At 42.6% G+C, this 125,626-nt stretch overlaps 2 protein-coding genes and 1 long non-coding RNA gene across 14 annotated transcripts in view; all 3 read left to right on the top strand.

Annotated features, from left to right (window-relative positions):
- The first annotated feature begins 6,904 nt into the window (after positions 1-6,904).
- Positions 6,905-85,970, top strand: LOC147208843 (uncharacterized). Of its 2 annotated transcripts, XR_015098213.1 has the most exons (6): positions 6,905-7,096; positions 56,929-57,036; positions 83,628-83,672; positions 83,763-83,823; positions 84,881-84,971; positions 85,743-85,970. It is a non-coding gene; the product is annotated as an uncharacterized LOC147208843 (long non-coding RNA). The 2 variants fall into 2 exon arrangements; XR_015098207.1 differs by lacking the exon at positions 85,743-85,970 and having other exon boundaries at positions 84,881-85,168.
- sox3 (SRY-box transcription factor 3) lies at positions 15,508-18,594 on the top strand. Its single transcript, XM_086101217.1, has one exon. The coding sequence runs from the start codon at positions 16,529-16,531 to the stop codon at positions 17,489-17,491; it is 963 nt and encodes a 320-aa protein (XP_085957343.1). The 5' UTR covers positions 15,508-16,528; the 3' UTR covers positions 17,492-18,594.
- An 18,203-nt stretch (positions 85,971-104,173) lies between the features above and the next one.
- The window catches only part of atp11c (ATPase phospholipid transporting 11C (ATP11C blood group)), a 45,325-nt gene continuing 23,872 nt past the window's right edge, over positions 104,174-125,626 (top strand). For 4 of the 11 annotated variants that reach the window (XR_015098105.1, XR_015098051.1, XR_015098057.1 and 1 more), the window contains exons 1-3: positions 104,174-104,741; positions 121,379-121,498; positions 125,423-125,512. Coding sequence is in view for 6 of the 11 variants with exons in the window: in XM_086101211.1 (XP_085957337.1) it covers positions 104,715-104,741; positions 121,379-121,498; positions 125,423-125,512 (237 nt within the window). In the remaining 5 variants the exon portion in view is untranslated. The remainder of the gene's footprint in view (positions 104,742-121,378; positions 121,499-125,422; positions 125,513-125,626) is intronic. The other 7 variants (XR_015098099.1, XR_015098073.1, XM_086101205.1 and 4 more) reach the window with 2 other exon arrangements.

Below are 125,626 nucleotides of genomic sequence, written 5' to 3'. Positions count from 1 at the left end.
GCTGATACAGGGGCAAATTGAGGTGGAGAGAGCTCACCGCACAGGAAGACAAGAACCTGGAAGACCTCGTCCGAGGCCAGTTGTGGTGAAATTTCTCAAATACAAGGACAGATCAAGGATCCTACAAAAAGCAAAATACTTAAAAGGCTCCAACATCTACATCAACGAAGACTTTACAGATGCCGTACGACAAAAAAGAAAAGAGCTCCTCCCAAAATTAAAAGCTGCACGTGACAGAGGGGAAACTGCCTACTTAAGACATGACAAACTTATCGTCCACCCCCGCACCAGTACTCCAACACAACAGGCTCGAGTTCAACACCATCAAGCAGCATACTGAGAATTATTCACCACCCGAAGATAAAAACTCTGACCCTACTGAAGCAGGAAATTCACATACCAAAAACATGGACTTCGAACCCTTTGATGACCCTTCCAACCCTTTGATGACTTCCAACCCTACTGACCACAAGACATTTGACCCTGAGAACAACTTGGACCCGGACAATAACTTTTTCAAGACCGACCGACCGCGAGGGAGCCAGCGACGACCGACCGTGAGGGGGCCAGTGATGACCGCGAGGAAGCCAGCGACGACTGCAGGGAAGCCAGCGACCGCGAGGAAGCCGGGAGACAACCAGCCAGCGACCACCGCGAGGGAGCCAGAGACGACCGAGAGGAAACCAGCGACGACAGCAGGGGAGCCAGTGACCGCGAGGGAGCCGGGAGACAGCGAGCCTGAGGGAGCCGGGAGACAACCAGCCAGCGCGCGTGAGAGAGCCAGGAGGCAGCCAGCCAGCGAGCGTGAGGGAGTCGGCGACGACCGCAAGGGAGCCAGCGACCACGAGGGACCCAGGAGACGTCCAGCCAGCAACCGCGAGGGAGCCAGTGATGACGGCGAGAGAGCGAGCGACGACAGCGAGAGAACCAACGACGACCGCGAGGGAGCCAGCGACGACCGCGTGGGAGCGGGAAATTCACATCCCAAAAACATGGACTTCCAACCCTTTGAAGATATTGACTATAAGCCATTCGATCCCGAGAACAATTTGGACCCAGACAACAACTTCTTCCAGAACAAACAAAGGGTAACAAACTCTGACTATTACCTGGATGAACAATTCAACACTAATATAAAATTGGAAAATGCACTTTCAGTAATACACTTAAACAGTAGAAGTCTCTATAAAAACTTCACAAAAATCAAAGAATACCTGACTAAATTCAATAAATTCAAAATAATTGCCATATCAGAAACTTGGCTTGATGAAGATAAAACAACTGAAATGGAAATAGAAGGTTATGAAATGTTTGCAACTAATAGGGAAAACAAAAAAGGAGGGGGGGTTGCAATATATGTAGACAAAGCACTTAAATGCAGTAAAATCGAGAGATTGACAAACACAATAGAAAACCTAATGGAATGTCTAACCATTGAAATACATAATAAAAAGGCATCAAATATCATCATAAGTTGCATCTATAGGACACCAGGATCATGTATTGACACATTCAATAAAAAACTAACAGATATGCTCAGTTACAACAACGATAAGAAAACACGAATAATATGTGGTGACTTTAACATTGACTTATTAAACCCAAATGGACACAAAAAAACAACCGACTTCATAAATACTATGTACAGCAACAGCTTTTTCCCAGTAATCCTGAAACCTAGCAGAATAACAGTTGACACGGCCACATTAATAGATAACATATTTATAAATAAGATTGACCATAAAATGGAAAGTGGACTTCTCATTAATGACATAAGTGACCACCTACCTGTTTTTGCAGTTTTTCATAATTATTTTGATAGAAAAGCTAAGTCAACAACTCGCATAACAGAAATAAGACTAAGAACCCAACGCTCCACCGACGCCTTTAAGCAAGACCTAGAAAAACAAAACTGGACCGAGGTCTATTCAAACGAAGACCCAAATACAGCGTTTGAAGTATTTCAGTCTACCATAATCTCCTTATATGATAAACATTTTCCATTAACTAAAGTCTCCAAAAAGTATAAAGACCCAAGTAAGCCATGGATAACGAAAGGCATAGAAAACGCATGTAAAAAGAAAAACAATTTATATAAATTGTTTTTAAAATTGAGAACTGAAGAAGCAGAAAAAAAATATAAGACCTATAAAAATAAACTAGTAAATATTATAAGAACCAGTAAAAGAGATCATTATCATGCACTATTAGAGCAGAATAAAAGTAACACACAAGAAATATGGAAGATACTTAACCAAGTAATCAGAAATAGTCCTAAAAAAATGGATTATCCAGAGTATTTTATCAAAGGCAAAAATACTATTTTGGAAAAAACTGCAGAAATAGCAACTGAATTTAATGAGTATTTTGTCAACATCGGCAGTAACCTAGCAAAACAAATTCCTGATCCAACAAACTTGTTTGAAATAGATAGATATGTAGAAAAAAACTCCTCCACGATGTTCCTTACTGCTGTAAAACAAGAAGAAGTATCAAATATTATAAAAACTTTTAAAAATAAAAAGTCAACTGATTGCTTTAATATTGACATGACAATAATAAAGCAGATTATAGAATATGTAGTGCGACCTTTCACGCACATATGCAACCTGTCATTCAAAGCTGGTATCTTTCCATCAAAAATGAAAATTGCTAAAGTTATTCCAATCTATAAAAGTGGAGAAAGACATCGGTTTACAAATTATAGACCAATATCACTACTACCACAATTTTCAAAAATATTAGAAAAACTATTTTCTCGCAGACTTGATAGCTTTATACAAAAGCATGCGCTGTTAAGTGAGAATCAATATGGCTTCAGGGAAAAGCGGACCACCTCAATGGCAGTTATGGAGTTTGTGGAAGCAATAGCCACTAATATAGACAACAAAGAATTTACTGTTGGGGTTTTCCTAGATCTAAAAAAAGCTTTTGACACAATAGATCACAGTATATTATTGAAAAAACTAGAAAGATATGGCATTAGAGGTGTAGCTTATAAATGGATAAAAAGTTATTTAGAAAACAGATATCAGTACGTGCAACTCAACAATAAAAAAACTAATCAACTAAAAATCACTCACGGAGTTCCTCAGGGGTCAGTGCTTGGTCCAAAACTATTCATCTTATATATAAATGATATCTGCAAGGTCTCAAAACAATTTAAATGTGTCCTATTTGCTGATGATACAACTTTCTACTGTTCTGGAATAAATCTGAAACAGCTCCTGACAACCGTAGAAAACGAATTAAACAAATTAAAAAACTGGTTCGACAGAAATAAATTGTCACTTAACCTGAAAAAATCGAAGTTAATTGTTTTTGGCACAAGACCAATCAAACACCAAGCTAAAATTATGGTAAACTCAATTGAGATAGAAAGAGCGTATGAAACCAAGTTTCTCGGATTAGTAATAGACTCAAAACTATGTTGGAAGCCACATATCGATAACGTAAAAAGAAAAATAGCCAAAACCGTAGGGATCCTCTACAAAACCAAGGAAGTGCTAAATAAGAGATCTTTGTACACATTGTACACTTCATTATTATTACCATATATGACCTACTGTGTGGAAATATGGGGAAATGCCTGCAAAACAAACACACTCCCTATTCTCAACCTACAAAAAAAAGCAATTCGAATTATTAATAGATCAAAATATACGGAACCCACAAATCCACTATTTATCAAATTAAATACGATGAAATTTTATGACCTGGTTGACTTTAAAATCGCCCAATTAATGTACAAAGCACACAATAACCTGCTCTGCCAAAACATTCAGAAGTTTTTCGAAATTCGAGAAAGCAGCTATGATTTAAGAGGTACCAACTTATTCAAAAAACTCAAAACAAGAACAAACATCAAGCAAAGAAGCGTATCTATCAAAGGTGTTAATCTGTGGAATAATCTCGAAACGGACCTGAAAATGAGTAAATCGCTTGCTGAGTTAAAAAACAAATTCAAAAAAATAGTACAAACAACCTACATCAATCAGAGTTAAAATGATAAATTCAAAACATTAAATATAATGATAAATCAGAACTAAGTTGATAAATAGAGAAAGGTATATAAATATCCATTATGAATTTAAGAGAAAATTGACACAAGAGTGTCAGGGTGTGGAAGTATATAATCCCGATACAAACCAAAAGTTGTAAAAATATCACGGTTAAGGGTAAAGTATGAGCCTTAATGGAGACTTCTTTCTTCTTACTTTTCTGATTGATATAAAAATGATTTATTAGATACAATCACATAACGGGGTAGGACTAGATAAGTTTTTTACTTCTTCCTACTCCCTTGAACATAATAACTGTGTTGAATGAAGATTGATTTCTTTCTTTTTACTTTTTTTATCTACCTTATTTTCTGTCAAATTATTACTGTATATATGTTTTATGTTCAATAAACAAACAAACAAACAAACAATATTTTCAAAGATGGGTACTAAACATTCTGCCAGGGTGTACAAATTCAGGTCCGGGGACCATTTATGGTTCGCTGCACCTTTTGTATTAGCCCAAAAAATGTACTTAAACATGGCCTGCATGAAAATGTAATGAGAAAAAGTTACAATGTTAAATCACAGTATTTTTTAAATTAAAAAAAGTTTGTTTTTTTTGTACTGCATGTTCACAATTATAATGATCACATCAAAACATGCTATTTTAAAATTTTGCTTTTTATAATTAATGGAATTAGAAATTGATGACCTGGTTATTTAGTACAATGAAAACAATGGACAAATGTTTGAGTTTTTTTGGTCATTTATGAAAAATAATGTATACTCATTATTAAAGCAGAAACATGTCTTTTTAATTATATTAATTAAATTACAATAAAATAAGCAATTGTGTACAACTATTCATGTACTTTATTATTTACAATAAATAATTGAACCTACTGAAATAAAAATAAATAAACATGTTCATTTACCAACTCGAGGGAAAGTAAACGTCTAAATCGAGCTTCAACAATAGTCGAGGAAATTTCCTAAATGGGTCACCATGGCAGGGCATTGTGATTTCCTAGGAGTTTAGGTGATCATTTGAAAATGTAAATTTTTGCAGAGATACAAAGAAAGAGGATTACGTACTGATATTTATTTGTCTTGAACTTAATAAATCACTGTTGATATCAGAGACGGCGTTTTGCCTCCCTAAATGTGTTTTTGACCCTGATTTCCAAAAATGTGTTTACTTTTACATCAGGATTTTGACATATTTTTCGTTTTCTGTTTTTAACCTTGACCTATAAAAACTTATGCAACATGGATTGACCCTATGTTGTAATTTATAGCTTTGACGTTTCAGAAAAAAATCCACCTGTTGGTGGATTCAAGAATATTCCAAAATATATTACTCAAATTACATGCTGTATTCTTGTCATCATTATAATGAAAATGTGATGTTTGAAAAAAATACAAATATGAACATCATCCATCAATTGTCTGTAATAACATGGTCATTCAAGCAAATTGGTCATTTGTGTCTCAAACTGGTAGCCCCTCACAGGAATCGGGTCGGTGACTCAAAATGAGTGCAACACGGATTACGTAAATCGTGCTCATGTAAATGCTTGAGAGGCTCGGGTTCAAGAAGGACCAATGCACTATTTTTTTTCTTCCCTTCCGGAAATCTGAGTGGCAGAGAGCTGTCATTTGCTGATTGATCCTGAATAGGATTGAATGTCGTTTTCCCACCAGGCTCTACCAAGGAGGAGGAATGGAAATACGAGGGGTGGTAGTGGGTGGTTCAAGAGCGAAGGGATGGGGGGGGGGGGTGATGCAGGTAGTGGTGTGTAATGCTAGAGTAAAATTAGAGCTTTAATGGTGGCTAATGGCATGTGATGGGTGGCGCCCATGTTGGGTTTCCAAGAAGAACGCCTCAGGTGTATTTTGCCCCCCGCCCTCCCACACACACACACTCATTCCCCCTCCCGTTCCTCAACCAAGTGCTGACACACCTATGAGATTATGCCGGGCCGGCCTTCCTTTCCCGCAGATGTAATTTCTGCCCAATCGTCATAATTACACATCTCCAACTTCAAGGCTGCCTCGTGTCTCCTGTTTCTGCCAACCGTCCAGCTGGCGAGAATGTTTGCGCTGGTGTTTGAGTGAAGGCTGGAGTTTTATTGCAGACGCCACCATCTTCACATAACCATCTTTAGAGATAGGCCAAGATGTTTTTATTTTTATTTTTTCCAAGGCCAATACCAATACGATTAATAGTACTCCGAGACATTCATTTGTAGCAAGAGGGAAAATATTGGCATGAAAATGTAAATAAAAAAAAAACTTTTCAACCTTGGAGAATTTTGAAGTTGTCCTTTTTAAAAAAAAAATTTTTTTGAACCTTGGAAAATAGACATCCTGGTTTGAAAATTGTAACCAAAAGTGCATCAAGTTCCCAAACTCAGCATGTCTTCAAAAGTTTTTAAAAAAATTAAAAAACTTTTTGACGCTGCTTGCCTGCAGTACCGACTTTCACCAATAAAGGTTGCTAATTGACTCTGAAACGGTCATGATAAATTTGAATACGGTAAAATGCATTTATAGGGAGACTGGAAATGTCAGTCCTAGACTTAAACACGAATGACAAAAATGACTAACACTCTATTTTTCGAGCCCTTTCACACTTTTATTTTTATTTTTTATTCACGGAGTAACACAATAGCGCTCTTTTCACACGCAGCCCGGTCGAGCCTCGGAAAGCTCCGGGTCACTTTCCCCTGGCCAAGTTTTACAGGCTGCCATGTTGTCTATTCTGTTCAGCTATTTAAAAAATGTTGAATGTCAACAATGGCCTTGACTGGTGCATTGTCAACTTTTGTATGAAGCAATCTTGACTGAATGAGATGGTTCCCAAAGCGGCGGCAGGGGCTCAGCTGCACACCAGTGCGGGGACCTGACGCCTCTTCTCTTCTTCTCCCTGCAGACCCAGAAGCTGCCACAACGACGACGGCGGCGGGCGGCGGCAACCCTCCGCCCGGTCGGCCTTGTGGGCTGTGGATGCCTGCGCTTTTTTCTTCCGGTCCTGGAAGGTGTGTCCTAACGGCGGGAAAGGCAGCTGACAGGCAACCAGTCACTGTTTGGTGAGTGGGCTCACTTTTCTAGCTGCAGGGGGAGGAGAAGTTAAACAAAAAAGGGCGGGGGTGCATTTCGGGTGAGGGGAGTTTGGTCTTCTTTGCTTTGCCGCTTTCTATGGAAAGAAACACGATGATGGCGCCTGTTAATTTGGGGAAGTGATCAGACTGGAAAGTGTGACACAAGATTTCAGTAATTCATTTATGGCATCAAAACAGATGTAAACATGGCAGTGTTCAAATAAAATAGTTTGAAACAGTGGTTGGAGCATATCAGAGCGAGACAAATTAAATGGTCAACCCGGAGATTTTTTTTTATTTTTTTAACAATAACACAATTATGTTGTTTGCAACGAATGTGTCACTAATTTAGATTCTTTGAATTTTTAAACATTGAAAACCAATATATACAGTGCTCAAATGTGTTCCACCATGTTACTGCCATCTTTGTGTTTATTTTTGTATTTTTTTGAACACGAGTAAGATTGTGTTCATTTCCATTGATGCATAGGCTATATAGAGTATATTTTATATGATATTTATACCAAACATTGTTTGTCGATGACTTGATGCGGAAGGTTTTCACCTATAAGAGCAGCTTTTAGCTGTGTTTTGCACATGCACACGTTCAAGCTTTGTCTTTTTGGAACTGTTTCAATGTAAATACGAAGTATCTATGTTTTGTTCCACACCACTGTTGTTTTGTAACAGTATTTAAAATGGGCCATTTTTATTTCTTCTCCCTCGGGCTAACATGGCAAATGTATTGCCTCGCCTGTTTCAAGGTTTGATCACATGATGCTCGCAATGTGTACCCATGGGCACTTTGACGTCAATTTCTGTCGATGGCAGGGGGTGGTGCTGCATAAAATATCAGCCTCCTTTGATGGCTGAAAATGTATTTTCCTTCATTCTTATCCCATAAACATATTCATATGAATACCGCGTTTAAACGAGTGTGGCACATGGAACATATTATCGCGAAGAACATTTTGGTCTCAACTTCCACTTTAAGTTCAAATCCAACATCTGGGACATCCTCGGGCACCCGTGTCGTCCTCCAGCTCACCTTTCGCGGCTCAAGCGGGCACAAGGTTACCAGTTTCCTCCCAGGCCATCCATTATCATGTCAACACGGCCCACCTCCCGCAAGCCGCTTAGCTCTAATGAAATGTGCCATAATCGGCGCGCTCATCTCGCCACGCTCAAGGTAATTAATATGTTTAGAGGGCGATGGCTAACTCTTAATTAAATTAGACCTCCCTTTTTTAATGAGACTTTGACTGGGGCCAAAATGGATGGGCGCTATCGGCTTCATCAAGAGCCTTGGCTGGCATGCAACACACGTTTGTCATTTCGGCTCCATTTCACATCAAGGCACAATGTGATTTATAAAGCTTGTTTGTTTCTTTATTGGGGGTGGGGGAGGGTGTTAATAAATTATCCCCTTTAATTAACAAGCTAACCCAGTTTGGAGTTCCCCAAAAGGCCAACATTGTCCCGCAATCTGAGTGGAAAACATCACATCATCATTTTAGAGGAGAGTGCAGATAACAACGGAGTGGCATTAATCATGGTCACCCCCCCCCCCCAAAAGCTGAGCTTAATTAATGAATTAAAGTTGCACTGCACATTAATTGTGCATTTTGACAATATTATCTTAAACTAATGAATTTGACAAAGACTCTGTTTAATTTTTTTAAATAAAAAAATGAGGCGAGATTAGTGGGATCTCAATTATGGGCTAAAACAAAAGAAGGGCTGCTTTGCCTGAGGCCACAGGAGAAAATGCCAACTTGGCACTTTCTTCCAAACAAGAAGCGTAAAAAAAAGGCAGAAAGTTCCTTTTGTTTTGGGGGAGAAAGTGAACATGGCAACGATTCAAAAGATACACAGGAAATAATGAGCGGCGTAATTAGTCCGTAATGGTTTTGAAACTGATTGTCGTCGAGAGGTGCTTGATAGTGTCATTCACTGGCAGACGCCTGCTTGCTTTCACTTCAAATCCTGTGGATGCTCATCTTTTTTTTTCATCAGATTGCATCTGGTGCCCGTTGTGATTGGGAAAAACAAACACCACCTATCATAATAAATTTGCTAAAATGAAAAACTCAGAAGTCATGATGGTGCAGCAAATGTGTATACAGACAATATAACTGTACTCGCAGTCATATATTCTTTATCCTTTGCGAAGATCAACTAATGTTAGTGCTGCACTGATAAGCTGAGAGGAGTTGAAGTGTCTAAAATGAACAGTATGTACGTATCCGTATGTTATACTGCCCCCAGGTGGCCAGGGTGGGCACATCAGGAAGAGCAGGGCACTGGCTAGTCAGTTGATGCAGTTTGAACATAACAGGTGTAAGTTTATGCGGGAACTGTTGTAAAATACACAAATACCTCACATGGGCTCTTAGGGTGTTTTACGATCCCTCATTACCAACGGTGGAACACAGACAGTTCACGGGACTATTTCAAAGTCCCCCATGAGTATGCATTTATTATTTCATGGACTCTAACTGTTTTGAGATTTGCTCCCAATGGCCTTCAAAGGCCAACAGGTGCATGTTCTGCAAAAAATAAAATAAAAACTGTGCAAATGTGGTGGGAAGGCAGACAGTTGTCAGTATCTTGAAGATCCCCACCCAACCATTACCGCATATGGTTTATATTTTCCTCGTGTTCTTCTCTGACGGGTTGGAGCTGCTGCTTCTTTTTTTGTGCAAAAAGCTAAAGAAAAAAAGCAGAACATGATTTTTTTTTTAAAATCCTGGACCCAAGGTCCGGTGAAACATTTCACGAAAGTCTTATGCTTGACTTTCGAAAGTAACCCGTAAAGAAACCCATAAAGTAGAATTATGGATTGCGCCCCCGTGCACAAACACAAAAAGGTGCCTTATTGTTTGCGAAACGAGAGTGCAACTCGGGGCCTCAGAAGCATAAGCACATCGCGCCTCAATTTCTGCCTCATCGCCAGCCAATCCACTGCGGCCGTGTCATTTCAATGTTTTATTTTTCCATTTAACGCGCCATCTAGCAAATGTTTGAATGCGAGCCTTTCTCCAAATCTGGCCACAGCCAATTGTCTCGGAAAAGACCTTGAGGAGCAAAAATAATCATGAAGGAATGCCTGCGCTGATATCCTCTCGTCTGCTTTTTAGCCTCATTACACCAGCAGCACCTTTTATTAGCACACTATGCACCTGATATATTCATTCTATTTGTTTTAGCATGTCCTTGATATCCATCTTAAGGTCCATTTACAAGTACACTCTTTGCCCCCACAAGTAAAACGATTCAGCGCACTACTTTGTAGAATGACTGTCTGTTGTAGTGGCGTTTTATTTTCTTTCCACCTCTGTTCGAGTAAAATTAGCCTACTTGTACCCAATTAAAGCACACTAGTAAACCCTGATGCCCAATTTAAGATCCATGCACTGGTAAACCCCCCCCCCCCCGGCCACCCACTCAGTGCTGTACTAGAGTGACTCATATACAGTACAGTATATACAAGTAATGTTACTAGTGCCACTGTTTTGTCTTGTAGTACATGATTAAATTAAACTACTGTAGTAGTAACACTACTAGGTCCAACAAGAAGGCACTAGTAGCCCTGGATCTCTCTCTCTCTCTCTCTATGGATTTTCATATTTTGGGGGCAAATAAGACTATTTGTGCATCTAAGTGTTATTTTTCTATAATGACTTTCTGAATCACTGTATTTGATAATTTTTTTTGGGGGGGGCGGGGGCAAAAATGAGGCATGTTACTGAGGAAATGACATTTTGCAATATTTTAAAAGTACCCTACCCCTCTTGAATGATCTAAAATCAAATCATCCGGTTTCCTTCTATTGAAATGTATTTCATGTTATCTCCGTTTAATTCTTTATTTAGTGCATCAGTGACTCTTAACACGTCTTGATGACGTAGAGGGTGGGCACACGTTATTAACCAATTTTCCTGGTCGTGTGTGTGTGTGTGTGTGTGTGTGTGTGTGTGTGTATGTGTGTGTGTGTGTGTGTGTGTGTGTGTGTGCGCGCGTGCGCGCGCGTGCTCTCGATCGCAACGGCTGAGGCTGGAATAAGTGAATAAATCAAATTAACACCAGCAACACGCTTAGTGAACTAAAGAGGTGATGATGACATGCTGGCTTTTCTCGCACCAAATGAGCCGTGGGGGAAAAATATAGATATTATTACTTTTTTTTCCACCTGCTCCCTTCAACTACAGCGAGCACTTTAGAGAACAGTAGAGCGTGCGTGAACTGCAACTTCATTTGCATCCATGCTGCTCCTTTTTCCCCTCCCGATGGAAAAAAAATATAATGCAGATCTCAATGAGACACATTCCATTGTTGGCCCGCTGATGCGCTGTCATTGAAATGTCATTATTGCTTAATGACTTTTTCTTGTATGGAGTCGCCGGCCTCAAACAAACAACAAAAACTTCCCGGGTGGTGCTGGTGATGGGGCGTGTTCAATTCATGCTGTTTATTGTGCGGTGGAGAGTTTGGATTATAGATTTAGCATGCATGTTATTAGGGCGTGTTGAAAAGTAAATAGCTCTCGAGAAAAAAAAAAGATAAACGTAATTATTAGGATTATCAAACCAGGAGAAACTGAGGTGAAACAATTGCAAAAAAAGATCAAAATAAATGTAACAAAGAAAAGTGGGACTGGGAAAAAAGACACAAAAATAAAACTTGAAATAAAATGACAGCAATGTAAGATTCCAGCCTATTTACGTACATAGACCATCTTGGTTTTTATTTAAAATTTTTCTTGTCATATGAAAGTGTAATTGAGATTAAAATTGGCCCAAAAATCAAATAAATAAAAAAGACTACCATGTTTGAAAAAGAGTAAAATACATCAACGTTTACAAAGAAAAGTGGGGATGTCTTTCAAAAATCCATAAAAATACAATTTTGAAAAATTACAAGACTAAGATCCACCCTCTTTATTAAAATATAAACAATTATGATGACTATTTAAATATTTGATATGCACCCAGTTAAAATTGAGATCAAAAACAGGCCTGAATTGAAAAGTTCAAAATGATATGCATTTATAAAATACATAATATCTACACACAGAAAAAAAACACATAGAGCTGCTTTATTTTTCTATGTTGTTGACTAAAATGAAGTCATGGTAAACCCTTCAAATTCACATTTCTTTAGGCGAAATTCAAAACTGGCTAGAAAGGTTTAATAAATTAACAAATACATTCATCAACAAATAGACTTTAAAAATAGCTATAACGTACAAGCAAACCTGCGGGTGTTTTTTTTCAACGCAATTATTTTTGTATTAAAATAAAATCCAAATCTGTTGAATCAAATGAACATCCATCGTTCCTTGATGTGACATATGTGTGCTGTGTGACTTGAAATGCACACGCGTGCACTTTGTTGCCATTGACGCCATTCAAGATTTCATTTCCCCCTTTTTGTCCTCTTCAGTGGCGTTTAATTCAAGCAACATTCCAGCTTCGTTTGGGACCTCCTACAACCAACGGCAATCGTGCCTGTTCTCTTTTCCCAAACGCAATCGAAGATTTGTTTGAATGTAATGTGGGCGATATTTGCTGCGGTTTTTATTCGGGCGGACTGCGAGGGCACCCCCCGCCCGATGGTGACGTCATCCGCACTTCGCTGGTGGTCCGGTGTCGCTTAATGAGCAAATTAGCCGCACTGAGGCCCCTCATTAGCCAAAGGCCGGCTTACTAGCCCTGGCCTGGCCTGGCTTGGCTGGTTTTCTCTGTCTGTCTATCTTGCGCTCTTGATGACATTTCCATAAGAAGATTACAAGCGGATCAGCGCTGAGATGTGCGCACAAAAAAAAAAAAAACCCACAAAAAAAACCCGCGCAGAGCTAATTGCCGCTTACTTTTATTGGCCACGTCTGGTTTGTCAGGCGCCATTGAACAGGGAAATTAAACTGTTGGGTTAGTACCCCCATCGAGGGGGTATGACAATCTATCAGCACGATTTCACTCTTTCGAAAGGCCAAGGTGAACATCGTGTTTCGTCTAAAAGCGCCTACACTTGAAGCACGCAATTGCTCTTGATTCAACAGGTCTTAAATTAGACATGTAGTCTCATGTAGCAAAATGAACAACATTTAAAGACAGTATGTAATAAGGCTGGCAAGTAAATGTATTATCATTGCTCGCCAGTTTCAGCATTAACAACGTGCTTAAATACAGGTAAATAAAAAGACGGTACCTCAGTACTGATTACATTTAAATACACTGCACATACGTAAAAATTGAACCCACCTAATTGTTGAAAACAGTCGTAAAAGATTAAATGTGACAATGTTGAACTCTGAAGTTAAATACAACCGAACTGTTTTTCCCCACCCGCCACTAGAGGGAGCCGACGTGCCACTAGTGGGGAAATACTTTGAAATTGATGAGGAGGTAACCTCCTGTTGCTCTGCTCACGAGCATTTTGCAATATGTTTGGGTTTAAACCCAACTTAATTTGTGCTTCGCAGGGTGTACCTTTTGTAATTTCTAATGAAATTCATTAATGTCATGATTGATTTTATGACTCATATTAATATTGATATTTTTGTTGGTTTTATTTGCATCCTAAGCACCTTGCTCAAATTAACTCCACACTATTAACAGAGTACTTAAAAAACCCACCACAACTGAAACAAATAAAAATGTAAGGTAAAACACAATAATAATCACAAATGATAACTAACAAATAAGAAAAGATAAGAAAACCTTTGTCTCGCAATGGAGAAATTTGCAAATAATAAATTAAGAATAATGGTTTATTTATTTAAATAAAAATGCAAGCTTTGGAAACACAAAACCTGCATTCGGTGGCATCCGAGCTACCCCTACAGTAGCTCCACTGTCTTTTGGGGGAAATAAGGCCGCCTGCAGTTCCACCAGTAGCCTGTTGGGGGTATCAAAGTGCATCTTGTTGTGGTTAGGGAGCGAAGAAGCAGTGCATTCTCTTGAAGAATACAATACATCGTTATATTGCGCTTTTACAACATCTGTAGCTGTAACAAAGCACTTTACAGAACATTTAACCTAAAATAATAAAGCAACACATACAAACCTAATTTTACAATTGTAACGCATAATCAAACGAGAATGTTCGAACAAAAATGTTTTACAGGATGTCAAGCTATCATTTTTCATGGTCAAATATGTTTTGATATATTTTTCATACACTGTATTGCAGCCCTTTTCTAAGCACATTTAGTTTTTGAATTGGAAAAAAAAATCACATTTCTATATCAAACTACACTTCCCTGTCTAAGTATGCAATTTTTGTCACAAAAAGGCATCATTTCAGGGGTAGATATGTGCCAAGACAAAAATGTTACTCCTAAAAATATGCCTTTTCATGCCTGAATGTTGCACATTTTTATGGCAAACTAACATTTCAAGGCCACATATGTTTTTACATTTTCATGGGCTTATGTAGAAATTTGTAAATGAATATTGTTTTAATTGAAACAATACCACTTCCATACCACTTTTCTGGGGGTGTACACTCTTAAAATAACCCAAATGGATTGAAATAGTTATTTATTAACTCAGCAGTTTTAAGGGTCTCTCGTCTTTGTGGCCAAAAGTTTTTGTTATCATTAATACAGTCCCACGTATAAATATTGCACTATTGTGGGCCCCTCGCCCCGTTTATTTTTCTTTTGGGCAAAATACTTTTTTGGGGTGTGTCGTCAACCAATCCAGTTTCTGCGCACATATATTGCATTATTGTCTAAAATGCCATGTTTTATGGCAAACTCACATTTTAAGGCTGCATATATGATTTATGATATTATGTGAACGTGTAGTGTTTTATTTCAAAAAAATATCAGATGTGTTTTTAGTGGGAATCTAAAACTTTTTGGGAGAATACAGTTGCATTTTCAAGCACATATTTCGCATTTTAGCATTATTATGAACAATTGCTAATCAGATTAGTCATCGAACCTCCGACCGTTTCAAATCCCAAATCGTGATTGTCGCTTGAGAAAATGACGTCAGTTCGCGTCTAAATTCAGGAGTTACTCACATAAGAGTGAATTTAGAATCCAGACGCTCATTTTTAGTTTTAGGCGAAACGAATCAGAACCAGAATCTTCCCGTGACACTCGAGGTGATAAAGGCTTTCCCCCCTTACCCCCCAACCCTCTACTTTCTCTCAATGGTCGATTCCCAAGCGCTCATTACCAGGTGTGAATGTTTTGGGGTCTCAACTCGTTTTGGGGAAGTAGAAACATGTTAATGTGACCCCCCCCCCCCCCCCGTCATTTTCATAACCATTAGCGCGCGCGCGCACACACACACACAAAATCCGAGTGGGGGTGGGGGTTAGCGAGCGTCCCTCAGGCGTGGGGGGGGGGGGGGTGGCCGCTCCCCTCCACAAGAGGTCGTTGATGTATTAAAAGTTTTCGCCTGAACAAGCAGCACAGGAGTCTGTATGGAACCGAATTTAGAGCGGATTGAACAACGGGCAACGACGAAACAGATTGTTTTCGCTCAGTTGTGTGTCACAAAGCTGTCATTTCTGACGCTCCCTGAAGGCAACAACCGACGAAAGACATGCTAAGTTTTAGTTTGTCATTGAAACCTTGCATGCATTCTACCGCTTAAAATGCAAATTAAGACACTATTTAAACAATTTAATACTATTGCTCAATCTGTAGTATTTTGGGATTTACAGTATATTTTCTTGACATCGTCAATTGCTGTTAATTCAGATTGATTATTTCCGGCATTTTTGGCACATCTGCCATGTTACTCTTAATGTAGTTAGTTTTGGCCTACATTTTCCCTTTCCCTTTGTGTTTATCACTGATTTGCAGGTCAGTAATGCAATGAACTGCAAACTAAATTGATCGGTGATATAGAGTTCTGCAAAACACGAAGAGACAAGCCCCTCAAAAAATATCCAACCTTTTCGGAGGGTGCTCAGTTTTCGTGTTCGTAAATAAATGCTCCAATTGAGAGTATTTGAATTTGGGACTTATGTTGTCAGTCTAAAGAACAAACCATACGTGATATTTTCATGAGTACAATTTATAATTTGGTATCTTTTCCAAGCCGCATTTGCAAAACGTTTCAAACGAGCCAAGTTGCCACCTTTTTTTTTAACCTTCTTACGAACAGCCCGACTGGCTGTCTGATTGGCTGTCGTGCAGCTGTGGGGGGAGGCTCCCTGTGATTGGCTGCCCTTGGCTCCATCACATGGTTCCCGGCCCTGGCCAAATAACACGCGGGGCTTGGCCAACAAGTTTGCGCACTTGTGTCGAGAGCCGAGGAGCACCTGCACGACGACGTTTTTTCCTCCTCTTTCCGGAGACTAAAACTTTTCTTTGACTTTGGGCGCTCTTTGCCCAACTTTTGTTGTTGTTGTTGGTACTTTGCGGCGAGAGCGCGCAGCTGTCCCGGGTCAGCCATGTACAACATGATGGAGACTGAGATCAAGTCCCCGCTGCCCCCTCCGCCCAACTCTGGCTCGGCTCCGGGCTCCAAGGGCGGCGGCGGCGGCGGAGTGAGCGACCAGGAGCGCGTCAAGCGCCCCATGAACGCCTTCATGGTGTGGTCCCGGGGCCAGCGGCGTAAGATGGCCCAGGAGAACCCCAAGATGCACAACTCCGAGATCAGCAAGCGTCTCGGCGCCGACTGGAAGCTGCTGACGGACGCCGAGAAGCGGCCGTTCATCGACGAGGCCAAGCGGCTGCGCGCCATGCACATGAAGGAGCACCCAGATTACAAGTACCGACCGCGCCGGAAGACCAAGACCCTGCTGAAGAAAGACAAGTACTCGCTGTCCGGTGGGCTCCTGGCACCGGGGGGCGCGGCGGTGACCAACCCGGTGCAGGTGGGCCAGCGGATGGACAGCTACGCGCACATGAACGGCTGGAGCAACGGCGCCTACTCGCTGATGCAGGAGCAGCTGGCATACCCGCAACACCACGGCATGAGCGGCCCGCAGATGCACCGCTACGACATGGCCTCGCTGCAGTATCCCATGATGAGCACGGCGCAGAGCTACATGAGCGCGGCCTCCACGTACAGCATGTCCCCGGCGGCGTACGGCACGCCGCAGGCCGCCGTGGTCAGCGCCGCCGCCGCCGCTGCCGCCGCCGGCGGGGCTGCGGGGAACCCCAACCCGCCCATGGTGGGCCTGGGCTCCATGTGCAAGAGCGAGCCCAGCTCGCCGCCGCCCGCCATCACGTCGCACTCCCAGCGGGCCTGTTTGGGGGACCTGAGGGACATGATCAGCATGTACCTGCCGCCCGGCGGGGACAGCGCGGAGCACTCGGCCCTGCAGGGCAGCCGGTTACACAGCGTGCACCCCCATTACCAGAGCGCCGGGACGGGCGTCAATGGGACACTTCCGCTCACGCACATCTGAGTGAGTCGCGCGCTCACCAGAAAATTCAGACTTTTCCCAATTCAAAAACAAACCACAAAAAAAAAGTACTTGGATACTTGAACTTTGGTTGCCCTGAAGTGAGGTGTCAAACTCGAGGCCTGGGGGCCATGTCCGGCCTGTAAAGTAAATAAAACGTCGACTTGGACCTGCACTGAAATTTCATTTTCCCTCCCTTGAACTGTTTTTGCAAATGTTTATTTCAACCAAATCACTTCTTATTATGACCCAAGCAACACACCCCTTTAAACTGCTGTGTTAAAATACATCAATGTGGAGCAGTTTTAAAGGATAACAAAAAAAACAAAACCTGCTCATTTCAAATTTGTTTGGTTAAAAAAATAGCAGCAATTGTGTATATGTAAAAATACAACGAAGTGATCATACTTTTACGTGGCCTGCAGCAAAAGTGAGTTTGACACACCTGCGGAAATAAAAAATCACTTTTCGCACACGCAATATTTTTTTTGGCGCTTGTGCCGTTTTGGACTCACATGGAGTCCACCAGAGAAAATCGTATTGCAAAAAAAGAAAAAAGAGGAAAGACAGTTTTTTTTTATGATCACAAGTTTAAGCAATCAAAGTGATGGAGAAGAATTGGACTTCTATATATTAAATGATGCCACATTTTCATCTGTGCGTGAAAAGGCAAGTGGCCTTGTGAAGAGGCTGGTTTATTTCAGACAAAAAATGTTTACACTTCGTTTGTAGAATGTCAGCTGTCCAAACTTGTAGTCCTTTTCCGTTTTTTCCCCCCGTCAACCCACAACCCCCCCTTTTTTTTTCTAGTTTGAAATGAAATATTAAGACTGTGCTGGTCGCAAGCGCAAGTTTTATTTATAGTTCCCCTTCTCCTCTTAGCTTTTGAGCCCAATGTTTTGTCAAGTGGAGCATACGTTCACATTTTGTTTTGTACATTTCTGTGACGGTTAGTGTCTTGTTTGTGGGTTTTTTTTCTTTTTTGGGCAGTGTCAAGTTCACTCATTCTCTGCAGTGAGTTATTTTTTTTAATTTAAACTGACCTTTCTACATATTTTAAGACCATCCTCTATGCTCAAATGCCGAATAAATTTGTATGAAACACACATTTGAGACCCTTGGTTTTTATATCGAATCAAAAATGTGGACTGCGGATGGTTTTTATTATCCTGTAACAAATATATTTTCCCTTTAGTGCATTCATTTCACCGTTACATTGCCAAAAACTTCCCATTTGAACCCCTCAAGAACAATATTGACATTTATTAATCGCGGCATGAGACATTTCGATATGACATGGTCAACACAGGCACATTTTACAAGCTTGCTACCTTTTAAATTGGTATATTGTAATTACAAAAATATACTTTTGCAGTACTGAAGATGGAGTGTTATTAAGACAATTTAGCACAAGTGTTTTATACTAAGTCATATCTCGCCTATCATTAGGATAATTGCATTAGTCAATTTCAACTTGCGGTCACATTATCAATACACCCCCCCCAAAAAATTGCGATGTGTTTGTTAAAAATTGTGGGGTTTTTTTTAAGTTGTCCAAGTCATCATATGCAAAATGGCGAATCAAGATACCTGCACACTTGTTTGTTGAATTTGTTGTCGTTTTATTCTTGTTTTCTGAAAACATTCAAAAATGACTCAAGCGGTCATGCTTGCATTGACTGAACTTCCAAAGTAACAGACAGCAGGTGCCTCTTAAAAATTGCCACTTGAATGTGATAAAGGACACAGATTGAATATGTCATTTCTTGTGTAACCTTAATCTGCATATGTGCAAAACAATCAAAAGAAATGTGTGGTCGCTGCGGTTCCAAACATGATTTGAGTGTAGTCTAAGGGCGGTGAGGCGACTGCTGTTATGTATTTTAGCATAAGTGAGTGGCGGCCACCAAAGATTTATTTATTTTTTTTTGGCTGCATGCGGTGGCGTTCCCGCTGGCCTTCCCACACTCTCCTTTATGGGACAACTTGATCCACAAGCTGAGCACAGCAACCGGGATTAGCCCCCGTGCACCTTTGTGGAGCGGCAGATTATCCGGACCTCCCTGCATTCACTGGCCCGAGTCGTTCTTAAGTCATGCAGTGTGCCAGCAGCCGCCCGTCACCTAATCACACTCTGAGTTTTTATTTTTTTGGGCGGTAGCTAAGTAGCTTGTCTCATCCTTTGCTCCTCGACGTAATAAGTGTTTGTGTGTGAGTTTTGGTTTTATTTGTACCCGAAGAGTCAGCATGAAAAATGAAGCTGCTTTTGTCAAATGCCTCATTTTCAAATAGACCCTGACAGACTTTTGGGGTCAAATTTGACTTGTTTTGGCACGAGACAGCAATGAATGTCACTGTCTCGATTTCCACCACATTTGCCGAAACATGCACCGAGGTCACGCATTTTTATCGGCCCGTGTTAAAAATGTTGAAGATGGAGTGTGAAACACTCCCAAGAACTGTCTGTTTCCACTAAGTTTACACAGTGTCTCGCAGAAACATACACCGGGGTCACATGGGGGGAATCTTGTTGGGGAAACATACAGTATGTATATTTTTATAAGCCAGCATTCAAATCAGATCGTGTTCGACATGAAATGCATCAGATCCTAATCGAATCTTGTTTCACATTACATGAATCTGATTTAACATTGTAAATATCAATTCCGAATCAAATCTGGTTTGATGTTACAAGGATCCGATTTGAAACAAATCTGGTTTGATGTTACAGAATCAGATCCAAATGAAATGTAACATTATAGGGTTCAGATGCCAAATAAAAATCAGGTTTGAAATTGCAGGTGTCAGATCCAAATTTAATCTACTTTGATTTACAGGGATCATTTTGAATCAAATCTAGATTGACATTGCAGGTTTTAGTTGCTCCATCTACAGCACTTTGTGTGCAGCGATGGCTGTTTGAAAGTGCTCTATAAATACAGTTGAGTTGAGTTGAGCTTCCACTTAAATGTGCTTTAACATTTCAGACTTAAGGGGCTATTTTGGTACACAGACGCCCGTGCGCTTGGCGTAAAAACAGGCGCATCTTCATTTTGGTGCCGGGGCAAATCTCGTCGAACATGTTTGGGACCATGAGGCGCCTCAATGGGTCTTCCAGCGCACAAAGCTGCACAGGACCCCCTTTGCACCACTCACTTTGGTCACAGAAAATACTCTGCGCTCGGTGTAAAAATGGGTGCATCTCCATTTTCGTGCCAGGGCATGTCTAGCTGAGTGTGTTTGTGAATTTGGTAGACATGCTAACGCGTCACTGGGCGTTCTGGGAGGCTGAAGTCGTTTTCTATTCCACTCCCTTGGCGCACCTGTCAATTTGGTGAGAAAAAGTCGACACCATTTTAGACTGTCTAAAAGCAGGTCGAAATGATGGTGCAGGTGGAGTAATGCGATTTTGGCGGATTTGATGGAGGCGCAGGGAGACAGATTCGGCGCTCTGCGGGTGTGTGTGGTGGATGGAATGGTAGATTTCATTCACAAATATGTCAGGATTGTGCGATGAAAACTCTGACTCATTGTCAAAATCACTTTATTGAATGAAGTATAAGCAATATCATTTCAAAACTAATTTAATAGCACCTCCGTGGCCGCTGCACAACTATTGGGGAGGTGGGGGAAGGGGTGGGGGGGGGGGTTCGCACACAGGCGCATGGCCGCGAGTGCAAGGCGGTCTCCAATTTCCCACGTCACATGCATGCCTGACTACATCATTCGAAAGGGAGATCTTGTAATTGATCAGATTGAATCGAAAAGATCTTGTGGATGCCCGGGTCCAATGCCCCCTTGACCACAAGTTCTGCGGGGGGAGGGTATGGGGGGGGGGGGGACAAATGCACTCGACTCGAGTAGAAAACGCATTTCCGTCAAGTTTTACGCAAATCGAACAGCCATCAGTCTACCAAAATAGGATCCATGGTGTTTGTGCTTCTGAAAAAAAGCCATCCTAAACGTTTTTTTGAGAGATTATTCCCATGTAGATGAGGCCAAAAATGCCCAGGACACGAGACAAGAAGTTGTGCCAGCGGCACTCCATCCATCCATTTTCCGAACCGCTTGATCCTCACTAGGGTCGCGGGGGGTGCTGGAGCCTATCCCAGCCGTCTTCGGGCCGTCTTCGGGCAGTAGGCGGGGGACACCCTGAATCAGTCGCCAGCCAATCGCAGGGCACACAGAGACGAACAACCATCCACGTCCACACTCACACTCACACCTAGGGACAATTTAGAGCATCCAATCAACCTGCCAAGCATGTTTTTGGAATGTGGGAGGAAACCGGAGCACCCGGAGAAAACCCACGCAGGCCCGGGGAGAACATGCAAACTCCACACAGGGAGGCCGGAGCTGGAATTGAACCCGGTACCTCTGCACTGTGAAGCCGACGTGCTAACCACTGGACTACCGGGCCGCCCTACCAGCGGCATTCATCAAGTTCAAACTTCCCGAGTAGAATCCTGACATGAGGTCACATAGTTCATTTATTGAGTCAGAATCGCGCCGCACAATAAATGTCACCCTCATCCAGGCGCAACTTTTCAAACTATTCTCACATTTACAAAACAAGTGATAGATCTTAATCAATTTGGATCCAGAACAAAACCAATAAAACTGTTAACCACACCAAAGCTGCAAATCAAGCACTTTTTGAGTCATGCCAGTTACAAGAGAAGGCAGGCCGATGGGAACTTTTGCCCTGGCGGAGGTAATGATGTCTCATTTTCTATCATTATTTGTAATTATTTTTTTCAGAGAGAGAAACTATGTGAGAAAGGTGTGTGTTGGTGCGTGTGCGCGCTCCCGGCGCATGAGTGTGTGCGTGTGTGAATTGTGTGTGTGTGTGTGTGTGTGTGTGTGTGTGTGTGTGTGTGTACGTGTGGCTGGACCGGACGAGATGGGATGGGACAGCAACTCGCTGTTGACTGAATGTTCAGGCAATGAGGCCATCCAAGTTGATTCTCCCCCCCCCCCCCCCCCCCCCCACACACACACACTGAGTACCCAGAGGGCCTCTCTCTCTCTCTCTCGCACTCGCTCTCTCCCTCACTCTCTGGTGCCCATTCAGCAAGTGCAGGCCTATCCCACTTCCATCTGCCTATGACCTCACAGCCCCTGTTTGTTTAACCCCCTCTCTCCAAAAACTAACCTAATTATAGCCCGTGCACATCATGGATTCAGCAGATTCCCCCTGCCGCACTCCATCGTCGGCATGCAGGGGTTCACAAACTTTTAGGGTCCAGGCAGCACTTTTGCAAGGATGCCCTCATAATCCTAAAAGCCTATTAAAGAGAGCTACCACGTGCACCCTGAAATGCCTTTGCAATCGTAGGTGACTATTTTCAAGAAAAGGCAAAGCTAGCAGGCGGCCCGGTAGTCCAGTGGTTAGTACGTCGGCTTCACAGTGCAGAGGTACCGGGTTCGATTCCAGCTCAGGCCTCCCTGTGTGGAGTTTGCATGTTCTCCCCGGGCCTGCGTGGGTTTTCTCCGGGTGCTCCGGTTTCCTCCCACATTCCAAAAACATGCATAGCAGGTTGATTGGACGCTCTAAATTGTCCCTAGGTGTGAGTGTGGGCTTAGATGGTTGTTCGTCTCTGTGTGCCCTGCGATTGGCTGGCAACTGATTCAGGGTGTCCCCCGCCTACTGCCCGAAGACGGCTGGGATAGGCTCCAGCACCCCCCGCGACCCTAGTGAGGATCAAGCGGTTCGGAAAATGGATGGATGGATGGATGGCAAAGCTAGCAGCTTTAGCTATGTAGTGCATTTAATGCACAAGATAACTCAATGTGCTTCACAAAGTTACAAAATATTTGAAAGCAAACTAGAACAATCGAAGGCAAATGAATTGAAGACATTTAAAAGAAAAACAGAAGATTTTAAGACTTTTAAGAGCAAAGTGGAAAAGTAAAAAGTAGTAGACTGAAATTTTAGGTACATTGACAACATATTACCATATTAATAGAACACTTAACATTTTTTTAAGTAAAGAAATAAAAGGTTTCAGAAATTATTACAAACCAGTATTGTGAAATTGATTAAAAAATGTTTAAATTATCTTAATAAACGATAGAGGGTGAAAAAAAGCTTTAACCTTGATTTCAAAGCATTTACATTTGATGCTGGAAAGATGTAAAGTTGCTAAAAAACATTTTGGGGAAAGGACAAACTTTTTATCCACAATTTTTTTTCCAAGAGAAAGGGTATATATTTACAAAAAAATTGTTTTCACCAAAGTTGTCTTATTTTTCGAAAGTAAAGTTGTGATATTATGATATTAAAGTTGAACCATGTAAGTAAGTCATGTTTTAACTTGTTTATTTAAACAACTGAATGAAAACCCCCCAAAAGACTTTATTCTGTAAAAATTAAGGGTCGTATTTTTTGTTTTTGGTCATGATAAAAAGTCTTGATGTTACAAGAATAAAGTTGTGTTTTTCCAAGATAAAAATCACAATATCGTGATATTAAATACGAATAATTTGCAAAAATACAATTTTGTTCTCAGAATTTCTACACCTCTTTATATTGAAAGATACTTTAATTTCGCCTCTGTCTTATTTTTTTCAGGAAAAAAATTGCAATCTTTGCAAGAACAAAGACATATTTTGTCAGGATTGAAAGCCATAATGGAATATTATGAGAATAAACACAAAGTAAATGAGTGCAGAAAGTCATATTTTAGCCAGCACTTTCAAAAAAATAATTTGCTAATTATTTCTCGGACCCCATGGTAGGTTTCTGGGACCCCTGATGTGTCCTGGGCCGCATTTTGAGCACCACTGGCCTAAATACGCGCACCACCTCCGCCTCAACGTCTTGTGTCACGACATGCCTCGGCCTCTTTTTTCCTCCTCCTTGGTCTGCGTCACCGTGATGAGTGGAAAAAATCATCAGAGGACGGAGGCCGGCGGAGAGACGACGTTTGTCTCAATGACGTCACGGAAGCCGCCTGCTCGACCGGCCGGGCTGCTCTCCGCCGCAGCGGCGCGCCTTTCGCGACGTGCACGCCCTCCTTTGCGTAATCTCTAACGTGGGATCTCCTGCCACCGACCACACCATTGCAAAGGAATGGCTGACTGCCTTTGGGGAATCAGACGGGCTGTCTTCAGAACAGGGTTAGGAGGCTTTAGAAATTGTCATTTTAATGAAGGTTGCATTTTTTTGGACCTTTTTTTTAATTTTAATTTTTGAGTTTGTTGTGATTAGGGTTTACAGCAAGTTTGTTCATGATTATTCGTTTTTATTTTTTCAAAAATTCTGCATTTTAGTTACTTTTTATTACTTTTAGTGTTAGTTTTAGTTTAGTTTTTTTTTTAAATACAAGGACTATTAGTGAAGTGCAAAATAGAAAAAAACAACCAAAACAACCAAACAGGTCACTAAGTGTTGTGTAAAAAAGTAAAGAACGGTCCGGACATGTAGTAATGACAGTGAAAGTCTGCTAAATCCCCAAATATCCAGAAATGTGTTCACCACTTCATATGTGGAAATGCCATTTTTGTTGTGAAATATCTCATGTATTTTAGCCAACAGAAACTCTTCACGCTTTGCTTTTTGGTCACAGGTACAAATGAAATGAGAGTTAAAGGGTCAGTTTATAGAAATGTTTTATTTTTCAACGTTAATTCATTTTAACCCCCCCCCCCCACCCCCTTAAAAAAACATTTTGATTAAAAAACGTATTTACTGCTGAGAAACATGAGGTCTTCTACTACCCACACTACTCTTCCATTTGCACTAGTTAGGTCCAGTTTTTAGAACAAATGTGAGTGTTTATAATTTTGACCGGTTTGCACCTCCGAATTTTGACACATACGAACAGTCAGTGGTTATTTTTAATTGAATCTTGTCAGCCGGTCTGAGAAAAGGCTTCCCCAAGTCGGAGACAAAATGAAAGGGTCAAGGAGAACGTTGAGAAATAATTAAGTTACTCTGTTTGGTGTTTGACAGATTTTCTGTCGGCGATATCACAAAAAACCCGCGCAAACATTCCCCCTTTTTATTTGATTTTTTTTAACGGACTATATCTGTTGTGGTTTTTCATGAATGGCGATTGGGTCTGGACCGTACCCCCCGCGATAAACGGGGGTTGACTGGAAGCGCGATTAGAGAACAAATGAGTGATTCTGAACACAGCCTCCGTATTGATCTGCTGTGGCTAGGATCTCCGGGAGGGCCCTTGGAGCCCAGCCCGCAGGGGCCTGGAGTGGTCTGTCCACCTCAGAATCTGGCCTGGCCCTGAGTAATCGGGACTTGTGCGCTACCAAGATTGACAGGAGTGAGCAGTGTGTGTGTGGGTGGGTGGGTGTGTGGGGGTTGTGGTGGGGGTTAATCTCCCTGAACTGGGGCAGATGTTGTTAACAAGCTCCTCTCAGGTCGACTCCCTGCGTGGGAAAATGGCATCAAATCCTCCTGGGGTCAGCGCTTTCGGGCTGACCCACTGAAAGTCGTCCTTCCACACAAACAGGCGCTCCCAGGAAGCAGACCGCGTCGAACCATCTTCGTACCCCCCCCAAGTACGACCGGCGCGGTGAACACCCGCGGTGAACACCCATGCACAGACATTTTGCCTGTTGCACCAGGTCCTATTAATGATAGTTGCGGTCGAATCGCTGTGCATTACACAACCGCAAGGAATGCCGAGTGGGAAGCGCTTCAAAGGCCAGCGCGCCGCCGCTTGACAAGACGCATCCGCCCAGCAGCGACTTTCTTTGCTTGTTTGTCGCTGGGAAGAAAACAAGCTCTCACCAGAGGGCCTCCCACAAAACCAAACCTTACAGCTCTCGGGCGTGATAGTTTGGATTGAATTTTTAAAGAGATCGACTCGGAATTTAATGAACACAATGGACACAATTGACATCTTTTTGGCTCGAAACATGGATTTGAAATTAGGCAAACAAGATGTGCTTCAACTGCAGACGTTCGGCTTTAACTTGAGGGGTTTTACATCCAAATCAGGTGAACGGTGCGCCCCACTTTTGAAAGGACCCCAATAAATTAATGAGACAAATTAACAATCACACACAAGACGGTCAATTTTGAATACTTGCTGGTTGTAAGTTATTTGCCATTAACTACTGCCCTAGGTGTGGAATGTGGAAAGTGAATTTTCATCCCTGTTGATATTCTGCTGCAAATGTTTTCGGTTCCTGCTCGGTCTTCGGGCATTTTCCTTTCAGTTTTGTCTTCAGCAAATGAAGCGCATGCTCAGTTGGATTCAGGTCAGGAGACTGACTTGGCCGTTGCGTAACATTCCACTTCTTTGCCTTCAAAAACTCTTTAGTTGGCTGAAGATGAGCAGTTCATCAGAGTGCCTAAAAAAAATAATTCAGAATTCATCCTGCTGCTTTAGTCAGCAGTCGCATCATTAAGAAATGCATGATAGCCACTTCCATTGGCTGCCTTTCATGCCCACCGCATGGAACAGCTGAGCAGACAAATGTCCCATTACTTTTGGTCGCTTCCAAAGTGGGAAGAGTTTTAAGAAACCGTATGGACTCTCAAATCAAAGCTGACAGCCGTTGAAGCGTATCTTTTTTAATATCGTTTCAAATCCATTGTGGTGATGTTTAGAGACAAAAAGATGAGACTTGCGTACGTGTTGCAATATTTTACGGCTGGACCGTCTGCGGATGCCCTCCATTCAGAATCAAAAGCTGAGTTTGCTTAAAAAATAAAAAAAATAAAAAGAGATTCTCAGTGTTTACATTGTGGTGTTGGGTATGTTGCGATTTTCTTCCCTGATCTGCTTGGGAAAGCGTCCGGGTTGACGATCATAAGCAGCGCGCACACATACCAAAAATCAGGCCGGGACACGTGATTGTTTGAGGATATTTTGTTTTGGCTGGCATGCGCCGCGCTGGTTATCTGGATTTCCACCATACAACTACATGAGAAATAAATACACGTACCATTTTCTCCCCCCTCTGTCATTAAAAATCAATTAAGATTTTAATAATGGCGATGTATGTTTTAGCTGTGGCCGGGCCTCCGTACAATACAAAGTCAACACGGCTGCATTGGGTCCGATCATGACCTCGCGGGTTAGGTCATCTATGAACATGTCTGCCTGTCAAGCTGTGTTTCTCTTTGCAAGAACACATGCTAATGCAACAGTTGTCACAATAGCCTGTCTGGATTTCAGCCAATCAGACACCATAAAGTTAATTCGACTAAATGAATGATTGCATTTGAGGAAATTGTGTGTGTGTGTCTTTGTGTGTGTGTGTGTGTATGTGTGTGTAATTGTGCACGTCCGTCCATGTGTCTGTGTGTCCAAAAGTTGTTACGCCTAAACATCAGACTGACTATAAAGTTCACGCAAGTCCGTGCTAGATTAAAAAGGAGACAAGTCAGCATTCGCTTGCGTTATCCAAAATGTTTATGATCTAAAACACACTTTGAAAAAGAATGCAAAATGTTGTCCCAAAAAAATAATGAAAAGAAGTCACTTATTCAGGTCATTGTCCATCGATACTGTGAAGCACTGACCAAAGAGTTGTGAAGCATTCGGCTAAATATGAGAAGAAAAACAGATTGTCCAAAACACTTTCATCATGCAGTCACATTGACGCAGTTACATTGACGGCCAGCGTTGAAATTCCGACACCATTCACATGATTTGGATTGAAAATACCCTCAAATTAAGGCTTGAAGTCAAAACACATCTTACGCATTGCATTCCAAATCCAATGCAGCGGTGTTTAGAAGCAAAAAAAGATAAGAATTGTCTCCATATCCCTCAATTAATTACATTGAATTGAATTCATTTAAGAGAAAGAACTCACTCTGAACACACCCCACACCCCACGATCATCACTCAGGGTCATCGTTTGGAGACATCTGATCCTTGGCCCTTTGCTAACTTTGATCGGGAACGGAGGAAAAAGGTTCATATTCGGCCTGATTTTCGATATGTATGAATCATGTATCGTGTTTAGGACTTGCTCATGTTGCGTGCTGCAATTCAGTTCATCGCGCACCTCCTTCTATGGGCAGCAATACTAAATGACAAAAAAAACAAAGAAAAAGAGTCATTCTTGCTGTACTATTGGTGCCGTTGTTAAATCCAGCTGCTTTCATCTTAGACAACTCGCTAAAGTAAAATCTCCCCTTTCTCATGAGCACTTTGAAACAGTAATTCATGCCTTTGTAACATCCTGGCTGGATTACTGTCATGCACTTTACTTTGGAGTCAGACAATCCTCCATTAAGTGTCTCCAGTTGGTTTAGAATGCTGCTGCTCGCCTCTTGACTGGTACTCCTAAAAGGGAGCACATAACCCCAACTCTGGCTCTCAAAACATTTTAGAGTTCTTTTTAAGATCCTATTATTTGTTTTCAAATCTTTAAATGGCCTCGCTCCAAATTACCTTGCTGAGCTCCTCCGCCCCTACATTCCTGCCTCAGGTTTGCGGACCAGACATTATTAGAGATACCACGAAGTAAGCGGAGGCTCAGAGGGGATCGGGCCTTTTCCGTTGCTGGTCCCTCTCTTTGGACTGACCTCCCACTGAACGTTAGGCAAGACCCCTCGCTGCCCATCTTTAAAACTTGTCTCAAAACTCATTTGTATTCTTTGGCTTTTGACTTAGCATGACTCAGACTTGATCTTAGTTTTACTGACTTTGTGCTTTCTCCTGTCTTTGTGATGAATGTATTGTTTTATTGTTTATTGTTGTATATGTGATATTTGCTCCATGTACAGCACTTTGTATACAGAGGTGGTTGTTTTAAAGTGCTCTCTAAATACAGTTGAGTTGAGTTGAGTGCTACTGTAAACGGCGCAGTAAGATGCTGTCATATTTTTTTCATGGAGGATAAAGAATGTATGCCCCGTGAGTATTGTTTGCCTCTCTACATCTGTTGCTTAATAGGTTTCGAAAACTGCAACGATTGTAGCGAACCGTTAACCATGACAATGGCGTTTTCCTTTCTATGTTAGCATGATGCTAGCGGTCTGTTTAATAGACACCGCACGATTGTCTTTGTTTGATGCGCGAACGTAAATGCGCATTCCTCCATCGCGGGACGTGTAGAAATGATCTTGCCTCGTCTCGAACTTCATCGAAAAAGTCACAAGTCAGGTCGCTTGTATCTCCAGGCGCCACTACGCTTGTACGGGATGTTGCCTTCAAGCGTGAAGGCCCTCGCCGCAAACGGGGCACAAGTGGACCGAGAGAAGGCTTTCCGATGAATCTGCAAGTGCATTAAGGAGAGTTGAGTGTGTCAAAAGTGTGAGTGCCGCAGATGGTCCCTTTCTGTGGCGCACATTAACTTTGTCTATGAACACTGGAGCATGCAGGCTCGTCTTGAACTCGACTTCTTCTGACCCCACTTATGACCCGTCTTGGAAGGCGGCGGGAAATGGGGCCACGCGTGTACGTGCGCACACGAGCATGCACGCCTTGGGACAGTGTTCCGAGTGCTCGCCCAGCTCCGGGGGCGGGGGAGGAGATTAGGCCTCTCATCTAGGGCACAGCTATTGATTAGCGTTGGTGGAGGACAGTGACAGGGAATGGGGATTGACGGACGCACAATGGAAGGAGCCCTCCGATCGTGAGGCTATTGTCAGTGGGGGGGAAGCGGTCGTGCACCTTCACATGCCACACGCGTGCACACACGCATGCACACACACGGATCTGTTTTCCTGAAGTCCGGTTAGGCCTGTTTGACTCTTGCCCACTTGGATACATCTGGCGTGGGTTGCATTTGATCGCTAAAATGGATAGACGGGCCAGGTCATTGGTAGATGATGAGAAACAAAATTAAGATAAAATAAGATAACCTCTATTTGTCCCACACTGGGGAAAAACAAAGTTTCAAGCGCAAAAGTAAATTTTTATAATATATTTATTATTTTATAATGTTTGTCCTTTATTTATTATTCATTGAACAATGGTTCCTCAACAAATTACTCAATCAAATAATTGCAACATTTGGATGCAAAATTGTTCATTTTACAGATACATGACAAGAAATAAATTCACCAATTTCAGCATCAGTTCAATCTAAAATGAGAAAAAAAAGGAAATCATATTGTAAAACTTGGGTGGACTCTTTATAACTCCAAATGGATCACTTTTAATTACTAAAAAGTAATTGATTATTAATTAAAGTATTTTTTAAATGTTATTCAAATAGTTGATTTTCCCATCCATCCGTGTTTTTGGCTATTTCAATAGAAATTTGCCTTTTTAAAAATGAGATAAAAGAGTCCAAGATGTCAAATATTTTCTTTTCTAAAACCTCGACCATTGTAATCTTGAAAAAATGAACGACTTATTTAAATATTTTTAATTATACTTCAGTGAAAAAAAGTCACAACGTTTCAAGTCCAACTGAATTTGAAGTCGAATATTAGTGCAACGTTTTCCTTTTTCTTTTTAATTCGGGCAACGAATGCTCATCACAAGCAAGCCAAAACAACATTGAATCAACTGAATTGTTTTTAACTGCACCACGGGGTGAAAATGTTGGCCACAGATCGCGGTGGGATGCAAATTCCAACCACAATAACGCGCACATAATATAAAACGAAAGGCTTTCTGACATGGCGACCTTGATCAACTTCGAACTGGTTTTCGTTAGATTGCGCAAGCGGTCCTTAGGTTTGCCAGCGTGTGATTGTATAGGCGAGTGTAACCCTGGGATGGGGTTGGGGGGAGGGTTATTGTTGGGGGTGTTGAACACACTTAACTGCTGACTGACTGTGTCACTTATTGATTAGTTGCCATGGAGAGTTAGTCGGCGGGCCGTCTCTCTTGGAGGTGTGGCCCGCAGGGATGCCTCAGAGGCCTCAGGAGGATTCTGCACAGCTTTGTCATATATATGAGTGGGTACATGCCGTCTGTTCCTTATGGGGAATATGTTCCAGATCCACAGCCACATATGCGCCATATGGTTTAGATACAGTTTTACCGCTCCCACGTGCGTTAAAAATGAACAAATAGCTTGAAAAATAGCTAATCTTATTGAAACCCAGTTTTCCTTCGCATCCTCTTTTGCAGTCCTGAAATGAAAGACTGTCATACTGTCATTGGTTTTCGAATGTCTCTGTTGTCGACCAAATCGGATTTCGACCAGAAAATTTGAGATTTTGACGCCTTGCATTACGACCGAAAAACGGTTTTCGGCCAAACTGAGCAAATCCGAATACGCCACTCAACTCCTTTCGACTTCCTGACACGAGGAAGTGACGCTTCCTTGTGTAACGTTCATTGTGAGCAGACGTGTTTGTTGTGATTTGCGCAAATCTTTTTATTATTTCTGCATCGTGTAATAGCCCCTAATCATGGGCTAATAAAATAGTTTCGGATTTCGAACAAATCGCTTTTCGAACAGCCTTTTGGAACGGATTATGGTCGAAAACCGAGGTATGACTGTATAACATCACTTGATCGAAATGAAAAGAAGACTGGTCTCCAAATAAGAGGCACACGCGTGTTTGTTTCAAGCGGTTTATTGGTCACTCTCGGTGCAACTTTGCTGTGAAACGGGCCTTTAAAACGAAAGAGAATTAAAAATTGTATGTCTAAAAACACCAAAATGTTCAACCAAACTATAAATGAAAAGAAATGGACTGTCTTACAGAAAGGAGCATAGATGTTACGGAAATTGAACCCTTTGAATAATTGATACTTAAACTCACACTGAGAAGCAACGCATACAAACAGAGCTGGACAACATCACAGGCTTCTTCTCTGCTCTGTGGAAACAACAGTTATTGGAGTTTAGTCGGGGACCTTCTCCGCCTCGTCTTCTTGCTCTTCCTGTAGAGTTCTGTGCTGGCCGGCATGTTGCACGCAACTCTCGGTTGGCACTTGCGGCCTTCTTTTTTGTGAATGAAGACATCTTTTCCAGACGTAACATTATGACAAATTCATTAAAAAAATAAGGATTTATACTCATAAAACAATGTCTTGATTTGCAAAAAAGTTGGACGTTTCCTCGGTGAAGCATTTTGCATTCACCTCATCAAATGTGACTTTCTTTCCTTGCTAAATTCTAATATTGTGATATTAAAGATTTTACTCTCCCAAAATATACTGCTTTTCTATCAATAAAATGTTTTTTTTTGTAGAAATACAAGAAAAAAAATCTATCTCTATTCTGTAATATTCCAAAAAAAAAAAATCCCGGGAATCTTTTTTTTCCAAATTGTTAGTGGAACATTTTCTGAAAAATAGGCAACTTTTTAATTTCTATGGCACTTGGGGCGGCACACATGTTTAAATGGCGTTAAGATTATGAGAGGGAATCCTTGGAAAAATATCTCCCCTGGACCTCAAAAGTTGAGAGTGTTCGCACTAAGCAGCGAGATTTAGCTCCAGCTTATCTGGCAAAAGCATCAATATTTATGCCCACTCCCGCGGGACTCATAATAAAAGGGACTGTCAACAAATTGTCCAAACTTATCGAGCTGTGAAATCCCCTTTACAGCCCCCTCGGATTTGCCTACTCATGATCCCCTCTCATCTTGTGCACTGTCATTGTTCCCGTCCAGTGCCGTGAAGAAGGCCTGCGTGGGCAGCAGTGGTGCGCTGAGGGGGAGGGGTGGGAGTTTGAGTGGTGGGGGTGGGCGTCTCAGGACGGGGGCCACCTGAGAGGGTGGCGCACTTCGCGCCTCAGGTGAATAATGAGATGGTTTGTAACGACGAGTTGACGAACAAGACGCCATGCTGGGGGTCCTGTTGTGGAGGCCCGGCGATAAAAAGTCAATAAATAAATATACAGCTGCGCTACTGTTTGCTCTCCTTCGCTTAACTATAAGACGTTATCGCGCCCATAATGATTTTACCGACCTTGCTATCCCAACAAGAGAATATTGATGGAATCGCATACTGTGGCTGACTCTGATCCCTCGCTTCAGCTGTTGAGATCCAAAAGAAAACAAACAGACAAAAAAATTCCCTCTGATGGTACTTGGCAGGGACAAATTTGAAACATTTATTTTTATTTTTAAATAGCGCTTTTCAGACGACTAATGCCTCTGTCATTTCTACCTTTCTAACAAAACCAAGCAACACAACACAATGTGACATAACCTCATGTCAAATCATTTTAAACGTCACTCAACGTAGCACCACGTAGACTCACGTAGCTTAACATCACGTAACCTATGTCACATAACGTAATGTAGCATCATATCACTTGTGTGGCCTAACATGACGTAACATAACATAACATAACATGACATTTTGATGAGTCATATTTGGGATGGTGATTTTTTTTAATGACTTTTTTTTTTGCTACCGCTAAGCTCTTCTCATTCAAATTGATTGCACTCTAAAGAAGTCATGCTAGCAGTCTTCCCGAAAGGGAGATATACTGTATCTTCGGGGTGTAGGCATAGCTTGCCGGACAACCGCTGTTGCCAGCAAAGTTCTTCGAAGGCGGGGAAGGGAGGACGCATGCTCGAAGTGCGTCAAGTGGCGCCAGAAACGGCCCCCAAAAAACGTAGCGCTATATCTCCACAACATATTTCCGAGTCTTTGGACATGTTTTCCGCAATGATCTACAAACCTGAATCAAGTTCCTTTTACTTTAAAGGGTCTTTAAATAACACAATTTTAACCAAAATTCTTTGCAAAAATTTGATAAAATCACCTACAGTACAATCTTAAGAGAGATTTTTTTTTGGGATGGGAAGTCACACAAACAAACCTTTGTTGATGAACCCCCCCACCTTCTGTCACTTTTCTCTGTTTCCGATTTAAAGAAAGTGCAACGAAAATATCAAAATAATATGTAAAACTGCTGTCTTGATGATCCCCCCACCCCTCCTTGTAGGAGATACTAAGTGGCGTGAGATGACCTTAACTTCAAATTGTAAACGACTCATCAGAAAAATGCAAAAATCCCTCTCGGCTGAAAGAAAATGCGCACAAAGTTGTGAACCTGAAACCTGACGATGACGACGACGCGGCCCCTCCCGGTCATCACACCTTGGTCGCATAAACATGACGGCGATGCATGCGTTCCCCCCCCCCCCCCATGCACCCCAGGCGGGTGGATGGGGGAATTTGTGAGCCTTGGCTTGCGTGGCTTTAGTGCCGCACTGTGACACCAATCAGGGGGAGATGGCGACCTCCTTTGTCATGTAAACACCAATTGCTTCTTGTCTCATTCAAATGTCCGCCTTCTCTTTCTCCTCTGCCCCCCCCCCCCTCAGCCCAAACAGCACCCCTCACTCTCGCTCAGCCCCTACGCCGATACCCCCGCCCCCGCCCCCCCCCCCCGTCCCATCCACGCATCCTGAAACACCCTCACATACCAATTGAGCCCTCTCTCGTTTTCTCAAGTCCAAGTAAATCCTCAGGCACTGGATGGGCCCTCGGCTTGGGCGATTGAGTCGGGCCCGTAAGTGGAGGCGCTTGTGGGGCTGTTTCCAGGCCCCCCGATTCATATTCAAATGTTCCAATCAGGCCTGGCTGACCACGGGGGGCTCTTTATGGGCGCAGCCTGGGGTTGCGGGGTCAAGATGCTGATTTAATAGCTCGAGCAGAGGAAAGAAGTCGAGGGAAGCGGGGGCAAGTGATTTAGGGCATGACTGAGTCATTTAAAAAAAAAAAAAACATTTTTCATTTAATTGTGAGCACATTTTCAATACTCGATCCAAACTCATGATCCTCAACAGCTTTCATGTTTAATATGTGCTGGTCTATGGCTATGGAAAGCATTTATTCCATATCCCGGATATCTATCACCTCACAATTTAGTGCACTAGTTGAAGAACTTTCTTACTGGTACTATTTTTTTGCATCATGAGTGCCCAAATGGTAAAAAAAAAAAAAGCTTCATTGGCATTTCATAAAACCGATTAGCATGTATGTATTTAATATTGTAGATATTCATTTTAAAGTCCAGGTACTAGTTTGCTCTTTGTACTCACAAGACGGATAATTCCACAATTTGACCGCCTTGATTGGACTAGTATTTTCACAATATTGTTTGACCACTATCGACACTTTTTGGCCTATTAGTTTATTACACAATTAAACCTTATCAATAAACCACCAACATCTTTTGTAACGTTGATTCAATAGCTAGAGATCTAGCTTTAGTTTCATGTATTCGTGCGCTCTGTTTACCCACTCGTAAGATAATCTAGGAGACTAGTGGTGACTTTCGTTTCCAAAAGTAGTGCCACTTTTGCTACCTTAATTTATTTTATATTATTTATGTTAGTTCACGAAAAAAATCCCAAATCACTAAAACAAAACTTGAAAAGATATAAAATGAAAACAAAATGCTTAAAAAAAAAAAAGAAAACGACCTAAAATTATTTTACCTTTCCAAAACTAATGAAAACAAACCATAATTAAAGAAAAAAAATGTCCTTCTTATTCGTCTTTGACGATTAATTTAATGCATGAGCCCTTGCGGTTGATTTTAAATGTATTTATTTTGGCACCACGACTCGGAAGAAGGAAGTTCAAACTGTCATCTTGGAGTTGTGGTCCTTTAACTTTGTGTAACCCAGGAGTGCCGTCAGGTGCCAATCAGATGATGTCACACCTACACTGTAACCATTTTCCAGACATTTACGGTGCATTTACAACAGCAACTTCCTGATTTTTTATTTTATTTTATTTTTTAAATAGGACTGTAAAATACTTTTAAATATTGATCCATAGCAGCTAAATTAACAATTAAATCAGTCAAATCGAATATCAAATATCGAACATTGGGACAAGTTATACTCGCTAGAGAGGCACCACATTTCTATCTTCACCACTAGACGGAAAATATATTCCACTTCTTTATTAATCACATTGCATGAAAGTTAACCACGGGGATCGCGAAAGCGCTGTTCGAGCCACAAAGAAGTGAGAAGCTGATATTCATCGTCAAGCTTCATCAATACCTCAAAATAGGCTGTCGGAGGTACACAAACAAACAAACTCGTAACTAAATAAAAACTCCCCATAAAAAAATTCCCCAACCCTGGTTAACCCCTTAAACTTATGCAATTAAACCCTACTAGCAATTTATGTCGAGGACCAGTTGTCCTATAGGTTTGAACTTCGCCGTCCACCTTCCCAACGTGGCCCGCCATGAAAATGCGTGTGACACCCGGCGACCCCATTTTATGCATCGTGGTGGTGCTTTTACTGCGGAACTATGGGAGCAGATGGCGGAAGCCGGCGAGGATTAGTACGGAAGATAAGGAAAAGTGAGCACGCAGGTAGGGTGCCACGGCGTCTCGGATGTCCTCGTGTTCTGGAGCGGCCTGTTATTCCTGTCCCCGTGGGTGTGTTACAGACATGGCAGCTCCAGTAACATAGGCGGCGTGACCTGTTTATTCAATGTCATGTGCCAGCGACCCGGCACTTGCGAGAGCTCCTGCCGTCTGCCGCGGCGCAAGGGTGCGTCCCAGTCAGGTGGGTCATTCGGGGTGGGGGGAGTTGGGTGTCTCTTCACTCCGCTCCCTTCACCGCAGGATGGCATGTGAACTCCCAGAGTCCACACCTGATTCACTGAGATCCGAAATTGTGTTCACACACTAACAGATTCCATGAACTGTTCTTGGGTGTGTTGCGTGTGATGTACTCCGGCATTTTGCAACTGGTAGTAAAGTGGTGGAGTCTGCCATGCTTTTTCCACAATCACCAGGCTGCAGACCAGTATGGGGGCACAGGTTGACTGAAAAAAAGACTCATCATCAGAGTCTAAAATTAATTTTATTTTGAAATCATGTTGCTCATCGGCGGCACGGCGTCGACTGATTAGCACGTCTGCCTCACAGTGCAGAGGTGCAGGGTTTGATTCCGGCTCCGGCCTCCCTGTGTGTAGTTGGCATGTTCTCCCCGTGGTGCGTGGGTTTTCTTCGGGTACTCTGGTTTCCTCCCACATTCCAAAAACATGCACGGCAGGTTAATGGAACACTCTAAATTGTCTCTAGGTGTGAGTGTGACTGTAAATGGATGTTTGTCTATGTGTGCCCTGCAATTGGCTGGCAACCAGTTCAGGGTGTACCTGGCCTACTGCCCGAAGACAGCTGGGATAGGCTCCAGCATGCCCGCGACCTTTGTCAAGATAAGCGGCTCAGAAAATGGATGGATGGAAGGATGGTGGTCACGTGATACGGGGAAAAAGTAACCCCACAAGCTGGCAAAACTGAGTAAAAGTTCTTCAAAAAAGGGGAACAAGCCAAACAATTTGATTGAAGAGCTTATTTAAGAGATATTTAAAAGGCAATATTGGCCATCGTATTTAAGGTTTTGCTACTTGACTCGTACGTAGCAAATCTGGCTTCCTAATGATTCAATGCCGCCAACAAAACTGCTTTGGCACATGGAGCCCAAGTTGCTGGCCTGAAAGTCAACACAAAAATTGCATTTACACGGTCAAGTAACATTCGCGAGCTGAGCTGTGATTGGTTGTTACCTGAGACCTAAGAAATTGTGATGTAATTTTCAGTCGACAGCACGTAGCAAAATGGCCGCCCCCAGAGATTGATAAAAAAAACTTTTGGCCGCTTCATTGATATTCCACAAACACGATATTATGTGGCCACTTAAAACATGTTGTAAAAAAACATTTCTGACTTGACTTCCCCCTTCATAGCCTCTGGAGTTTTTGAAAATAATAAAAATATGAGTGATGAGATTGTGGTTAGTGATGTCAAGATTATGTGGTGACATTTTTTCACGGTGTTAGAGAAGTAATTGGCTTATTTTCTTTTGTTAGCGTGTCATCCCCATTTGTAAGTGTTCACTTTTTAAACTACACCACATGAGTGCCTGGAATACTTTGCTCATTGACTGTAACATGAGGTACATCTGCACATCACTTTTGATTGACGTTGTCAGATAAGTATTCAGACAATAGACACAAGGGGCCCCTTGACTCCTTCAATTCCACTCAGGAGCATGCTGTGCATAGTTTGCAATAATGGACACGAGAGCAGCACGGGGCTTTAGCGGTTAGCGCATCTGCCTCGCAGTTTTGCATTTTGGGGTTCTAATTCCAGCTGCAGTTTCATTGGTCGATCAGTCAGTGCCTCATGAGTGTTAGTAGGCCGCAGGGGGCCAATGGTGGGACGAGGGTGAGGGGGGCCACTGAGGTAGTCCAAGTCTCAGTGGGCACAGTTGTACCTCCATTAATGCTCCTCTACTGGTTCAGAAGAAAGTGTTTGTGCTGGTAGACTGGCTACCCAGTCTACCAGCACAAACACACACACACACACGCGCACACACAGATTGTCCTGGTCGTGCCAGGTGCTACACTTGCACCGGTGTGAATTTGAGTTTGAGAATTTATTCGATAGTCTTGGGATCCAGTTTAAGTTCCATTTACTAGGACGCTCTTAGTCCTTTTTTCATTTCACACTGTCGTCCTACTAGTGCCCTGAAGTGTCCTATGAGTGAGGATATGTAGTGTACTAGTGCACGGAGCAAAACTAGATATGAAGATTTGGACGAAAGTAGCGCTCTGACACCCCTCCACAGCAGCCTGCAGTATGGAAGAGATGGGTGGCTGAAGAGGTTAAACCAGAGTGGCAGGGTGGTCGTGTGTGGGGCGGGGGTTTCTGTTCCTTCCTCTCTTATCTGCCGACTAACCATTCTCTATTCCTTGCACCCTCATCATCACCCCCCCCCCCCAAAAAAAAACCCCTCTCTCTTTTGTGGCCTGTGCACCTGCAGCCCTTGAGTCTAGGCAATAAAGCTGAAGGATTTGCCCACTGAAGGATGGAGTAAAAGTGTGTGTGTGTATGTGTGCGTGTTTGTGTGGGTGGGTGGGGTGTGGGGGTGGGGGAGCGTCGTTGGTGTGGAAGTGGGGTGGGGGTCATTAGACTGCACTGGAAATACAAAAGCAACAGGTCCAAACCATGTGTTGGATATGGCGCTATGCCATATTCCAATGCAACGGGTGCGACGTCACGCCGTTTGACACTGGGGGTGTTGGTGGGAGGGGGAGAGTGGTGGTCAAGGAGATGGAGGGGGGGGCATCGATTTTAAGCAGGTTTGCGTGGGGATCTACACCTTGTTTGGGTTGGTGTCATTGTGCATCAAGTTGATCCGACACATGATCTAATTGGAAGTCTTTGCTCCACTTCCTCACATGCTGCCCACTCAGGCATGGCCAATATGTCTTTTGGGAACGCATCAAAAGCTTTCAGCAACTTTATGTTCATATCGTGGGGCTATTGCTTCATATGATGATCTGTACCTGGTGTGTGTGTGTTTTTTTTTAAATAAATCAAACATGTGAGTCATTTCAGCCCACCAGCAAAAGTTTTGTAATGGCGCAATGACTGTATAAAGAGAGGCGACACTGAAATGATATGCTGTAGGATGACGCATGAATGTAGGAAAGGTGGGAGGTAAGAATCGAGGATGGAGCTACATTTGGAAATTGTTTTGTGGTCATGTTGTTATTTTCTCATGGAAAAGGTGGAATTATTGAAAACAAAATTGGAATGTTGAACATTTTGAAGTGAAGAATGATACATGATTCATTTAAAATAAATTGGTTATTTTTTAAATCCATTTATGAATTTTTGTGAATCTTATCTTGGACAATGTATAATTCTTGAAAAATATTCATGTATGGAATGTTGAACATTCTTAAACTGGAATGAATTGAATCAGGTGAAACTGCTCTATTTACTTTTTTTTGTCTTGTGGAAAATATATTGGTGTACTGTACTGTATTTGCAAATTCAGCTGATTGGATGTAAAGCCCGCAAAGTCAAGTCTGCACTTAAATTTGTTTCAATTCAATTCTATTTTTGCTGGTGCTCAAAGCCCAAAAGATGACGAAAGAACAATAAAAAAAACATATTTTGTTTTAAAATAGCTTCTGACAACACATGAATAATAAATTCCACTTTCAAAACCGATGTAAAAAGTTTCCGATGTCCCACCATAAGCATATCACTCGCTATGATGTCCGCGAGCCGCAGGCTGAGCTGCACTGTGTTTGTTTACGGAGTAAATTACTGGCTAAAGTGCAAACCAGCCATACTTCCAGTTGCTTACCTAATCCTGTTCAATGTGGGAACTTGGTATGTCTCTGTCTTGTTTATATTTCACTGTCGAGCATGATTCGTTGGATCAAGTTTATCTGTTCATTCAAACAAGAAGGCTGCATATAATGTCACTGACAAAATTGTAAGTGACTGCTTTTGATTTCATAAAAGACATGAAGTACATATACAATTGTAGATGGAGTGCATGTAGGCAAAAGTGACTCAGTGTTAGAAAAAGGACATATTACATACTGTCTGTATTTTAATTCACCACCTGTTGCAATGTTATGTTCAGTCATGTAGAACTTGCTGCATGCCAGACCCCCCACATTGTAAATGAGCGCAGAGGATGTGACCAAAAAAAAAAAAGCCACGACTCACTGGGGTCTTTTTTGGGGTGTAGACCGCGAAGACAGACGAAATCACTCTAAAAGCGACTTAATTGGGCCGTTAGATGAGAGCGAGCGCCGTTGGGGCTCGCCTGGCCCTCCATATTCACGGCGGCGGGGTGAGGCGTGGGCGTCCCGCTGGGAAAATGGTGGCGTAATCAGGAAGCCGGCGCCTGTGCCTGATCAGGTACGCCGAGCTTTCTTCTCTTTTTCCTTCATACCCCTCCTCCTCCTTCTTCTCATAAGAATTCGGACCTACTTGTATGTGAGGACCTGCGACCAAGGATGGTGGGATGGAGATGAGGTCTTTTGGGGGGGGGGCGGCTATGGACTCCGGGGGCTTTTTTTTTGTTCCCACATTTGATTATTCAGGTTGGCTGAACTAAATTCTAAACTCATAAAATTCGTATCCCCTCTGGGGGACCATTTGCATATATTTTAGTGCCCCCCTCCCCTAACCCCCCAACCCCACAGCCCAATTCCCCCTTTTTTTTTTGAGAAAGTGAAATAGAGGGCCAAGCAAGCAGGCCTGCTTAGGCTTTAAGATGTCACTGTTGTGTGAAATATGGGGCGAACAAGCAGGGGATTTGAAACCCACACTGACCCCCTATCGGACCTCCCTCCCGTCCCCTCATCTCTCCCTGTACACGACCCGCCTGTCCTGGTGCACTGTGCCATCCTAAAGTAGGAATTAAATTCCACTTCGCGTTACGCATTCGGCTCCTCTGCGCTTAACTTGGTGCACCTGAACGTCGCTCAGCTGTGACAACACAACATGTCTGCTGTCATGGATGGGCTTCTGTTCGGGCGGGCTTCAGAGGGCCAGGGGTTATTGATCACTTGCAGTTTTACATTGCGGCCACAATATTTCAAGAGAACTAATGAAGAACAGTAGGCAGCAAGGTTACTATAGTTCATGAAATGTAACAGAATAGCTCAAACTAAAAGAAAAGTAACAAAAATGCTTTGTAAAAGTGGAAACAAACTGAAACTAAAGCTTTTGTGGCCACTTAAAAGTAATTTAAAATGAAAGAAATCGTTTGCAGTTCTACCCCATCCACCTTTTGAACACACTTAAACTTGCATTATCAAAATACACTTTTAAAAAAAGTATAATGGAGCCTCGGTTTTCATAATTAAACCATTCCACAACATCCTTCTAAGACCAAATTGTATGAATTCCGGAGCAATATTTAACAAAGGAAATAATATACAGTAAATACAATCAATCTGTACTCGCACAATTTGGGGCAACATTGACAAAACATTTTGTCAAAAGTCAGGCCTTCAAAATAAAAGACTTTTGGAAAATAGTTGGTCATGGGGCTGTAGGCCGTTCCACTCATCACACAGTGAAGGGGAGAAGTTTTTATTACCCATGCTGGGGTGGCCACTTTATTATTGGCCATGAGTGCGCACACGTCATTGAGAGAAGTTTAGAAATCGAGGGGTGGAAAAGTCCATTGTGACAGCTAGCATATGGATGGAGGCTTGGCACTGGTGTGCAAACTGTATTAGAGCGCCTCGCTGTTACAGTGTGGAAAGGCCTTGTGACCACCCGATGGAATGTATTCAAGCCACCGGAGGCTTTAAATGAACGTACTGCTGTGGCTCAAGCATGTCAGGCTCGACATGTAAGATACTCGACAAAGTAGCATCAATTTTTCATCGAGGTTAACCGTTTCAGCGTATTCAGCGGACACACAAAAGCATTTCAGAAGGGTTTCATTTTTCACTATTTTCAAGCCTCATTTTATCTTCTTGGCAATTTAACACGTTAACACTTCTGCACGGTGTGTCACATGGACACAAGTGTGTGAGGGAGAAAAACCTTTAAAACAAGTGCACATCATTCGATATATCACAATGCTGTTCTACTCACTGCAAATCATAACCACAGTCACAATAAACATTTATTCATTCTGTCAATCATAATGGAACAGAATCATTTGTAAGAGCCAGGACCTGTCACACCTCCATTACATCATATTGCCAACAAGGCCTCCAGATCTTTGATGAAAATGTCAAAGATTTGTCATCATGTAATCATGCTACTTTTTGTTTCCAAGTTGGATAAAGGGGGGGGGGGTATATATTTTTTCTAACCCCTCTAAAAGAGTGAAGCACAGGTCTTAAAATTCTGTTTGGTCTGTGTGGCGAGCTGCAGAGAGATGAAGGGAACACACACAGACAAACACACGCACGCGCACAGTCGTCACAGCAATTGGCAAAGGAGGCGTAAGAGACACCTGTTTGCTTGTTTGGATTGAGCTGTGCTGTGCCAAGCGGGCACTGCTTTTTACTGCCCATCTGGAACCTTGCGGTGCGAGTTACGACTCCTTTGAGAAGGGAGTGGGGAGGGGGGGGGTGTTGATGCTTGGCATTTTGGTCACATGGAGTGAGTTGCTGTCATCCTTTAACCCCCCAACCCCACGCTTCACCCTACCGCCGCCACCTACCCCTCTTTCCAATATCCCTCCCCCTCCCGTGCCCACTCCCCTGGTGCACATGCAGAATGCAGTGTCAGGAGAGTGAGCACTGAGCGCCCATTGTGCGTGCTAACCAAAGCGGAATGCCCGGGTGACAAAAGGGGGAGGAGTGGGCTCAGGGCACACAAAAGCCAGGGGGAGGAGAAGGGTGGAAGGAGGACGGGCGGGGGAAGGAGAGATGGGCAATCTGCTAGGGGCTAAATAGACCCACTCAGCCCCAAAAACTCTAGGCACCCTAAAAACCCTTCCACCACCCCTCCCCGCCCCGCCCTGCATCCTCCTTCTGGGTACTGTACAGTGGATGATGGAGGTCGTTTCGCCTCACGGTGCCAAACAAGAGGATGAAGATCCTCTGTTATGAGTCACCACCCTCGGGGAGTCAAACAGGAAGCAGCCGCTGATGGCAAAGCCTGTTCACTTGTTTAGACAACAAAGTGGCAACTCGGGCATATTTTTGGGGGCGTGGGGGGTGGGCAAAATTGCATCCCGTCTCATATATTACAAAAGGCATTCTTATCAGATTTCATACGTTTATACGGTGAGTACGTTTATCATTGGGGGGGGGGGGGGGGGGATACACTCCAGACCCACCCATGAAAATTCATGAATAAGAGTCACCAGATAAATAAATGAAAACATTTCTTACCCCTCCTACAGCTTTAAATACATTGAAAATTAATAAAACACAGTTCAAGCACACAGCGCTCGCTCTCACTTGAAGTTGTGCCCTTGTAAAAAGGACCGGGCCAGAAAAGTGAAAATCCTCATAGAATTTAATAATACACAATGCAGTCCATCTTTATTTATATAGCGTGCATATGCACCGCGAACAAAACACTTCACAGAACATTTAACATAAAACAATAATACAACAGAAGGCATTACAGTGACAAGTGTGTGTGTGTGTGTGTGTGTGTGTGTGTGTGGGCGGGGGGGGGGGGTATTAAACAAACCCAATAAGTTCTTCAAAAAAAAAAATCAAAATACTATATATCCAGGAAAATTTGGGGTTGGGGGGGTGAAAATACATAAATGAATATTTGAAATTGTTGAAAAAAAATTCACAACAAAATCTACAAATATGCAAATCTGCAGGTGCCGAATGGCAAGTATGCGGGCGTTAACTTTATGTTTTCGAATCCAGTGTTGCTGTTCAGAGAGACTGCCATATAAAATCGCTTGGAGGAAACGAAAAGAAGCCTGGCTCGCACAGCTCTCCAAATAAGAGGCCTAGCGTGCACGCTTCAACCTGATTAATCGTCCCTCCCGGTTGAAGTTGACTGTAAAACGTACATAAAACAAAAGAGAATGAAACATTATAACTGTAAATTTAAACACCCAAATGTTCAAGCAAACTATTTAGTTGAGGAACGACTGCTAGTGTTTGCTAAAATATAATTTGAAATTCCCGAAGCTGGCTCAGAAAAATTAGCAGTGGTGTCGATCTGTGGGGAGGTAAAGGGGAAGAACGTAGGCGGTACCTACGAAGACCCACTTGACACAGTAGTTTTTCTTTTTTTTTCCCCCATAGTTTAACCCTTTCAGGGTCAGCACCCGCATCACAGGGTCAACCAAGTTGGCAGTAGGACCCTTTCGGACTTCCAACCAACGTAATGCTATGCTCGATATTTTTTTGTTTGGGATCATATGCGTCATCGGAAAATTATCGGTCAGCATCCCTACCGCCGCCACCCGCTGATCAAGAGTTATTGGCGGGGGGCCCTTTGTGACAATAAATAATGGGGGGGGGGTCACAGATTTTGGTCATGCTCATTCTAAACATTCAAACAACCGCGACTTGGACACAAACGAGGTAACAACACAAAGAGCGCATGTCTGCTGTCAACGAGTATATAACTGTCGTGTTCACACGCAAAACCCACATTTGAAACTGAGCGTTGTCATTGATTATTCATGCTTTGCATAATCAATGAACCTGGGTGGATTCAAACAAAAGGTGGTTCTTTCTTCTAAGTTGTGCAGTGGCGGTGAAGATGTTGCGCATGTGCGTGTACATACTTGCCTGTGGTGTACGCTGAGAGCAACGTCGTGATCGTACGGTATCGTACGCCAAAATGCGCCGCTCCACTCCTACGCACGACCCGCGGCGAGAGAGAGAGAGAGAGAGAGAGAGAGAGAGAGAGAGAGAGAGAAAGAGAGAGAGAGAGAGAGAGAGAGAGAGAGAGAGAGAGAGAGAGAGAGAGAGAGAGAGAGTCCAGGGCGCTGCCTTACTCTGACAAAACACACCCGACTTGACTCTTTTTCTTTTTGAAATGTCATTGCTTGTCTACATGCATGCAGGATGAGAAATCTAACTTTTTAATTGCCAATTTTAAACGCCAAATTATTTTAATTAGCTCAGAAAAGGACACTGATCCATTTTCGGTCTCAGAAGATGAGGCAATGAGAAGAGACAAACAATGAGCCAGTTAAATACTCAGTCGAGATCAACGATTCATGGTGGCTGACCAACAGAGGGTGCTAGGGTACCGGCCCACCACTCACCAAGATGACGTGAAAAAAATGTAAGAAAAAGGACATTAGGCATTATATATCCGTCCATCCATCCATCCATTTTCGAATTGGCTTATCCTCATGAGGGTCGCGGGCGTGCTGGAGCCCATCCCAGCTGTCTTCGGGCAGCAGGCGGGGTACACCCTGAACTGGTTGTCAGCCAATCGCAAAGCACACATAGACAAACAAACATTCGACATCATGTCATGCATGTTTTTGGAATGTGGGAGGAAACCGGAGTACCCGGAGAAAATCCACGCAGAGCACGGAGACAACATGCAAACTCCACACAGGAAGGCTGGGGATCAGATTCTAACCCACGACCTCTACACTGTTACGTTCACGGTACGTAATGTTCGTCAAACGGTCGTCAGACCTTCGTGAGACGTTTGCCTGAATGTTTCTTGTCGCAAGGAACTTTTGAAAATCGCAAAAAATGTTGGCGAATGTTTTGCGACTATTTGCATCATCAAACGAACATTGATGACCTCTGATGCGAGCGCATCATTTGAAAACGCTCACAACCGTTCGCCGCTTAGTGGGGGAGGAGACTGTCATCAAAAGTTCTGCATGCACAGTGACTCATCTTCAGTAGAAAAGTATGAGCATTTGGGTCCACGATTCCTGCTTTTGTGGCATGTGAACCACCCATCAGCACTGTCTGATTGACTGAAAGATATCACGAATGACGTACTTTGAACTTTGCCCGGCACTGCAGTGTAAACTTGAAAAAGGTTTCACGTCTCATTGTACTGCTGCAATCTTGAAGGCAAGTTTGCTAACATTGTTAGCTAGCTTACATTGATACTGCTCGGCTGAACATCGCACACTTTTTAGCGTAGATTTACATGACGACGTCCTTGTAAGAACAGATTCCTGTTGCTTTTTCAAATGTTTCACATGAATACAACAGTGTTGATAACTTAAATCTCCCAAAAACATGAAAAAAAGCTGTAAATGTACATGCCACAGCGGAAGTTGGCGACATCACTCGCTCGCGCGGCAGAAGCTTTTCCTCAAGGATTATATCTGAAAGCCTTTTCTGAATGTGATTCACAGTGAAAGTCACAGTCAACGTACACCATAACGTGCGAAAAGCACAAACACCACAACAGCCCGTCAACTGCGTAAAACGTTAGCCGTAGCCTGTCCAAACATTTGGAATTTGGTCTGGCGGCAGCCCGAGAGAAGCATCACAGAGCTCATTTTTTCCTTTGGAACAATACTCATATTAAAGTGTACAAGGCGTGACAATCAAGAATGTGAACGTGGCATGACCCAATGCCACTTGGCTAACTTCTTGTTGTGCTCGTGCGCGACTGTGTGTGTGCGCGCGCGCGTGTGTGTGTGTGTGTGTGTGTGATATGCAACATCTCAGCACTACTCTGCTCTAATATTGCTCTCTTCTCTCCTTTCCATGCTTGTTTTACTGACTTTGGTGTGAAGCCGATGGCAGTCACGCAACTTCTGGTTTGATTCTTGCCTGGTTAGCCCAAAAATTTTTTTTCCAGAAGCCTCTTTGAGTAGCTTGAGACTGCCGCTTCAAATGAATTCTAAAAAGGAGCACAAAGTGCGAGATGAGATGTTAGGATTGCACAACATAACCTGACGCAAGCGGTTAGCCAATTTCAGAGACTTGTATGATTAATTCGTTTAAAAATGGTCTTGCCGATGCACCCCTGAGGCTGAATTTAAGGCCGCGTGTTTTTCCGTGGCACAGTTGGCCTATTGTGCGCGTCATGGAATCACCTATGTTTTGGTTGAACTTGGGCCAAATGACGATAAAATTCCATTGTCGATCAGAGTTTTGATGATGCAAGTAAAGCGGAACCATGCAAAGCCAGTTTGACATTTTCAAAATGACAGTGAAATCAAAACCGCTGTCAGTTTGAACTATATCCATTAAATGGATCAGAAGTGTGTCCATCATTAAATAAGGAAAATGATTGAATGGGACAAACATCCAAACTCACAAGTCGCAAAATCAAGAGGGCGGTAGCTGATTGTGAAATGAGCCAAGGTTGGTCGAAACTCAAGCTCAGATATTCACACAGAGACCACATGACTTCAATCACTTGGCCACACCTCTTAAAGGGCACACGTCCAACATTATACAGTAGCTATTGTTGCTGGGATGCGGCTTGTGCCAACATACCGTTCTCAACATCCATTCTCTTTCTCCTGTTTTATCCAATCCGGTGTTTTGCTCAACCCCCATCCAAAACTTTTGAGGGTCACTTTGAAGTGAACTTTCAACCTTTGGGCTTCCGTCCCTTTTGACAATTGATGACCCTGCAGATCAAAGGGAGGGGGCAATATAAAGAAAACTGCCATATGCACCCTTAACATCCAACCCCCCCCCCCCCCCCCCCCCCCCCCCAATTCATGTAAACCTCAGGCTTTCCCGTGGTATTACCATATTGTGCTGCGGGGCGCAAGGAAGCTTCCCGTTTTATCTGGGCCCAGTTCATAGGAAGTGGCTTGCTGTGTTGTTTTGGTTGAAATGCGGAGGGTCAAATGCAAGTCCCGGGGGCATGATTAGGTGAAAACTTGGCAAGCTCTGACCCAACACCCCTCCACTTGCCTGTTACCTTGGAGAAGGAGACAAAGTGAACCTCTTTTAGGCCGGCGTGCTATGTAACTCAGTAGCACTATGGCGACTTTGTTATTGTGCTAAGCTAGAATTTACATGTATTTTATTTCTGTCAATTTTATCTTGTATTTCTCCTCTGCGATTCAAAATTTAAATGCATATTTTAACTTTGATACATATGTCCGAACAATATTTGTGACTTGTTCTTTTAGTTATGAGCTTGTTGAGGCACATTATTCACCTGACAGCCAGGCTAACGTGTGCTAGCTAAAACACAGATCTTTAACTACTCTACACCACTGACGTTAGCGTAATCAGCTTCATAAGAAAAGCACATTTAAAATAATGCCAACATAATGGAAATTCTAAATGCTCACTTTTTAGAAATAGCTTTCTTTTTTTTCTTTTTTTTTCAAATATTAGTACATTTTACCCTTTCAAGGACAGGATTTCAAGGATAACCTTACCATGTTATCACATTACAGAGTGCATGAAAGGGTTAAATGCAAAATACTTTTTCTTCTACCTACCCAAGTATTTTCTATGAAGATACTTTCAGGTACTTAATGCAAGACTTTGGTCTGTGAGTCTCAGGTGAGTTTGTGGCGCAGCGTCGAGCTGGGCAGCCATCATTGTTCTGGAGCCGCAAATCACCAGTGCCGCAATCAGGCGCCCCGATCTGGGCTTGTGTGAGCTCCCGCAGTTCCTAATGATTCCTCCGCTGATTGTCCTAACTGGAATCCTGTCTGTGGCGGCAGATTAGCATGGATTGTTTTTTTCTCAGCGGCATACGGATTGGGCCGTGTTAGCATTCACACCTCCACGCAGCACCCCGGGGCTCTGGAGGGGCTCACAGATGCAAAGGAGAACATTGACTCGATCCAAAAGTCAACTTTGATAGGATGGCTAATAAGTACCCATGCGTTTATCAGGATTTCCTCAGCAAAGTAATGCAATGAATGGCATGATTACACCTAAAAATGTACTTTTGAAATTAGTGGCTGGGGCATTTATGGTGGCCAGGTTTGCTATTTGTCACAATTTGAGTTCCTTTTAAACCAGTAGTTTAAGAGTACCAAAACTCTTCATAAGGAAAGAGAACCTCTCTTCACATAAACAAACATGTGTGCGAACACAAGAAATCCCCATTTCTCAAATTTCTATGCAGATAATACTTTAAGTTTTGCTTCACTGGCAAGCATGTAATACATGACCTAAGAGGAAAAAAAACTATTTTTGAAGGACGGTTTACATGTTGTAGGGGCCAATTTAAAATTTGTTGATTTTTGTGGCGTGTTACATATTCCGTGTAGTCTTGATACGTTGAATTGGCATATTTCACAACCCAGTTGAAATATTTGTCATGATTATTAATTCTTTGTTGGATTAATTGTTATGACGTCACGTGACTGGCGACAATGCAGAGAAGAAGAAGCTGGACATGAGAGACAGATGAGGTCACCTGAAGCCAGAAGCGATATAATTTTTTGACAAACAAACAAAAAGAAGCCTTTTTTTGGTATACTTTTCTTCTCTAATAAATAGAAAATACAAAGAAGTCCTTGTCCTGTTTGCGTTTAAGACTCGTCGTTACGCCGGCCTCGAAGGGGTTATGTCTTTGCGGAATAGCACTGACACGTGTTAATTAAAAGTTGAAACAGTCTTTCTGTGTAAATATCCCGTCGTGCAACACCTGCATCCTATTGTCCAATATGGCCTATATACAGGATGTACAAAATATTTTTCTCTTTTAAATGTTGTAGTTGCAGCTTATAATCAGGTGTGCCCAACAGCCCAAAACGTACGGTAAGTCTTTTTTTTTTTTTTTTAACCTATAGCTGTTTCCATCATCTTGTCTCCGTGGCAGTGAGCCTCAGCGCGTTGTTTGTGCAATCGCGCAAGCATTGTCATTGGGCTCTCATATCAAGGACATGTCACATGTCCGAAAATGACCACATTTTGTATCTGTTAGATTGATAGGCTATAGAGATGCAGTTTGGAGAAGTATGTGAGGCCAGATTTGACCTGCATACTCATTTGGCTCACAGAGATGCTTCAAGCGATCTTCTGTATATCATTGCAGGTCATATTACACCATATAAACACACATACGGCGACTTCTACTATATCGCAGCGGATCCTCTTGTGACAACAATTTAGTAGCAGACTGTACTAAAAGTAATGCCCTATACAGGAACAAAGCTATTCTGATTCATGAAAACTAACATCATCATCAAAACAAAATTGAAAGAGCTTTTTTTATTGATGAAAAAAAACATATTAAAACCTATTGAAACTATAATTAGAGCAAAAATGACCCTAGTTTTCGTCTTCGTCAACTAATTTCATACATAGTTGTTGTTTTACTATTATTGTTCGGTCATGCAGAAAAAACAAGGTCAAATGTGTTTAGGAATCGTATTTTACTTTATTGCACACTATTAATGACCTTGTTTTCATGCACAAAAAAATTCCATCCATCCATTTTCCGATCCGCTTATCCTCCCAAGGATCGCGGGGCATGCTGGAGCTTATCGCAGCTGTCTTCGGGCACTAGGCGGGGGACACCCTGAACTGGTTGCCAGCCAATCGCAGGGCACACATCGACGAACAATCATCCGCGCTCAGACTCACACCTAGGGACAACTCAGAGTGTTCCATTAACCTGCCACGCATGTTTTTGGAATGTGGGAGGTAATCGGAGTACCTGGAGAAAACCCACGCAGGCACGGAGAGAACATGCAAACGGCATACAGGAAGCCCAGAGCCGAACCCTGAACCTCTGCACTGTGAGGTTGACACGCTAACCAGTCGACCACCAGGTCATGCAATACAAATTCTCTCTGCATGTGTGTGTGTGTGTGTGTGTGTGTGTGTGTGTGTATACGTACATACATATATATATACATATATATATATATACATACATATATATATATATATATATAAAACTAAAACTAATAAAAATTGAACTAAAATAATGCATTTTCCCCCACCCCAGAATTTTTTTTTATTTATAAACCTACAAGCTGGCTCTCAAAATGAATTAAAACTAAGTAAAAATAAAATAAAATAAAGTTCAAAAGAAATAAAGACTAATATATATTTTAAAGAGTTCCCAACTACTATAGTCTTGGACTATACATGACCAGTGATTAGCTGACGACCCCCAGCAAGCTTGTTACCTGAATGAGAACAAGAAGATACTGGAGAAAATGAATGGCTAAGGTTGGATTTTGTGTGCCAATCAGACCGGTAACACGTGGTGAGGGAGGTCAACAAACAAACAGTCAGCGAAGGCACATGTAGAAGGAGATACTGAACATTGCCTGGGGTGTACATGTCCTCTGTCAAATCATCTGTCCCTGTATGACTGAGCAACTCTTCTTAACATCAGACAATTACGCTGAGTGACAACTCGTCTGTCCAGTTTTTTGGAGCATGATGTCACATTTCAGTCTGCATACCACACCACCTGCCACTATGAGGATCTTACTTGACTCACAAATGTGTGCATTCTCACCACCCGCCAATCACTCCTTGCTCTTTGCTCTTGTTTGGTTGAGGGATTACAACGGATTGCCATGATACTTCGTGGAAAAGGCGAGGCGAGGAACAAAAATAAATAAATAAATAAATACCATTCAATGCAGACTATTTTGTTCACTTTTCTTAATTTTGGCGTGGCTTATTTAGGTTTTACTTTGGTGGAGGTCTGCCTTACTTACTTTTTAGCAGCAGTGTGTGTTTGTGTGTGTGTGTGTGTGTGTGTGTGTGTGTGTGTGTGTGTGTGTGTGTGTGTGTGTGTATATATCCATCCATCCATCCATTTTCTGAACCGCTTTATCCTCACAAAGGTCGCGGGGGGTGCTGGAGCTTATCCCAGCCCTGAACCGGTAGGCAGCCAATTGCAGGGCACACAGAGACGGAAAACCATCCACACTCACACTCACACCTAGGGACAATTTTTGGCTGTTCAATCAGCCTGACATGCATATTTTTGGAATGTGGGAGGAAACCGGAGTACCCGGAGAAAACCCACGCAGGCCTGGGGAGAACATGCAAACTCCCCACAGGGAGGCCGGAAATGGGATCGAACCCACGACCTCTGCACTGTGAGGTCGACATGGTAACCACTGGACCACCGGGCCAGTGTGTGTGTGTGTGTGTGTGTGTGTGTGTGTGTGTGTGTGTGTGTGTGTGTGTGTGTGTGTGTATATTTATATATATATATATATATATATATATATATATACATATATATATATACTCATACATACAGAGAGAGAGAGAGAAAATGGCTGCCTAAATAAATGTGTGGTTTTTTTGTTTTTTTTTACTGCCTATCCTTTTGGTTCAGTAATCGGTAGACGTGCGTGTGAGCTCAGGTCTCAGGCTTGAGCCCGAGTTGTTTATCTAATGCTCACATATTGACATTATATGTCTGTGCGCTCGCACCTATTGTATTGTCGTGTTTACTTTCAGCAGGGGCGGGGCTCGGGGTCCAAGGTGAAGCAGGGGCGGGGGTTGGCGGTCAATCCCAGGAAACTCAGCGCGCTCCAGAAACCCGAGCTTGGGCCCGGCTGAAGACAATGAACAGAACACGTGAGAGGTGTTGCACATGGCATCTAAGGTTACTTGTTTGTCCTGCCTCACTTTGAACTTTTGGCCCGATGGGAGCAAACCGCAGCTCATCTCACTTTTACCACTCCTGTGCTGCTCCACCTTCATCCCAACAATTACCCGACACATCTCTGTTACGTCGCACCTGGCCCCGGTTTGTGTGTGACGGCTTTGTGTCCTGCCCCAACAAATCTTTATGTGCCTTGTACGTGAACGAGATTACGCAAAAACTACTGGCTTGCTTTCCACACATCTTTGTTGTTGGAATAAGAACATGTTTAGCTTTGACGAGAACACAGATCCTGATTTTTTTTCCTCACTTCATGTTTCATCTTTTCCCTAATTTACTCATTTAATCTACTCACCCCTGCCCATTCAGCACCTAAAGTCCCGTATATTCCAGTATTCTGATAAATGCCTTGTGAATTTGACACACCGCAGATAAGTGTGTTGTGAACCATCCTGTCAAATTTGAATGATTGCTAAGTTCATAAAATGATGCGTCAAAATGATGAAAAAACAATCCAATGTCTCTGTGGGTGTGCCCTCAATGTTTGCTGAAACCACACGAGGTTAACTGTCAACTGAATATGTCAACTGCAACTAGGAAAATACATTTGCCTCAAGGCTCCGGTGGCTAGAATACATCACACCGGGTGCTCACGATGCTCATCTACTTTGCGACGATGAGGCACTCTAATGCGGCCAAGCCTGTGCAAAACCCCGGTCCACACACTGGCTGTCAAATCAGATTAAAAAATAAAAATGTATGCCCTCCTTGCGGTCCCACCTTTCTCACTGTGACATGCGCACCCTCACGGTCAACAATGAGTCACTCTAAAACGGCCACGCCAGCCTGAAGCACAAATGCTGGTTGACGAATCGGACTTGGGGGGGGGGGGGGGGGGGGGGATGCTGTTCTCCTTGCTCCTCTGCCATTCTCTGTGTGACCTGCAAGCACTCACAGCGAACAATGAGACGCTCTAAAGCAGCCACTCGATCTGAAGGGAAGTTGCATTTTTAAGGATGCAAGGTATGTTGGGCAAAATATTTATTGCCATTGTGCTGGATAAGTGATGGTGCGAACAAAGGAGCTGAAGTTTTTCTTCTGTGTAATGGCTGAGTTGTGAATCATGCCAGGGCCCAAGTCTGTTATTTTAGCCACACCCCAACAATCTGTTGTTTTGTGAAATATACTGTGGCTCAATCAGTAGATATTACGGACTTATCCTTTTTGCACGTTTTCAGCAAATATCCTCAAAAGAAAAAAGTATTTGGGGGGGGAAAAAAATCTCTGAATTTGCAAGATTCAGATTTAATGCTGACCCGAAACAGGATTTTTCACCTCTAATGAGTCTGTCATTGTAATTTAATGACTGCATGGCAAGTATTCATACTGTGTACAAGTTTGCGCAGAGTATTACATCCAGCGCTGTCTTATCGCTCTTTCAATTTAGCTAACAGGCCATTATGGCGACTGATCTCTTGAGTGCATCACTCACTGACAGCACACCTCAATTTCTGTATGTTTGCTGTCTGTCTCTCTGGACAAAAGCACCGGTTGGAAAGATCCTCCCACCTTTGCTGTCAGGCTTCATCCACCCAATCCATCCTTCCATCCATCCATCCATCCATGCATCCATAGCACACAGGTGAACAGCATCCAGCAGCCAGACAAACTGGACTTTCAAGTCCCACACCAATTGGACTGTGGTCCTCTCACCTGTGTAAATACAAGAACAACGAGATGAAGGGTGGAAAAAGAGCAAAATTGAGCGATAGTTCCAAAGCCTTGGGTTACTAGGGCGCGGCGCCATACAGAATAACGCACAGCTGAGCAAACGTGCATTGCCACAGGACTTCACCTGTTCCCCCTCGCTAATCCATCGGCGCAACACGGGCTCGCATGAGACGTTCTTTTATGGACGCCTGAATGGAGATTTCCTTTGAGGTTACGCAGTTGATACATATCACTTTTGTGCCGTGGTTACATTGTAGAGTGATTGCCCGCCTGAGGCGACACATACCCCCTTTTAAAGGTGCACCGGCATCAGTTGGAGGTATTATCCTGTAGACGTATATGGATGCGATTCAGGAAATCCTTTCATCTGCAGGCAGAGGTTTTTAGCTCATTGGGAAAATGTAGCGTGGAATGGAGGAGACTAAAGCTTCTCGATGACTGAGGAGCTCACATGCTGACATGGAACACTTGTCCTGGGCCAAAGCTCTTAATCGACCTGGCATTCATGATGTAAAAACTGTCCATTCTGATGTGGAAACTGTTGACCAAAAATGCTTTCCACACATTTCGGAGCGCAGTGCCAGTGCAGTAACAAACAAGTTTCGCAACTGCCATGAGCTAAGACAAACTATCACTATTATTATTATTAACTTCTGTTAAAGAGCAGCAGGGTGTACTAGTGCAATTTTCCAGCTTTATTTGAGACAAGGCACATATTTTTCGTAGGGAAAAAAAAAATCTTATGAGAAGTCACCAAGCAAATTTCACATAAACTGTATTCAGGCCTGTCGCTGATGCTGTCGTGGTACACTCGCCTGACTTGTGTGCGGGCAGCGTGAGGTGGGCTCCCGCTCAGTGACGGTGTGGATGTGGGTATGAATGGTGGTTTGTCTCTATATATGCGCTGTGACTGTCCGGCGACAACTTCAGGGTGTAGTCTGACTTCCGCCCGAAGTCAGTTGGAATAGGCTCCAGCGACTCCATGCGACCCTTTTCAGAATAAGCGGTGTTGAAAATGGATGTGGATGGATGGATGTGTCCAGGCCATTCCAATGAATCGGTGCACGATAGCATGACCTCATAGAATGTTATTAAATACAGTGAAGTGCGGTAAGATTCAAGGCCGGTGAGGCACTGACCTCATCACAGTCAAATTTACCAACGTATTATCAACCTAATGTATAGATTTTTTGACAATTAGATTGGCAACAATTTATGTTTTGTTTAAAGTTCCATACCAAAAGTACAAAAACAAAACAAAGGAAAATACATTTACAGTGCCAACAACTGTATAAATAAAATATTACCCCGAAAAAGTGTTTCCATTTTTTTTTTCGTCAATGATGTCAGGTGAGGCTGGGCCCCATCTGCCTCCACTGTCAGCACGTCACTGATTAAATACAATTAATACTACATTGAACACTGGAAAAATAGAATTTGTTGCCTGTCACTAGTTCCTAAATTTAGACTTTACAATCAAATAGCAATATTTGTTTTGTGTGTGTGTGTGTCTTTATTTACAGTATGTATTTATGCCAGTGATGTATAGTGACCGAAGGAATAATTAAGTGGTCATATGTAAATTATGACAAGTTTATCTTTATTTCAGTATTTTCACGACATTGTTCAGTGGTGTGCTATGTGAATTTAAAAAATAATAATAATATGGGCCTTGGTGCAAAAATGTTTGAGAAGCACCAACCCTATATATGTTATGATCTTCCTGAAATGACATCATAGCTAGCTCCTCTGTAATTTTAGTCCTTGGCTTATTTTTCGGAAGTTACGAGCGAACTTCAGAGATGAACTCTTCTGCTCTTTCTGGCTTTAAAAGTTTTAACTGGCTTTTCCTGAACACGCTGCACATTTTGTTCTCTGATGCCTTTTGAATCGGTTGCGAAACGCTGCTACTTTGAATGGCCATCTTGCAACATTCACGCACAGAACTGCGTATAATGGCAAGGGAGCAAAATGACTGTGATGATGTTTCGGCATTTAAGGGGGAGGGATGGCGAGTTGAAATCAAGTGAAACGTTTGGCACCAGGGCAGCCAGACTCAACGCCTATATGTGATGAGTCTCTTCCTCCTTTTTCACCCTCTGTGCAGGTTTGGGCCTGAAAGACGTGCCAGACCTGCTGCCAAAGCATCGGCCGCCACCTCACCCTGCAGACATGGCTGATACACACACCGACGCACACACACGCACATACAAACGTGAGTTTCTTTCATGTTTATTTTTCTGCATATACAGCCACCTGAAGAAAATAGTTTCATCGTGGAGAGTATGACTTAAGCATCATGTTTTTTTTTCGGGCGATTCAGTTGTTGATCAGCGGTGTTGAACTTTGAGGAGCTCCCTTGCCTTTTCGTGCAACACCACATATCGCTTGATACATTCCTTAATGTTCTGCACTGTAGAGCGTGAGCTATGCAAACCTCTTTCAATTTTTTAATTTTTTTTTTTGGACTCGCTATTAGTTTAGTCACTTTAGGGCTGAGCACAGCGCAGCAGTCACTCTTTACAATCCCTAATTTGTCCTTGTAAGCATTTCAAGGCATACATGACAGCAATTGTGGTTACTCAGTTACTTGCATTGAAACATTGGTTTTGTTGTGTTTGTCAACAGGAAATGAGAATCTAATTGATTATGGGTGGGAAGCCAAAAATTATATATATTTTCTTTATGCTGTCTGTTTTGAACATTGCAATCGAGGGCGTTAGCAGGCAACTGCCAAAGACATGACACACGGGGTATGGTAAAAACCGTTCAATTCGACAAGGTCAGCATGAAAATTGAGTGGCACAAAAATTACATGTGAGTAGTTGGCAATCAGTCCAGGATGTACCCTTCCTCTCGCCCAAAGTCAGCTCCAGCTGCCCTGGGACCTCAATGCGCACAAGTGCTATAGAAAATGGTTGGATGGCCTTGGCTGAGGTCTATAACTTAGAGTAAGGCTGTATGCTGTGTTGAAGCTGCACGTGTGTTAAGTAGCAGTTGTTTGAAGATGAGCCATTTTCTTCCCGTAACATTGATGCTAATTTAGATTAGCCTGTCTGTGGCGTCCCATTATATGTTAGCATTGAGCTACCACACGTTCATCGGGCATTTATTTTTTACTAATTTATTTTTGTTTTTATTATATTATTTTAAATATTATATTATGATATTTTACTGATGGTTGGAAAATAACACCCGGAAATGACTTCTATTTGCATCACGACATCGGGGCGTTGGGTTATTCCAGTGTTTCTCAAATAGTGGGGCGCGCCCCCCCTTGAGGCTCTGTCAAGGGGGGCGCGTTTGCCCTCGGGGAACAGCTTTTTAATTTTTTTAGTCCTAAAATAACGTGCAGTTGCACCTCCACGACGTTAGGGGGCAGTGGCGCTCTCATTGGCAGAGTTTGCTCAGGGAGTATTCTCAGGGAGGAAATATGACGAGGCGTATGTAGCGCTTGGCTTCAATGTGACTGCGGTGGCAGACGAGGGAATATCGATGTGCTTACTTTGTCTAAAACTTTTGGTAGCGGACATCATGAAGCCAAATAAATTAAGGCATCACTTAAAGACATTACACCCCAATCACGCTGATAAGCTGCTTGAGTTTTTTTCAGCGAAAACGTGCCAAATATTGCCAACAATCATGCCGCTTTGTGACTGCTACTTCAGTATAATAATACAGGTCCCGGCTACACATTGAGCAGGAGCCGAGAGTTGCTGTGTCCTGCTTCAAACCTCGCTTCGAAAAGCTGTGCATTGCAAAACGTGCTCATTGTAGCCATTAATCCAGACATCATCTTTGATTTAAAAAAAAAAAAAAAGCACAAATTATTTTATATCTTTTTGTTTTGCTGGTTAAAGTTTTTTTTTAAATATTCTGCTCCTGAGATCATGTTGGTGATTAGTTTGAATGCATTATTAGTTATTGATTTTATGTAATTTTATTTTTCAGTATCGTATGGTTTGACATGGTCAGTCAAAAAATATAAATTTTTATTTTTATATAATTAAGGATTTAATGTTATTTTTAAATTTCAGATGCACTTTAAATCTTTTCTGTTCCAATTACTAAAGCTATTCTTTGTTGTAAGTTGGTCCATAAAGTTGGTCCATATTTCTTTCTTTTTATATTCTCCGATACGTTAATAAGGATACAGTGTTATGCAAAGGTGTACTTATAACAATTTTATAGACAAATGATACTATTTATAGTCATGCGAGGCTGGGGTGGCGAGCGAGATGTTTTCCTCTTCCTGGGGGGGGGCATGACAGAAAATAATTGAGAACCACTGGGTTATTCAAATGCGGGAGGAACTCTATACACTCACGCGCGTAAACGGGTTATTGCAAAGGTTTCAGAAATTGTAGTTTTGACCTTAACCCGAATATTGACTGCATGTATGTTGCACATACAGCGCATTTGACAATAAAGTTGGACTTGACTTGACTTGATGTAAATATAGGAGCCTGCCATCAAAACCCTCAAAATGAAAGTCCAGTGAAGTGAGTCACAAAGACTTTGTTTGGCATTGTTCATAATCATGATGATAAAAATAGGAAATATTCCGGCAGTTGGTAAGAAGGTGTCAAATGTTGTGCTGTAGTTAGTTAGTTAGTTCCGCCCGCTCCTATTTGGAACATTGGGCGACGAGCCTCCTCCATTTGTTCCGGTCACTGGCGACCTTTCTTGCTCCATGCCAGCTGACACCCATCTCACTGAGGTCTTCTTTGGCAGTCTGTCTCCACGTCTTCTTTGGCCTACCTCTCTTCCTCTTTCCACCCTCTGGCATCCAGTCCATGGCCACACTTGCCGGTCTCTCTCTTGGCAGCCGGAGTACGTGGCCGATCATTTTCCTTCTCCTTTCAGAGACAATGTCTGACAGTTCAGCCACTCCTGCCCTCTTCATCACCTCCTCGTTGGTGATGTGGTCTCTCCATGAGATCCTCAGGATGGATCTCAGGCAACGCCGATGAAAGACATCTAACTTGTTGGTAATGTTGGCTGTCTTCATCCATGTCTCACAGGCGTAAGTCGCTGTTGGGATAACCACTGACATATAGAGGCGTAGCTTGGTGGTCGTAGTGATGGCTTTCGATGACCAGATGTTGCGGAGCCGTTGGAACACTCCCGCAGCTTTACCAAGTCTACTGTTGACGTCTTTCTCCACACCACCTGTATTTGAGATGTTACTCCCAAGATATGTGAAGCTGTCAATGTACTCTATGTCATGTTGGTGTAGAGTGAGTGGTTGAAGGTGTTGGTGCTGTCCGACGGCCATGGCCTTGGTCTTTTCCTGGCTAATTCGTAAACCGACCTTAACTCCGTGCTCATGCAGATTGTTGGTCAACTCCTGGAGTGCGGGCTGGGTGTGACTTAACAGAGCCAAATCATCTGCAAATTCCAGGTCAGCTAGTCTGCTCCCTCCCCACTTGATACCAACTTCTTCCCCTGTGATGGACTTCCTCATCACAAAGTCAATTATGATGATGAAGAGTAGGGGTGACAGAATGCAACCCTGTCTTACACCAGTGACAATGTCAAAATCATCAGTTGTGCCACTGTTGGTTTTGACACAACAGGTTGAGTTGTGGTACAATGACCTGAAGATGTTGATGTACTTGAGGGGTACACCATACAGCTGGATGATCTGCCACAGTGACTCCCGGTGGATGCTGTCGAAGGCTTTCTTGAAATCGATATAGTTGATCATGAGTGGTGTCTGAAGTTCTTGGCACTGCTCTATGATGGGCAAAGATCTGTTCGGCGCAAGACCTTCCCTTCCTGAAACCGGCTTGCTCTTCCCTCAAGATGTTATCCACTTCATCTTTAAGGCGATGTAGCAGGACACTGCAGAATACCTTGCTGGGGATTGACAGCAGTGTAATGCCCCGCCAGTTATTGCAGTCTGCGAGGTTTCCCTTCTTAGGAAGCGTGACAATGACCCCACGTCTCCAGTCGGCAGGAACCTCTTCAGCATGCCAAATCAGGTTGAACAGGTGGGTAAGGCTCTCCACAACAGCGTCTTGGCCGTGTTTCAACATCTCGGCAGCTACCTCATCGAGTCCCGGTGCCTTGTTGTTCTTAAGGCCCTTGATTGCTCTGGCAACCTCAGTCTCGGATATCTCTTTCGATGTAATATTTAGAGCTGGAGCTGGTGACTCTTGATCGAAATTGAAGTGTTCCAGCCATCTTGCTTCTTGCTCCTCGTCGCATAGAAGTGTCCTGCCATCCTTGGTCCTGATTGGCACGCTAGAGCTGCTCCTGGAGTTGGTTAGCTCCCGCACGATCTTGTATAGGGTCGTCGTGTTGTTGTTCTCGGCTGCTTCCTGTGCCTCTCTTGCTTTCTCTTCTAGCCACTGTCTTTTATCCTTCCTGCAACTCTTCTTCACTGCCCTGTCCAAGCGCCTGTACTCCTCGTCTTCCATCCTCCAGCTCCGGAGCCTCCTCTTTTGTTCTCTTTTTATCTTGGCCACTTTCCTTTCATCAATCAACTTCCAGGTGTTGTCTGTTATCCATCTCTCTTTGTTGGTACCCCTCTTTCTGCCGATAACTGCTTCTGCAGTTTCAGCAATGGCACAAGAGAACATACTCCACTGCTCCTCAATGTTTGCAAGGTGTTGTGATACCTTGAGCTTCCTACTCAACTCCTCACAGAAGCTTTCTGAGATGTTGTTATCCTTTAGCTTGTCCACTGCGTAAGGTCTCTTGGGCTGCACCCATTTCACCTTCTTCAGCTTCAGCTTGATTTTACTCACCACAAGGAAGTGGTCTGAACCCACATCTGCACCTCGGAGCGAACGTCGAGCAATGACGAGCGCCACCTTGTGTTGATGCAGATGTAGTCCAGTTCGTTCTGGGTCCCGCCACCAGGTGAAACCCAGGTTACTTTGTGGATCCGCTTGTGCTCAAAAAAGGTGTTGCCAATGCTGAGGCAGTTGGTACTGGTTAGCATCAACAGTCTCTCCCCGTTGTCGTTCGTGGAGCCTGCAGACCCATGTGGTCCAACTGTGGCATTCAGGCCCCTTCTGTCATTATCCAGTTTTGCGTTGAAGTCTCCAATCAGCATTTTGATGTCATGTCTGGGGATCTCCTCAAGCACGGTCTGGAGCTGGTTGTAGAAGGTGTCTTTATCGTCCGCTGAGGCAGCTTCGGTTGGGGCATAGACTTGTACGATGGTTACTTTGGCATATCTGGTGTAGAGCCTTGCTGTAATAATCCGTTCATTCACCGGCTTCCATCCAATCAATGCTTTTGCTGCACTATTGGAGAGGATGATGCCGACTCCATGGGAATGGTGGTCTTGCTTCCCAGAGTACAGAAAAGTTGCTCCATCAACCACGAGACGCCCTTGCCCCGTCCACCTCATTTCACTAACGCCTAAGATGTCCAGGCGATAGTCCCTCATATTCTTCAGCACCTGGTCCATGCGACCAGACTGGAACATTGTGCGCACATTCCAGGTGCCTACTCTGGTGTTGGTTTTGGTTCCAAAGATCGGGGTCATCAGGGGTCGGGCTTCCTGCTGGATTTCACCCGGCCCCGTCATAGATACATCCAAGGATGTGCCGTCTCTTCTTCGCCGTGGTTTACCGGAATGGCTTCCTCTCGTCGTTTCTGTAACAGGTTTTGTTTTACAGGGTGAGGTTGTTAACCTCACGCCCAACCCCCAACCTGGAGGACTAGTTGGATGCAGTTTAACGTCGTACCCAGGACGGTGCTGTACATGTACGGTGCTGTTGTGCTGTACATTTCTATACATTTTTATTTTCTGGCGATGTGCATGCCTGCTTGCAGCTTCTCTGCTCCCACGCCGGTGCACATTCTTGTCATGGCTTGGCTGTGTGTGTCTCCGTCTCGGATCATGGAGCCGTCACACACTCCTGCCATGCGTCAGCATTTGACACAATCAGGCGACGTTCACACGCTCCTCCCTGACATAAGCACACTGTAAACACCAACGCACGCATGCGAATTACTTGTCATTTGTCTCTCTGTGAAATGCAAGTCTCCCCCGCACCCCCTGTGCTATTTTTAAAGACTGGAGTACACCTACCTGCATTCTCGAAGGCTGGGCCACACCCATGGTGCGGTGTCCCGTGTGTGTCAAGGAGGGAAAAATAAGTCAGGTGAAGGAATCCTCAACACTAGTGCAGTGTTCCCCAGTCTTGATGAAGCAAAGGCACCACCAAACAATATATAGTTAATATCATAACATTATTGTTTTTTAAGACAGTACAGTACTGCTAAATGCAATAAAAAAACATGTTGAAAAATAAATTTGAAGTGTTTTGTGGAGAGTTGGAACGGATTAATTAAATTTCCATTCATTTCAATGGGGAAGGAAGATTCATGGTTCAAGTGTTTTGAAATGCAAGCCTCATCATAAAGGTACTACTGTGTATAAAAATTTACTGGCAAAATAATTCACTTTGTCTGAAATCTGAGCCTGTTCAGTTGAACACAAATCGATTATTCTGTTGTATAAATGGCCACAGCACCTTCTTCCATTTGGTGGACGAATATTTCATTGTTCTACCTGTCACTATTATTGATAAATGAACAAACAGACATTATTTCTTATAAATAAACAATATTCCGACCAATAGCTCTCTATTTTGATGACGGTGTAAATCCGACAAAGCGTTGATCGAACTCGATGGTCTGGTGTTGATTATTTCAAAGACATGCGCAGGACGGCGGATCAGCGAGAGGGAGGACTGTTTCTTTGTGGTTGTGGTCACAGCCTACGTCAATCTTGGCCAATCAATGTGGCTCCTTTCATTCGCTAATCAAGCACTAGTCTTGACATAGAGGAAACACATGTACTTCATCAAGTGTGCAGTTGGAGATCAGTTATGAGCCCACCCACTGTGCTGCCCAGTGGGATGATTTTTAAAAAAGATTCAGAGGGTTTAATGCTCACCGTTCAAATGTTTATGAATGAAATACATTTGGAATCCACCACACATACCCACTGAGCTCAGAATCAGTTTGCCTGTGCCCCGAATTAAATTCACCAAACTCACGTTAGACTATTTCGACTTGGTCTGAGCAGGTGTAAATTTAGAGTTTAATTTTGTGCCACAGACACACCCGCACTGTGCTGGAACACCCAGTTTTCCAGACACATGCTACTCTGGAAATCAACGACCAGAAATCAACGACAGTATACTTAAATTTGACAATTTCCCATGGCACACTAATTCATAGCCACACTGTGCTTGGGAATCAGGTGTGTATCACTGTGTTGGTAGAACGGTAGACTAGTGGTTAGCACGTATGACATAAGTGGTTGGTACTCGTGGCACAATTTTTTTTTCCTTCAAAGCATTACCGCCTATGTACTCGTAGGTACGGCGCCGACTGATTGTCACACGCTTGCAGCATGTCTGGTTATTGCACAGGACATTGTTGTCCCACGTGGGGCCTCCCTTGTCAGTTTGTTGTCTGTTTTGTTTTTTAAGTCCCAACTGTCACCGGGCAAGTCGACTGCCCAAATCTACAGAAAAAAGCTTTACGATAGTGATTGCTTTGTTTGATATTCGTGACTGTGCTGCCCTTGAGGCTGCGCTCGTTTTGAGGTGAGTCACACCTGAGCGAGTGTAGTGTGTTTCACACCAGGAAATCAGTGTAAAGATCACTCACAGTCCTTTGAAGGTTTTATGCCGTATCACCGTATCTTATCAAAGGTATGTCATCCGATTGTATCTTCACCTTTTAAAATTTTTCCTTCTCTTCATCCATTTAAGCCACCCTCAAAACCACCTTTTGTTGAATACACCTTGCCATCTGCTGGACCCCTTCCTAAACTCAATGACAAAGATTCGCGTGCCAGACATTTGTTGGAGAAGGTGAGATACATGATTGAATTCAAGCAAAGAGAAAATACAAGTGCTTTGCGGGGATGGGCAACTGCCGGCCACACTCTCAGTGGCCTCTTGATTAATTAAAGTGACAGTGGTAGTTTCAAGTTGTAATATCACCACTCTCCACTAGATGACAGACATGCCTTTGTTCCGCTGACATTGGGTCTCATATTGTCCAAAACTCCATGAGTAACCCTAATAATTTTTTGGAAGATTAGGAATTATAAACAGGACAAACATAGACCTCAATATTATTAACATTTTGAGTGAGTTGATTTTTGTGAAAGATGTACAAAATGAGTTCTTGCACTTGGTTTCTTGTTGAGCAGTATTGTGCCATCCTTGATAGTCCTTTTTATGCATGAGAGTCCTTTGCACTGGAAAAAAAAATCATAATATGTGATTATTGTGTTTGATTGCTTCAAACCCTTTAGGATGGTGGATTTTTAATAGATGCATTGAAAAATGTCTGATGAGGAAGTGAGTTTTTTTGTGGGCGGGGAGGGGGGGGGTTAGTGTGACATTTTCGTATAGTGGTGTGTTGTGACATTTTTCTCATGTCCTCATGATTCGATAAACGTTGAGAAAACCTGAGCCGGATTGGTAACCTGTCAAGGCTGACGTTTGTCATTTGTGATTTTGACAGGGAAATTGGCAAGCACTTCAGAAAGTTACTCAGAATACATTACTGTACTGTCGTTTCCTAGGTATGCTGCCTATCTGCTGTTTGATGCTTCACCAAGTATTTGCTAGGTTGCCAGGTGTGTCTCATGAGGAAGTGCAGGGAACGAGTTATGCGTCTACCAGGAAAATGGAAAGACCAACCAATCCAGCATATATTTCACACGCATGACTGACAGCTTCAGGCAAAATCAAATACATCGTGTACAGTGGGGGCTTGGAGGGAAACACTTTTGATTTTGCAGGCATAGTGCATCCATCCATCCATCCATCTATTTTCTATTTCTATTTCATGCCCCGCCCATCCCCCAAAAAACGTCTGTGCTTTCAAAATATGTTATATTACTATAAATCTTTGGTGTTTTTTTTAAAGAAGAAACATGCCCTGTGACGAACAGGCGACCAGTTCAGGCTGTAGTCCGCCTTCCGCCCGAAGTCAGCTGAGATAGACTTCAGCAACTCCCCTGTTCAGGATAAGCGCTGTTGAATGGATGGATGGAAGGGGAAACAAAAAAGATTAAGCAACTGTTTACATAATGTATTATAAAAGTGAGCCACTTCATGAGGTACACTTGCACAATCGAACAAGTTCTGTGTCAATCATTTCCTTACTTCACCAAGAGATCAAGGTCACTTTTGAGTGACGCTGTCAGAGAGGCATTCACGTCACAGTGTGGCTATTATTGTGCTTTTTATAATGATATGGATTCGACAGACTTTGAATAGTAAGGATTTGTTTCCTTCCCACAGCGCTTGCCTGTGCCTCACAGCGTCGTGTTCTTTGTCCTTCCCGCTAGCTCGAGGCACGTTGCCATCTTCCTGGGTGACGGAAAGAGCAGTTGAAGCCTTGCAAATCTTACCCCTTCTTTTTCTTTCCTCTTACTTCGTCACTCTCGGTCCACATTTTGAGCCTATGGGGTTGTTTGGGTAGCTAAATGTGAGGCCTGGCTGTGGACCGCGGTATGTGACTCAACGGATGTGCAGTCTGGGAACAACTTTGACTATTTTTGATAAATGGATGGATGGATAGATAGATAGACTCAGACTTGGTCTTAGTTTTACAGTTTTGTGCTTTCTACTGTCTTCGTTTTGTATTGGCAAAGGAAAAAGTGTTTACGGACTCCTCACCCTCCCCAGTCAACGATTGTTTGCCGATCTGCCTCTTGGTGTCTTAACCCGTGTCCTTAAACAAACCTTTGCAAAAAGAAAATCACTGTTGGTTCCTTGCATTGTGCAAACAACTCCTTTTTTTTTTGTTGTTATTGTTAATCCAAGCCCGCAAGGGTGGGAGTGGCGTCATCTGTTCACCAGCCCCCACTAGTGGCCAAAAGGGGTTAATGTGTGCGCGTCAAGTGAACAGTCTTTTACATTTTTCCCATGAGTGCTGCCTTAATTCATGTTCGCCGTCTGTTGATGATCTAATTACGCAGAGTTCTGGTAATGATGGCGCTGCAGGAATGTAGGAAACAAGCCAAATAAAAACACGTGCCGCGACGTGCACAACGGTGAGAATGTGCTGACAGGCAGGTGGAAATCACTTTGGCTCGGGCCGTCCAAGTGAATCATTCCACGGCCCGGCTGTTTGATCCCGCATGTGCCGTACCATCTCCTCCCATCCGTTCATCAGTTCATTGCACTCCGGCCAGCATGGAAAAGGGGGCGGTGTGTGTGTGTGTGTGGGGGGGGGGGGGGGTCCATGTACACGCATTACGATTTTTAAAGTCTGAAATGATGTTTACAATGAGAGAGAGACCCCACCCATGAATGCGTGGTGTATTTAATATCTGGGAGGGGATAATTATCTTAACGCACGTCACAACGCACATTCGCAAATGGGGGTAAAATGCTCAACTTATTCCAGAATTTTGGTGTGCCACACTTGAATCATTTACTAGAATGGAAGAGACCCTACTTGATAAGGACACAATTCTCAAGTATGTGCTCAGTGCTCTTATCGTGCTTGAAGCGATGGAAAATGTTCAACGTTGGCCCATTCGTTAGTCGTTGTGTAATCTACTTTCATCCATTTTTAAATTGGAAGAGAGTCCACATTTCTTTTTTTTTAGGATATGCACTAAGGAGTGGCACCCAAATTTCGTTGTATGCAATACAATGACAATAGAGGCGATTCTGATTCTGATTCATACAGTATGTGTTGTACTCGAGATTTCAGAGGGGGGAAAAAACAAACCCCAAAACAATTGAAACACACCCCAACACAGCATATTCGAATCAAAAATCAAATTTGCCTGAATTATCAGTAAGTGTGTACGAAAGCAGTTATCTTTCTCCCCATTCCCACATACACGTGGGACCATAACTGGACAAGCACTTCAATGCATCAATCTAGCAAATAAGTCGTTTGGAGGGTTTTAACGTGAATTGATCGTACATTGGAAACAGCATGAGTGGACGTTTTTCTTCGATGACTTTTCCATCCTAAGTGAAGTTGTGGTAGGCTTCATTTCCAAGACAAACAGGCAAGCAGTGCAGGCTGGCAGATACCACAGTGGTGAAAAGTGCTTGAGCTGGAACGGCAGACTCGGTTCAACCTAATGTGCGTGTCATCACAGTGCAAAAAAAGCCATTGTGTGCCTATTTAGTTAGCCTTAAAATTCCAATCCCACATGCTTTAAACTTAGAAAAACACACTTTTTTTTTACACACATTCTAAACCAATTTCAATATTTTGAACAGAAAAACCAGCCATGAAGCAGGACTGCAAAGTTTTGACGATACCCGAAAAGGCGTTTCGACTGTTAGCCTACTTCCCTCTTTTTTTCTTTTTTTTTCTCGAGTAAAACCAGTTCCAAACTGAGCCTCCAACCAGAAACCTCTGGCACAGGTTGCAATATTGGGTTACGGATTCATTTCCACACGATTGTCCTAAAAAACGGGGCCGAGAAGAAGTAAGTGATATGACGACGGGGGGGATCATATTAATGGAACACATCCACATAATAATCCCAAAGGACTTCCTACCCGTTCCAATTAGAAGCCGCACCCAGCGGGACAGGTAACAGGAGAACGCCTTTCATAAAGAGAGACTGGGAGAGGTGCGAAAACACACACACACACACACACATCCACACACACACGGTTGTACTGTGATTAATGTAACCCGATTGTCGCTTTAATCTGTTGAAATATGAGCCTAGAATTTTCTACTTCTCGCCATGAATTCTAAATGACTAATGTAAAAATTCCCACACGGGATATTAAAATAAATATATATTCATATACATATATCTGTACATGCACTGTATACAGAATTAGAGCAATGAAATAATATACAATATCCCCATATGAATGGAATGTAATGGGCAATCATTACGAACAGGTGGAGACCGTGTGCCAGTTGTTCAATGGCTCAGTCTGGAAGACGAACAAAATATAAAGCATGTCACCAGAGCGTAATTGCCTTTTGTCATTTTTCAATATTTTTGGAAAACTCGAAAAAGCATCATTTGTAAGAACACACTGTGGTATTTTTTTTTAATGGAAATTGTCACCAAAACTTCAACCAGATGGATGAACTAGTAAATTGAAAGAGCCCCGCTAAAAATACCAATGTGCGTTCTAAAAACCTTTTTTTTCTTGCTTTCGAAAAATATTGAAAACAACTTTTTCAATTATGTTATATGGCCGACGAGATGCAAAGAACCCCCGCAAACAACAAAAACAACAAAGGGCAGCTAGACAAGTTGGTGGAGTTGGAGCGGAGGGATGCAGGGAGGTAAAGCAGGAGTGTGGGATGTACGCAAAGGATTTATTACAAAAAGGCCAAACAAAAAGCACGACAGCTAAATAAAGAAAAAATATGAGAAAAAAAAGCCCAGAAATCATGAAGCAAAATATTAATGAAACACAGGAGAAGAAAAACTGAAGACTGCAGCAGTGAAAACAATGAGGACAAAAGCTACTTGACACGTGACAGCAACACCAACAACGAACCGACACAGACTGAAAGAAAGCAGGGAACTAAATACAAACAAACTGATCAGACAACGGGTCACACCTGGATAAGACACGAGTGGCTGGAGGGATCAGATTGGTCGACAGAAGGAACAGGGCTGATGAGAAAAGATGGAGATGAAAACCAAACGGACACACGAAAACAAGACATTACAAGAAGCAAAGCAACATTTAAAGAACGCTCAAGCTCACAAATAGCCCATCTGTTGTGACATTTAGAAAAAAAAGACTATTTCTCTATTAGTACCCCATTTGTTCTTTAAAAAAAAAACTAATTTGGGGATTCCAGATTTTTGTGACAGTACATCATATGTTTTTTTATCACGTTACCATTGTCTCAACTGTTTTTCGGATTTGTTTCATGTTCTCTTAATTTTAAAAACAGTCGAAGTGGTCACAAGTTTTTGAACACTAGTGTACACCAAAATATTTCACTTTTTTATTTTTAACGCCAAGAACTTTATGATGACCGTTTTTTGTTGATCGGTTGGGAGAAGTCACTCAATTCAACTGGCTGATTGTGAAGCCTTTGCACGTTGAAGTGAGCAAATCTATCCTTCCTTTTCGTATATTAAACCACCAAATTGGGGCCGTGAACATGTCGGCCGATTTGATGTGCCTCAAACCGATCGGTGTGGGTTTGCCCATTGAATATGCATATGTGAGATTGGGATCTTTTGTGGGGTGTGTTATAAATTTTCATCTCGGTGGAGCTGTGTGTGTGCATGTGTGTGTGTGTGTGTGTGTGTGTGTGTGTGTGTGTGTGTGCGCGCGTGTGTGAGTGGATCAGGCAGTGTCACTGGAATCCGCAGTGTTGTGAGAGCGCCATACCTTTCAGCTTCATTAAACCAATTTCACGCCGAGGTGCGCTAAGAGAGGAAGCTCTGAATCCGAGCGCCGCCGACAATGGAGCATTGAGGGGACGAGGTGAAAGTAAATTAGGTATCACTTCACAGATGGCAAATTAAAATCGGAAAGTTGGATCGGAAAAAGTTGAGCCGAGATGATTATGTCTTTATTGTGCCCTCCCTCCTCAATCTTAAAAGCCTCCTTCCCCCACCACCTTTTAGCAAGCACCTTTGCCCCCCCCCCCCTCGCCGCCCTCTCCGTTTCCTCTTCCTCCATCAGCAACCCAACCCTCCAAAAAAAGAAAAAAATAATGATCTATTTCTTGTCCAGTAATTGCTTTCTAAGATGCGCCCACTCAAAGAACTGATCTCTGCTTACGCTCCTCCTTTCACCGCCTTAATTTGCTTGAGTCTTATCAGCCACATTTCATATCCAGGGAAATCGTATGAATTAAACATTGATGTGTGCGGCTTATTTCGAGGCCGGCGATGACCTGCCGGCGATGACCTGCCGCCAACGTGGAACTGCTTCCTCGGCTTAGCGCCTCGTTGTTTGCTAACACAAACTCCACAGCGTAGCCTTCATGTCCTCATGTGAGCTGGATAAAGACCAAGTCATTTTTAATAAGTGCACTGAAAAACATGTTCCCCATTGAATTTAGACATCTATTCAATAAGTTGTGCTTGCCTTTTGGTGACACCCCCACCCGATTGTTTTTCTTGTGTTGTATGTGCTATATTGAGTTTTAGAGGTCATATTAAGATTTTTTTTGCACGAGCATTTAAACAGGGGTGTGTAGACTTTTTTTCCATCCATAGTTGCAGGGGTTTTTGTCACGACCAGGCAACTTTAGTGGACCTTACCCTGCTTTTACGAGGGCAATGAGGATCACGCCCCCCCCACCCCAGACACACCTCCTCCACCCTCCCCACATGCTCCCCCTCTCCAAGCCCCCCCACCTCACACCATAAAAGCATCTAGAAGGGAACAAAGAGGGCAGGTGCTGAAGGCCGCATTGAGCACTCACCTGCACCCGGCGGGGGGAGTCGAGCGTGTCCGGCCGAGCCAAGAGGCCCTCCAACGCATTCACACCGACACTCAGCGGGCACCAGTGCTGGCGGGACGCGTCTGCCACACTGCAATTCAAGTTGCTTTTTAATTGAGCATCAAGAGTTACTGTACAGTACAGTACAATACACGTATGGAACAAAGATGTGATTAAAAAAAAAATCACATTTGGGCATTTTTTTCCCCTCTAAGAAAGCATCCCATCTCACCTCGGTCTGGGTGACAGCGTCAAATTATAATAAACAACTATCTTTTGGCTGAATTAAAAATAAGCATGAATATATAACAGATAATCCAGGTTTCAAACTTGAGGCCCAGGGGCCAGACCTGGCCCACCACATCATTTTACATGGCCTGCGAAAGCAAATCAAGCATGTCAATGTTTAAGATGTTTACTAAAATCTTTACCAAAATGTCAAATGTAATAAATAACAACATTCAAATATTGGAACAACAATGGAACAAACTAGTACTCTTAACTTCTGATTTCATTTTTTTTTGTGTACATTATATGAAATAACATCCAGAGGTGATCAAATTTATGTGGTTTCACAGTCATACCAGCCCTCTGAGGAAAAACTGTGGCCCACGACAAAAACGATTTTGACAACCCTGATATAAATAAATAACCTACTTACTACACACAAAAATTTGATTTATTAAAAAAAACAAAAAACAATAAGACACAGTGCAAATGAACCAAGCAAAGAACTAAATAAATATAAATACATTTTTTTTTAAATAATTAAATATTCAAGTATGTAATGCCAAAATGATGAATCAACAAACACAATGAACACAAATAAATCATATAAACCAATAAATGAACATAAAAACCCTGCAGGTGTACCTAATGAATGGTCCAGAGCGTAACAGTTGGTGTTCAGCGGAAGATGCGAAGCGCAGGCAGATGGTTGAGCACAGCAGAGCCGCAGGTAGATGACACGGCGTCGGTCAGGCCGGCAGGCTGTCAGCGGGGGAAGGCGGCCGCTTGCCGCCCGGCCTCGAGTGACAGATGTGCGGTGAATCTTTAACCCGGCTCGTTACCCCCCCCCCCCCAAGTGGCCTCCTCCATCGCACTGCCACCGCATCTGTCCCCTGCACCTCACAAGCCTAGCTGGGCCCCCTCCTGTGAGAAAGAAGCACCTCAAAGGAGAAGAGCCATCACTGGACTTATTGATTAGTTTGGCCTCATTTTAATGACCTCAGGGAGTCATTACGGGAGTCGGCCACTGTCTTTGGGGGTTTGTTCGCACTTTCTCCCGCCATATGGGAATCCTCCTGGTGCCACCTCAAAGGCTGCTAAGAGCAATAACTTGTGGAATGAAATCTCAAAGTACAGTCAACACTGTTTATCATGGGGGACACATTCCAGACCCGCACGTTCCAGGTGAAAGGAGACAAACTAGCCAGACGATATAAAAAAGTAATTTTTAAATAAAGCTTGACCACTTCCACTTGCATAAAAATACATTTAGACCGAATCAGACATAGATTTGATAAAAGTGAATAATCTTTAGCCTGTTTTCACTCACTCACTGTCAAGAAATGGGAGCCCATCATTTAACATCACTTTGAGGAAATGAAGACTCGTACACTGGCAGAGTTCTCCAAATGACATCGAAGTTGAGTTGAAGTTTACTGTGTAGCTGACACATAAAAAAGAGAATTTTGCAAAGACAGGATATTTCAACAACAAAATGCTCAATCGAACCATATACCATACTATGACAACAAACATCTGCTAGCTTAAGGCTAAAATGTCATGTGAAACAACAAAGACAGGCTACCTGAAATTAGCATCGATGCCAAAGTAAATATAAATATTCAAACTAAAATTTTAAAACGCGGGAAGCAGCATCGCGTACAAGAATACAAACATGAATCAAATTATTTTAAAACATTGAAAAAGATAAAGATTTATGAACATGTGTTTATTTATCGTTACGTTATTTCCTGTGGTAAATTATTGGTTTGGATTTGTCTTACGACTCAGTTTCTTGGAATGGATTAATCATGCAAATCGAAGCGCCGCCGTATTACTCGAAATCTATCCAGCTATCGCTTCTCCCGGATGTGTTTACGCTCAGCTCCTCTCGCTGTCTTTCTGTGTCTGCCTCTTGGCCAAAGCAGTGGCCAGCGATGGTTTATTTTAATTGAGAATTAGCAAAACAAAACAAGGGCAAGAGGATCCCTGAATGGGCCCCCAAGCACATCTCTTGCCCGTCACCCCCCCCCCCCACACACACACACACACCGGCCCCCACCCAACCCGGAGCTCCTGTGCCGTTGAATAATGCATATGGGAGAAAGTAAACAGCAGCCCCGGGCCTTGCCGGAGGAACAATGGGCCGCACACAACCCATCCAGGGCGCCTGATTTTATTACGGGCTTGTCAATCCGGATCCCAGCCACCACCACTGCCACCCCTGCTCCACAATTACGCCACCCCTCCCCAACCCCGCTACCCACCCCAGCCTGGGAACTGTGGGACCTCGGCCAGACAGCAGCTGCTGACCGCTCGGTGCTGACCCAATGCACCCGACAACCTGCAGGATGACTCTCACAACACTGCATACCTACAGTGGACATTCATTTGATAGGTGTGTGTGTGTGTGTGTGTGTGTGTGTGTGTGTGTGTGTGTGTGTGTGTGTGTGTGTGTGTGTGTGTGTGTGTGTGTGTGTGTGTGTGTGTGTGTGAACTTACAGAGGAACTTGAAACTTACAACTGTCCTGTTTATTGGGAAAATCCATTACAAAAAGTTGTGTATTTTTGAAAAAGGAATGTCTACTTCCCCACCCAAGGGGATATACAGTATATATATATATATATATATATATATGTGTGTATATACAAATACATATATACAAATACTGTATATATATATATATATATATATATATATATGTGTGTGCGTGCGTAAGGGCGGCCCGGTAGTCGAGTGGTTAGCACGTCGACTTCACAGTGCAGAGGTACTGTTCAATTCCAGCTCCGGCCTTCCTGTGTGGAGTTTGCATGCTCTCCCCCCCCGTGCCTGCGTGGGTTTTCTCCGGGTACTCCGGTTTCCTCCCACATTCCAAAAACATGCATGGCAGGTTAATGGAACAAACTTGTCCCAAGGTGTGTGTGGATGGTTGTTCGTCTCTGTGTGCCCTGCGATTGGCTGGCAACTGGTTCAGGGTGTCCCCCCGCCTACCGCCCGAAGATAGCTGGGTTAGGCTGATGAATGAATGAATGAATATGCAACTTTTACCTGCCTTTATTTAACTTTAAATAAGCTCAATCCAAAAATGAAATATGAGTTTACCCGAGCAGCTGAAGTACTTCGACTTTAACTAAACTTTTCTTTTTTATTTTATTCATTTATTTATTTATGTTACATCGGTGTCTGTACTTCTACTCCAGTATGAAGTCTGAGTACTTTTGCCCCCTCTACTTCTGGAGTATTTCACTTGTATTAGTATTTCAACTTTTTCCTCCTCCACCACCCACATTCTTTGTGTGTGTGCGTTGGCCAGGGCATTGAGATTCAGGTCTTGCTCGTGGCCTCAGTCAAGTCCCGGTTGCCATGTCGACAGGCCAGCGGTCTCCCAGGATGAGTAATGATGGGATGCGGCCGCGCACTAACTTCCCAACAAAGACATCATTACTACCGCAGCACCTCATAACGCGCCATTGTTGTTGAGTGCTCCCTGATATTAACCTGCCTGCACTTTGGGTTCCTCCCCACCATGGAGGGCATTAGTGTGTGTGTGTGTGTGTGTGTGTGTGTGTGTGTGTGTGTGTGTGTGTGTGTGCGTGTGTGTGCGTGCGCATGAGACTCTTGCTCGTGCAAGTTGGTCCAAGAATAGCTCATCCCAGATTTTTACACAAGTCAGTTTTTTAACAGAAAAAGGACAGTGAATCATCACTTGTGACATTCGTGTGCATGATGAGCATTTTGGAGCCTGGAAAAGCAAATGGTAGGTTTGGAATGAGGTTTTCAAATTAGGATTTTAAGGCATGGTGAGAATTTATAGTTGTGTTTCCAGCAAGTGTTTCAATCCAGTGTTACTTGTCCCCAAGTTGTTTTTCGAGGCAGGTTTCGGATTTCAAGTTTGGGCTTCAAATCAGGATTACGATTTCTCAAGTGGGTCTCAATCTGGCGTTGATTTAAAACAGATTGAAGCAAACCTGGATTAAAGTTTCAAACAATAGTTACAAGCCAGGAGTATCCATTCGTGGAGCCCAGAGTTCAAAGCAAACAAGGTGAAGCAGCATTTACTGGTTATGCTGCACACACACAGAATAAGGTTTGGAAGATGCGAGGATTCCACCAGACAGCAACGTCATGTGACTGACTCCTGCCTGTGCTGTGTGACTTTAAACATCTTCGTGCTCCAGAGGACATTCACCGGCCAAGTGTGAAGTGCCATGAGGAAGTGTCGCGCGGAGGTGTGTTTGCACATGCATGTCAGTGTGTGTGTAGGCTGGGATGATGCCACAGGATGTTTGAGTGTTTGACTTGGTCTTAAACAACATCCTCTGACAGAGACACCACGGGCTGCAGATGAGGCCAAAGATAAGGCGTCAGCGTGATCCGGGCCTTCAGCCCGGCCATTGTCCTACTTATCTCTAATGAAGCGCTATTAATGATGAAGAGGAGGAGAACCAAGGCGGGGGTCTCGTCATCGATGGAGAGCAAAAGTGTCAGGTTTGGCTTTCGGCTAACAGGGAACGTGAGAAGCTCATCAAGGGCATTCCCGTCGTCCAGAAACACATTCACTGAAGGCCATCGCACCAGTTTATGCAAGACTGGCGTTTTAATGTTTGGAGTCGTCCACACAATTTCATGTTTTCCATGAAAATATTCTGTTGTGATGATGGACGTCAGAGTGAACCTGCGTATCCACCTGTTTTGATTTTCTGCAAGAAAATGGTCTGAATCAGAGATGGGCAACTTATATGTTGGTTTGGGCCGCAATTATTCATCAGGGCTACTCAGGCGCCACATAGGATCAGGCACTTCCTAACCAGATGTATGACAAAATACGTACATATGTGCAAAATACATGCTCTTAATACATATCAATTTTCACAATACATTTTCAATGCATGGATAAACAACAAAGGGTTTAAAGCAAACAAAAAATAAAGACAGACTGTGATTTTTTTTCTTCCTTCTGTCCGGCGCAAACGGCTCTCTTGCAGCAAAATTGCCATTCAAGGGCGGCCCAAAATCACAATAAAGCAATTCATTTTTTGCTTTTTTTTTCTCATAAAAATCAACTCACTCAAAATTGTAATATTATGTTGAGGTAGGATTTTAAATGTTAATCTCCGTTTCTTGAAAACGTATTTTTATATTTGTGCAGCCCCCCAGCCCCCACAATTTTTCTTCTTCCGGGAATCGATATGCTGGAATACTGAAATACATCTATTTTATATTTATATTTATTCATATAGTGTTTATCTTCCTCCCTTTCATAATTTTGCTGTAAATTGGGAATTTACAGCGGGAATTTCTCCGTTGTGAGACAAATAAATGTTTTCTTTATCTTACCTTATCTTAAATCCACTTAAAATATATGGCAAAGATTCACTTATTACATTAATTGACAGAGATGAAAACAAAAGACATTTTTGGTAGAGTTAGTTTTTGTTAGTTTTGTAAACGTAAAATTTAATTTGTCAGTTTTCACTTATTAAAGAGCGATTTTAGTTTTACTTATTTTGTTCGGGAAAATAATCTGGGTACAGGTCATAGGTCATATTAATGGTGGACAAAATCTTTGTCTCATTTTCTTATATCACAAAATAATAATAATAATAATAATGATAATAATAATGTCATTCTGTATTCTGATACGCACCAAAGTCCCGATGGAGTTATTTTTCTCAAGGTGATCTCTTTTGTTTCAGCCCGATGAGGCGTTCACTCAGGTGCCCAACACAGGATGTCTCGCTCGTCCTCTCCGGTTTCCCCCCGCAGTGCCGTCGAGGGGAGGGGAGGGGCGAGTTATCAGTCGGAAATCACCACTCCCTGTCCCAAAGTCCACCAGAGAAGGCCGGGGAGGGGCTTTGGGGTTCACGTACATCACTGTCGTGGTGGGAAACCAAATACTGGCTTGTCGGGTGCAAGGATTATTGAGGGTTTCCACAAGCAAACAAAGTCAAGCAGAATTTTGTTTCTAAGCTACTCAACTGTGGAGAAAACACCTGAGATCTGCTCAAATTGTTGCTACGTATAAATCTGGCCCTATCATTTTTTTTCTCCAGCATTTCTCTTAAATTTCGTCATTGTGACTCTATAATCCATGTCAAGGGTATCTTAGAGAGCCTCAAATATTTTTTCATAAGTTAAAGGTCCACTTATCAAAGTTGGTCCGGTCAAATGTAATAATTCTGTAATATCCAAAACAAAATGGTGTTTTTATTCAAAACAGCAATCACAATCTAAATTAAAACAAACTGTAATTTTATTTTTACATGAATTAAAATAAATGGCCTTTACAAAAAACAAAAACAAGTACTGTGCTGCCGCATCAGGACAAATGGGCATGTATGGCTGCCAAAAGAAGTGCTTTACTTGTATTTCTTGATGATGTCACTCTTGAATTCTGAGCTGTTTGGGGCAACCTGATTATCCGCTCATATTCAGCCAAATCTTCAGCACTCATTGGATGGCACTTCACAGTGCGGATGGACAATAACCTGAAGCATACCGCAAAATCACCCAAAGAGTTTCTGAAGGCAAGAATCTTAGCCAAGTCTCTCACTTGACCTGAATCCCATTGAGCATGCACTTCACTTGCTGAAGACAAAACCCAAAGGAAAATGCCCCAAGCAACAAGACAAAACTAAACACAGTTGCAGCGATGAAATCCACTATCGTTACAAACTGAAAGTCTTCATTTAAAGCACATCTCGTTTGTTTCACTTCAAATCGATTGTGGAGGTGTTTTGAGCCAAAAACGGACTGTAGATCAGGAACGTGTAGCAAAGCTCTTCCTGTTTGATGTTCTTATTCTGAAAGACTAAGCGTACCTCTTCTGGTAGTGAAAGTAGCGTACTTAGCCATTAATGCGCCAATGTGGACATCACGTAAAACACTCAATCAACGTATTGACTTATTGCAAACATGTCACTTGTGTCACCTTGTCATTGGTGATCGGGGACAACCTCTTGAAAACCGCTGATCAATGTCATTTGAATTTTACTGTTTGGTTTTATCGTTCTGTTTATCTTGAACTTTTTATTGATCACAGTTTGTAGTTCTTGGCCTTTGTTATGCACTCTGGGTTTTCCTTGTGTATGAATGGCGTCATACAAATACACTTGGCCTTGGCCCTCAAAATGCTCCCAACTTGCATGGGAGGCTCAGGTGACGGTTCGAGGAGTTGGGGGGGTGCAATTGTGCTTGGCCGGAGTCTAATCCTGAGCCTCCCGTGGAATTGAGAGTCGGGCAGAGGTGGGCCCGCCGCATCGCGCCCGTGCTCCTCGCTTATTGGTGGCAGACCTGTGAGTCTTTTATATCACGTCACAATTACAACTATGAAGGCAGGGACGATTTTGAGGACAGTGTTACGTTGTCAAATTAGGGTTTCAAAAAAGGGTTAGGGTCTCAGATTAGAATTTGAAAACCAGGGTGAGGGTTTCAAATGAGGAGTTCATGCCTGGATGCGGGTTTCAAACATGGGTAAGAGTTTCAGATTTGGGTTTCAAGCAAGGTTAGGGTTTTAAATTAGGGTTTAAATCCATGCAGCAATTTCAAATAAAGGGTTTCAAGATAGGTTTTAAGATTAGCTTCAAGGCTGGGTGAGCATTTCAAATGTATAGCATTATAGCTTTTGAAAGATGGTTCGGCTTACAAAATACGGGTTCACATTTGGGTTAAAGTTTCTACAAAGGGTTTTAAATCAGGTTTCAAAAAGAGTTATGACTGTAGCAAATGTTGCTTGCAATCAGCCATTCATTGGAAGAAGAATGGCTAAGGTTTTAAAGTAGGGTTACAAATCTGTGTTATGGTTTCAAATGAAGTCTGGTTTAGGGCTTGAAATTAGGGTTAGGGTTTCAAGGTAGTGTTAGGGTTTCAAATGAGGGTTTGAAGCCCCACATCAGGTATGTGGTTCGAGCCAGGGTTTAGGTTTCAAATCAGGGTTTCATGCCTGGGTTGGTGTTTCAAAACAGGGTTCGGATTTCAGATGAGGGTTATAAATCTGTGTTGTGGCTCAAATAAGGTCTTAGAAGTCTCTGTTGGGGCTTCAAATTCGGGTTTGGGTTTCGAGCCTGACAATAAGTTTGGGCTCCAGTCACAATGCTTCAGTGTAAGCGTATCAAAAGACAAGGAGGAGTTGATGTTTGGCCTGAAATGATCAAGTCATTTTTCATGGCGCAGTCCATTAAAAAAATATATATATATATATATATAAATAAATCAAGCGTTGCAGACAGTCGATTATTCATTGTGCTTCAAGTCATTAAAAGTCCATTTTAATAACAATCATTCTTAAATGCAATCGCTTTGAAACCTCCTTATATTTCTAAAAATATGAAGATCGTCGTGGTGTCCTTCGTTCTGCGCTCCCTCGAATAAATCAACTCAGTGAGACACCGCAAACAGGCCCGGAGACACCTTGCTAGATAAGAGCAGAGATTCGGTTACACCTGATAAGATTACATTGGAAACAGAGGGAGGAAGAGGAGGAGGAGGAAGAGGTCGGACCCGGCCGCAGTGTTGTGTCACCTGGTACCGACGGCCTTCCACCGATCGGAGGCGCGAGGCAGAGCTAATCCTCGGCTCGGGAGCAAGACGGGCTTCGGGTCAGGACGTGTTGAGAGTGGATGGCCGGCGGGGGTCAAAGGGTCGTGTTTACCTGAAGCAGGTATTTCCTCTGGGAACTGATAAGACTCAGGGAGGGGAAGTGCTCGGTTCCAGGTGAGTGCAGAGGGGCCCGCAAAATGACACCGTGCGCACCTAGATGACCCCCCCACCCCCACCCCACCCCGCCTCCGAACCCCAAACCAACTAACCATCATCAACCCCCCCCCCACACACACACACAAGCAGGTCAGAAATCCTTGCATTGCCAAATCACTACTTTTCAGTGAATAGAGTGAACCAGTGGTTAGCGTGTCGACCTCACAGTGCAGAGGTACCGGGTTCAATTCCAGCTCCAGCCTTTCCGTGTGGAGTTTGCATGTTCTCCCCGGGCCTGCATGGGTGTTCTCTGGGTACTTCGGTTTCCTCCCACATTCCAAAAACATGCATGGTAGGCTGATTGAACACTCCAAATTGTCCCACTTAATTTGTGCAAAAATGATTTATTGACAGCAATGAATGCAACTTTGTCCATCTATCTATGCCAGTGATGTATAGTGACATGCAGAACAATGAAATGCGCGTCTATTAGAGGGCAGAAGATACAATCGACCCGTGTGTTCATCTGTCCCAGTTCATACAACAGAATAACAGCAAAGTGTTCAATTAAACCGATTTTTCACTCTCAGGCCCCGTTTTGAGTAACCTGAGTACGATCATCATTAACTTTATTGTGACGTTTTGATTTTGCGGTGTGCTGGGAGAATTAAAAACAAAATCTTCCTGAGCTCAATAAAGTTTGGCAAACACTGATTTCAACAATTGGAGCTTGTTGCTTTCAAATTTTATGACTGCCTGCAAGACTTGTTTAGACCTTGAACACACCGTACAGTCCTTTTTTGGGGGGGGGGGGGGTTGTATTTGTTGATGTTTTCAAAGGAAGAAAAAAAAATCAATTCATTTCAGGTCAGTCACAAGATACGTCCAAGATGTCATCGTTTGTTTTTCCTGCTCTTTCTCATCCTCCTCTTCATCACCTAGTTTAAAACGCATACACGCACACACACACACACACACACACACACACACTCGTGCACAAAAGTTACCTCCCCCCAGGGTGGGACTGAGAAGAGTCAGTGAGCTAGAACATGTTAACAAGCACAGCCTCAACCACTGTATTGAAAGACACACACACACACACACACACACACAAATACATACATACTTTCGCCACCTGCCCATCCAAGGCTAACTGGACAAGGACGGAGTGGCTTTTTTGGGAGGCAAGGGGGGGAGGGGCTACGCTGGGGGTGTATTTTAGGGGTGGGCTGGGAGATGACATCTTTTCATAATGAGCCAAAGTTTCTGGTAAAGGGAAGGGTCTCAAAATTGGAGTTCAAGGCAGAATTAGTGTTTCAAATTAGGGCTTGGAGCCAGGGTTCAGGTTTCAAATTGGTCTTTCAAGACAGTTGTTATCGTTGTGGCCATGATCCATTCAGTGAATTGATTTCGACAATGAAATACGATGACATCCACCTCACACATTTTATGCCGACAGCAAACCACATTTTGTGTCTAAGTATTATGAACTTGATATTGGAACATTTTGAATACATTTTGGGGTAGATGTGACCATTATGTTTAATTGGCGTTTAGATGACGAGGGTGTCCTTGGAAAAATAAATGTGTGACCTGTGTGAGTCTGAACATCTGCGCCGGCGTGCGTTAGAGTGCCACATTGTGCGTGCTGTACAATATGGTGAAGAGATGGCATGGCTGTTGTGCGCATAATAGGGCAGGAGTGCGGCTCGCCTGCCTGCGTGTGCGTGTGAGGTGTCCTCCAAAGTTCTCCTCGGGCCCCGCAGAAAGCCTCATTAGCGGCAAGGAGCTAGCGAGGTAGCATACGGCCGCCATTGTGACCAATCCAAACATCAAGTCCTCTCCATCCAAGCCCCCCACTTCAGAAGCCCCCGACCAAATCCTATTTTTCAGGCTCCGCAGCTGCCCCGCTCTGCCGGAGCACTTAGCCGTGTCATTCTATCCGGCTCTCCGGGCCTCCTCCGAAACAGGCCTGTTTTGTGCTCGCTCGTCTCTGATATGACTCCAGAAATGGAAATGAAGCCATGGATCTTCATTAAGGAGAGGCAGGTGTCCATAGAGACCCGGTCCAGGTGAAGGAGCAGCGAGTGGGGAGTGGGTTAAGGTTGGGGAGGGGGGCTTGCCTGGGGGAGGCTCGGCGAGCTGCTGGAAGGGATTCTGCTGGGCAGAATTGGATCAATGAGCGTTTCCTTACTTAACAAACATGTGACTCAATGACAGGTGGCAAAAATACTCACACCCGCTACTCAAGTAGAAGTACAGATATTTGTTTAGAAAAATGGATAAGAATGCTTAACTCCTTTAAGTAACGAAAATGGGACAAGAGCAACCTCGCATGAACAATTTAAGTGAAAAGAAACAGATTGAAATATATGGTAAAAAGTAAAAATACAAGACATTAAATACAGTATAAAATACATATTTTAACAACGTGGCACAATAAAAACAAACAGAGAATTTTCCAATGTCAGTCGCTGAAAGCACTTTTAAAGCATTTTTGATTGACAGTGGAAAATAATAGTGGCTGAAGTGGCCAACTCATGAAAATTATTTGCGGAACCCGGGCTGCATCACTTGTTGTGCCGCAAGTCCCGATCAGTCAACCAGATCTCTCTTTAGTTAAGCTGGAAGAAGTTACAGGCCTATTGTGACACAGTGACAAGTCAAAAGTATAGATTTCGGTTTCAAATGTTGGGACAAAAAATAAAATGTCGGAAAAAGAAATAGTCAAGTAAAGTGGAGATAACTGAAAATCTTACTTAAAATTAAGTGCAGTAACTAAGTAGTTGTGCTCGGTCGCTTCCTATTACTGCTAATTGATAGGCCTGCGTGATCTCCCCCCCCCCCCCACACACACACACACGCACGCACACACACACACACACACACTCCTTAGCCGAGGCCCCGCATCCTACCATCCACCTCCACCCCAGCACTTAATTGCCCATGTAATGAGCTGCAGTGAATGGGATTACTTGTGTGGAGGCACTTGAGGACCTTGTGCATCGGGGGGCACCTCCTGCAGGCCCTCATCTCCAGGGAATGCATTTTGGATGATGTTTTCTATGACGCATGGCGGGGGTGGGTGGGATGGGAGGGGAGGGGGCAAAAAAAAAAACTCATCTCCTCGCCGCATGTTGTAGCCGCATTAGGCTCTCCACATCCTCTCCTTCATCTCGGCCTCCTGCCTCGTCCACTCACCCCCGGTGAGCCTTTGTTTCCCTAATTATTCATTACAGCGAGGTGGCCTCTGCTTTGAAACCTGTGGAGGTGGATGAGGCTTGGCGCTGACCCACGATGCACCAGAACATCCTGGAAGCCTGAAACGTGTCCCTTTGTGACGGGACACCTGTTATTTCTCCGTCCTTCACCGCACATTAACAACTCAGGAGAGAACACGAGCACCAAAAAAAAAAAAAAAAAAGGGCTTGTGTGTGCAAAAGGTAATTTTCTTCTTATTTATGCAGGAACCGTATCGGAGACTTGGCACCGTTAGGCAGCACCGGAAGCATGTGAGTTCTCCCAGCGTATCAACAAAAATAATGACAATAGTTTAATGATATGATCACTCATACAGGGAAGTCAAATGTAATGTGTCACAGATTTGGACTTTCATAATGTTGAGATGTCGAGGACACAAGCACAGAGAAGTGAGGCGGCAAGGTAAGATGTACTCAAAGGATTTATTACAAAATAAAACCACACACACACACACACACACACACACACACACACACACACACACACACACACACACACACACACACACACACACACACACACACACACACACATACCATTAAATGTCCAAAAATCATTCAAGTAAAGAAACAGAAGAGAAACAAAGTTCTCCACCCTGAAGGCTATGGAGAAACCATGTCTATGACATATGACAGCAGGGAAATAAATACAAACAAATTCACCAGATGACAAGGCCCACCTGGATCAGACATGACTGGCCGGAGGGAGCTGATTGGTTGACACAAGGAAGAAAGAAGGCTGACGAGAACAAGTGGAGATAAATAAAAAAAAATGAGTGGAAGAGCCATGAAAATGTTCCACAGGGGAATATGACAAAACATGAAACAAAGCGAAATGTCATCAAAACTGAGTCAACAGGAACCACCATTTGTCGCAAGGGATACGTTGGAACTGCCCATAATAGGTGAAACTCATTTCTTTTATATAGTTTTAGCCCTCCCACCCACTTGAAACCCATTTCAAATTTTTTTTAACACAAAACGCTTCCGCCAACTTTATAATTACGCTAGCTTAATGCTAACACATCGGGCCTAATGGAAAACATCATGTTAGGGCAATTAGCATCGGTGTTACCAAAATGCTAAACATTGACACAACTGCTACTTTAACACCAAGGGAGCAGCAACACGTACAAACAGAGCAAACAGCAATACACAAACCTCAAGGGCATATATTCTTGTTTTGTGGGGCCATACCTTCCTTCTTCTCTTCCTCTTTCTTCTTCTATGATGTTGTATCTACATTCGGTAAAGCTCAGTGTACATTCCTCCACCTAGTGGAAGAACATAATGATCCCTCTTGGCATACCATTTTGGTTTTGGTGGGCTTTTGCATTGTTTTAAATACATTTAGGTTTGTTTCACCCGGAAAAGCGGTAGAAGATGGATGGATGGAGGTTTGTTTCATGTTAGGTCTCATTTCCCCATGTCTCTTTATTATGTCTTGTTTGCTCATATAGGTTTTCGTTTCCGCCTGTTCTCGTGAGCCCTGCTCCTTGTGTCTACCAATCAGCTCCTTCCAGCCATTTCTTCCGTGCCTTGACCAAACTGGTAATGTAAAACAGCCATATTTCAAATCATTTCATTTCCCTTTTGAAATGAAAGGAAATTCCGTGAATGCGTTACCAACCCCGAACCAAAATTGGAATGTGTTTTTCAATTCAGAAATAGCCTGCTACATATTGTAACTAAAAATGTATGACACATTTGAACAAAACACGTGAAATAAAGAAATCGAATGTACAGAACTAACTGCTCAAATAAAGGTTTAGAACATCGATGCTCATTTTAGTCACTAGGCTATGGTGTTTTGCATTGTGCGTTAGCGTTAAGCTAGCAAACGTTCCTCAGTCAGTGTGATGTGGTTGCTTAAAATGCACGAGTAATTCTCCTTGTTTTTGTTTACTCTTGTGTTAATTTCAACTGTAGATGGCATTCAACAGTTTGAAATCTCTTGTTGAAAAATTGTTCGCCATCTTGTTGTGAAGTTCACTCTCACAATACAGCGCTTGTTTTTCAAATTTTGTCAAAAGCAACTGAAAACAAAAAAATCCGAAAATCCGATATATATTTCAATTCTGGGTCTGAGTCACAGACAGCGTCTACTTACCGGGCTCTGCAAATGTTTACGTTGCGAGCTTCCGCATGCGTTTAACACTGCGCTTTGGCGCTAATGCGCGTCTGTAAAGTGTGAAGGAGGCCTCTCCATGGTGCCCACGGCCGCTTCTCTTCTCACGCTGTTTTTAGTAAAATATTAGCCCCCGCAGGCCTGTGCGGGGCGGCTGACAAATAAGAGATCTGTTGTCTCTCTTCTCTCACAAGGCTGAGGGTTAATGATCCCAGTTTCGGGGGGTTAAAGCCCGCCACTTTCTCCCGCACCCCAGCAGATGTTGCCGGGACTTTAATGTGGTTATCAAATCGGAGTGCCCTCTGAGCCCCGGGAGCTCATTGTGTGCTGGCGCATTCCGGGGCTTTGCCGTGGTGACGAGGCATCCTAGGGGCCAAGCTGGCCTCCCGCTGGCTCCTCAGCGCAGCCCCCTCGGAGCTGACAGCGTCCCCCCCCCCCCCCCCCCCCCCCCCCCACCATCACCATCTCCTCCTCCTCCCATTCTGGCCCTGAAACTGTCCACTCCATGTCATAAAGTCATCCGTCAGCAGATCCTCGCAAGTCACGCTGGACTCATTCTCACTGGCGCACTTATACTTTTTGTCACAGAGGTTCCCAACCTCAGGTTTGAGGATCCGCAAACCGAACTTATATAAAAAAGTGGACCGGTATGCAAATAAAACAAACATGCTGAACCAGTTTCTCATTCCTACCTTAGCTTTCGGACAGTTAAAAGATCAGATGTGATTGTGACGTATAATTACTTAAATAGCCGTGCTATAAATAAACGATGAAATAAACAACTTCCGCCATTTGAAAGCTCTAAAATGATTGTGACATCACGTATCATTGCATCCATTAAATCTGACATTCCCACATTGATCGTCTTTTTTTGGTTTTGTTTTGTTTTTTACTGGTGTGTGGACAGTGTGGGATGGGTTCCCACTCAGTGATTGCGTGGGAGGTCTGTCTCTATATGTGCCCTGCGACTGACTGGCGACCAGTTCAGGGGGTAGTGCGCCTTTTGTCTAAAGTCAACTGGGATTGGATCCAGCAGCCTGTACAGGATAAGCGGTGTTGGAAATGGATGGATGAATGGTGTATTAAGATAAGATATGAAAACTTTTATTCGTCTCACAATGGAGAAATTCCTAATTTACAGCAGCAAAATTATGAAAGGGAGAAAGTAGAAGACAAAAGTATATAAATAATTTAATTATAAAACATAAAATATAAATATAAGCATTTTAAAAATGGGTGAGTGGGAGCGAGTCCAGGTTTTCAGGACCGTCTATTTAATTGCAGGAATAAAGGTTTTTATCGTATGAATGTGTCTTTCCCAGAATAGAAGGTATAATTTCAGAACAAAGTCACATTTATTTGAAATTCACTTGTGATAATCATTAGCCCAATAACATTGTCATTTTTAATGTACTTTTTTTCAAACTTTTTCTTTTTTTTTTACTTTTACCAAATCAATTAGGAACACCAAAATTGTGTTGTCTTGTTTTCTGAAAATGTTCAAATATGACTTGGGAAAATAATTTTTCGGGCTACCTCCACCCGCCGAAGAAAATTTGCTGCTGTATACATTGGAGCAGAGCATATGTCTGCTATTGGTGTTAATTTAATGAAGTGTGAGCAAAGAATGTCCAATTGTTTTGACTTTAAACAAAAAAAGTAACAACACTTTTGTCTAAAAGAAATTGGGGTTCAAGTATCAAAGAATTGGACAAAAAAAAAACTCGTCGGCTTGTCCACATGTAACCCGCTACCACCTATTTAGGCCGCACGTGTGCAATGTGTCACGACTCAACTGCGACACCTTCTAACGTGGCGGAGACGAGCCTCCGGGTGAACCTGCATTTTCTCTGTCCACACGCGCACACACACACAGTGAATAGCGACAGCTGTGGAATTGTTTGTACACACATGCGTGCATGCTTGATGATAATTGACTCGCAGCTGCACTCAGGAGTCGGAACTGGGAGCTTTTTTTTCTCCTTCTTTTTAAACCCCTCTCGTTAGCTCAGGGCAGGAATGTGGGAAACGGCAGTCATCTAGTAACTCAATTAAGGCCCCCCCCCCTCTCACAGGACCCCAAAACCACACACACACTCATGCGACTGCTACCTTACACCTTTCTGCCAACAGGGAGATGAGAGTGTCGGTATTAAAGCATGTGACCCCTGCAACCTCTTTCCTGGCCTGGGGGGCCTTAAGTGTTTAACTAGTGTCATGACTGGTTGGATTTTTTTTTAAGTATGAAGTGGTACACACAAAACGATAATCAGGTGGAAATTGACACTTTACCCCCCCCCCCCCCCACGTCCTCCACTCCTTACGACAGAATGCAAATGTTATTATGACTTTTGAATAAGAACAAAAATTATCTATCCAAAGTCGGCAGTTATCCAATCATCCATCAAAATCCACCTAAATGATTATCCTGACTATCCTGGGGTTTGGAGTATATTAAAAGTGACTTTTCTTTCTCAATCTGTTCAGAAAATGGTCAAGGTAAAAAAAAAAAAAATCCAGTGATTGCAGTTGATAATTGAACAGTACATCCAGATAAGCGGGCTGATTTTAGTACGGTATTTTTTCCCCATTTATGATCTAGTTCGGAAAGGGGCAATGTCTGAGGTCTACAAAAGATTATCCTGGGTGATTATCCTGTGCTGTGGGATGTGCTTAAAATTTAATAATCAACCCGAACTACTCAGAAAATGATCAAGATGGAAAATTGTTAATCGAGGTATACACATACAGATGATAATCAAGCCTTATTTTAGCATTCCCCCCCCCCCCCCCCACCCACAACCCCTCTTATGTCCACAAATTTCAATTGGCGGATTACTTTGAAAGACTGTCCACAGCGATTATCCTGCAGTATTAAGTGACTGATTTTTCTTCTCCGATCTGCTTGAAAAATGGTCAGGGTCGACAATTGTTAGTTGGGGTATGCACATCAGTGAAGGCCCGATTATCAGATGTCTTGAAAAGATTATCTAAGCAATATTTTGCTCGGTGGGTTAAGAGCGATAATTCCCCCGATCCTGCAGGGTTCCATTTTATTGTAATCTTTTGTGTCAGAGTCAACATGATGATCATTGGTTATTGGATGATCATACTTTTTAACTTGATGAGTCTGATGATCCTGATTGATTGTCGTGGGTTATTGTGTATTTTTAAGATATTAAAAAAAATGATGGAGTGGAATAAATGAATTGCCGAGTTATCATTTTTCATTGCACACTATCTTTGCATACAAGATGGATGAGTGACAGTTTCACAGAAATGAGAGCACGTTTTCAGTTGATTTTAGGAGGGTTTTAAAATAGCATCCAAGTAAGAAGGAGCCCGCTATGTGCAAGGCGATGAGATGGATTACTGTAATGTGCCGTAATGTATCAGAATCCTGTGGGAATGATGACAGGCAACAATCAAGGTGCTCAATTAAGTGTGTAACACTCCGGACGTCAATTACCCGACTGATTGATGAGGCCAAATGATCCGACTCATTTTCTCCACACGGCGTGAAAACGGAAAGGAAATTTTGTTGATGAATGATTTGAATGTGCAGCCAGAACCCATCGCGCTTATGTGCATTTTTTTTTTCTTAGTGGGTGTGTGCGAGACAAATTTGGGGAATAATACAGTACTTGAAAGAATCATAGAGAACATTGCAAAAAGAAATAGAGCTAATGGTTTTAAAACATATCATGTAAAAGTGGTTAATGTATCAGCCGAGTTGTATTTCTTGTCTTTATTTACATTGATGGCTGTGATGTTCCTGCGGCCCACTAACAAAAGCCTAAACAATGTTTGAAGAGCGCCTTGAGACCAGTTTGGACTAAAGCTTTGCGGGGTTTTTTTTATCCTGTGCATGTTGTCAATGTGTAGTGGGATAATTGAAGTGATCCTCCACGATGGGATCTATTTATACGGAGCATAATTCCCTCTGTATTCAGGCATTATCATGGTGTCAGTGCAAGCACAATGACACAATAAGGTCAATATAATGAAACTCCAAAACAATATGGTGTTGTTTGGCCCTGAAAAAAAAGGGAGCCGGCCCAGATTGTTTTGCTAGGCTTTTATTGAGCCCTTTGCAAAATGAGCATTATCTTGTCAAAAATGTGTTATTGTTATTCAAGTGATATTTTAGGAAATAAAACTTCTATAATTTTCTTTGATAAGTCATTGTCAACAAATATTTTAAAGTCTTGGAATAAATGTTTTACGGCTTTGATTTCAACAACAGAATAAAAATAAAATTAATTAAAAATGACATTTTCAACAAATTGAGTTTGACAGATAATAGGGATCTAAGTTCACTGGAGAAATAGTTCCAGGAATGCTTAGTTACTATGTTATTACAATTAAACAACACATTTATGATGTCAATGCAATCTAGCTTGTTGAGTTTAACAGGACATACAAAATTAGAGTCAAAACGCATAATTTGTTTTAGACCATATAGATCACTCAGAGAGATTTTGTACAACATTTTTAAAGGTTGAATTGAATTTTTGTGCAGCAGTACTACATTTAAAGCTTGGTTACTGTGACTTGTTTTATGTTGATAGAGAAAAAATGTCATCTGTGCTGTATGTTACACATACATACAGCACATTTGACAATAAAGTTGTATTAAGATTAAGATATCCTTTATTTGTCCCACACTGGGGAACTTTACAGTCTACAGCAGCAAGATTGTGGGTAGAAAGAAGAAGAAAAAAAACACCGTACAATTAAGTGCAATATAAATACAAAATGGATAAGTCGCAGTGCTATTTACAATTGTTTTTCACATCATTTAATTATTATTATAATTTTTTTATTTTTTATTCAGCAGCCTTTTTTTCAATTCAATTCAATTCAATATTACAGTGTAACATTCAGTACATAACCTAATGACTTTATCAGAGACAAGGACAACTTTTTAGCCCATTTGCATAATTTAAAAAGTCAAAATGTGTAAATATTTTTAGACCATTTAGAATAGCTAAATGGGTGGGTTGGAAGTTAACTGCAGCATTACTCCAAAATAAAGCTTGGGTACATGTGATAATATCATCTTTAAAATACAGGCTGTCAGCTTTAACAGACAGTAGATATTATAAAGAAAAATGCTGATTTGGATTACGCTGCAGCGATACTACAATTACATCTTAGTTACTGTGTTATTACAAGTCACTAACCTACTTTAGTAATGGAACCAAAAACATTCTTCATTGTGGTCTAAATGACCTAAACCACTTTGCACATTTAGACTCTTAATTAAACCTTCATTTCTATTTTCTGTTCAAATCAACAGCATCCGCGGCAAAGAAAAAAAAATGACATCAGTTTATCCGCTAACACCCCCCCCCCCCCCCCCCCATTAACAATTTGACAAACAGCCCTTTTATAACAGGCCCATATCATTCTGCCTGACTTTGCCCCTCGGAGGCTGAATTCAGTTATTGATTGCCTGTTCAGTTTCACTTGGAAGAGGTTGATAAAAGGAGGTTTTCACTTTCTCAATTCGATGTGACAGCTCCCTAACAAGAAGAATGGACGCAGCCCATTCACAGGCAAATCAAGCTAATCCAGCGTGCCCCTGCGCTCTCAATGGAGAAGTCACAGTCCTTCCTGGCCCATTCCATCACCAGCCCCCCACCCCCCACACCCTCTCGTCTTCACAAGCCTTCAAAGTTAGCCCAACTCCTCCGAGAGACAACATTGCTCTTTGTGCGCGCCTCTCCCTCGCCAACAAATGGGTAAATAGCTCGGTAAACATGTACCGAGTCAGAGCGGAAACAAAAACTCGGGCGCATAATCACTTTCGCTGTAATCTGCTTTCAGCGTGCTTCCATTTCTGTTTGGTTTCCACCTGTTGATTTTGCAGGCCGATTTGAGCCTGAGGAAATGACATAAAAGTGTGAACGTGTCCGTGGAATGTACAAAAGTTCAATGTACATTTTTTTTAATTTAATATTAAACGATTAAAGTGTCAGCTAATGCGTTCCATGAAGCACCGCATATTAGTACACTGTCGACCTTTCGCAACATTTGCTAATTTCATAATTTGGGGGGGGGGGTAACAGATGATATCCATCTGTTATTCATCGAAAATCTCCTCTCTTTGCTGTTTTTGCAAAGTACACATAGAACCAACATTTTATATTGAAAGCTAAAAGGGTAAAGACAATCCGTTTATATCGCCGCTGTTTGTTCTTGCGGAATATTTCTGTTTTCTGACTTTTTTTAGGGAGCTATTGTTTAGCTGTTATTATTAACATAACATGAGAACATAAGAGATACATGATGATAAATTTGCATATTCATGATTCTAAATATCGACTATCCATGGCTACAAGAGTAAACAATACAACCTATCTTAGATTTGTGTCTGCTAGCTTAATGCTAACACAATTGATAGACTAACGACTGGCATATGTAGCAGTATTATAACCCTTGAAGCAATGGATCTTTGAACACAACAGCACATAGACAGACTGCGTATGAGTACCCACAGGCATATATTCTTTATCCTACTGTATGTGCAGATAAAGTGATATTACTGCAGTTTACTGAGGACCTGTAACCAACTCTGCCTACAACCGGATGTCTGTATTATACTAACGCCAGGTGGCCAGAAAGGAGCAGGACCATGTTCAATGAATTTAAGCAAAAAAATGTGACTAAAATGGTTTCATACTTTATATTATATTTAACTGTCAAATTACACTACTTATTTATAAAATTCAGCATCATCTATTTTTCTCATTAAAAATCATCACAGTTTTTCCTTTTTTAAAATTTATTTATTTATTTATTTTTTGGCGTGGGGATGTTGGAATGGATTCATGGCATTTCCATTATTTCACTGGGTAAAGATCTAGAAAATGTTTTCACAAATGAGCCTGGTCATGGAACGAATTGAACTCTCTAGGCACCCCTGTATTATTACCATTATTATTGTTATTATTATTATTATTATCGTTATCATTATTATGGTGGCATGACCGGTTGTTGCGCGGCAGAGTTCACAGAGTTCAATCATAGCTGTGACATAATCTAACTGTCATAGACCAATAAAGAGTTGGCAGTCACACCCATCAGGCTATTTTAATATCCGGCAGACAATCAAGTCAACAACCTTAACCATCATCGATCAAAGCTTTAAGACTCATAAAACTCATGAAATTGGATGTACTTGATATTTTGTATGTTCATTTAGCAAAAATACACAGCGTGAAGAAAGAAAATCCAATTGGCTATTTGTGGCATTACTCACAAAAAAATGTAATCAAAGTACATACACGTCATGAGTCACACATTTTTCTGCTAATCCCACGTCAGAATAGAAAACGGGTGCAAAGGCAAGGGTGAATTAGTGTCCACGTGAGTCAACGTGGGTGTGCGTAAAAGTCTTCACAAGGACCGTGCATTTTTTCCCCCCCAAGTCCACATCCACGAAGCTTTTACTCACTTTCATCAGCGATTGAGATTGAGGACTGCAATTTCTTTGTAGATGATGCCGAAATGTTTTGTTGTGTGTTACGATTATGCTAACCCAAAGAGGTGACATCACGGTCACTTGTAGCAATGTAACCCACAACTTGAACAAGAATTTTCCAAAAATTATGTAATGTTTACCCACTGCACTAAATTGGACCAAAGGACATGTTTTTGTTTTTGTAAAAAGGTAGTGTTGATATGAAGTAATTGTGTGAATGTTGAAGGCACGTTATTTTCCGCCATTTAACTTGATTTAGATTTTATTTTGCAGTTTTTTGACATTATTCTACATTTCTTAACTTATGGCCATTATTTCAACTTCAACATATTCAAAAAAATCACACATGTGGGCTATTAATTTTCATATAAAAAAAAAAATCATCGTTTTTCCAACAATTCCAAATTTTTCACGCCCGGCCCCACAAACAAATATAAATCCCCATCCATTCCCATTGATGCATTGAACACATCATTCTCGTTCAAGATTCAAAATGTTCATCTTCATTCTGCTGCAAGCTTTCAAAAATTCCCACATCTATAACATCCATTACACATTCCACTTTTGATTTGATCATTTTTCAACAAAATCAATCAATATCATTTGGCATTCTTCAATACCATTCCACGTCATTCCATAAATTGCAATATGTGACAAGAGTAATATTTTTACCGCTCCCTCACTGGCAATTTTTCATAAATGCACGATTCAATTAATCATTGATTAATTGTGTGGATAAGGAGTATGAGTCTGGAAAATTGATTTGTTGTCTGGGTTTGTCTGTTGAAATGTATTTTTGTTGACTGGTACACAACGAACTCAAACTCAAACACGCGCGTCCTCCATTTGAGGCAATGCAGACAATTCCTCTTATCTTGAATGTAGCGGAAAAATTGGTTTCATTAGGCGAGTTTTTTTTTTGTCAACAACATAAACAACCTCTTTGTGACGCCCCCCCCCCACACTTAAAGAACTTTACAAGGTGTCGTCCGTCTTGGGTCAGGAGATCGCAGAGGTCTCATTCACGTCTGACTTTGCGCGTCTTTGTCGTCGGCGTCTTTCAGGTGAAAGAAAAGCGGGGGGAGATTAACATGACTTTGCTTTATCCACCGCATACAGTCCTCAAAACCATAAAACACGTCCCAAAGACGACTCGGCCCCCGGCTCTGAATGCACACTTGTTCCTGCTCTCAATTCAGCTTTCAGGCCCCTCTAAGGAGACAAGGCCCAATCACAATATTGTCAAGGCTCTGTTGGTTTTCTGGTTCAAATCCTTGTTCACGCTGTTTGCTGAGTACTCATCTGCTGTGACAGGCTTCAGACAAACACTGAGTCCTGAAAGAGGTCTCCCACAACCAGATCTTTCCTGCTGGGCAGTGGCTAAAACGCTCCTTTCTCTCGCCATCAAGTGGAACCCGGCCTATTGAGCCGGGCCCTGGGATCCCTCCATTGACGTGGGCTACGGGCCAGCGCTTCACCCCTCCTCGCCCCGGGCCACCCTCATTCTCCAGGGACACCTGTACCCCCGAAGTCCCATCGTGAGAAACCTTCCCCGCGGGCTTTTGCCACCTGAGCTCCATCGAGGAGTCAAAGGATGCCAGCCAGACCCGCCTCTGAGAACTTTGTTTACTGGCAAGCGCTCACACGGATTGAAGTTGAGGGGATTAAGGCCTCAAACGGCGCAAGCGAACGCGACCAAGTTCGCAGGGTTCCATGACGAGTTTGGATGTTCGTTATCAATTTTTTTTCCAGACCGATACCAGTACGAGTGCTGACCGATAGCAAGTACTGATACCACAGGTACATTTGATACATAAAATTTGAATGAATTAACACAATGACAGAGACCCAGTCAGTTCAACACAAACTTCAATAAATCCCGTTGAAGCCGGGATTTCTTTTTGGGGCGTTTTACTGAACCACGGTGTAAAACAAAGACAGACTAAGACCAAATATACTACTGAAGGTGGATACAAGTACAACAAATTAAGCCACAGGTGAGTTTAGCACTCTGAATAACAGACTTAGGTAAGTAAACAATCTTTGTTGCCTGGACTGCATTCAACAGGAAATTAGACCTTATTAATGCACTGAAGAATTAACACCTTACCCTATTCTCAGTTGATGAAATGGGGTAAATGCATAAGTGCCGTTAAAAAAAACAAAAAAAACCCCTGTGAAATCGCAGAAAATCGCCATACCACTCAAATTGAGTCATCAAATAAATGTATACATTTTGATAGCAACACTCTCATAATGCACTGTGACTCATGAATATAAAGCTTCTAAATATTTGTATTTGTGTCTTAATGTGGATGTGAGAGTGGAGAAAGATGCAATTCACACAGATGAACATCATGTCATCCACGTGTATCATTTCCTTCCTGATCGTAAAAATGCAGACAAGAGGGTCTTAAGTATTGGAGGCTGTTATCCGCAGCCTTCAAGAGTACTCGATACATTGAAATGAGACCAGTATCATCCAGATACTGATATCCTGTATCAGTAGTCAGTAATCAGTAATCGGCCACTACTTTTGTCACAATTTGAAATTTTAATCTTCTGTGAGGAGCGTCATTAAAGTCATCTGTCTTACTTACTTGACGCAACTGTACTTTAATTGAGTCTTGTTCTGTTGTTCTGATGACTTTTTCCACCCTAAATTTGGAAACTTTTTTTTTAATTCTGTGCATGCCGGCATGACATAACAAAAGCTCTAAGTCATGTGAGAAGTTGATTTGAAATATTTGAAATATATAATTTATTTTATACAGATTTTTTTCATTATTTTCAAAAATATTATTACATTTTATTTTATATTCATTTATCCATGTATTTTTTCCCATGTTTTAATGTTCATTTTATTCACTTCAGTCTTTTTATGATTTATTTTTGCCAGTGGAGTCAACTGAGATTGAGAATTCAAACAACCACGGGGTGAGTACTGTACAACAAACTCTGCTATTGCACAGAAAAACTGTTCAGACACCATTCGGGTATCACCAAGGAGCTGAAGAAGACAGATAAAAAAAAAGGGGGTCCAGTATCTGTACTTGTACTTAAGTAGAGAGTGTTAGCAGGCCTACTTTTGGCACCTCTGCACTTGTATAACATTTGGATGAGAAGCACACGAGTTCTCTCCGGGACTTCGCGGTCCCTCTCAATCTCCATGGCACGCTGCGAAAAAATGGCATCAATTAATCAACATTCATGGACCGTTTACTCGAGCTCCCCTTTGTGCGCGGCGGCAGGGTCGAATCCAGACAGAGAGCAGGCTGTTCTACGGTAGCGCAGACTGCGTCACTCCAGCCTTTGTGCGAGAAAGCCATCAACTGGTGTTTCAGGGAAGTCTCCCCCACCTCCACCTCCCCCTCCATGCACACCTCCCTTCCCCTCCCTCTCAGCTTCCTCCTCTCGTGCCCTCTCAGTACTCGGGGCAGGAAGCGCTGTCTCTTAGAGGAGGCCATCCATCCATCCATCCATCCTTCCTCCCTCTCTCAGTCCAATTGACAGCCATGTATGAAGAAGACATCTGTCCATATTTGAGCACATTTTGCTGCAAATGATCTCACCCCTCCATCCTGTGTGCTGACACTTGGCCCGCATAAAAACCTCCCAATTCTTTGACGCGCAGAAGAAGCGTTTTTAATTGCCGCCTGCATTTCGAGGCCCCTCTCTCCCCCCTCCCCTACAATCGCACAATCAATTACGGCGGAGATGCCTTTCCCCCCACGTCGCGATGTTTGCCCCAATTTACTGCACTTTTCATGCACTTGTGCGACTGTGGCTCGCCCTTTTCACAGCATGCAAATTTGGCACATTTGGCTTGAAATGGCGCATAATTGCCCATATTGAAATCTACACCTTTCTACGAGAAGGTTCCTGGCAGTTAGTTCTTATTAAACCTAAGGCGTGGAGAAAAATAAAATGCAATTGCATCACGCCGCAGCACAAATGCCATCTGTACCATCTTGTGTTAAAAGCAAGGAAATTGGGGATGAAATGGATGCAGACCTGCATCCCTCGAGAAAAAAAAAGGAAATTTGTGTGTGTCACGTTTCTTTTCTGACGAAATTGCATCAGGAAATCTTACTTGTCACCCCCCCAAAAAATTTATCACTTCAAAGTTGAAGGTATTTCTAATACAGAGCCTGTTCTGTCACAAATAAATAAATAAATACATTTAGGAAATAAAAAGAAGCAGTGATTCCAAATGTGCTGTATTAGAACATATTTTCCCACTTGAGTGAGGGAGATTTCAAACATGTCTGCAGAACTTTGTAACCTAAGTTGAACATTTTTAGCCCAAATAGTACATTTGACGCAAAGACAACGTTTCACTTAAAATGTTGGCAGGTGTATCCTGACTCCCATTTAACACAAGTTTGAAGTTGCGCACACTTGTGCAACCTCAATTATTTTTACTTGCTTGAGCTAAAATACTTTTTGTTTTTAGTTGAGTTGTACAGGTTACACTGCACATTATTGGTGGGAAAAGTTTACAATTGTTTTATATTCCAAAAAAAGACTTTTTTTTAGAGGGGGGTGTAGACTTTTTCTAAGTGTCACTACCACTACCAGGCAGCTTCCTACAACTATTAATGACATCCATTACAAATTATTCTCCTCACCCACTGCTTGCTTAACTTTTTGGAACCCCCAAAACACAACACGTTTTTTTTTTGTCATTATTTCAGTTCAGATCTGTTATAGTCAATCACCTTTCTGCAACCGGGAAAAATATCAGCGCCTATTGCTTACAAAAGTTATGAAAAGACCTTCAAGGCAACTTAACTAATGGCTGGATCATCCGAGCAAAACAGAAAAACAAAAGTGTCCATCATAACAGTGACAGAATTGATATCTGGTGATGGTTTCAACTCCCAAGTATGATAGAAATGCTCGAAAGCAACTTTTGAAGCAGTTGGACTATTATTTTTTTCAAAATACATAACGGTGTCTACAGTGTGATTAAAAAAAAATAAAATAAAAACGCATGGTAGTAAGTGTAGCCCAATTAGTAGGAAGGTCATGTGCGGCTGGCCTTTTCCGCATTCAAAAAACTGAATAGTGTGTCAACCTCGACATGCGATCGCCACCAAAGTGTTTTCCGCTGCTTTTTATTACGCCGCGTTCAAGGTTGTGGTGAAAGAAAGGGAAAAAAAATAGTCGCTTTCTGAAAGACTCTCTGAGCCTGAAGTGGTGGCCTGAGCCCACTCCAGACAATGCCTTACAAGATACTGTTTAAATTCATATCCGCTCATCCTTTCTTCTGGGGGGACACCTCCACAAACCACTGACCCACCGATACACAATTAGAAGTGATGCGGCAGTTAAGGCGACAAGCAACTCTGTTGAACAGACTGTCTTTGACCCTCCGCCATTGAATAAATATAATGCCCCCAATGAGAGTAAGACACTGGGCCGGAGTGAAAAGGGAGCTGGGGACGATATTAAGCTAAGTAGTTAAAGACCTTTATGGAGTATAACGCCATTATCCCTGCTGAATAAAAATAGGATTTAATGTTTTTTCCACTTAATTTAAATCAAAAGAGTCCCCACCTTACATATTGCACTGGTAGTGTAATGGAGAGAGCGCCACAAAAAAGGCTTTGTGGCTCTGACAACTCCTATAGTCGGACCGTGTTGTCTCGCTAGCAAAAGGAGAGAAAGAGATTTTCTTCCCGGCGTTGCTATCTACAAACACATTCTAATTGATGCTGCTGCATTCCTCCACTGGATGCATTCAGTGAATAACGAGCCTCGGATTGAATGCCCATGAATTGGTCCCCACCAAGCAAAGCAGTAAAGCCTTTCGGGCCCCCCTGTCCCTCTCAGTCTACCCACACCGTCATGGCAGCCAGCGAGTAGCACCTCCCTTCACCGAAAGGAAAAAAAAAAAAAAAGAACGTCCCCAAAAGCTCTTCTCTTAGCTTTACCGCCCATTAAAGCATGACCATTGTGCGGGGGATGCGGCCCACAAAGGCTGTCAATCTCTCCGGGTGCTTCGAAAAGCTTGGACTCACACAGACTGGAGTGACGGACCAACCCCCACCACCTCCTTCACCCCGCCGTACCCCTCAAAATCCTCTCCCAGAAAAACTTCTCAGCTAACTATCCACCCCCGCCAACACCCCCACCCCCAAGAACCCACTCTCTCCCTTACTCGCTCTCTCTCCAGGCCCAGCGCACAAAGCATCAATCTGTCTTCAGCCTCAGCACCCTTGGCCCTTTGTCCCATCTGCAGGTGCCTCTGAAAGCGCCCACGGTCGCCCCGGCCTCCGCGCACGCCACGCCTAGACCGCGGACAGGAACTGCTGACAAAGGCCCAGTGTGGGAATGAGGGATGCGTGCAGGGCGGGAAAAGGGGGAGGCGAGGGTTTGCGGGTAGGAGAGTGGGTGGGGGTCCTCTCAGACAGATGGCTAGGGAAGTCTCCCAACTCTTCCACAGAGGCTGTCAGTTTAAATTCACAAGTACGACGGAGACACACGAGGGGAAAGCCGCAGAGGGAATGCCCGGCAAATTCGGCAGGCAGCGTGCATTTTAAATCAACAGCCGAGGCCTCGTTTAGTGTTATTTGACAAACTTATGTTCCTTGTATTCCTTTTGCAGTTGCTTCAATGCAAAACGGGATAATAAACACAAACGTTGCTGATTCGCCGTTGTCGGGTGGAAACCTCGTACGTCCAAAATAGGGTCACTGACATGTTTTTTCACAAATTGATACTATTGCACGGTCCCCACGTCAACATATTTTGACACATTACGAACCCATTAGATGTTGCTGGATACAGGATATATTTGTCACAGCTTTAAACACCACCTCAGCAATATTTTATAACTTTTGGGCAATTATCGTTATGGCTTTATACTGTCAAATGCCGCCATTTTTGGTGAGCGAGGGCATTTCCGTACCTCCAGATGTGAAGATTACGAGCCGCATAATGTCAGGGCCAATGTTCTCAAGATAATGGATGGAAAATCTTCACACTATGTGGGCAGAGGTAGACAGATACAATCAGATACAATTTCCAACTACAAAAATCTTTTCTTTCAGCTTTTTGCTGAATACAAAATTGAACTCATTCTCGGCCTGATTTTTGGCTACGTTCACACTGCAGGGTGTGATGCCAGATTCAGACTTTTGTTTTGTTTGGTTAAATCCAATCTTTTGATGTACCTGTTCACATAAATAAATAAAACTTCTAATGTGAGCGATACGTGTCCGTGATATGACACAAATGCACACAAAACACCACCTCGAGTGACGTGCACAAAAAAATTAAATAAAAAATAAAAATGTAATGGGGCACAGTGTTTATACAAGTAAATGGTCATCATCTCATTTCGTCAAAGTAGCGAGGCGGGAGGAGGTAGAAATATTTGGAGGATGTGAGGCAACATTTCTCAAGCTCCTCATTTAATGAAGACGTCTACTAAAGATGATGTCACACATAACAAATGAATCTTTTGAATAACTACTATCACCACCAAAGTCCACTTTATGCTTCTTGTTTCAAGTGGGATTAAGATTGAACAATGTTGTCAGTCATCTCTTAAGCACTCTCCCCAGCCCGCATTTGTTTTTATATTGCATTTGTCATGATATATCGGTCGGATGTTTGCGGATGAGAATTCTTACTGGAGACCCATCGCATACATATCCGATATATAACCATATATGAAAGAGGCCCAGGTCAAATTTGGAGAAAAAAAATCTGAATTATACTGTTCACACTACATGAAATAATCAGATATGTGTCGCATAAAGCCATAAATCGGAATTGAGCTGCAGTGTGAACATAGCCTTTGACTCCTTACACAAATGTATCAATAAACTACTTGGGAAAAATATGAGGTGTTGAAAGCAATTCGAGAACAAATCTGTTAATGCCCTTGAATGCTTGAATCGTCTGAGAAGTGTTTTTTTTTTTTTAATTCCGCCTCTTCCCTCACTTTGAGGGCGCTGCAAGGCCTTATGTCGCCTCAAGATGTAATGTAATGAAAATCAAATTAACAGCTGCAATTGCAAGCGACTCGGTGGGTGGAGACATCAAAGAATGCCGTCTGTTTTTTAAGGTTGGCAAATCGGTCTCTTACTCACTTGTGACTCAGTGCATGGAGGCTAATGGGATGTCTTTGGCTCACAGCACACTGCTCTGAAATACTTTTGAAGTCACAAAGCATACATTTTGGCGCATATGTGCCTAGATGGTTGAAGTAAAACATTGCTTCATGAGCTTTAAATTAAACAATAAAAGTAATATCAACAAGTTGTCTAAAAATATCCGTCAGGATAATTTTGCCCATTTTATGATTATATTTAAGTGAATAATGATGAGCCGTTCTAGCCACTTTTTATCAAAATCTAAATTAATAAATCTTGTGAGCAAATAATTTTGTGTGTGTGTGTGTGTGTGTGTGTTTGTTTGTGTGTATGTGTGTGGGGGGGGGGGGCAGAAGCCGAAGCCGCCCTAAAATAGGCCTATCATTGCTATAAATTGTCCTCAGCTGAGAACGTGAGTGTGAATGTTTGTCTATAAAATGTTCTGAACAACTCTGACAACCAAACAGATTGGCACAAGGCACGTTATAACAGCACATCGTTTAATATTAATAAAGTGTTAAATATAGCACACCCTGAGTGTATTTGATATTGTGCTTATGCTATCCTGCCACTGTAGGCCAATCACAAAAATATTACGTTTGAAAAGTAAAATTTCGTGCTCTTAATTGCATTTCAGAAAAAGTTAATAAACGTCTGTAGTGTACAGCCTTACTTGCCTGCGGATGGTTTCTCCTCCATGAAGCAGGTTGACGCAATGCGTCATTCGTGTCACTAGACCGCCCCCTCGTGTAAAAACCTTGAATTGCAACAATCTGTTGCACAGTCTTCAGACTGCAGTTTACAAACTGTAACGACACACGCGGTTTTGAAGTGAAGCGTTTTTTTGAGTAATTATGAATTAGGTTTGCTAGAACGTCGTAAATCGAAGACCGTTTTTATGGGAGTGTAAATAAGCTCTGTGCAAATAGTCTTAAAAGAGTTCGCATGTGGACGGCTCACTCGTTTAAGCTGTACTGGACTAACTACAACTACTTATTATTAATATTGTTACTATACTACTTTACAGTATAATACATGCTGGAAAATGGATACGTATTCTGTTGCCCGGTGTTCACACTGAATAAATTATTCAAATAACCAGCTAAATTTCAGCGTTTCTTCTCTCACGACACTAGGTGGTAACAGAGCCCAAGTTTTAAGACCGCACTGCATCTGTTTTGAGTGCACAGTAGGTCTTTCTCGTGTTGACTTGATAGTTTATTTTTGATTGACTACGTGAATTTGTACGCTGACTAAAATAAACAGAGAGACGAACATGAGTTGCACTGATTGTTTAGAAAAGACGCTGCACACTTGCGATTGTCATGTGTCATGTTTGAAGTTTTGCGTTGGTGAAAATTAGCTTCACAATCAAGAAATAAGACTTCACAGAACCTTGTACTGAACCCCAATTTAACGATGTAAGTGAAAACAGCTCAGAAAATATACATGATATGCAGTACAGTATAAAGTGCAGGCTCCTGTTTTTACACACGACTCTATTGGGGATAAGCACTGTAGAAAATGGATGGCTGGATGATTCAAACAGCAAAGAAAATGTTTGCGGCTCTACCTGGATATATCATATTTCTTTACATTATTGTGTTTAAATCCCTGTTGACAAGCAAGCAGAGTCGTCAGGTACGGTCACCTAATGCCACTCGCAAATCAGTTGGCACCTACAAATCGCCGCTCGAATCTGCTATGAGGACTGCAAACTAGCATTTATGCCAAGTCCGGCGCATTTACACTGTTTATTCTTGTGTTGATTAATGTGGACTGTCCCGATAAAGTAAATAAATAGGACGATTATCGAGGACAAGATCGACTTCGACTTTTCAGACCCGAAGTGCAGTCTTACCATTTAACATTGAGTATCAATGTTATGCGATCATCACATGCATTTTCATTAAGACTATAAGAGTAGGTAGTGCTAGTACTTGCTCTTCTTTTCACTCTTTACGTTCAGAGCCATTCTTGGATGTTGGTATCTGTGGTTTTTTTGAGGCATTAACCTTGTCGGAGGATCCTTTTACCTGCGACTACTGTCTGGCTCTCTGATGCTGTGCAGAACATTTCTCCATGTGAGAGTTCATTTTACCTTGCAGTTTCAGCCAACTCTGCTTGATGTAGAGCAAAGAAGATAGCAGGCCTCCTCCGAGTTTCACATTTTGTGTTAGGATGCTGAAATATAGCACCAGTTGACATAAAACGAATGTGAGATACAGTGAACAGCTATGCCGGCTCAGGATTGATTCCTGCTTTGAATTGCAAAAATCTGAGTACCGTAATAGAGGGCCACCCCAAAAAAGATTGGTAATTGCCAAATATGCCACTGAGTGGCTGCAAAGGACTACTTTATTCGTCAAGGCCATAAAGGAGAGAATAAAGAAATGAGCACATTTGTTGGGTTTCCTTGTGGGGCAAGGATGCGACTTGCCGAGGGCATCAAACGGAATTCCTGATTTAACTGTAAAAGCGTCTGTTTATTTTTTTACTTGATGAGGACAACTGTTTAAACACCAGCTCCAATTGAACCAGAACATTTATTGGTTGATTCAAGGATCAGACACCTGTTGTGAATTTTGCCGTTAAGTTCCTTGTTAAAGAACAGCAACTTGTGCAAAAAGTACTGAAACATTTAACAGTTGGACATGTGCATTCAAAAGCGGAGAGGTCTCATTAAGGTCGCCGGTAAAGGTTTGAAAACGTTTTAGGTCTGTCCTGAAATTTCACCCAAAAGCCAAACACCCCAAACCTTTGTGAGGAGCGTACATGAAAAGAAATCTTTAAAAAATATATTTTAGTACTCGTAGCCCGTAGTTCTTTGATGTAAAGCCATGAAAGGTTTGACGTTTGACGTAATGCACACTCGTGTCGTGGACGCCATACCACCTGACGTCACACCTCACGTTCAAAACACGCACTTGAAGGGAATTGCGGAAGCGGGTATTGTAAGTCTTCAGGACCACATTACCCAGAGTGCACCAGGGGCCAAAGTTGCCGCACCTTCAGTCGGGAGGGGCGAGTTATCCTTTTACTGGAAGAAGACGCCACCACTAACTCACTCCACTCACTGGAACTTCTTCACCAGTGAGGTGACGCCACCGGCCCGGTTTTGCCGGCATTCCCAAGTTCAACCATTTAAGCGGCATTTTCCGGTATCGCTGTGAAGCAGGCGAAGACGCAAGCCAAACCGGCTCCTCGCTGCAGCAACAGGGCGCCCGAGCCAGCCAGCTGCCAGTTAACCAGCGAGCGAGATGCCCGCGTCGGCTCCAGCTCGGAGCCTCGAAGGGAAGAAACGCGACGGTCGAACCGAGACGCCGAGCCTCTTGGGCGGCACAGGATGCGAATGGTGACGAGGCGACGGAGTCTACGACTACAAGGCGAACCGAGAGGATGTAGCGTCGCCGCCGCAGCTTTCCTAACTAACGTCCGTAGAGTAGAAGATAGATAGCCGAGGAGGAACTAGCTTCACTAACATTTACATGTAAAGTTGCTCGTGGGGGCGGCCGGGGGGGAGGCGGATCTGTGGAACCAAAGCCGCCTGGAGAGTTGTGGGAATCAAGATGCTACGAAGAAGCCTCAACCGACTGGTATGTATCAGCGTTAGACTGTCAGACACACTCACGCCCACGCACGCATGGCGCGCGCGCGCACGCGCACACACACACACACACACACACACACACACACACACACACACACACATAGGGTTATCTAATGACACCCCGCTTGGTTTGGACCCAAGCTACCTTTATTAAGTAGTGGCTTGCGAGCTCGGAATAATTTGTTGGCCCACAGCTGTTGGCCTCACTCGGCCCGTAATTGAGCCCCGTTGGCGGAGGAGCTAAACTGCTAAAGGCAAGTTCACGCGAGTCAGGAAGTTGGGGGACATTGCAAGTTGGTTGACCTCCCCCTCCTCACCCCCCCCCCCCCCCCCGTACCCCCTTCACACCTTAAGGTCATACACACGCAGTGATTCCTTCAGCTCTCTCGCTAACTTGTACTGAAGTTATAAAATTGTTGGTACAGTGTTGACATGCTTCACAAATATACAGTAGAACTGTGTGACTGGGAACCAAAAGCTGAAGTTTTGATCCTTTTGCTTAAAGCACATATGACCTTTGTGGCTTGTCAATAGGAATTTTGGCACATTCTAAAATGCACATTTCCATCGGGTTTTTTGCGTGTGTGTGTCTCTAACAGAGGTGTGTAATTTGGTGCTTTTGTTTATTTCATTCACAAAAGGTCATACAGTGCATGAACAAGATTTTGGATAACTTGATCTTACAATTGCTTTTAATAGACATTAATCGTAGATGCTGAGAAAAGCATAAACTGGATTTCAAAGCGTTTACAGTTAGGCCTGATGTCACATTGTAGTTTGCGATGATGCAGAACTGCAGTGGTTCGTAATAGGTTTTTATAATATGCAAGAGAGGGTAACGATATTAGAAGCATCCCTCAGTATAAGGTAGTAAAATTCAGCTCTGTAGGAAAATGTTTGAAAAAAAAAAAGACATTTTGTGTCTGTGTGTGTGAGGGGGGGCTGGGTTCATAACATTTTAGAATCTTGACAGCGTTGGCATAAGATCTCATTAAATTATACCGCTAGTGAGCATGAAATCGACATGATCGGAAATTGAGGCCAATCTGCTGATCAGTATCGGCTGAAAAAGAAAGTATTCTTACATTTTCTTAATTGCTGAAGTCATGAACGATATGTTTTAGTTCTTGACTTGATTTTATCCATCCATAATCTGAACCGCTTGTCCTCATGACAGGCGCTGGCGTGCTGGAACCACTGCTTATTGACAGCCATTTACATGTTATCATCTTGGGAAATCCCTCCATCCATCCGTTTTCAACACGGCTTATCCTGAACAGGGTCGCTGGAGCCTATTTCAGCTGATTTAGGGCGGAAGGCAGACAACAACCTGAATTGGTCGTCAGTCAGTTGCAGGGCGCATATAGAGACAACCAACCATTCACACCCACATCCACACCATCACTGAGTGGGAACTGATCCCACGCTGCCCACACACAAATCAGGCGAGTGTACCACTAAACCATCAGCAACCCTATCTTAATCTGAATCTATCTTGGGATATATTTATTTAAAAAAAAAAAGATATTGGAGACAATTTGAATGTCGTCTCCATTTTCTCTTTCATTGAATTGCGGAGGTATTGAATTGGGACTACACGTCAGCAGCTACTTAAAATCGGATCGGATGTGATCCGAACACATTATAGCATGGCAGGGATTCCTTCAGTTGTCCTCCCAACATGTAATAATAAAACTAAGAAACTACAGCTGTTGATTTAACAATATGTTTTACAGTTTGCGCAAGTGTGACGCTACATTGCATTGCTTGCAGTGCCATTTTCTAATTGATGTATTTGCACAAACAGCTCTCAGTGACGCAGTGCCTGCGTACGCCACTGCAAACTGCAACCGCATTCAGCACATTGTTGAATTAATACCTCTTTTGACAATCTTATTAGCTTTTGCACCCTACCTTTGAAGTCTTGAGAAGACTGATTCTTCACGTGGCTGCGTGGCAATATAAAATACGTGATTATATAATAAAGAAAATGGCAATCGAGAGCAGTATCACTCAACCAAGACGGTTTGCATGCACGAGCAGCAATGAAGTCACACTGGCCATTGTTCTATAGGCAGACATTTTAATTTAGCATAACAACACCTTATATGACACCTAGACTCACTTTATGTGACACCGAGATTGCTTGATATCAGATAACATTAAGATGACGGCACATAGAACTTCAGAGTTATAATTGCAGTCATTTGACATGATGTCAGGCGCAAGACAAGGTTTATCGTGGTTTTTTAAATTATTATTATTTTTTAAAATCTACGTAATCTCATCGTGCCTACAGCAGAGTTTGCCATTTGCCATCCATTTTGGAGCATTTTGACTGATCTCTCAGGAGCCACAGAATATTTTGTTCTGCGGCAATATGAACGAACGCTAAACCTACCAAAAGAAACTCAAGATGCTCTTCTTTCACAAACAAAACGTTTATTTCCAATGTTTTCTGTTCTTTGGTAATCTGTCGTAAAATGTGAAGCGATTTCACCCAAAATACTAATTTCCGAAAATTAGAGAAAAACATTTATTTACTTATTTTACTTTACAAGACTGGGCAACCTGTAGCTGCGCCTCTGCTCACCATCGCATCACACGCTTTGTTGTGTGTAGCATTAAATGAAGGTTTCATTTTTGTCACAGGAATGAATGAATTTAATTTAGAATAATAATTTTGAAAAAAGTGTCCAAATGTGAGGAAATGGAAGCAGGATTTTGGAATGGGGTGTGCGTAACCAGAATGATTCTGTTGTCTACACTTTGATATCCAGCCGTTCACTTGATGATTTCATGAACTATATAGAGTCTTAAGCACTCGAGACAGGATTCTTTGCCACTTAAGCGTGTGACTCAAAACACACGTTGCACCTGTTTTAAAAGTCCAGACTCTCGCTTCCTGACAGTTAACGCTTGTTTGCGGCGCTGCAGCAGGCAACCTGTAATTCCATCACGCTGCCGGAGAAAGCAAAATGCAACACTTGCCTCTCTTTTCGAACGTAATGAATGCGCGATCGAACAGTGAACGCCGCAATGGGGCCTTGTTGTATATTTGTAATTTTTATATTTTATAGTATCACCCACCATAGCTTTGATTGCATTTCCCCTGCTTGTCATCATTGATGAGAGGGCTGATTGTTAAGCTAAGCTGCCTCTTTATCATCATCTCCTGCACCAGTAACGTGTTGGCACCAGCGTGCTGAATCGTCCGGCGTCTGCAGACAAGACTGGGCGATATCATAATGATGGCGTGTGTGACCCGTCGCCTGGCCTCTCTCGAGTCTTGCCAGGTCAGCTGAAAGCGCTCCTTGCAGGAGACGATTGCCGCTGTACTTTCCCCTCGCCGTGGGCTGTAAATAATATTTTGTGCGGAGACCTCAGACGTGGATGCACACAGCGCTGTTATCTCGGGCTTCTAAATCACACCATCCTGTGCTTACCCACGGGAAGAAGAAAGGGTGAGCGTAGTTGCGGGGGGCGGGGGGGGGGGTGAGGTCAGCTCGTAAGTGCTTCTACCACAAGCATCAGAGGAGGCACATTGATTTCACTTGACTCTCACTCCATGTTTATTTTCTTGAGAAACATTTAGGATGGTGCTGAGATTTTATTTTTTCCTGCGCCAGGCAGTTGGGGTGGGAGGGGGTGGTGAGGGGGATGTGGAGGGCGGCTCCAGAGGTTGTAATGCTCTGACAGGAATGCAAAATTCCACAGTCGCCTTTGATGTTGGTTCAAGCCCTTGAAGGCAGCGCTGTGTTCTCGGAGAGGTGGAGCCTGGCAGAAAGGCGATAGTCGCTCATTGCAGAACATACGAAAACGGCGTACCGCGGTGGAGCATCCAAGGTCAAACGCAATCTGTTTCGGGAGGTTTTACTTTTCATATTAAATCATGGAAGTGAATCCATTCCAGGTTCTTTAAAGTTTTAGTTGGGATCGGGCATTTGCAGACATTTCCTCCATCTGCTGTTATTTAAGAAAATATCTTCAAGAGACAGAAGAGGCTGACTGATCTCAGATGTTCAATTCATGGGGACTTCTCAACTCCCCATATCTGATGTCATGTTCCTCTTCAAACCACGAACTAGTTGAATCACTAAGTGGTGACCATCACTGGTGTTCTGTAATTCCTCTTCGCAAAGCCTAATTTTCCGTTGCAGTTACACGTCTGATTGCCGACACGTCGTCATAATTTGGTGTAGCCTTCCACGACTGGTTATAGCATATTGTAATCCCCAAACAGGTAGTCAAAAGATGGACGGCATTCTTTTAATCGCTTTGCCGAACAAAATAAGCACGTGAACTGCACAGGCGCAACTGACACGCAGGCACTCAAGTCGCAGACTGGCTAATGGTCAGCTGGTTTTCACAGCTAGCCGCTAACCTGAGCTCTTAACGGCCAACTCGCTGACTCCCACGTCACTCACCAGCCCTGGCCCTGACTTTTAAAGCCAAACACGTTCGAAGTTATAGATGCTAGCCGGAATCGTAAGTCGCAGGCGTAATTTATATACTACTGTTATACTGTAGTGAGTAAGTTTTACAGTTCTGACTGGCTGCAAGGCCTTGAAGGTATTGAATGTGATTGGACGAATGAATCATGGGGCAGAGACCAATGAATCCAAGCATGCGAAAGTGTGCGCAGCAAGTTAACTGAATAAATACCTACCAATTTAAGAAAAGCCTGTTTAAAAGTGCTTTTTCTTCTAAGCTGCTGTCTATTCTGTGACAATTTCATTTTCTTGTGGAGAGCTAGTCGTACCTGTTGGAACCGCGTTGTGAATACTCTGACGGATAAGAGACAATAGTCCTTGAACAGAGTTCTGTCGCTTTGCTGAGCACTTCACTTGAGTGTGTCTGAAGGCCACACACACACATTGCGCGGAAGAACCGTGTGATTTATTAGTCCCTTTTAGATTCGGAGCGACGAATGCATATTGATTCTCACTGCTCAGGTTAGCCGCCGTTAGTCTCGCAGCGCAAGCTAGCCGGCTAGCCGACCTGCAAAATTCGCTCGTTTGTTTCCCTTCCTTCCTCTCACTTTGCCAACAGTAGGCTACCGAGCACGTCTGAGACAAACGGGAGGAAAATGTAATGACAGGCGCAGTGACTGACTGATTGTGCAATGATGAAATAAAGTGAGGGGCAGCCTTGAATTAACTGAGAGCCTTGAGTGTAACCAGTAGTGGGTGAATCTTTATCTCACTTGATGGACAGTTTTATTTTATTTTTTTGCACTCATCCATTTCTGTTCAAAAGGCAGGTTGAATTCTCAGTTTGTACATCTGAATAATTCAGCTTTCTTCATTTATTTTGAATTATCTTGCACATGGTTCCTCCCGCCTGACCCGCCTCGCCTCGCCAGGCTTGTGTGTGGCACTCCAAATGCATCCTCATCATCCATATATGCATTAAGGTTCCTCCGGAGATTTTCTGAGTGACGTGAATACAGAGATGCTTTGCATATATATATGTGCTTGCTGTTTTTTTTTTGGTTTTTTTTGGGTCATACCCAACTTTTCATTTAATTTTTTTATTCCTCACCTGAAATGATTGTGTGGCCGGTGCGAAGAGAGGCGGAACAGAAAAGGATGAGGATTTAACGAACGCGTGGGCGGCACAAGAGCGTGGCCCCTCCTACACGCAAAGCTCATGGATAGTCAACACCCCCCCCCCCCCCCCCCCCCCCCCGTTGGGCAACAGCCAACAATGATTATCTCCACCGTGAACTAGCAACCAGGCAGGCAGTATTTTTCAGTCAAGCACCGCGCCATTTTAAGGTAGTCACAGTTCATTGCTCGGAGGAACGAGCTAAAAAAATACTACTGATAATTCATGTGTGATTATTGAACTTGGGCTAATTTAAAAACGATTTATAGAGGAGCAATGACAGAAAGTGGAGCTGGCTACATTATTATTAATGATGATGTACTAAATATTGGGGGAGATGGACACGATTGTTTTTTTTTCTCAACACTTTTTTTTTTAAATGCTGAATGGGCCTTTTGTTTAAGAATTCATGTTCGAATTCACACGCAAGAAGGTAAAAATAGCTGGCTCAGGAGGAACCTTCCTCTTTCGTAGCCGAATATGGCGATTTCTCGCATACAGAAATAGTCCAGAGAGCGTAGGGACTCGGTTAGAAAAACCAAACTCAATTTATGGCCACACTACTTTAAATTCTCTTTAATTATAGATTAAAGTGTGACTCGACTGCAGCTCAAAGTCTCCTTACTTTGTGCGCAAACTGGAGATGTTTTTTTTTTTCTCCTCAAGAACCCAGAACATTTTTCACATTTGTCAGTTCCTCTTTTAATTCCTGTAGCAAATAGAGAGGTGAAAGAGACGCGGGAGAAGTCATAATAATCTGCTGACCAGGTCTCAAGCCCACGGAAATGGACACTTTAAAATAAACTCACCGGTAGTTAAACGATAACTTTGCCCAGTGAATTCAAAACCATTTTCCAGTTGAAGACACAACTAAATCATTCCTTAGTTTGTTCTAGTCGGATATACAGTCTACATTTCTATTTCGGTAACAGCGGGCCTTTCGTCAGAGGAAGTCAACATGGGCCTGTTTCAGCATAGCAGACTTTTCTTGTGGGTTGCACTTTGCACGGTCTTCACTTTCGAAAACATTGAGCGAAAGTTTCATGATTTTGTCCGTTAGAGGCAAGGTACATACCCTGGACTGGTTGCCACCCATTCACATGGGCAAAAGTTAGACAAACCACCACTTACACTCAAACCAAGGAGTGAAACATTTCAGGATGCAGTTGGACTTGAGATTTGTGATGCTTTAAAACTCATTTCCCATTTGAAGTTATGGAACATAATAAAAACTAGGGCCCAACTCATGGATTGAAAACATTTCTTTTTTTTGGGCTCTGCCAATTCTGATATTTGGCAAAATAAAATGATGAGGATTCATTTTCCAATTAATTCAAATATATTTAATGAATAAAAGAACATTTTTTGTGCCCTTAATAATAGTAAAGATGTAAATTCCTGGTAGAATATTAAGTAATAATTTGACTGTTACTGTTCCTCGTATTTGTTTAACTTTACAAGAAAGAGGAAAAATGGCAAAAATTGGCCAATGTTTTTTGGGTGCCTATTTCTTTTGTGGCGTCTGTTTGTATGTCTATCTTTTTCTTATGTTGTTAAAAAAAAAATCTGGCAGATTTTTTGTATTGTATTTTTCAACTAGCTAATACTGGCCGAATAAATCATTCGGGCCCTAATCATACCATTATTAAAGATAATTTGAGCAAATGTGTTATTTCAGGAGTGTGTATCAAACTGGTAGCGCTGCACATTAATCAGTACCCTTGAAATAACTCTCAGCCTTAAAAAGATTGGAGGAAATTTCTTACAATGGCATTGGTTGAAAAAAAAACCCTCACAAATATCATCTTCACAAGGTCTTTAGCCATGAGCGATGCAATGAATAAAACAATGAGCCAACTAACCCCACGATCAGTAGGACGTGGTGCCCACTCCCCATAATTAGTCAGGGTCCACTGTAATAGGACAGGATTGCTCGCTGCTCTGTTGTCACAAACCGTGATGATATTTCCACAGTTGTATTCCCACACAACAGGTAAATTGCTCAAGTATCTGTAGCGCAACGCAAGCCGCGTCTTTAGCGAGGCTTCGAAGAACACATTGAGGAAGCAGCTCGCAATACAAGATCTTGTTCCCCCCCACCCCTTCATCATCGAGGGACTTGGTGCGATGTAGGCCAGTACCAGCCCATGGTACAGAACACTCAGTGTCTTGTACAGCTGCGGGGATTCTCACAGAACAATGAGTCCTTTACCCATCAACGACAGCTCCATCCGATCAGGCCTCAAATTGAAGTTGTCACTCGGGTCAGCAGTGTGTGCAAAGAGCACAGTCACCTTTGATATGGGCTCATCATGCTCTGCCATTGCAAGTATGGTGTGGGTGGGGTGGGGGGGCGTGGAGGATGGAGGTAAATCCTTTCTCACTGCAGGGTAGTGGCATTGGCATTCTATCACAGTCTCGATTTACATTAATGTGGCTTATTTAAGCGGGAGAGTGTTCATTAATTTGCACTGACTTCATAGTCCCCCGGCATTGATCCGTTCAACTGTCAAATGACTTTTTAATGCCGAGACAAGTACATTTGAAGAGACCAAAAAATTGACTTTTGCCGGTCATAACCGGAGTGACAAAAATAAGAACACCCACACCACTGTAAGTTTTTATTGGGATTAATTTCAACTCTCGTATATCTGAAAGTGTTAAATGATTATACAAGGGACCTTTGTGCTCAAATTAGACAAATTAGCCTATGTTAAGAATTTCTTTGTTGCACTGGAAAGGCACAGCGAAGAATAACTGGTTTGACAAAGACGTTCATTACTTCTGACTTCTTTGAGCTAAAATAACTTTTTAAAAAAAATGAAGATTTAACGTGACAGTTTGCCTTAGACTGTCAAACGAGCACATTACACGAGGTTGTGTAATCTGCTGGCAGAGTCACAAGACAACTACTACTCGGGATAAGAAATGGCACGATTGTCTCTGGTAATGCTTTTATACCCTTGACGCCTCACTTTTGTACCTTGCGGGCCCCGGGAATTATACTGCACTTGCGGTGGCGTTAAATAACCATCCTCATGGGGGTACATTAATGTCGACCGTGCAATTCAAAGGGCAGAAATGGACTCCTTATGGACAGCGGAGTATATTTTTCCTGGTTCTTGCCAGCAACATTGTTTGAAGATTCATCTTATTTATTTGGTTGTCTTCATTATGTCGGGTCAGATGCTGCAACTTCAAGAAACTTGAATATGATTTTGGATAAGTCTCAGCTGATTTCTTGTGCTCTTTGGAAGTAGGCAAATACTGTTACGTGATGGAGGGACTCGATGAAGTCGTTCTAGCTCGGGATGAGCAAAGCTAGTCGTGATGGAATTATATAATTGTGTCCGATTTGAAGCGAGTGAGGTGAAACCAGAAGAGAAGTTCAAATCCAAGTGCTGTTCAGATAACAACGGCAACTTTTTTTATTTTTTATTTTTTTTGTGTTTCATTTCCTAACCCCACAAAACCAAACAACTCTTGTGCTGAATTCATCAAAAATAAAGGTCTGAAGTGCTGCGTCCGTGTTTTCTCATTAACTCGTCGGTGCTTCTTTGATTCGATTGTCATAGAAAGTGAACAGAAAATAGAGTTTAAGGGAAAGAGAGATGATTTCATGTGCAATAGTCAGAGTGGTGACGGTGATCTGCTCCACAGATTCAACGAGAGAGCCTTTGCAGGCGCTCGTCGCAATCTTTGAGGATCCCAGAAATGAAGCAGAGAACTAAGTTTGTGCAAATGGCTGTCGTTTAAAGCAGGGGTGACAAACTCATTTTAGTCGCGGGCCAATTTGGAGTTTCGTCTTCCCTCGGAGGGCTATTATGACCGTGAAACCACAAAATTATCACTCGTACACAATACATTAATAGATTACTATTTTTGAAATCAGTCAAGTAGATTAGAATAGTTTGTACAATTATTGTTCCAGTGAGGGCGAGCAGGGTAACAAAATTATTGCAAAATCTAAATGTTATTTATTACACATGCCAATTTGACATTTTGGTACAGATCTTAGCTCGTTGACACACGTGATTTCATACCTGTCTGTCGACTTGTACGTTTTCCCCGTATTTTATACCTTTTTTCATACCTTTCATCATTTCAAATCATGTACGGCGTATTACAACTTTTATACAGGAAAAAACCCCAATTGTGAACCGATCTCACAAAGACCATTTTGGCTCAAATCCAGATCGTCTCAACTGCTGGTAGCCAACGACAATGCCGTCGTCGATCGCTACTATTGTCACGGCAAACCAGCAAAAGTAATCCTCAATCGTATATTTTTTTCATCGCTGCGTACGGTCGGATTGATAAAGCATGATGTGCGCATGCGCGGTAAGCCGTTGTACGGGTTTTTGTTACTTTGTAAGTGGAATCGTAATCATTTATAAGGGCAGCTATTAGCCAAGGTTGACAGGTACAGTATGTGATTTGCTTTCGCGGGCCACATAAATTGACCTGGTGGGCCAGATCTGGCCCCCGGGCCTTGAGTTTGAAACGCGTGGTTTAAAGGATTCGGATGAAGGGGAAATTCAAGTTGAGGGTCAGTTCAAAAGACTGTACTTCTGGTTCCCGTTATTCATTTTTATTCACATAACATTTAACTTTTCGGTATAATCTTAGTCATGTGAACATTTTCTTTTCTTGGAGTTAGCTGGTTTTGTTTCAAAATTGCATTAAAGACCAAATTAGCCTCTAGTAAATTGCTTTATTAATTTAGAAAAATTTTAATTAAAAAAATATTACCTTCAGCCGGGAAATCAGAATTTTTTTTTTTACTAAGCTAACAGGAAATGGAGACAGCTGCTTTTGCATTCGAAACTCTTTAGATGCTGTTGATGAAGGCTTCACAGCTGTTTGCTACATTAATATCCTCACAAACTTGTCATCAAAACAGACTTAACGCAGGAATATTTTAGTCCCCATAGTCAATGATGGAAATTAGATTGATGTGGCTCCGACATATGTTACAACTAAATTGATTATCGTTTCAGCTTGTTTATGCGTCAGGTACAAGGTCATAATGCGGAGACTTGGCGTTTGCAGCATATCAGCTGTTCTCTCCGTCTCGTTCAAAGCGCTGCACGCCGTGCACGTGCAGGTCATAAAGAAGTCCAAGCTTAGTTTCCCCGGCGCTCTGTCCGCTTCCCTCCGAGCCCTCACACCTCAGTAAATGTGTTTAAGTACATTTCACCAGTGGATTTTCTTCGCAGCTATTATGGCGAAACCTTTCTGTGCTTTTGGGGCCTCTCCCGCATTGCGACCCGCAAGCTTAATAAATGCACATTTAGTTTTGCTAGTGTCAAGATACTTTATACATGCCCACTTTTGCTCGCTGAACACTAAATTACACTCATTGTCTCGAGAATATCGTACGCTTGCTTGCTCACGCTTAAGTCGAGCAACCGCAGCTGTTATGAGTGACAACACCCTTTTGTCTATTTTTCTCTTTCATGCCTTGAATTGCACAATGCAGACAAACAGGCAGGAATTTATCGTTTTTCCATCCACTGTGACTCACAAAGTAGCAATAAAATGTGAGCAATGCGGGACCTTGTGCAACTGTCCAAACCTCCTCACATCAACCAAGAAGGCAACACAGCTCATTTCCTGCATTGTCTTTCTCATAGTTTAAAATTAAAATTTGAAAAAAACTTTTCCCCTGACCTGAAGGATGAGTTTCAATGTCACCTTCAGCTCATGGAACTTTCAGACTGCACATCTTTACTCCTTCAGCGACGCTGCTCTAATGGCAAATATGTAATACCCAAAGTGGTGCATTTTGAAAGAGTGGGCTGTTGTGTGGTTAAAGTGACAAATACTCATCTGAAATGTGTCGGCCTACTTTCATTGGTGGAGCTGACACTTTGCACCATCCAAAATAGGTTGCCTTAATCCTCCCTGGATGTATTCGAAATGAATGAAACTCCCACACTCAATTTGCCATCCTGTCCTCCTATTTGTCACCTAACGATTAGGTTTAAACATTCTCTTCTGTATAACAGAAGAACAAAAGTATTTGAGGCATCCAGTGTTATGCGGTTGGTTGAACGGTGTAGATTACGCAAGTTGACTCAACACCAATATTCAGAATCTTCGTCAAGTTATGTCATCAGCTTTCACAGCAAGGCTGCAAAAGGGCGCTGAAATGTTTCTCGTGCAAATTCATTGTGATGTACAGTACCTAATTGTCTCTTTATTCACAAGCCAGCACATCCATTCAACCAAGAGTATGACAATTGTAACAAAAGCCATTGTCAAATAAAAACAAGAGTGTGGCAGGTCATCAGAGTCTGGCTAAGGCTTCCCGATGTGTGCGTAATTAGACCTAAAGGTAATTTGATGGAAAGCTTCAAGCTTGCTCGATTCGCTAACGTTTCATCAAGGAACACGGGCTACGTCTTCGTATCGACATCGTAGAGCTTGACTCTTGGCCGTGCTTGCTTAACTGTGTTGGCATAGTGTTGGCATTTTTGACATCTGATGTCAAGGCGAATGCGATCGGCAGAGTATTTCTTAGGCGGCAGCCTTTCGTACGTGTCAACGAGTCGGCTATTTTAAAAGACCTATAATCACATTACTCTTCAAAAATTAATTTGATTCGGTGACCCTCATCATATTTTACGACAGGAGCAGTCAGAAGACCTTTGCCAAGACTGAAAAATAACGAAACAGCCAATCAGCACAGTTGACATAATTTCTTTTTTTTAATGTACCGCAACAATAAAAGTCCTTAAATGTCAGAAAATGAGTATTTTCTGCCTTATTAGCGAGTCGACAGCATTTATTTCACCCACTGTCGACACGCTCACTCTCATAGCTGTTTGCAAATGTTAATTTCAAGACAATGTTACAGTCAAGAGAGCAACATTACTTTGGTGGCGCCCTTGCCAATGTGATGTCAAATTGGAAGTAGTCCAACCGCTCTTGGTACGCACGTTTTACGCATCCTTCCTCGAGCAAGTCGCGGTTACATGGTCACTTCCCGTGTAAATCCAGCTTTCAAGCTCCCCAATGTTTCTTGGCGAATGTCATCAGCAAAGTCAGACCTTGCTTAGGCAGCTTTTCAGCAATTGTGTGTTTAATCTTCATCAAAAGCCCGCGGCAACCTTTCGTTACAGTCGACATTAGCATGGCTCAAGGGCAAGCCACCCTCTGCAGAGTTGACTGCAGGTAAAAGATCGGTCTGTGTATATCAGCAAAGCCATTACTTTTGTTTGTGAGTATTTCAGAGCACAGAAAGGACGAAGGATTCAGCCGCCTGAGTCTAATAAATGTGCGACAATAGTCCTTTGTGTTCCCACTGGGGGGGGGGGGGGGCTAGTTGTGGTTTTAATATAAAGGAGCGGCATCTGCCCATGTGGGTTGTTCGTTTTTATATATATATATATTTTTTTGTACGTCCTCTCTAGCAGTCTTTCTCTCTCACACTCTCCCCGCTTGATCCTCTGGCAGCCGCCAGCCGGGTCCATGTGGTCCAGGGCTTATTAATGTGTGCCATCCAAGATGGAGATGGGAGAGTTGACACATACACCGAGGTGTGAACATGGCTGCTTGCGCATACAGAGAGGCCTTATGCAAACATTCTGGCTCCTGTCTGCGGTGCGGGTTGTGCAAAGGTCTTGAAGGATGAATAAAAGCAGTGTGATCTTTCTTTTGTTTCATGTGTGATTTCACCCGTAATGCTGAGCGAATGGTTACATAATCTGAAGAAATTCAGTCACTCGAGGATTTGTTTGAGACCGAAATTCCTGTGAGATCGCCGTCTAGGTTGCTCTAATTCTCGTTGGCACGAGGCCACAAGGAGATGTTCATCATAATTGTCTTCCTTGACCCAAATGTTGTCAGCTTTATATTAGATAAATGTGCGACAATAGTCGCTGATGCCCATCTTGCTTTTCACATTTTTACAGGGACAATGTTGCCAGGATTAAAAAAAAAAATAATAATAATAATAATTCAAAGTTACTGGGTTGGTTTGTGACTGGGTCTTTTCGGCTATTGAACCTAGCGCTACATTTTTAAAACCAGAGGAGAATGCTTAGCTCATTTACTTTCGTGGATGTTTACATTAATCGACTGGAATCCAAACAGTGACTGCCACTGGTGAATATCTTCCGTTTCTCAATGGGTAGGCGTTGAAGAGGGTCACCCAGATTGCTTGTGAAATTCAAGCTTCTACATACAGTGAAACTCCTCTACAATGAAATCATGTTTGCAGCAAGACATTTTTCACAACAGGGGGTTTTCACTGTAGCAAATTTGATCTCAGATGTAAACACACACATATGTGTACTCTTTATTTTTATTCCAAAAGTGCATAAGTATGAGTATACACTTATTTGACACTTCATATAGTCAGTGTAGAAAGAAAAAAAGGGAAAGAAATTGTGAAATTTACGATCAGCATTCACTTTCACTTACCGTATTTTCACGACTATAAGGCGCCATTAAAAGTCTAAAATTTTCTCCAAAATGGACAGGACGCCTTATGATGCGGGGCGTCTTGTCTATGCGCTGAGTTCCAAAACCTGACTGACAGCCGACACGCTGTTTATATAGAGAAAAGGCGGAAGTGACTGTGGACAGGCATGCGGCAAAGAAGTCGGCCAATCAGTGAAGGGTGGGCGTGTATATATACATATATGGAGAGAAAGAGAGAGAAAAGGCAGACGTGAGTGACAGGCATGCGGGGAAGCAGGCCGCCAATGAGTGAAGGGTGGGCGTGTAAGTGGATGCTAAAGCGACGCTACAAGCAGGTACCAACACCTGTATAGAGTGTGGCTATGTGCATTGTTGCAAAACAACTTCGGTTTTGGTTTCTAAGAACCCCCGAAAATAAATTCTACAAAGAGACACGCCTACGAAGCTCAGTTCAAACTTCAAGCCATCGGTTATGCTTTTGGCATGCGTGCCCATCTCACAGCAGCGGTGAAAAACCAAGTCAAGCAAATGAACTCTGAGCTTGCCGTTATTACCGGAGGCTTGACTAAAGAACTCCAACCGCTGGACATCGGCATCAACCGGGCGTTCAAAGTAAAGTTGCGAGCGGCATGGGAACAATGAATGATCGATGGCAAACACAACTTTACAAAGAGTGAGAGGCAGCGAATTATAATTTGCGAATGGATTGTGGCTGCTTGGACGAACGTGTCTGCTTGCACTGTTGTTCGAGTTTTTGGCAAAGCCGGCATCATTTCTGTGCAATGAGAGTGACTGACAACGAGAGGGAACACGGCGTTTTTGATGGATTACCGGTACTTGCACAATTGTTCAATTCTGATACAGAGGATGAGGACTTTGATGGATTTCTGGGTGATGATTGATCGAAAAACGTGAGTACATTGTACGATGGCTAAATAAAATACAACGGAACTCCGTTTTGCTTCGTTGCCTTTTTAAAAACGTGTTTTTAGCTTGTATCTGTATGTCTTGGCATGCTACCGTATGCTACAAGCTAACGTGTTTTTAGCGTGCGCGCATGCATGCCGTATGTTTAAGCTGCCGTATGTTTTACCACTTTAAAATCGCGCCCAATAATACAGTGCGTTTTGTCTATGTGTAAAATACAGAAATAGCACCCATTAATGAGACTGCGCCCAACCATACGGTGCGTCGAATGGTCGTGAAAATACGGTACATCAATTTCTTGGATAACGTCTTTTATTTTGTTTCCTCCGTCTTTCATTTTGATCACTTTTCCCCTCTCTTCCAGCGTCAGAGCTCTTGTCTTAGCTGCTTGACATCCGAAGGTCCGTTTTGTCGCCATTTTAGCAATGCAACGTTCTTGCTGCGTCTGAAACTAACAATAACAAATACTTCCTGGACTACTGCACATTTGTAAACCAGTGTGGTGGTTGCTGTTGCTGTTTCTGAACGAAGCAGTAGAGGTCATTGTTGGATTAGACTTTGTTAATAGTTGCGAGGCAAGAGCAGAGAAAAAGATTTTGTATAACGCAACAGGGTTTTTTTTTTCGTTGTATGGGGGGCAGGAAAGTGGGAAATGGTGTTAATGCAAGATTTCTTCACACTAGGGGGGATTTTCGCCCATGTAGGTTTCATTGTAGAAAAGTTGTAAAAAAAAGTTAAGACAAGTTTTGGCACCACACCTGAACAGAATATTTGTTCTATTTGATAAGGTTCATTGGGCCATGAAAGATTAGTCCAAGTGCTCTAAAAACAGATGGCAGACTGCTTTGAAAACAGCTTGCAGTTTTCAAAGCAGTCTTATATGCTCGTTATTGCTGAACCCTTTGAGGGACAGCGGTCACTACAGCGGACAGCTTATCATGTGTTCGGGTTACAAGGTGCGTGAAAGGGTTAAAATAGGAGCTCGCTATGATACGAAAATATTTTGGTTCTTTTTGATAGCTCATGTGAAGGTTTTTATTTCATTTGTTTTTGTTTTGCAGTTGCAGGCACTTATCAAATAAAGACCGCAAAAGAGAGCGTTTCAGGTGAATGATGGATACGAGAATGTCATTTGGAAGAGGGGAATAATGTTATGCCGTTACTGGGTAACCAACATGGCTATAGGATGAAACAATGCATGACCTTCACCGAAGAATAAAAAACTATATGCCACATTTCCTTGTCTCTTGCGAGATACTATGTGAGGTAGTGCTCCCTAAATGAAAGTGGGGAAGTGTAAAAGCAAGAGTAAGAGGCTCAGTGAAAATGGTGCCTCGGGGAAACGCTGAAGCAAATTACACGTTCAAAAAAAAACAACACTCAAATGCAAAGACTTAAGCAGCTTCTGTTTCCCTGCTCTTTATTTTCCTGCAACAATTCCCAGTTTACACAAGTGGTGCGTTGCAGGACTTTTACCAGCCACCCCACCCGCCTTTAGAATAGAAAACGCAATGCATAGTACACACGGTAGTCCAGTAGTACATTTAAGGTTTTTTTTTGCCACATTCAATTGGTATTCACAGTTTAACCGTCGATATCTTCATCTCAAATATCTCCATTTCCCCTCCATGCTTACTCCTCTGCTCCTCCCCACAGCTTAAAGGCGATGAAAGAAGAGTAGACAGTCGGACTATCTACGTGGGTCATCGGCCATGTTCTGCTAGCGAGCCTTTCATCCCGCCAAAGTTTTGTGAGAACAGAATCGTGTCGTCCAAGGTAAGACGCCACTTGGGGTGCACACCTGCACCGCAGCCTGTTTTAGATGCCCAGAAACCAGCTTGGGTCTTCCCTACTGTGCTCTTGTTGGAATAAACTGTTTTTCACCATAATTATAACATAGCCGGAACTGCAAAAAAATAACCAGCGGCATGGACTTCATAATGTACTAAGTGTTAGTGACGCAAACCTCTCTACGCTATGCAATACAATGACTTTGACCCTCGCCGAAATATCTGCGACATGTGTGCTGAGAAACAACAACCGAAACATATTTTCTCCACTGCACTTGTAGGACGGGGTCTTAGAGAAATCATAGGCAACTCAATCCACTACAAAGAAGCACCCCAACAATGCTCATTTGAATGTTGCACTATTGTACAGAACTTAAGTGTGCCTCATATTGTAAAAGGCAGGCAAGCAAACGTTTACTTTTGGCAGTTCTTTGAAGAAATTATTATGTTGTGGTGACAAGCCTGCTCAATGAATAAGCGACTATCAGTGGTTAATGGCTGTGGTGTAACATCAAGGCTCTACCTAACTTTTGTTACACTCGTAACAAACTGCCGCTGCTCAACCCGTATTGTTTTGTGTTTTTTGTTATTGTAAAGTGTCCTTGGGTGTCTTGAAAGGCGCTTATAAATAAAATCTATTATTATTATTAGGTCGCACTCTTTATTTATTTATTTTAAATCGTGGCGGTACAGCATGACCATGTTGGCGTAAATGATCCCAATTGACATACAGTACTTAGAATGATGTAAAGATTGACAGCGATTGAAGATATATTTGACTGTAAGAACAACATTGCTTACAACAAGCAGCAGGTGACAAAATGGGTCAGTTTTTTTCTATAACTTTAAAAGAAGATGAAAAAAGCAAACGACCCCATGGCAAAAACTGAAAACATGAGTAAAAGCACTGAAATAATAGCCGGCAGCTAAACAACTTTATTTTATTTGTATTAGTTCAACAAAATACTATAAAGCTACTAACTAGAATGCCTTAAAACGTTAGAACTGAATACAATTTTATTTTATTTTATTTTATTTTTTTAACACACTATTGACATTTCAATTTTATTTCAGCTTCAGAAAACAGGCAAACCATGATCGGTAGTTAGCTGAGCCCTGAGGAATTGTGAGGTCATTTTCAGCCGCCTCCTGCGATGGCTTAAAAACGGGTGGATTTTGCTGCTTAACTCATATTCCACAAACGCAATACGAATCAGAATGCCGCGTTTCGACCCGTCCAGTTGCCTAGGACATATTATGGCAAAGAAAGTTTTGCGGTTGACTTCCCCTTTAAGCACATGTGCTGGTCTCTTGTTGACTGCAGGAGGAAAATGTACGAGCTCCAGGTGATTGTTTTTTTTGTTTTTCTTTTTTTTTTGTGATCGGCAATGAAAGGCATTGATCACCGATCGCAATCGATGACTAACTACTTATCACGCCGGCAGTTTAGTTACCAGAACGAGCAGCTCAATGAATCCTGTTTTGCAATTGAGGGGCAAAAGAGGGCCACTGTCCTCGGGTCCTCAGCATATGTTTAGCTTCAAGCATATTTCCAATGCTTGGAATTGAACTGACCTTTAGCATCGCCATTCCTGTCATTCTTTATACTTTCATTTCAGTACCTCTCCAGATACTCAACATCTCTTTCAGCCAAAGACGATTATTAGTGTGTCATGGGAGCGCTGGCTTTGGCGGTGACATACATGTCTATTAATGTACTGGCAGGTTGAGCAATTCAATCTTTCTAGGCCCTGATAGAATGCACACCCCCTTCTGTAAATCTCATCCACTTGCTTCTGATGCAGTTTCTGGCTAATTTTGTCTTCCTAGCTCGTGGTTATGATTGGTTATTGGAGGGTGGGAAGCCAAGATTCTTGTAGGACGGCAGCGGGATTTATCGTGGTGCAGAGGACCCGGGTGAGGATGGGTCCATCAATTGCGTCGGCCCGTATGTCAGGGTAAACTGACTTTAATTACCCCGGTAGTGTTTACGCTCCTTCATACCACAACTCTGTCATGCTTTTTGCTTTCACAGTCTATATTGGCCCGTTGCCACTTTTCAACTCTTATTTGCTGTTGCAGCATGCTACTGAGACCACCACCACGACCCCCGCCTGTCCCCTTTCTCGCCACCGCGTCTTCTTTTCTCATTACTTTTCCTCTTTTTGTTTTGGGCAAAATGAGATGGACTATTCTGCTGTGGTTGCATTTCAATTCCCTCCCCATGTCTGATGTATTCTCTTCATAACCACTACCTTATTGCTTTGTCAGTGTCTGAAGAATATATCTCAGCATTCCTTCCCATTTGTGTGTGTCTGGCTTTTTTGGGGGGGGGTGGTTGTTGTTGGTTTTTTTTTCCTTGGTGCTATAGAAGTTCCTTTTTCCTACTCAGTGTGCCTACTTGCCTTGTCACAACTCGACTTGCCAATGGTTTTCCATTAGCAGAGACAGATGTTACCATCAAATGGGGGGGGGGGGGGCAAGCCAGACTTCAGATGACAATTTTAGGACTTGAGACTTGCTTGGCAAAAACCGAAAATGAGTAAATCGTTTTTGACTTGATCTACATAACTACATTAAAAAAAAGAATGCGTGACTGCAAATACTTGCTAATGTGTGAATCTGTTGTGAGGAACACGATTGCAAACTTACCTTCTTAGTTGATGGGCGAGCCCACATTTTACACTAAGTACCTTTCAGTTAGCATCGTTTTGGTGGTATTTTTGTTTGTTAGTTTAACATGAGGTTTTTTCCACGTAAAAGGAGGTACCTTGACTCCAAAGGTTGGAAAATACTGATCTAATCATTATTCTAAATGAAAGATGAAGTTACAAGGCAAGTTTATTTTTCTTAAACTTGTCTTACGTGATGCACCTCGACTGAGATGTCATAATTCATATCCAAGAGGGATAGAGGAGAGATTATTATGTGAATTATTTAGTACTATCCATCTGATGATAATCATACATGGATGAGCTTAGCTCATAAATAAACGACAGTACTTCATCTCTTCATTCATGGGCACACGCAATTCTCATCTGTTTTGGCTCTGAATACCACCAAAATGAATTCATTTGAAATGAAACATCTGTATGCCGCCATTTTGGTGTAGCGCTCATGGAAGAGGGAGGTTGGGGGAGACTTGTGCAAACTGAATTTAAAAAATGGTTTGGGCGGTTTTAAAAGCCCATACTTTAGATTGGTTCATCATTTATAAAAATAAAAAGTGATTTGTGGCAAAATAGGAAAAGAAAATTAGGATATATATGCTTTTCTGGCCAAGAGCGACAATATGTGACATACTCTCATCTCTGACGACCAATTTCTCTAATACCAAGCATACGAAATGGGTGATGTTTACAAACCACTACTGGGCATTATCAAATGTTTGTAAATTTTAGTTGAACATGTTGCCGTGCCTGTTGTTATATTTTACAGTCTCCACTTGGCTGCTATGGTACATTTTCCACCTGTTTCAAAGTGGCCTCCTTACCATAGCCGACAGCGTCATTTCAAGAAATAATTAGCATGCCCTGCACATGAGTTGTCCAGTGCCAAGTTGGCAGCAGGGCATGGATGATCTGCGTGTTAGCCGATAAGGCGGTGCCTCTGTCCAACTGACACCAGCAGCAGTCATTCTCACTTCCAAACATGCAAAATACGCCGCTGAAAGAGTTGCCAATGTCATTTGGTTCACTAACATTATTCAAGGGTATCAAAATTCTAGGTGATACATCTCGTTTTAATCAGCGCAAAACATCTAGTTACCCAAAGTCAAATCTGTCGGAAGTTGCCTTTGCTCTTCTTCTTCCTCCCAGACGGAATACACGCATGCTTGTAAATATGAAATCCTTGTTAAAAGAATTTTACATGTATGCGATCACTAACGTCTTTTGTTTCCTTCTCGCAGTATACCGTGTGGAACTTTTTACCAAAGAACTTGTTTGAGCAGTTCCGAAGAATTGCCAATTTCTACTTCCTGATCATCTTCCTTGTGCAGGTGAGGAATCATTCACAAAACACCCACGCAACAGTTGGTGTTGTTGTGAGCGTCAAATGTTAAATTGCTTCGAGAACGGCCCTGCCGTTGCTGCAGTGAACCCCTCCCTCAGCT

Source organism: Hippocampus guttulatus, chromosome 2 (assembly GCF_054856545.1).
Source record: "Hippocampus guttulatus isolate MCC_2025c chromosome 2, RoL_Hgut_1.0, whole genome shotgun sequence".
NCBI lineage: Eukaryota > Metazoa > Chordata > Actinopteri > Syngnathiformes > Syngnathidae > Hippocampus > Hippocampus guttulatus.
This window is presented reverse-complemented; position numbering and strand designations above follow the sequence as displayed.

Excerpts from the sequence above, each read along its gene's own strand:
- sox3 (XM_086101217.1), top strand. The coding sequence starts at position 16,529 with ATGTACAACATGATGGAGACTGAGATCAAGTCCCCGCTGCCCCCTCCG.